The sequence below is a fragment of the Cibotium barometz genome, chromosome 21 (assembly GCF_041138505.1).
Source record: "Cibotium barometz isolate CiBa-2024 chromosome 21, ASM4113850v1, whole genome shotgun sequence".
NCBI lineage: Eukaryota > Viridiplantae > Streptophyta > Polypodiopsida > Cyatheales > Cibotiaceae > Cibotium > Cibotium barometz.
The window spans coordinates 37,817,315-37,961,493 of record NC_141066.1 but is presented as its reverse complement, the minus strand read 5'-3'; the positions used below and the strand labels follow the sequence as shown (position 1 = coordinate 37,961,493).

Below are 144,179 nucleotides of genomic sequence, written 5' to 3'. Positions count from 1 at the left end.
TGTACTCAGTCAACTCTTCATCTTATGTGAGTATTTACTCATTTTTTGTTATTTTCTTTCATTCTTTGGATTTATCTCATCCCAACACTTGGATTAATCCTATTGGTCCATAGAACCCTTAATTGGATCATAATCCAAAAATTTCTAAAAATCTAGACCCTTAGGCTAAGGTCCCTTATATCATTTTTAATTGATTCCTAATGCACATTGAAAAGTTCATTTTGAACTTCTGTTTCAGAGGAAACCATATTTTAGACACTAGGAGGATTTTTATATCCAAAGATATCTTAATTTTGGATTACCTCTCTCTAGACATTTTCTCTCTCTCTAGGCCAAAACAGGGTAAAACAAGTTCTTTCTTCTATTTCAGAGAGAGGAATAATTACAAGAACAGAAGGGGAGGTTCTTACACCTTTACACTTCAAAAGCTGGAGGGAGAAATCTTACAATGTGGTCCCACTAGTTGGGGTTTGGTGTTCTACTATATGGTCCCACTGGTGGCGTGGCCTAGATTGGCGTATGATAGACCTTCCTCTTAGGTACCCATATTTTTTGTTGTCCTTCATTAGTAACCTTGTGCTTATTCTTGGAGCATTGCTTTTGGTACCCATCACTTGTCGCCCTTCTCACATGGAAACATTAGTGTTACTTGGGACTGATGGGGGTGGTCCAGATTTTGCAAGGTTAGATTTGTTAGCTGTACTGATGTTAGTTGGGTTAGTTTTTAGAGAGGCCAATTGTGTTGACGATGAAGGTTGATCCTACTTAGGTGAGGCTTTTATTAGAGCTTGGTCACTTATCCCTATAACTAAGTATAGGATAGGACTCTTTTTAAGTGTCTTGTCTAGGTTGTGGGCTTTGTTTGGATGTGTGATGGGTTGGAGCACTTCTTTGATGGGAGAGTGGTTTTCTAGTATTGAAGTTTGATAAGAAAGGGGCTCTTCATCTGTCATTACAAAACAACTACCTGTTTGGTTGATAGTTGCATGGTAGGAGTTCTTGCTATCCTTGTCCAAAGAGAACTTGTTCATGCAAGTACCTACAACATAACATAGAACTTCCCTTCTAAGTGGTTATTCCCAATGTAAGACATAGTAGTACGATCCTATGCAAGAGGTTTTAAATATGTCTACTCTTTCAACTCGTGCATTTGTGGGTGTTAATGGTTATTACAATGTACAACAAGTTAGATGGGGGACATTAGGTAATGGCTAGCACCTCGATGTGTGAGCTTGTGTTCTAGGTGGTCATGAACAGGCTTCACTTCCCAATCCTATTCTTCTAAGTCAATGACTTGGGCCATGTTAATAGAAATGTGGTGTGATTGCGCAAATTTTCTTGTCTAGACTTAGCTTCTCGTTGCTCGGCCTCACATTATAGTGTATAGCTTCTTTTGTTTTCTCTTCTTTTTTCTGATGAATAGCCTTCAATGTTAAGATATCGAGCTTAACAAGTGATGTGAACATTGACAGCATGCCTAGGTAATAGCATCCGCACTTATGCCCCACTGGCATGGATGGCGAGATTATGGTTGATATGCCACTACTGGGAGGATAGGCTATGTGACAACCACTTTGTAGTACTAGAGTTATGGCATAGTTATAATGCCAGCTCATATAGTCAGGTTCACACTATGGACCGTGACCATTGTATGTTATAGTAGGAGAGTACTTTCCCTTATAGTATGTACTCTTATCTCTTTTAAGTAATGGTTGTAGAGAGAAGAGAAGAAGATAGAAGAAAATTCTACCATGCGTCTCTCTCTTGTGTCTTGCTTTCTCTTGTGTGTGTGTTTACTAGAACTCAAGCCGCCTCCATCTCCCCTGCATTCTCTTTATGGTTTCAGAGCTTCAGTTTGTGTGTGAGAGCTAAGGCGGCAAGCAAGAGGCAAGAACAAGGCAAGCAATGAAGGGATCGAGTAAGGGTATTTTCATCTCTTTCCCTCTTTGATTTTAGAGCAACACATTTGGTAGCTATAAGAGCTACAGGCAGATAAGAAAGTCATTGTCTTAGATTGAGGCATCCTCCTAGGTGAAGGAAGGAGACCATATTGTGTGCAATACCCATAGTTAACTAAGTTTTTTTGCATTTCGACGCAATTCAGACACATTTTGGGCCCTATTTTGACTCTGCAAGTTTTTTGCACATACACTCTATGAAGTGTCGATTTTGAGTATATATTCCCAATCTCTAGTTTGGTGCAAAGTTGTAGCAGAAATTTGATTGTAGAAAAGCCTATGTAATGAATCTAGTTTGGTGCAAAGTTATAGCAAAATTTTAGTTGTAGGAAAGTATGTGCACAGAATCTACGTGTTGTAGGTGTTAGTGGATGTATGTGTATGTGAGACTTGTTCACATATAGTGGCATTATAACATGCTTATATTATCGCTAGAGCAAAATATTTTTTGCAAGCACTGTTTGGTAAGTTGTTGCTGCTTATGTCTAACAGTCTATCATAGATTGTAAGAAGCTAGCGAAGAATAACTTCCACACATGGAAGTTTAGGATGACGAATTTCCTTATGGGAAAAGGATATTAGGAGTTTATCACATGTGATGAAAAGGAGATGGAGATTGTTGAAGAATCATCGACTCCTCAACAAGGTGCAGGCATAGAAAGCATGCACGAAAAATCCACAAAGGTGTTGTATTGGTTATCGGTTAGTGTGACATATTCTAGGATTATGTATATACAGGATGCACAAATGCCTAAGGAGGCTTAGGACACCTTGGTGAAGATGTACAACACAAATACCCAAGCTTAGAAGATCAACTAAAGGAGTGACTAGAGGAAAGCTTAGTATAAATGATTACTCAAGGTCAAAGAGCTTATAAATACCCTTTCTTCTATTAGATTACTATTATTATATGATGCTAATATGGTGTCTATAACCTTAAATGGTCTTGGTAAAGAATGTATCCAATTTCAGACCTCCATTGGAGTTTGTGAGAACTTTCCTAATTTTCAAGAATTGATTACCCTTCTTATTTGAGGAGATAAATATTGGGGGAGGTGCGTCCTCTAGAAATTCAAATGAGGAGGCCTTTTAATTAGATATAGGTATAGGAAGAGGCAGATCATCATCTAGAGGCTGAGGCGGATGTCATTCTAGAAACAAAAAACACGGACAACATAACAAGAATAAGATTCAAATGTATAAATAGGTGGAAGAGGCCACTCTAGAGGCATGGGGAGCCAGAGGGGCCGATGTGGTTGGCAAAGAGATCAAAATGAAAATAATATAGAGTATTATTACTATGGCAAACTAGGTTTACATGGAAAAGGACTACTATAAAAAGTAGAATGATATTAAAAGTGGAAAGTAGCAAGGCAGCTATGCATCAAGTAAATAGGGTGGTGATGACAGAAGTGAGCAGTTGTTTGTAATGTAGCATATGCTTAGTTCCATAATAGGAGATGTTTAGGATGATCTAAAGATGTCTCGTATGTGGATTTTGGTGCCTCTAACCACATGTGACCAATCATGGTGAGTGGTTTAAAGACATGCAAAAAATGAAAACCCCAGGTTATGTAGAAACACCAGTAAGTGATGATACTACACATCCCATCGTACATGTTGGTAAAGTGCCATTGTCTAAATAGGATCAAAAAATGAAGTACTTGAAAGATAATCTTCATGTTCCGAGAATACTACAAAGAACCTAGTTTCTATCGGACAAATGGTTGAGCAAGGCCTATAAGTGAGGTTTATTCCTCAAGGATGTTTTATGGAAGACTTTCAAAATTAATGTTGCTTAGTTTCAAGGGTAACAGAAACAGCAGGATGTTTATGTTGTATGTGAACATGCGTAAGGTGAAGGTAACCATGTTTGCACATGGGACAAGTGTCATTGCACATATTGACATATGGCACAAGCATATTGGTCATTAAAATCTACAATGGCGAGTGGCTGAAGTCTATGTAGGCTCAAAATATTATTGCAACTTTGCCAAAGTTTAAGGTTGATAGTATGCATAAAGTATGTGAAGCATGCTATCTTGGTAAGTAGGCTAAACATGTTGAAGTCTATGTAGGCCCAAAATATTGTTGGTTTGCCAAATTTTAAGGTTGATGGCATGCATAAAGTATGTGAAGCATGCTAGCTTGGTAAGAGAAGGCGGTGTGAGCATGTGTGACAGGATCTTTCAATGCAAGGACTTCCGTTGCATATCACAGACATTCATCCTCTAGGGCGTGGCTACTATCAGGTTGAGTTTGACTCCACCAGCGGCGTCAGATCGAGTCATGTAGTTGAGCCCCGTTGCACTGCGCACGGCCCAGCCCTTCTTTGCACGGTGGCAGCACGACTGGCGTGTCGGGCTTCCCAGACCTTACGAAGGAATACCTTCCTCTTCTCCCGATGATCGGTGGAGCCATTGGGGGAGTGATGGAATCCCCCCCCCCACAAGACTGTAAAAATTATAGGTTGCACGTATACATTTTGATGTATGGGACCATACATTAAGATATATGGGGACCGACTAAGACTGTAACAATTATAGGTTGCATGTATTTATGTTACATTCATTGATGATCACACTAGAAAAGTGTGGGTTTATTTCATGAAGGAGAAAATCAGAGGTGTTTGCTCACTTTCAGAAATTTAAAGCCTTGGTCGAGAAGGAAAAAGACATGCAAATAAAATTCCTGAGATCAAATGGTGGGGGAGAGTATTTCTTTTAATAAGTTCAATGATTTCTTGAGAAACTAGGGACAATTTACATGCAAGTACACTCCACAATAGAATGGTGTTGTAGTAGAAAGGAAAATAGGCACATTGTAGAAGTGACCCATGCCTTGATGTGTCTAAAAAGAATATGCCATATTGTTTTTTTTGGGAAAAAGCCATAGCAACTATGAACAAGACCCCCACTATAGTTGTTCATGATATGATGCCTAACATAAGTTTACAGGCATAAAACTAGATGTGAATCACTTAAAAGTGTTTGGGCATATTGCATATGTGCATGTTCCCGATGAAGTGAGAATAAAGTTGGATCCAAAGGGAGATAAATGCATCTTCATTGGTTATTCTTTAGATAAAAAAAGGTTATAGATATTATAACCCTGCCACTTGTGAGATGCAAGTAAGCAAAGATGTTGTCTTTGATGAGATTAGTAGCTAGTATACACGAGTGAGTGAAGCCAACAAAACATGCAAATGTAAGAAGTAATGATGTTGTCCCACATGTGTCCGATGAAGTGAGAACAAAGTTGGATCCAAAGGGAGAGAAATGCATCTTCATTAGTTATGCTTTGGATCAAAAAGGATATAAATGTTATAACCCTACCACTTATGAGATGCAAGGAAGCAAATATGTTGTCCTTTGATTAGATGAGTAACTAGTATGCACAAGTGAGTGAAGGCAATAAAAGATGCAAATGTAAGAAGTAATGATGCCAACCCACATATAGAGCAGCACCAATCACATGTGCTTAGTGGACCTAGCGTAGATGTAAAAAGTAATGATGCTTCCCCACATATAGAGCAATCATCTTGTAGGTGCTTAGTGGACCTAGAGAATAGAGGTTATAGATGTTATAACCCTACCACTTGTGAGATGCGACTAAGCAGAGATGTTATCTTTGATGAGATAAGTAGCTACTGGCACCAGTGAAGGTAACAAAAGATGCAGATGTAAGAAGTAATATGTTTCCCCACATGTAGAGTAGTAATCGTAGGTGCTTTGTGGACTTGGAGAGTCCTTCAACATTGGACCCATGGGCAGGTAGATTGAGGGTAGATGTAGGTACACATGTATAACACAAAGTAAAGTAAAAGATAGATCAACCTTTTGTGCATGATCTATCACTGGGTCACTCATATGTGGATGGTAATCTAGTGGTTTTGAATAGAGCCTTGATGTGGAGAGCTTGGAATTCTATTAGTGTGATTACTTCTAGTGTAAGGAGAACCAGGGATGTTTTGAGGACACCTAGGGATCCAAGTGTACACAAGTCTACGAGGATTAGATACCCTATTGATAGGTTGCGATAGGATGGATATACATCCCATCATTATGCTTACATGGTTAAAGTAATATAGGAGTTGGAGCCCACTTGTTTTGAGCAAAAACTTGGAAATAAAAAAGGAAAGATGCTAAGAAAGAGGAGATGACAGCATTAGTTACAAATGCAACATGGAAGTTAGTACTTTTTCCTGAGAAAAAGAAGGCAAAGGTACTAATTGCCTAAGGAAAATATGTGTGTATAAGGTCAAGCATAACAAAGATGGATCAATGAGCAAGTATATAAGGCAAGATTGGTTTACCCAGGGTTGTGTATAGACTTACGGTATTGACTATAAGGAGACATTCAGCCCAGTGGTGGATAAGGTTATTATCATTTATTATGACAACATGAGTAGCATATAGTTGGCCAATAACCCAATATATCATGCTACGATGAAGCATATTGAGGTGCATTTTCACTTTATGAGGGAAAATGTTCTAGTAGGTAATGGTGATTCGGTACAAGATCAGGTAGCTTACACCTTCATGAAGGAATTGAGCACAGAGAAACTCCACAAGTTTAGGGGATTACTTGGAGTGAAATATGTGGAGTTGAGCTCGAGGGAGAGTGTTGAGATATCGAGCTCAACTAGTGCTACAAACTTTGATGACCTGCCTAGATAATAACATCCACACCTATTCCACTAGCATGGTTGGTGAGATTATGGTTGATATACCACCAGTGGATGACAAGTTATGTGATAGCCACTTTGGAGTACTAGAGTTATGGCATAGTTATAGCACCAACTCATATAGTCAGGTTCACACTATGGACTGACCATTTTATGCTATAGAAGAGAGTACTTTCCCTTATAGTATGTACTTTAATCTCTTTTAAGTTAATGGCTGTAGAGAAGAGAAGAAGATAGAAGAAAATTCAACCATCTATCTCTCTCTTGTGTCTTGCTCTCTCTTGTGTGTATTTGTTTGCAAGGAGCTCAAGCTCTCCCTCTCCCCTATGCATTCTCTTTATTCAAGACATTCGTAATTAAAAATCTATAGTAGTGTCTAAGATTGCTACCCTAAAGAATCCTTACATTTCGATACTGCTAAATGTTTCAATGCATGCAGATCCTTGTAGAGTGAGTTTGCACACAAGGAATAGTCCCATCTCTTTATACTTTAGCTTGTGTTTTTGGTTTTTAGTATTAAACATGAGAACCATGTCTCCCTGACTTTGATATCTTTGTCTTTGAGCATTTCATTAAACCATTCCTTACACCTTAGCTTTTCAACTATCATTCCATATACATCACACAATCTAGCTTCTTCCAAGTAGTCAAGTTCAAAAAAAAATTGGTTGGTTAGTACATTCCCAGTTAACCTTTCCTTGACAACAATTATTAAGCTTGGTAGTACTAATTATTCCATGGGCATGACATTGTTTGGTTCGCAGGTTTGGTGGGTTAGTAATGACCCTGACTACGTTAGAGTACAAATATCCTGGAGGAATCGCCCATGTTTTTCGGTAGGGGGAAGTTTTTTCGGGTTCGGTTTTTGAAGAACGAAAGGATTAGTATCTTATCCAGATATCCGTGGTGGACGAGGCCCCGAGTGAGGGATCCTACTCCATGCAAGAAGTGCTACTTCCGCTGCCAGCACCCCCGAATCCATTGCGTGGAGGGGGCACGGATCTTTCATCCAACATTACATAAGTCATAAGCTCAAAAATTTCCCATAATCATTTTACATAAAGGTTATTATGGTACCAAAGTATACCTGCATGTATTAGAGTAATGTTAGCCAATGTGGTTAACCACCATAAAACCCTCCCTAATCATAGTTTCATCCTCAAAATTGGTAGTGAAGCTCCATGGGAGGCTAGTAGCAGAAGCCACTAAAGTTTTACTAAAAGTTAAAGTGAGACTTTGTGTACTGAGTGGTTCAATGATGGAACGATTTATAGGATGTCTGGAAGGCGATTTTGAACATATCTTTGAAAGTGAGCTTATGCTTGTGCCCGCTTATATTAGCCCAATATTTGGTGGTGTGGGACCCTTATTATTGTGTCCAAGGCCATGCCTAGGTAACCTTCATTAAATGCATGCCAATTAAGAAATTCCACTGTAAACTAGTGTGACTTCCTAGCAGATTGAACAGGATGTCAATTAACCTGACTTCTGATCTGACAAATGACTCTAACTTCCACATTCTCTCTAAGACAAACAAAGATGAACAACATTGTACAGAATACTACAAAGAGAGAAAACACCTTCCATTAATGAGACTGATAAACATTACTGTCAAAGCTTCAAAAACATAAACATAAACCAACAAATTGACAAACTTGCAAACTTCTTCATTGCCCAAAAATAGAGTTCTGCTTACATCCGTCTACATCCCCCTTGCGCACAAAACATAACTGCCCATTTCTATCCCAACGCCAAAAGATATTCCAACTTTCCCTAAGATCCCAAAAGTCACTTTTAATTTCCCTAAGGTTACATATCATATGACAAAATAATAATCCTCCTAAGTTCATCCCCTAAACACCTGGCATAGCCCAGTGGCTTGAGCGAGAGGCTAACTTTGGACTCACAATCCCTTGATCCGCCAAACCTTCTGCCTAATCCACTGGTTTGCCAACACTTTTGTCCACTACACCCAATCCGACTTTTGCTTTCTTGCCTTTTGCTGCATCCGGCTCCGCATCATCTTGAGCATTTAAAACAACAGAGTATCATCTTGTTTATCAGGTGTCTCATCCCGTAATATTACCATCTGGTCCATCGTCGCTACACTCCATTCTACCTCCAACTGCTTCTTCAACTCTGCAATAGTACTCCTCATCTCTTGATTCTCTTTCCTCAGCGCTTCCTACTGCTGCTTCGAACCAAGACTTGAACTTTTCTATTGGCACTGATAGATGCTCTTGAAAAATTGTAGTCGCCGGCCTCCATAACTCCTGAGTGTAATCAAACACCTCTTTCTTCAACAGATCCGCATCCGCTTCCACAACCAGGACTCCAATAACTGCCTGCCTGCCCATCTAAGGCTGTCTTTTCCATCTCCACCAAGGGCGTCAATCGATTCAGCAAAAAGTTATTGTCTCTGATCAACTAAGTGATCCTCTCCTCCATTTCCTAAAATTGAGACTCTGTGGCTACTTTTAGGCCATCCGCCCACACTCCAAAATCTTTTGCAACACTTACAAGCTCTGTATATTTGGTTTGCATCACAGCTCCTACATGCTCCACTTCCTCCTGCAAGCTTTTCTTCTCCTCCATCGCTTCTTCCAACTTCTCCTGCAACTTCTGCACTTCTCTCTCCAACACATCAACTTGCTTAGTATCCGATTTCTGAGCTTCCAGTGTTGAAAGCATAGCCTCCTGGTTCTTGATGAACCGATTCAAATCAAATAGGCTTTGAATTGCATCCTGCACTAAAAAATTCCCTGGCAAACTAAACTCGCACCTATGACAAATGGTGTTAACTTTTGCGATGTCGTCACTAGGGTCTGCTCCCCCGACACTTCCCCAAACCTCTTAGGGAATATTGTAATTGTCCTTGTCTTTGCATTCGGCTTTGAAACACGACAATTGGGGAAAGAAATTGAACTTACCCCCTTCTTTCTGCTTTTGTGGAGGACTTATCGAATTCCTGCAACAAAAGCATCCACCTGGCAAGTCTTCCTTCCAACTTTGGCTTCTTCACTAGAATATCAGCGCCTCATGGTCAACATGAAAGACTACTTTGTTCCCCAATAGATAATGCCTAAACTTTTCCAATGCAAAAATCATCCCTAAAGCTTCTCGTTCTGTAACGATGTAATCCTTCTATGCTGGCTTCAACATCATGCTAGCATAATAGACTGGTCGGAACCATCCCCAGATCTTCTCTTTGCATCAAAACTGCTCCAACAGCCATATCCGATGCATCTACAAATACATGAAAAGGTAACTCCCAATCTGGTGGTTGGAGAATAGGAGATACTATCAACATCTTCTTCATGATCTGGAATGCTTTTTCCTGAGCCTCACCCCATACAAACTCCACATCTTTCTTTGTCAAATGACTCAATGGAGCACTAACATCCGCCAAATACCTCAAATATCGATTATGCCATTTAATCTGACCCATAAACCTTGAAAGTGCCTTCAAGTTGTCAGGTGTTGCTATTTTTTGAATTGCACTAATCTTATCAACATCAATCGACATACCTTCTTCCGACATGATATGGCCCTTCCCTCTTTGAATTGTAATAGCACACTTGTGTGGATTTAGGGCCATTCTAAACATTTTGCATCTTTCAAAACACTTCCTGAGATACTCCAAATGCTTAACTTTCTTTCCAAACACTGAAAAGTCATCCATAAAGATCCGCATAAACTCTGTCACATATGGCTCAAAAGTTTTGAAAGCTGCTTTTGAAAATGAAGGTGGTCCATTCTTGAGACCAAAACTCATAACTGTATAAGCAAATGCTCCCCATTCAGTAATAAATGCAGTCTTTGCTATATCCTCTTCAACCATTTGGATCTGATTATACCCTGAAAACCCGTCAAGAAAGCTATACATCTCATGTCCTGCTACATCATCCAGAATTGAATCAATAAATGGCAATGGGAATGGATCTGCAATGGTTGCTGCATTCAATTTCCTATAATCCACACACACACGGATTTTTCCTGACTTCTTAGCACTACTGAAATTGGTGACAACCACTCCACCTGATCCACTGGCCTTATGAAACCAACTTGCAAAATCTTATCCATTGTTTGGCATAATTTGGATTCATTCGATACCTCTGCTGAATCACTGGAACTGCATCCTCTTTCAGATTGATCTGATGCTTATAAACTTCAGGATCCATACCCTTCAAATCAGAATAATCCCAAGCAAACACATCAATGAATTCCTGTAACAATTCCTTCAAATCCTCCTTGAATTTCTCATGCAAATGGACACTGACTTTGACTACTTTCGGATTTCCTTTGATCCCAGATTTAGATCCTGCATATCATCTTCTTTGACTCTTGAAACCTTGTCCATCAACTTGTCATACAAAAACTCTCCTCGACTGATTGCCTCCTTTGGTGCAACATCTCCATTTAAACAATCCGTACCCTCCTTCAGGTTATCTTGGACAGCCTTATCTGACTTCTACGTCTGATCTTGTGCTGAACCGTTCTCGACAGGTTGACTAAAAACCATCTTTGATTCCTCCTACAAGGCATATCGATCAATAATCCGTTCCACATCTACTTCAAATACAGGAACTACTGTTGGATTAGCCCCGCCAAGAAATAGGCCTGTTCACCATCCTCGATTTCTTCTGCCAAATTGATTGTCTGAGCCATCATCGGCTTCAGTGACATCGACAACTACTTCCTAGAGCCCATCAAAAATCTTACCAAATTCTTCCCCTTTTTCAATATCACTTCATTCTTTTCCCACTCCTGCTTAAGCTTTGCTGTTTTAAACCATGGCCTTCCCAACAACATTGTATAAGCATTCCCTACATCTTGCATCTTTAAGACAACAAAATTTTCTTGAAACTGTAATCCGTGCACTTTGAGAGATTGGCGTCTAAGCATTCCAATTGGTTGAACCCTTTGCTGATCCGCCATCCTCACTTGAAATGGTGTTGGTTCCAACTTTGCATTTTTCAACTTCAAAAATTCAGTTTCTAACAAAATATTCACTCCAGAACCGCCATCTAGCAAAACATCAAAAAACATTCGATCTCATCATCAAACTCTAGTTGAACAGTTGGAACATTAAAATCCACATCATCAGGACTGATCTGATAACTCCCCACACTTCGCTCCAATTCATTCAAAATTTCTGGAACTTTTGACTTCCCCGCGGCCAAATAAAATCGGTCTCTGAATATTGGAACCAACAAAAGCAATTGATCCAATGTGAAATGCATTGGGGCATTTAGCAATTCCTGAAACAATGCTTCTGACTTTTCCTCGTTACTTTCCACCTTCTTCACTAACTTCACCTTTCCCTTCTCAGAATCAGATCTTCTTTTTGTCTGCTGTACCCTTTTAGGGATTACTCCCCTAAAATTTGGAGTATACCAACAGTCTTTTGTCTTATGGGCCATCCTTATCATAGATGTCTTATGGCCATCCTTATCATAGATGTCATAGTAAGTTGTCTTACTTCTTGACTACTTTTTGACTCCCAGTTCCTTCAATTTCTTTTCTACCATCTTTTCAACCGAACTATCCTTCACCTTCTTCTTAGACTTCTTATTACTAGATTTCTTTTGTGTTTCTTCTTTCTGTTCCCATCTTCATCTGAACTTGAATCAGTCTGAATCATCCTCACTATCCAATTATGAATCCTCTTCTGAATCCGAATTGTCTGAATCATCCTCACTATCCAATTATGAATCCTCTTCTGAATCCGAATTGCCTAAATCTGTGTCTGACTCTTCCTCTAAATCCTCATTGCAATGCTATCATCTTTTGACTTCTTCTTCTTCTTCCCGTTCGACTTTTTATTCTTCTTATCCCTAGAGCTCTTTCGTGTGCTGAACTTGGATTTGATAATCCAAATCTCTTTTCTACCCTTGTGGTAGTGTCCACCAATGCATCCAAACCGGCTACAATATCCACATCTGCTACTGTATTCCGTAGCTCCTTGCGCAACCCATTCATGAAATATCCCACCAACATTTCATCCGTAGGTCTCTCCACATTCGTGAGCCTATTCAGATATTGATTAAATTTCTGTGCATAATCTTCCACAAACATCCTCTTTTGCTTAATGTCCCTAAGCTTAGAAAGCACTTCATTCAAAGTCTTCTCCTTCCATAGAGGTCTTCACGGATGACCTCTGTGTGAACTTAAAGTTGAGAAGAGAGCATATCCCACATCTCTGCTAGCAACTGTTTAGGAGATGCAGGTCCTATAGGATATGCCTCAACCCAAAAAAGTACAAATTCATGGTTAGGCATGGGAGAATCCTAGGACATGTGGTTTCCAAAAAGGGGGATCATAACCGAGGAAGAAAATATCCAAGTTATCATAAAACTTGAGAGACCAAAAAGCCCCAAATGTTTATGGGGCACACAGGGTATTATAGAAGGTTTATATTCATATATGCCAATTTTGCCAAGCCTTTATATTATCTTCTATGTCCACATTGATGCGATTGTCTTATGAAATCATCTTATGTCGTAGGATGCATATTAACTCAATCTAGGAGAAAAGAACATGGATTTCCCAATTTTCTATATGCTAGTAGAGAGTTGAATGAGCCAAAGAAGAGAGTTGAAGAACTATATGACCACCGAGAGAGAAGGAGTGTTGATTGTTATCGAAGGTTTATGCTGTGAAGAAGTTTCACCAGTATCTTTTTGCAAAAAAAAATGTATTTTATGTACCATTAGGCCATACTCTATCTAGTGCACCATGGGGCACATCACAGGGTGGTTGTTGCTTCTTCTTGAGTTTGATTTTACTGTCTTAGTAAGAAAAGGGTCAACACATGTAAAAGCTGACCGTATGTCAAGGATCTTGAGTGGAGATACACCAATGGGAGTTTAGGGCAATTTTCCACCATAGCTCCTCTATTCCAAATCAGCTTAGTGCCCAGATGGATCTATGAGATTGCTCAATTCTCGAGCCATGGAGGAATCAATGTCCTTAAAAAGGAAGAGACGATTAGTTAAGGACAACAACACCCTACATGCTTATCTCTCGAGGAGGTGAATTTATAAAAAAGGGAGATATGACATCCTAAGACTCTATGTGTGAGGATGAGTACATTGATATTCTTGCACTTTGAGAGAAAAATTAGTGCTTGTATGAGGTCCTCTATGCTATATTATGGTGGCTGACACTCTTTGGAGATGTTGGTAGTAGAATATGTTTAAAGGTGTGATAGGTTCCACTACTTCACAACACGAGATAGAATGACGAGATAGAATTCCCTTATAACTAATTACATCTATCACGCCAATGAAAACCACACAAGCATAATATATCATCATGGCTATGGACTATGTAACCAAATGGGCCGATGCTAAGGCCACAATCAAGTTCCTCTATGAGAATATCATCACGAGGTTTGGATGTCCCTTAGAACTCATAAGTGATCGAGGGATTCATTTTTTAAATGATGTGGTGGACTTTCTTTTGGAAGAATTTATGGTTGTCCACACCGTAAGCCTCCCCCTTATTATCTACAAACAAATGGACAAGTTAAGAGCACAAACAAGGTCTTATGTGTTTGGCAATCCGAGTGAATGTTGTAGCACAACCATGGCTAGAAGACTACAACCCAATGTTGTAGCACTGACCAAAAGAAGATAGATTGCTCAACATGTCTATAGCATTAACTAGAGGACAATGCTAAAGGACCACAACTATCAAATTTGAGCCAACGGTTGTAGCACTAATGAGAGGAAAAGGACCACAACCATCAAATTCAAGCAAAGAACCATGAGTGTTCTTCTTGCTGCAAAAGGAGAACTAGGACAAGTCTTCTTGGAGATCTAGAAATTTCTCATTTTGTTACAAGCCAGTGTGATCAAGCGAATAAGTTGAATTATCCATAAACTCCAAGCCTTATCAAAATAGGCACAACCACAAACCTTCCCAACTCTATCATAAATAAGGGCCTACAAGCCAAAAGATAAACCCAAGGTAGAGAAGCCCAAGCTAAAACCAAGGAGGAACCATAGAAGAAACAAAGAAATATCCAAAGAACTAACAATCCTTGTTGCCCCCAATTTACCAATACCCAAGGGTAAACTTCAATAGGTATGGATACCAAAATTCTTATACCCCATACTTCTCCAAAAGCTAAGGTCAAGCAACCAAAACAAATATAGATTCCAAAAGCCAGTATATTGAACCTGCAATGAACAGCATATGATGACAAGTTAGTATGGATCCCAAGGAGAGGGAGAAACACTAAATGAAGAAACGTTCCAGTCACCCAGGATAACCACAGAATTCTCCCTTGAGGCGGCCCAAGGATATTACTAAGGGACAAAGCTTGATTTGGATGCATGGTGGCTATTAATAACAAAGCACAAGAACCAAAGTACATTAAGAATCTGCATCGTACTCAAATTCAACATATAAATTAGCCAAGCCAGAGAAAAAATGAATACTTAAAAGGACTAACAAAGGCAAGGATTAAAAGGACTAACATAGAGGAACAATTGACAGAGGAAGAGAAGGAACAACTCTCAAGACCTCCCCTCAACCTCTAGAACAAAGAACATTCCTCTAAGCCTAACAAAAGTGGCGGGCTACTCTAACAAGTAAACATTGTTATAGAATGGCCCAAAGACCTTGAAGTCTTCAATCCTTACATGGGATGAGACCTTATTTGTAAAAAGGATGTTGTCACCCTCATGCTAAATCATAGAGAAAATGAAGTTGTTTCTTACCCAATAGCAACATGGGAAGAAACCTTATTTGTAACAAGGATGATGTCACCCTCATGTTGAATCACAAGGCAAATGAAGTTATTTCTTACCCAATAGAAGCACCAAGAAAATGAAGTTGATGCCAAATCACAAGGCAAATGAAGTTGTTGTGTACCCAATAACAGCACCAAGAAAAATAAAGCAAAAAGAAAAGAGCAAGGGCTACCCACACTGAATTGTTGAGTCATGGGGTGGAGGCCAAAATGTGCAAAGGGAATAAGAGTCAAGAGTTAGGTTGCAAAAGGCCAAAATGTGTCCAAGTGTAAATACTAAGATCATCACAAGGTTATTTAAAATCAAGTTGCTTGTGCACTAGAGATGTGATTTACAAGGTTAACTATCATCTCACCTATGCAGGATGTTATAGGCATAATGGTCAAGTCCAAGTCAAGCTCAAGGAAGTGAAGAAGTAAGTCCCACTCACACAAACCACAATGACTATCACACGGGGTGGAGCCGAGACCCATAGGCCCACAAAGGAAACACATTATTACACTTAGGAGGGAATCCCCCTATATATCCCTTATCAAATCACTGCAAGAAGGGTGGGTTATTTTAGAGCTGAAGAGTTGGAAAAAGTGAACAACTATATGCTCAAGTTTCACATCAAGGATGGTCACACAGAGAAAGCATATTATACCATGGTGCCATCTCCAGATTGCCATAGGCTTGTTCTTGAGGATACAAATGCTAGCAAGCTCCTACTACAAAAAGTATGCCTCCTCAACTTTTTCAAGCTACCACCCTAGGGAATGGATGCTTCCAAGAAATGGTATTGTATGACCACACAACTAATGCGTTCCATGTAGATCTAGTCAAAGGGGCCAAGGCTGACAAAGGGTCATTCTAAGGCTAACAATGGAGGTAGTTCAAAACTCACTAAGATTGCATAGAGTGGGCCATGCCTAGATTAAGCACAATGCCATACAGGTAGAGAGAGCATCCCTATTTGTTCCCATAAAATTGACAAAGCCTCACTAGACCGACAGTAGGCTACTATATCTAGTCACCTAGCCAAAGAAATATGTACATACTACTCTTTTTACAAGCCAAACCATTTTATAGAGATAGACATGAGGGTGCTTCTTAAACTCTACCGTGCTTACAAAGAGTAAGATGCACAGGCTACAATACAAAACTTTGCTAGTATGTAAAGAATTGAAAACAACTACCAAGTTAGGAGGGTAGTACCTAGGAGTAGGACTTCGTTTCGCCAAAATTATCTATTCAAGGTTACAGGCCCTACCCGAACCAATGGAAAGACCATTGTACAGAAAACCTCCACACACAACCCTCATAAGAGAGAAAGGAGATAGAGTCACTTCTCCCACTATCAAAGAAGCGTAGGATAGAGGAGGACCACAATTGATGAGGCTCCATAAACCAAAGGCCAAAGAAATATGATCAAGTCAAGGGGGATAGACTTAGTGATAACCACAGTGTTGGACACCGACATGGAGAGCCCCCTTTCCCCGAGGCCACAACCGCAAAGAAATATGATCAAGTCAAGGGGGATAGACTTAGTGATAACCTCAGTGTTGGACACCGACATGGAGAGCACCCTACAACCACAAAGAAATATGATCAAGTCAAGAGGGATAGACTTAGTGATAACCTCATTGTTGGACACCGACATGGAGAGCACCCTTTCCCCGAGGCCACAACCGCAAGGAAAAGAAACTAAAAGCCCCTAAGAGAGCACAATGCAAGGACCATGAGAGTATGAAAGGATGTATGCAGTGCCACAAAGCCTGGGACCATTGTCCCAAAATGCCAAGCAACTTACTAAATGGATAGCCAAAGATGTAAGAACACTGTGACATCCATGCTCTAACTGCAACTGGACAATCAAACATCCAAGCTGGATGTATCAATTCGATCTAACATTTTATGGCTTAGATCTCCTAGATTCACACTATATAGGCACAAAGGGGCCATATAGGAGCTACACAACATATTCCCATTTTACAAGAGCATATAAGATTGTGGGAGGCCCAAGTTCACAAAATGCTTAAATCCAAAGATGAAAGGCTTATGCAACCATCTGAGAGAGCTGGAATGCATTTAAGGGCACAATTGGATCATGTTGCAGAGCTTGATAGGGTCACGACCGAACTCTTGGCCAAACCAAACAATTTTGAACAAAAAAGACAAAGCCATCATGGGAAACTACAGAAGTAAAAAAGAGAATGCCTTGCAAGCTTTTCATGAGCAATATGCGGAGGTCAGTCGCCTCCTTGAGGCTAATAGAAGTACCAATGCCTTTCATGCAACTGAAATGACCAAAAAGGATGCTAACAAAAGAAGTCTCTAGCAAGAGTTAGCTAAAGAGAGTGCACATGTGCTTGTAAGCTTGGACTCAGCTAAGTCAGCTAGGGTGGATGTCAAAAAGGATCAGCTGATCTTGAAGGTGGCAATCCGTTTGCCAAATCTAGTGTTATAAACCATAGCCTTGCCCAGTACCTCCAGTTGGCTCTCAAGACAATGTCGCTCATGTTTATATAATATCAAGGATACCTTGGACCAACCATTCAACTTACACATGTTCACTAAGCTTTGAAGAAAGGTGCCAACAGAATGCATGCACCTAGTGAATATGATGATCTTCAAAGGGGACATATATCTGGAGTAGCCAATATATATATATTTTCATCCCATGGTCTCAAATTATCATGCTTTGTTTACTATTTTAAGGAATACATGTGCAGAGGCTGATGTAGAGCTAATCATTCTAAATGCATATTAGTTTGCAAAGCCTGTTGCCATGATGGATGCAATAATAGACCATGTCGAGACATGGATTCATGAAGAGAGCATGGCTCTGACATGAGGGCCACATATACAAGTTAGTCCATTGTGGCTACCGACCCAATCATTATGGTAGTTCTTCACTGCTATCTTGTGGCACAAATTGAAGAGAAAAAGGTAGCCAAGTGCTCTTTTTCATTGTACACCCCTAGTGGCCTACCCTACCTCTTTGTGACAAAGAGGGAGGGGAATGAGGCACTTGATTTTATCGATGAGCTAGAGCAAATGGGCAATCAAGAGGGTGAGACATTGGAGGACCTAGTGAAGTAGCCAATAAAGAGGCCAAGAATGCCAGAGAGCAAGGGTCCAAAAGAAGGTGATAAAGAGTTAGGCGCATTGGAGGACCTAGTGAAGTAGCCAATAAAGAGGCCGAGCATGCCAGGAGCAAGGGTCCAAAAGAAGGTGATAAAGAGTCACCCTCAAGCATAATTACTGATGAGAGCAACCTAAGGATGTCAAGGCCTTCTAAGGAACTGCCAAGTGAGTGAAGACTAGCCCAATGGATGAAATTCCCGGACCTCAACATCGATGCTTTTAAGGACATCAGGGCAACAAACCACAAGGAGGTGAGGTCCCATCCACAGAGAACCTAGCCAAAGTGGGCGTGCGACCCCCTACTTGATCATTTTAATCCCGCTATGTTTTTATTTGAAGAAAAAGAAAGATTGTAAGAGGAGATTCCCAAGGATCTCTCCCACCTACCATAAATCCATGATTATGATGAAGCCGAGCCATGTTCTATTTGAAGAAAAAGAAAGATTGTAAGAGGAGATTCCCAAGGATCTCTCCCACCTACCATAAATCCATGATTATGATGAAGCCAAGCCATGTTCTATTTGAAGAGTTTTTGGCCTTCTGTTTCCTCTGTGCTTCAATGGGCATGTTTTGTAGCCATTGTTTGAAGGGTTTCTTGAGGTAGATCCACATGAGTGGGACCTCAAGCCTATGTAACCATGCCCATTGAAGATCACAGAGGAAACAAAAGGCCATTAGATGGCATGGTATTTAAAAGCACAAAAATAAATAATTAGCCCAAATGGCGGCTCCATTACCTCCACAATCCTGAGTGTTGGGCCACATATTGCACTCCAAAGAGTAAACCCAATTTACATGTTGATGTGCAGGCACATAAGTAAACCCAATGTGCATGACACTATGCATGCCCATAAGGTGGAAGGAATATGAAGCCAAAAAGAAAATCAACCATCTCCTCCTCAAGTTCCCTAAATTTGAGTCTCTATGGTTTGGCATGATCCTAACAGAAGAGTGGATGTGTGGGTTCATAGTCCAATTTATTACCTTATATCAAGATGCACTAGATGTCACCAACCAAATTTCTATCAAGTTTCGTGAAACAATCTGCATTTGTTTATAAGTTTTTAAAGAAGAGAAGGGTCTTATGTATAAATATCACAAGTACTATATGCAAGCCTTGCCTTTAATATCAACCTTGGGCCCGCACTTTGCCAAATATATGGTCTATTTGTATCCATTTAATTTTTCGAAGCAATCAAGATGCAGACATGCTTTAAAGAGATGTTATCTTATGATTTCCTCCTCTCCGGCTATAGTGTTTTACTTGTAGTAATGGAAAGCCACTACTCCAATGTCTAAAGGTGGTATAACACTTTTGTATGATGAGGGCATCATGAAGATGAAGTGAAGATCCTCTCATCAACATGCCCATCATTCACACCTTCTACAGACAAGAGCAAGTCTAATCAGCAGCACAGCAGGGCCTATTAACTCTTTTTTGTACGTCCAAAATTCCTACCCTCTAGCCAAGGATTTACTCACATTATGTATGATTGTGGGTAATAATATATCACAATCCACCAATGAGCACCCACTTAAGTTAGATGGGTAGGCAAAGCCCATTTATATATATACAACTTTTGATAATGTGAATGGGGGAATTGAATCATTTCTCAAGGGAAAATCTTTATTCTTCTCTTAACTGCTTGCTTTCTTGATAATGTGAATGTGAGAATTCAATCATTTCTCAAGTGCAAATCTTTCTTCTTCTCTTACCTTCTTGCTTACTTGATTGTAGGAGGATACATGCTTAGTGTGAGGTGGAGTGTGTTGAGTGTGCATGCTTGCTTGCTTGAGTGAGAGTGTGATTGAGAATGAGAATGATTGGAGAAGAAGGTGGTTCAAGCTTTCTAGCTTAACCATTGCCTTTTGAAAGGATTACTTAGTTGATTAGAGACTAGAGGAAGGGCTCAAACAAGAGGGATTCACAAACCTCTTGGCCTCTTTATCCTCTCCAATAGGGACTTCCATGATCTAAGACAAGTGGTGGTTACCACTTGTCTTGGCCTCTTTAGCCTCTCTAATAGGGACTTCCATGATCCAAGACAAGTGGTGTAGCCACTTGATCCAAGTGGTGTAGCCACTATCACTATGGTTCCTTGCTAGAGAGCAAGAAGGTTCTTGACATGAAAGCCATGTGATAATAAATCATGGAGACTGCAAATGATTAAGGGCTCTTATGAATTTTTTTCACACAAGTCTCTATGGCTAAGGCTCTAAAACCTTATTACATATTAAAAAGAATTGATGGCTAAGGCTCTAAAACCTTATTACATATTAAAAAAATTTGATGGCCATTATGCTTCTACTGTGTAGGAGGAGTAGCATAGGCATGTAGGAGGGTTAGGCTGACATGCAAGAGCACGTCAGGATGAGCAAGCATGCACAATGGTGGCACAGCAGAGTAGTAGCATGAAGAAGCCAGGTAGTGAGGACACTCATGGTGGGGTAATACACATGGAGATGATGTGGACTAACACTCATTTCAACGTAAGTCGAAAGTAAGAAGGTGACCATGTGCTCTGGTACCAAATGTAGGCTTCAAAGCTATACATGTTGAAGACCTAGGCTACGGGGGATCAAAAAATCCATGGTGTGTGTGTTGAACACCTAGGCTATGAGGGATCAAAAAATCCATGATGTGCATGTTGCGAGATGTGGAAAGTGAGAGAGAGAGAGAGAGAGAGAGAGAGAGAGAGAGAGAGAGAGAGAGAGAGAGAGAGAGAGAGAGAGAATTCAAAATGTAGACACCATTCATACCACTTAGTAGATGATTTCCCTTAATAAGATACGGTCAATAAACTTACTGTATTGGTATGTGGACAATATAGAAGCTTTGATAATCCTATCGGTTTTAGTCAGGAAAGCCAAGCTCTAACTGAAATACAAAGTTTGATGGGTATTTTTTTTAGTAGGGTGTGCTACTGAAGGTACATAATGTAGTGCTCAAGATGATGCATGATGGAAACATCATTGCGACACGGATACATTCGTGAGGATTTTCCTCAAAATGTAAGTTGAAGGTAATGCTAACTTCTTGAGTTAGGAAGCACATAGTTTAGTAAGCATATATGTATATATGTAAGTACATAGTAAGCTTTTATATATATATATATATATATATATATATATATATATAAGTTTTTATATGTACATAGGTAAGTGTATATATAGTAAGTAAGTTTACTTTGTTAAAAGAAGTGGAGAGTAAACAATATTACTGTTTGCAAACTTGAATTGATGGCGTTCGCCCACTCGTGTGCTCTGGGTAAGGAGCTTTGATGGCAATCCAGTCAAACTCAGGACAAAGAAATGTCTTGCTTTTACAAGATTTATTAAACACAACTCCCATGACCATCTGAGACTATTTGGACCCTCAAATAGGCCCCACAACCCGAGAACAATGTGTCCTTGTTAGTTTGTTGTCTAGCACTCACAAATGGGGTCACATAGTCCACACAAGCATGCATCCTACTTGGTAGAATGCCAATTCTATGTAAGTCGTCTCATAACCATTTGGCCACACTTGACCACGATCCAATGTAGCTACCTAGTGCCCACGTTCTCACCATAACATCTTCTCCTCATAAAGGGGGGCTTACATAATAGGGCACATCCATCACCTACAGAAACAACACAAGGGTGGAGCATTGAGAAAATTCTTTTCCAACAAATGACAATGCCAAAAACTTCATGAAAATGATATTAAACTATCTTGGGGCGGAGCTTCAATGAGGAGCTAGAGAAGCAAGACGACCAAATGCCTCAATGTATCTCTCCCTCACTTAGTACTCAAACCATGTCGGCGCCTCAATGTTTTCAATGTTTGGTGTCGATCTTAAGGTGGGTTTGACCCAAGATGGCCATGGCTAAGTAACCCAACAACCATAATTTATGCCGGCAAATCAGGACATGTCTCTTTTGATATATCATTAGGAATGGTCATTCCACAAAATACTCAATGATAACAAACACAGGGTACAAATAAGAGTCCCATTGTCTACAAGAACCCATTATAAAAGGTTCTTCACCCACATAACCAAGTTCCAATTCCTCTTCATTTAGAAGAGGAATAGGGAACACAAGGAAGGATAAAGAGCCAATGACTGGAACTACCTCAGACCCAACGGATCTACATCAATCACATAACGTGTCCTCGCCAACAACAATAGCAAGCATGTAGTATAAAAGCTAGGCGAGCATAGGATAAGTGCCATTGGAAATTGCACAACCCAACCCCATGGGGCAAGAAAATCTAAACCTTGAGACATAGGGCTTTGCGTAACCATTCCCTTATGTTCTACCACCATGTGAATATCTAGAAGACATGCTTAGGATAGAGTTACAAATGGAAAGGGGGTTGCCACAAACATAGAACCTAGGGGCTCAAATTTTGGCAAAACAAAGCCAATCCACACGTCAAGGAGGATGATCAAATCGATGCAATGCATCTGAGGTGGGATATAAAGGGGTGTAAAAAGCTACCCAAATTGTACTTGTACATCCAATTTTAATGTATTGCATCAAGGTGGGGTGTAAAGGCATCCTGTTTTTCAAATTCGATACATTGTGACATTTCTAGGTGCCCTTACAAACTAATTTGATGCATTGCATCGAAATAGATTAATTGGATTTTCAAACCTCTTTCTTTGAGCATGCAACGCTGGACGCATAATATGTAAACCAATTTCTTTGAGCATGCAGTGCTACATGCATGATATATAAACCCCACTAAGAGTTTGAAGACTATCTTCCAATGTCTCTTTAAACAAGATGTCTTACTTACCTCTATGTACGTCTAGTCTCCTAACACATTCTATATGGTAAATCTTTGTTTTCTTATTATAAAAATATATATATGCTATGTTCTCGTTAATAGAATTTAACAAGAAGTTGCTAGTATCGAGTAGAAAAAGGTTTTTGAGTGTGGCTTCTCTTGATGTGTTGATTTTGACAAAATCTCCTCTATTTTTCTTATTCATATCATTTCACTATGGCTAAGGAGATATTTTTAACCTTTTGCATAAATTATGACCATATATTGAAATGATGGGAGTGTAGAACTTTTTTTGTGAGAATAAATGTATATAATTTGGGGGTGTTTTGTATTGTCAAATTTCAAAAAAAAACATTTGTATTGTCACATATCCCCCCCCCCCCCCCCACACACACACACACACACCCCCCATACATTTACCTATAGGCCTAAAATTGCGAGTTGGACTATTAAGGATAAGTTTTGGTTTCTTTTTAGTCATACCCCTATTTTGGGCATGACTTCTAAAGAATCAATATGGGAAAATATTGTAAATGTGGTATTTTTGCATCCCTTGGATAATGTATGACCATAGAATTCAAGATAGTGATGCTTTTCTCGCTTTTATTCACATCATTAAATAGCATACTTACCTCTCCAAGAGCTTGAGCAATCCAAGCATATCTTCATAGCTAGAGCTCTTGAGTTATTGCAAATCTTTCCCTTAGCCATAAGGAACCTACCAATCAAGGGGAAAGTCACATGCGTTGGCATGGAGAAATGGTGGCTAGATGCAAGTTTGAGGACACCTATGATGATAGGTACAAATCAAACCCTGCCCTTTGTCTTTAGCAGGCCATTTCTGTTTAGTGGGGGACCCATTCATCTTAAGCAGGCCATTTGTGTTTGGTAGGGGAACCCACACCAATGTCGAGAAAAAACCACACCAAACATGAGAAAGGACCACCCTTTAGTGTAATTTTCACAGTTCAAATTAAGAAAAATCGGTTGTAATTTTGCTTGGACTTGAACTTAAAGATTCAATTGTTTGAAATTTTAGTTATAAAACCAATAAACCTATGCATTTCTTTCATTGGTTACAGAAAAGGCTTACTTCTGTATGCATTTCTTTCATTGGTTACAAAAAAGGCTTACTTCTGACACTGCCCTACACTTGTCGACGAAATATTTTTAAGCCCAAGAAAATACATATTTCAATCTCAAATGGAACAATGCTTGTTAAGGGAGGTGGTTGGTCCAAGTAAGAGGTTGTGGGTTGAAATAATACCAATTAGACATGGCCCAATACACATTCTTGCATATACCCGAGTACATACCCCCCGCGCCCCACCCGCAAATTTTCAAGCACCAAGGGTGTAAGATGCATGTGTAAACGCGTAAGAGAGTATTGCCACCAAAAAAAAAAAAAAATCGAGATAGGCTGTTTTTTTTTTGGGTGTTGGGAGGGATATTTTTATTTTATTTTATTAAGTAAGAAAATGGACAGACCACATGCCATTTAGGCATGCGGGAGGAGGGGGCGGGTATTGAACCCAAACCATGGCGGTGTAGGGCAAGAGCCGTTACCGCTACGCTAAAAAATAAAGGAGAGGGGGGGAGAAGGGGGGGTGCGGGAGGGAGAGGGGTGAACGCTTCTGTCCCCGTAGGGGGAGCTGTGGACTTTGCATACAGAAGAGTGAGATTGTGGGGTGCAACACAGAGAGGAGGTTGTTGCCGTCAAGGTGATTGTGCCAGGGCAGAAGAGGATATCACCGTCAAGGCGTGTAAAGGCGGCCATGCTGCTTCACAATCTTCTAGGGAGGGTGGCGATCAAAAAGCAATCCTAAAAGCAGCCATGTGACATGATTCCTGTGGTCCTAAAACCTTTTGATTGCTTACACAGACAGCTTTAGCATTAGTTTTTGGCAACTGGGCAAGCGTTCAGAGATCCAATTTGGTAGTGGACAAAACTGAGTATAAGGGTGGTTTTGTCTTGTGAGATTAAGGTGGCATACATGGTTATGATGCTTGTGGGTAAAATGCTAACCACCTCCATATTTATGCACTATGATGACAAATCTAGCGTCTTGATTGACGAGTAAATTGGACTACACCATACATCTACTTACCACCAAGCACATAGCCCAGTTGTTAGGGTGTTTGAAGTCCATGCATGAGGTCCCAGGTTCATGCCTCGGTGGCTGCTTGCGGTGGTTCCTTGTAAAGATGGGGGTGATTGTTGTGAAGTAATTTCTAATTCACCAAACTTTCGAAAAAATAATAATAATAAATAAACATTAAATTTGTTTAGGCAATTAAAATCAATATTTCAAGCAAGCAATTAGGATTATATGGACTCATTTGTATCTTGGATTCAATCACTTTAACCAAGATACATGGGGTTTGGGCAATCTATGTTACAAAATCACCTCCAAGCATCAAGTTGATCTTCAGGCAATGTTTACCTTTTCTATTGTGTCTTTAATTGTCAAGGCAATTTTCAGGAGCTTCCTCGGCTTCAAAAAAGCAACTGATGCCCAAAAACATCTGCTAAACTGCCCATCTCTATCAATCCATCATTATAATTGGATATTGAGGGGTCACTGGACCCAGGTAAGTGTGCAGACTTGGGCTTTGCACTTACCTAAAATAACTGTATTGCTGAAAACTCAAACCTTGCAAACATGGCAGCTTTGTTACAAAGCCGCAAATCATACGCCTTCAACTCAAGCTTGTTGTCAGTACGCCGTTTGAGCCAACCATGTCTTTTTGAGGGTTCAACCCACTGCTGAGAATAGCACCTTCTTCCATCTTTTCCACATCCAGTGCCACCTTTATAACCCTTGCAGTGGTGGACTTTTTGGACTTTGAGTTGAAGAAAGATTTGAAGTAAAGCGAGCAGAAAACCACCAACTGTATGCAAAGGAAAAAAATGTCAAACTTCACAACAACAAATTACAAAACTGCAATTTTACATGAGCAAACAATTGGAAAGCTTTTTTTTCAATTGAAACCATGAGGTCCTACTTGCTGAGCTAGAGGACAGGCAGGCTTCCAGAGGACCTACTATAACTGGATACTAAAAGCCACCACTGAAGTGGCCACGTTGCGTAAGCAACACACATACTGCTGCTTTGTATTTTTGCAAAGCATTTGATACTGTAGGCCTGCCTCTTCAAACAACTTCAAGAGTTGACCCTGGCCTTGAAGATGATAAGGAGAGTCATGGCTCCATACAAGTTGGTTACAAGGAGAGTCCAGGCACGAGGTAGCATTCTGTTGAGATCATTAGCACGATTGGGGTGTAACAGGGAGGCCCTCTTTCACAGACATTATTTGGCTTATTATATATAGATGAGATCCACAGTTACAGACACACTGGTCCCCATCTTCCGGTATGCATATGATAAAGAGTGCTTATCTCGAATTCAGTATCATATCTGGCATCATTTTACATGGAGGAGATCGGGTGGAGATTGTCAAATTTCATGTTTATCCAGCAGTCAGTTTCACTCACCCGATCTTCACCATGCGCCCGACAGCCCAGGCCTAGCCAACAAGGGAATATGCCGCTTAAAGAGAGAATGCTTCCACACCCACTTGCAGGAGCCCAATGCTTAGGAGATGGCTCTTTAGTACATTTGTGACACCTGCTGCCATGTTTTAGGGACCAGGCCTTGGGGAGGATGATTGGAAAAGGATGGAGTTCAGGTGAAGAAATAATGACTTTTATATACTGCCTCTACACCTCAGATATATTGGCTCCTCAGGGTTGCACTGGAAGTTGTTTAGGCAATTAAGCAGCGCAGGGACATGAAAGGGGTGGTGTGCCAAGATTACACAGTGGTTCCTCTCACATTCCTCTCACATGTCTTCAAATGGACCATATATGCTACCATTCCACTACAATTTGGTGTACCACTCCTACATCGCACAAAGCAGAATATTATGGTTGGAATATCTTCATTTTTTATATTAAATTTTTTTTAATGTTGATGTCAACATCTAATATTATCAATGCTTAGAATATCTTTTCCTAAATATAGCATTTAACCATGCAATTACTTTTCCTAAATATAGCATTTATACATACAATTGGTTTTCTAACTTTAGGAATTATCCATGTAAATAAAATTTTGCTTTTAGCATATTCTATCTATATATATGACCCCCGGGCTCTTACTCTCATCCTCACTCCAATCTCTCATTGTCTCTCTCCCTATTTCTCCCTCTTTCCTTCTCTCTCTCACACCATCATTCTCTACCTCACCCACCGTCAAGTGAAATCCTATACCGAAAGCAAGTAAGGCTCTCAAATGTAGGTCAGTGGGACATCTTGTTATATATGTAAGGCTCTCAAATGTAGGTCAGTGGGACATCTTGTTATATATGATCAGCTCATGCATGGTCCCCATGTCTTTAAAAAATGTCTCCCGTACATAGTGACATGCCCTACATCCTGGGATGTCCGGTGCAATCCCATCTCTCCTAGGTCTATCTCCGGGAGCATAGTAGAGCCTCCATAAAAATCATACATCTGGACCTGCATCTCAGCTGTCTGTGCATCCAACAAGAGAAAATCCCCTTGTTGGCTCCATAGTGTCTGCAAAATAAGGGGAATACGGGGACTGTCCATCCTGCATCAAATCCCGTGCATAGGCTAATGTCTCAGGTTGGAAATAACATAATGCAATGTACTACATCCTGATGCCAGACCCGAGCAAACTCATCCACATGAAGTGGGCCTTCTCATCCCCTCTTAACAACTATGAGTAACTCTGCGTGTACTAGGCTGTAACAAGCATGCAACTCCTCCTGACCCCAGCAACCCCAGTGGTATGTGCCTGACTTCCATACATATCCCAATACCTCGGGTTATGGGTAGCCCCCTTTCCGAGCTCTGATGAGTCTGTGTAAAAAACAATATTCCTCCATGTGTACTCGGCGAACCTGCCTAGGTTGGACCAAGAGATCCTGTTCATCATGCCATTCAGACTGGATGCTTCAGAAAAGAAATAAGCTTACCCCTCCAAACATTTGTTGCCAACTCAACGGATGAGCAAACCATACACATGACAGAAGGATACTTGTAAGCTGTATTTGCAAATCAGGAGTTAGCTTACAAAGGAATCTATTGTCCTAGCTTTAATGCAAATGAACTCTAATCCATATCCGAAGGGGTTTATCATCATTTGTTTACTTTACCTGCCTCGTAGTCATGATTGTAGAGAATATTAAGGCACCAAAAGTACGTATTGTGTAGGAAATAAAAAACTGGCTGGCAGTGGCAACCTGCAATATACAAATCTTAGGATGTAAGAAACCACTCAATAATCGCTCTCTCTCACACACACACGCACATGCACACAAGCACAATTTCAACCTATTACGAGAATTCAATCACTTCTCATATGAACATGACAGGTTCAATCTGAAGATAGACATACACTCAGTATAATACAAGGCACATTGCATTAGACTCTTGAATTCGTGTTCAGGGGGCTGGCATGAGTACAACTGTAACAACACATGCATATGCATGCACATATGTGCACATTGGGGTATGTACTTTATTAATAATTGAACACAGTTTCATGCCATTGCATAAAAAAGCAGACTGAAACTACATGAGCCTCCTACGTGTGTATGCATGAGCACATTACATGTAGCATACAATGCACATGAATTATATGCAAGTGGACATGCATCCATGAGTATGTACATGCTTATTATGTGCATGTGTGCACGTCACATAAAAATCATTGACTAGATTGTTTTCCAAATTTTAAACAGGTATGCAGGTAGAGCTGGAATCCAAATAGCTACTTACCATAGACAAGAGCAGGATGTCAATAAGACAGTCGGGATGCCTGTGGATGAAGTCGATAGCAAGAAACCATTGTTTCTGAACCAACAGTCCTACAAAATCCTCAGCAAATTCTTAGTACTGAGGGGGAGGGAAACCTTGCCATTCAACATGTGATGGGGAGGGATAGGGAGGGATACATGTGTAAGCATCCGTAGTCTATTAAGTTGGTTAGAAATCTCACCACTCATGCTAAGGAAGGAGGAGCACAAAGTTACGTAAAATACTTGATTATAAATATCCATGCTATAGCCCTTGAAAAGCTTGTCCTGGAAAGTGCTTGTAAAACCATCAAACCTGGAAAACAGAAAGTTAGATATAAGCAGCTTGCAATTCTTTTTGATTGTGGTCTAGAATCCATCAATACATTTGACATCAGTGTACATCAAGGTATAGCCAGGTCAGACGTACACACTATTGTCATGCACAAATGAGCAACTCATGGTCATACACTATGGCTGCGCAGAGTTGGTAGGAACCAGGTGCATGAAGAGCATAAAGGACAGATTTTCCAGCAGCAAACAAGGCATTTATCAAAAAACAACAGGCAGCATGTGTACGCACGCGGCTATGGACAACCAAAGAAGCCAGCCAGTGTGGCCCAGTTGCTCAAGCAGGCAGATCTACACTAGCAGGTACCAGGAATAACCAAAGAGAGCTAAGGATCAAGGAGACAAGGTTGTCTGGCCAACCTGCAGAGGTTGGAGATGCTGTAAAGCAAAGAAAATTCCTAGCTAGTATTCAGTACTGTCAATGGTGCCCATCTTGTCATTAACACTCTACAAACAACAGCATGCCATAAAGATCAGTCATATGGGTTTCTTGCTGATAAACACATAGCCCAGTAGTGAGGGATTGTGACTCAAGGAGGGGAGGTCCTGACTTCGAATACCCACATGCGTTGTTGGTCTTGTGGCCACTTTGCGACCACAAGCTGTAATCCCTTCGATTGGGAAGACCCTGACGCCTCCGGGCTGGTACCAAACCTTGCGACTACAGAAGGATCTTCTCATGGGAAAAAAAAACATGGGTTTCTTCTTGTCATTTCACACATGAACAAAAACTACTGCCGCTTATATTGTAACTGTTATATTGGAACTAATGGCTACTGTGTCTATGACCCCATCGGGCCATCAGGGACACATTTGCAGCCAGTTTATTACGAGCTTGGGATCATCTTAGGCTGGCCCTTCAGCAGCCTGTTCCAGTAGCCTCCAAGGAGCGTCTCCGACAGCCCTTGATCTGGAACCCCTGATCTGTTTACCTAGTGGTCACATGTTAGGGACTCACCCTCACGTATCCTGGGGAGCTTTGACACGAGCCCTACTAGGTCCCTTGGAGATTGGCTTACATTAAGACAGCCGCTCCCAATGGGCCCAGGAGAGGGGCCCAGGGCAGGGAGACTCAGCCTCAACATCGACTTTGCGATTCCTCTGGAGTGGCTGACCCCGATCCCCGACCCTATTCCCCCACAATGGCTGCGAGTGTTCACCAGGCATGATATTCTCCTGGCAGCTCATGGAGCGGATGAGAGCTCCGCCTTGCTCACCTTTTCGATTGGACCTCGTGGCAGATTAGTGAGAGCAGAGCCCCCCTTGGAGGACTTCAGGTTGTGCACGCTGCAGAGGGTGAGGGTGATTGGATTCCATGCACATGAGTGGCACATTGACCCAACCACCGGCCAAGGTGGCCAGGGAGAGACACTGGCGTTTATGGATTTGGGAGAGCCGGCCCATCACGCACCTCCAGTTGGACCCGGGGGAGTGGACTTGGTGTCATCCTGCAGATAGGGAGGATATTCCGGATACCCCATTTTTTGCATACACTGAATGGCTAGGCGGTAGGATCCGGATGCCCGAGGTCAAGGGCACTCTGGCAACAACAGCACGATGACAGTCCCAAGGTCTCTTATCGCACTCTTAGATTTTTGGCAGAGGCTCTAGGACAGTTTCCAACCTTGGAAGATCACTCTCTTTTTGTGGCTGCTGGCACATAGGAGTTTGGTGGTAGGCACATGGTTGGCCATTGGAGGTAGACCAACATCATGTCCGAGATGTGGCCATCCCCAAGAGTCCCAGCAACATTGTCTTTGGGGTCGGCTGAAGGCTTATCAGGTTTGGCAACGGATTCTCCGCATCTTCACTATGGAAAGGGCCTCTTCCCGTACTATTACATGGGGCCGTTGCTAGGGCCACTGAGGCCGAGGTTGTCATGGATTACGAGGAGGAAGGTGGGAGACTAGCCCTTCAAGTCTCTCACCTTCACATCTCGATAGTGCCAATCCCAACCCCATTTACTGGTCTTTGGACTCCTAGTTCAAGCCAGAGATGGGAGATTTGTAGCAGCAATGTCGCATGGCACGTCTGGTGAGCTCGATGCAGAGAAGCCATCGAAGGCACCCCCACCCCACTTGCGGAGTCCATCAAGAAAATCTGGATCAACATCATTCATACCCTCCGCAGCCAAAGAGGGAAGCTTCAGGGTGGTTCTAACCGTATGCGGAAGCGTTGAGAAGCCTTCCGGAGGCTCTGGCGACCTGGTCCTTTCTCACAGATAGTGGTGGTGAGCCCACTTGGCACTATAGACCACCTATGTGGTTATCCCCCCCCCCCCCCCCCCACCCAAAATTGTATGAGATAGCCCTCTCCTCATAGAGGCTGCTGACTAGCCTTTGCCCACTCGACAGCTTCCCAGAAAAAAAAGATGTTATCAAATATACTCCTTCCTTGGAGAAATCCATTTTGGGTATCATGGATAGTCCTTTGGAGAATCGGCTGCAACCTTATACTCAAGGCTTTAGCTAAGATTTTGTATGCAGAACCAAGGAGGGTGATGGGCCTTCATTGCTTGATGTCAGTCTTGTCCCCACTCTTGGGGATAAGGTGAATCAGTCCCTCCGTGAGGTATGGAGGCATCATACCCGACACCCACATTTCCTGAAGGGCAACAATGATAGCATCTCCAATATGATCCCAAAAAAGAATAAAGAAGGCGGGAGAAAGACCATCATCCCCGGGGCATGAACCACTGGAAAGAGCATGCAGAGCGTGAAGGAATTCATCCTTCGAGAAAGAGGCATCCAGGGAAGAACACATAGCATCTGTAATGAGCCTGGGCATGCATTCCCAAACTTTCTGCCGTGCCACATCTCTTTGAGGAGAGGGCACCTCTGCAGTCAACAAAGACCAATAAAATTCTGAAGCAATATCCCTCACCTTATCAGGCTCAATCTAAACCTCACCCTGTGAATCTTGCAAGTACCTCACAGAGTCCCTGCTATGGGAAGGCCTGTGTGCTGAAAAAAACTCTTTGTTGCAACTTGCATCTGCCACCCATCTGAGTCCAAAAGGCCTCGTTCGCATGAAAGGCGAACTACCTCTGGGATTCAACAAAGATCGAGGATTGCCGAAGCACCATTGTGAAATTAGTTATCATCTGGGATATTTTTAGAGCTAAAGATTGTGGAATTTCTGAACATGTGGCAAATTAGAGGATAAAAGTGAGACAAGTGTCCTCAACACTTGTCAATTCAGCTCTACACATGGCATTGTAGCATTTTCTTGCTTATTTGACTGGGAGAGTTATCTCTTGGGCGAGTTTCAGCTTCAAGCAAGTTTTTGAAGGCTGAAAAGTCTGATTTTTCTTCATTTCTAAGCCCACCATAGCCATATCCAGCTTGGGGAAGATGATTTTCACTACTCTATACCATCTTGCACACCCCAGATAGCTGTTTTTCAGCAAAACAGTCCTAAAGCTTGCTGAAATTTCTGGTTTTATGCAATATACAAGCTGTTTTATAGGTTTGGTGGAGTTCTATTTGTCTCGTGGCTTCATGATGTTTTCGGCAAAGAAGAAGAGCTAAGTATTCTTGAGGTTACAAAGCTATTACTTTTTTATTCTTCGTGGTTTATGTGTTTTGAACACCTAAACCTTGTGTGTACACTGTAAATGCAAGGAGAAGTGTTGTATGTTTTTCTTGAATGTGTTTCAGGAAAAATGCTTTTCATGGCTAAGAAGCCTAGAATCTAGAGGTCATCTCTATTGTGAGCACGATGCTCGAGGACTGCAGTATATGACATGGTTATAGATATATATATATGGTTATCTTTTGCATTCTTCAGTTTGATGGCTTTATGGACTTATGGCTCCCTTTAATGGAATGAATTCTTTTCATGGCTCCCTTTAATGGAATGAATTCTTTTCATGGCTTCTTTTATTGGGATGGATTATATCTAAGGAGATTTGTTTTTCTTGGACAAGATTTATATAGATATTGGGCTTCGCAGGCACTTTCTATGGACGAATGTGGATGTCTCCAGAATTCATGTGTGTGGATGGGCTCGAAAGATCAAGAATGTACAAGCTTTGGGAAAGTATAGAGGACCAAGTGTTCATAGCATGGTCTAGGCACTCGAGACGGTTTCTTGGACACAGAAATGGGCTTTGGAGCTGAAGTGTCAAGTGAAAAGTATGTATGGCAAACTCTTGAGGATTTGGGAGAGATCGAGCAATAAAACAGGTTTCTACATAGTGCTTACATGTATTTCTCATGTGGTGGAACACAAAGAGATCATCTCCTAAATTTTAGGAGAGGTTGCTATTTTTGGCAATCTCCGATGGAATTTCTGTTCGCGTCATTACCTCCAGAATTCCGCACAGATCGAGGATTGCCGAAGTACCATTAGCTATCATTTGAGATATTTTTAGAGCTGAAGATGTGGAATTTCTGGCCTTCGGATTTGGGACATGTGGCAAATTAGAGGGTAAAAGTGAGACAAGTGTCCTCGCACTTGTCAATTCAGCTCTACACATGGCATTGTAGCATTTTCTTGCTTATTTGAATGAGAGAGTTATCTCTTAGGCAAGTTTGAGCTTCAAGCAAGTTTTTGAAGGCTGAAGAAAAGTCTCATTTTTCTTCATTTCTAAGCCCACCATAGACATATCCAGCTTGGGAAAGATGATTTTCACTACTCTATACCATCTTGCACACCCCGGATGGCTGTTTTCAGCAAAACAGACCTAAAGCTTGCTGAAATTTCTGGTTTTATGCAATATACAAGCTGTTTTGCAGGTTTTGGCACTTATGGATGCGACATACAAGCTGCTATACTGGTTTATGCGCTCATGGATGAGCCACATGCGCTGGTTTACAAGTTTATGAGCTCAAGGATGGGCCACATGGGCTGGTTTACAGGTTTACGTGCTCGTGGAAGAGTCATATGGATTGTCATAAAAGTTTATGAGCGTATGGAAGAGCCATGTGGACTGTTATACATGTTTGTGCGTCTATGGAAGGACCCATATTGGATGAAGGACAGGTTTATGGTTGTACATGGATAATCCGGCATCTCCCATGGGGAGAGTAAGGCCCTCAAAGCTTGTACATGTAATTCTCCTTGGATAATGAAATACTCCAAAGGGGGGGGGGGGGGTTTCGGCCATTCCGGCCTCTATGCAGTGTTATATGTACAACTTTTATTTTCAGCTTTGTGGATTGTTTAATGGCTATGATTAAATGCAGAAATGTTTAAATGTGCTCATGGTCAAGCGATGCACACCCACTCCCGTGCTTCCTGAGCGAGTTACATGCGATAATCAATGCAAAGTCGCATTGACTTATCTTTCTTTTTCACGATGAAACTGGTGCACGAAAAGGACTCTTACTAGGACAAATATGACCTTTGTCCAAAAGCTACGTTAACTGGCATTGAATTTCTTGGGATTCAATAAAAGAGACTTGATATGGAGCACGAGCCAGTGGCGAACTGCCAGGAGTAAATCGATCGGATGACCTATTGGGCATTGAGAAGACAAAACTGGAGGGAGTTCTGTAGGAAACAAATCCAAATGAGGGGTAAGGAAGGGTTGAGCCAAATATGCCACCTTGGGATTCTGGTCAAGCATTGTCCAGTGTCTCCTTTGTAGAAAAAACCATTAAGAGTGTCGAAGAACAACCGGCCTTGCGAACCCACCGCTTCGCATGTAATGCAGACAAGGTTGATGTGGAGGATTGATCGCGAACACCCTTTGACAAACTGTATGTAGAAACTGATGAGAGGGTTGTACTGATATAGCCATTGTTGACCCAACAGAATACCGTATCGTGATAAAGGCATAACCTCAAAATCCATCTTATCACGATATTGGTGAATGCGAAAGGAAAGTCAAGGAGCCATAGTGTTGCATTTAAATCCCGATCCGTCTGCCAACTCAATCTCATAAGTGTGAAGACTGCGAGTGGTGTGTATCTTCAATCGTTGCACCATTGCCATGGCTACAAAATTGTGAGAACATCCGTTGTCAATTAGAACAATAATGGAACAGCCAAAAATTGAGTCAATTAGTGTCAACACTTCAATGGATACGGAGGCTGCAATTGTAGAGGCAGACTGTGTTTTAGCCATTGAGGTAATGACGCAAGCTTGTGCATGCTAGGATATGACCATAACACGCTTGCCTTTAGAAGTATGTAGACTAAACTTGAGACCTGTCTTCCAAGGTGGAAGGTTCCGCGTTGGAGTTTTGCCGAGTACTGGGAGATTTAGAGCATTCGAGCCATCAGTGGTTTCCGGAACAAATGGTGGATAGGCCTATCTTCTATTGGCCTATAGCAGGGGACTGCTTCGGGTTATGGGACTGGTCACGTCCAGAGTCTCGTCCACGGTCTGATCCTCATGGTTGATAAGACTATTGGCACCATGGTCGGTCAGAAGACGACCCCTCTCGTTGGTGAGGCTTTTGGAATGACTGCTGTTGAGAATTGGGTCGAGGTTAAGAAGCGCCAAAAAATTTGGAACCAAATTTATTACCATTACCAAAAGTAGAAAAGCCTGGGTGACCTTGTGACGAAGATCCCCGTTGGGTGACTGGGATATCGGCTATGAGCTCAACATAGCGATTAGCAAGTGCGAGGTCGAATGGGTTATATTTGTGAAGATCCGTGCGCAATGTGGGGATAAGTCTCTCAAGAAAAGCATGTAGCTTGTCTTCCGAGAACAATGTTGAAATCTCCAGTACTAAGTTGGTAAACTACGAGATATAAGAGGCCAATGATCTCGTTTGGGTCAAATGGCGTAAGCAAGATCGTGCTTGAAAATCCGCATTGGCAGGTACGAACTGCTTACGGATGACACTCGAATTTGTACTGACGGTCTGCCCATCAGACAATCGTCGTTACTACCATAAGAATGCATTGTCTTTCAACAAAGATGCGACAAAGGTAATCTTTTTTGCATTGGTGAAATCCAGAGACTCAAAGTACAAGCGGAGCTTGTACAGCCATTGATCAAGTGTACGCGTGTTGCGTTGGCCGAAAAAGGACTCAAGAGGTTTAATGGCCAATTTCTTAGTTTCTGATGCTTGCAACAAGCGATAAATAACTTTTAAGTCATCGGCTTCTATCTCTAGGGTACCACATCGGTGTCTGGAACTGGTACATCGATTGAAGCCTTCAAACTTGCATGTTGAGAATACTGGGACTGCATCTGTTGGATCTGCGACGTGAGAGTCTCCAAAGTCTTTTGGAATTGACTTTGCATAGCTGTCATCTGGGTTTGCTACCATCCGGTGAGAACGGGTTCGCCCTCAATGATTGGTTCATCCACCATGGTAGGAGATTGAACCGGATTGCGCTGTTGCAGCTCCTGTTGGCACTGTTGTGCCCTAGAGAGAACCATCGCGCATGGAGGACGAGTCGATGCCATGGAGGAAGGTCAGAGCAATGTTGTCAAGGGGCGAGCAAAAATAGACCACCCGGTGTAGCGGGGAGAGGGGGTCATCAAGTACCGTAGTCGGGCTAGGACTCTCAGATACTGGTGTAGGTGTCCGAGGAGAATAATCCGGTGAGGCAACGCATATAGTAAATAATGAAGGTGGTCCCTCTGAATAGAGACCAAGCGCGTGGAAGAGGATTTGGCACACCAGAATGGAGAGGCTCATGTACGGGTACCATCACAAAAGAAAGGTATAATGGTGCAGGTACTCCTCCGGAGTTGTAACCACAAAGATCCACACGCCGTACTGGCGAGGCTCTAAGGTACGTGTAGCCACCTGTACTCAAAAGATGCGAGGTGGAGGGTCAGTACAGGAGAAGGCACTGGAGGTGTCGCCGGAGAAGATGCTCGAGGAGGAGAGTCCTGAATGTAACTGAACTCTTAACTCCCTTCGTCCATAAGCTACTGCAATAAAAGGAAATTCACTAGGAAAATGGTAAGATGCGTCGAGTAAATGTGAGTAGATGCCTTGAGCCCGTAGAACCGAAGAGTGTTGTGCCCAGAGAAGAATGAAACGCTAGGTTTCTTGAACACGAAAATACCACATTTTTTTGTATTGGAAAAAGTGTGATTAATTTATGAAACGATCACACCTGTGGTATAGATGTTGCAAATATTCCGGTTGGATTGGTATGCTGTCGGAAACGTGTCATAGTTGTAGCGAAGGAATCCGTCTCTGAAGACACACAAAGAGCACTAACCAGTTTGCCATTGGTGCGTTTTTTTTTTTGTTTTGTGGAGATCACTAGTCGGGCTAACCATTGTTGTTGTTGTTTTTTATGCTGGCGGCTAGCTTGGGTGCCTGTTTTTTTTGTGTTTTTGTCTTGTTTCGCACGCTAGTTGGGCCTTGGTACATGTTAGGCACGAGCTTCATAGGTCAGTCTCCACAACCATAGAGAGTCTGTATGTGTTAGTCATCTTACCCACTTGGAGAAATCATCAGATAAATACATGTAGAAGTCAAGCCATAGCAGTAGATTTACATTGAGAGCATGTAGTTAGCATGTAGGCTAAGAAAGGCATGCCTATGAGATGTGTCCTTTAATCAATAGATGTGTCCCTTTGAAGAGACGTGTCCTTTGGTGATGACCCATGTGACAAGGTGTGACCCTTCACTCGTGTTCTTTCAATGACTAAGAGTAATTAAGGGTAATTAAGAGACATTAAGTCACAATCATGACAGGGCACCTCGTAATTTAAATGGATTCACGCTCATTTTAATGTGCCTAGACATTTTATTGCTTGAGCACCCTGTGAGTAAAGAGTTCCACACATATTGGGCTGGTTTTTAACATTTGGGGCACCCAGAACGTGTAAAATCAAGGAGAAAAACGTAAGCTTCAGATTTGGACAGTACATATGTTGACTTTCATTCCAGCTTGCCCAACACTTGGCACCGACTATTGTGCATGGGACCTAAGCTTATGAAGACACTAAAAGGCTTCGTTTTTGTTCATCATGGGAGATTTTTCATATTCTCAACTCTCTTCTCTCTCCCTACAGAGCGCAACTGGCCGTACACCATTTTTATGCTGTGGTACCTCTTTTGGACCAGCTGTACTTACCTGAACCTACCATACAGCTTCTCTTGCACTTGTACGATCTGTGCTACTGCTGATGTGATACTTTGCACGGCATGTACTGCTGCAGCTGATGTTTTTTTATCTGTACCAGCTGATCCATATGTATGGTGTACCTGCTGCCCACCTTTGTGCCAGCTGTACCATACTAGCACCAAATGCTGAATTACCTGTACCTGCTGGTTGTACACATGAATTTGGCGAATGGGCTGATTATCAATGGTTTCAAGACCTGCAAATTCAGGTTTAATCTTTGGCAATTTTCCATCACAAGTTATATCTACAATATGATTGCACTAGCTAGAATCTGTGTTATTTTACATCGTTATACGGGAAGGGGTTTCTGGTGCTCTAGTTGCCTGGAAAGTTTATGGTGATTATGAAGACATTGGAAAGAAGGAGAAGATCAGTACACACCACGGAAAGTTCATTTCTCTTACGTTTATGGAATTTTGAGGCATGATTTGAAAGCTTGGTTGTAAATTTATTATGGTGATTGTATCTGGATAAATATGGCCATGGAAGAAGAAGAGGTGATTGTACTTGGATTAATATGGCCTTTCGTGTGGGAGAAGAAGAGGCCCCCAAAGCTTCTACAGTTGAAATACTCCTGGTGGCTAATAAAGATGTCGGGGCGGGGGGGGGGGTGGGGGGGTTGGCCCCAGTGCGGCATTATATGTGCAAAAAAACATTTCAGCATGCAGGATACACAGATATCATAGAGGGGCCTAAATATCGCGTCATGTGCAAATTTTATTTTCAACACTGGATATATTTACAATTTCAATTCTGTGGAACGTCATGGATTCAGTTTTGGTCATGGTCATGTTTACATCTTCAAGATAAGTTGATGGTTTATATAAAAAGTGCCCTTGTCTATCATGAGCGCCCATGCACTGAGGTGCCATGTGACACATTGGCTAATCATCAATGCCATACTTGTACAGAGTTAGTACCTTTTTCAAGTTTATTTGTCATACATTGTGACCCCATTGTCAGCCCTAGTGCAGCGACATGTCATGCACGAGCACGTAGGTCTTTCCAAGCCTTAGGTGTCAGAGTCTGTCACTTAACCCACGCAGAGAGCAGGCAGTTCATGTAGGTCATCTTACCCTAGGTATGTGTAGAAGCATGTAGAAGCATTGTTTAGCAAGGGCATCCAAGGCTCTTGGCCAGCCATGGTATCCTTGCATAAGGGCAGGCCATGGGCCATCAATTGGGCCACCAAATGGGATAGCAAAGGCTTAGATCCAGTCGGCAGCCCTACTCACCATATCTGCAGCCAGTCAGCCAACAGCATGAGCAGGCACACCACACGTGTGAAGCAATGACTTGAAAGGACAGCAACAGCCGTGAGCATTGTAAACAGGCTGACAGAAGTATAGATAACCAACCAGCAGAAAATGTTCATATAAAAGAAAGCCCCTCAGCCCCTTGCCTAAATCATCTCATTCTTTCAAAGATTCAGCAGTAAACAAGTGTAGAAGTATGTGTGCTTGAGTCTTAGGGCTTGTGCATATAACATCTCAGCCAAGCACTTCATTGTGCTTCAGTTCAAGGCAGTTCAAAGTTCTCTTCAACATTTAACCTTCATTCTTGCATCTCCCTCAACAGATCTCGGTATGCGTAAGGCTTCAGAAGTGGCTTCACAGTTGTCTCCAATCCATTTGATGGTTCAGCCGATGTTTGGTCTACATCATCCTTGCGTTTGGCAATCCGTATTCAGTAGTTTTCTGCATTGTAAAGAAGTGGGTAGATTGGGACCCAATCTGGTGTCGTCTCTACATATTCTCTCTCCTCAGCTCTATCTCTTGTGATAGAAAGATTACAGCGGACTGCTTCAAGCTCACTAACATAAAGGTATAAAGAAGGCCTTGTTGTGCGCGTTACACGATCAAACCCGTTGCATGTTACATTGGTATCAAAGCTTCTAGTTATTGTTGACCATCTGGTCCTCGTCCTCCGAGAAGTTCTGGTGTGAACAGATCTACTCACGGGCATTTTTTCCCTATGACTGGACATAGGTTTTTTCCTGTGTGAACACACTTATGTGTGTTGGGCACTTAGCCCTAGGTTATATTGTACTTTTACTTGCTCATCTTATTATTATCAAGTACACACTTGCTAGCACCTCACACTCTCTCTCTCCTGTGTTTCTATCTCGGTGTGTATGCATTAGGGTTGTGCTACAGGTATCCTCCCCAACCCAACATTGGTATTAGAGCAGTGTCACCCCCTCCATTGGGACCTGCATCTTTGCAATTAGGGTTTTCACCTCTATCCCTGCAATTGCACCTCTGAATCTGCTCATTTTAAGGTTTCAACAGTTTAGGGTTTTTCAACCCGTTTTAGGGGTTTTTTCTTTGAATCTAACCAAACCCTTCATACAGGGGACTCATCAGACCATTGCAAATCTGATTCTGGAGGCATTTTCAGAAAACCCTAATTTTCAGCTTTGCGACCAGTCCGTACGGTTGTACGATTAAACCCTAAAATCAGATTTGACATCAGCCGTGTGTTCGCCTCGCTTTGCCGCATCTGTCCGTACAGCTCTCAGCTGGTTTCGCCTGTCCGTACAGGAGCCCGTACTGCCACCCGTTGTACAACTGTCCACCTACTGTACCTGTTGTACCCAAGCGCCCACCTACTTCACCATGCCTCTTCACTCTGAGCACATTTTCCCCTTCTCTGAAATTGGGCATTTTACAAATTTCCCTCTTCCCGAAATCTCCAATCTACTCCGATTTCACCTGTAAAATTTGAGGCTTTTCACATTTTTGTGACATTGAGCACCATTTGCAAGCATTGGCGACATTGACAGGGATTTCATTGGAAATTGTCCAAAAATTTGAGGATTTTGCCCGATTTGGGGCTTTTCGAAAAATCGATCTCGTGCAACACCAAATCGAACAATTAAATTAGGGCTTTTTGCATTGGAGGCCTGCTATTCGACATTGGGCTCGGAATTGGACCATTGGTGGCTTCTACCTTCCGGATTTGACATTTGGGAGTTTTTTTGCATCAGTACACTCACCTGTAAATCATCTATCCCTATGTCATTTTTATACATTTGCAGGTCATACAAATCAGCGAGCTATTTGTGCCTATCGGGTAAAATCAATAGCTAGACACTTGCAGTGTAGTGGATATTTGCATTTGGTGTGAAACACGGTATCTTTTGCAGGGCTGAAATGGCAAGCAATGATGTATTTGGCATGCTTACAACTGAGGATAAGTTGGATGGCACCAACTATCCTATGTGGGCATACATGATGAAACATGTATTGGTTGCCAAGAATTTGTGGATGTATATATCTGGAACAAAACCCAGACCCATTGCTCCTGCTACAGAGCAGCACACGTTGTGGATGCAGGTGATGCTACACCTTCAGGTGGTGCAATCAATGCATGAGCCTGAGCATCCTTTGCATCCCACCTGAGTTGTTCCTGTGTAGGTGGCAAGGGTGCTGAAGTGACACCCCTCTCTTGCAAGAGGCAAGTTATACCACATATCCGTTCATGCACTTCTGCAAAAGGTGCATGGGATGTACTTGCTTCGTTGTATCAGGTTCGCAATGAGGCTCGTGTAGCCTATCTTCGAAAGAAGATTGATACTGAGCATACGGATGAGGGTGATTCTATGGACAAATATCTCACCCACATCAAGGGTCTCAGGGAGCAGCTCATCAACATTGATAAGATCATTCCAGATAGTTCACTTGTATCTACTGTACTTCAAGGGTTGCCAGAGTCCTACCACGCATTTGCCACCACTCTTCGCCTACTCACGAAGGGTAATCCGAATTTGTACACCTTCGATGAGTTAGTGGCTCTCTTATTGCAGGAAGAGCAGTCTCGATCAAACAGATCTACTATGCTTTCTGCGGATCAAGCATTCGGTGCCTTTGATCGCCATAAAGGTAAATCTGGGGCTTCATCCAGTGGTAAGCCTAAGGGCAAACCACTAGTCCATTCAGATTCGACCTCCTCCAAGGAGAGTGACACCAAGAAGAAGAAGAGATGCAACTATCGCAGGAAGCCTGGTCATCTTATTGATGAGTGCAGAAAGAGGATTGAAAGTGAGAAGAAGCAGCAGCAGCAGGGCTTGGCTGCTACAATGGACACTAAGGAAGAGGCCAACTTTGCCCATGAGGGATATGCATTGGTCGTCACATGCAGTTTGCCTCCTTCTTCTATGTCTATTTCAGCTAGTGATTGGTACTTTAACAATGGTGCTTCTAAGCACATCACTTCATGCAGGTCACTATTTGCTACATTGCAAGATTCTCCTCCAGTTGGCATAGTCATGTGTGCTAATGATGCCTCTTATGTCATTAAAGGCATCCGCAGTGTGGAGCTAACAGCTTGTAATGGAGACAGTTTTACTCTCTGTGACACTTCGTATGTGCCAGGCATTAAGAAGAATCTTATCTGTTTCAGCTCTTGCATTATCTGGGTTTAAAGTTCAATTCTCGGACCATTGTTGCTCAGTGTATGACAGAAGAGACACAGATTCTCTTGCACTTTCTGGGACATTGGGCAATGGCTTGTATAAGCTTGATATGTATGACAGGAGTACACACTCTCATGATGCTATGGTTGCTTCTACTTCACGTGTGTTGAGTGACACTGAGTTATGGCATGCTCGGTTTGGTCACTTGAATTTCCCATCTCTTGTACACTTGCAGAAGTAAAATATGGTGCATGAGCTTCCTCCTATGCAGATTCCAGTCAAGCATGTATGTGAGGGATGCATTTTTGGAAAGATGCACAGGAATTCCTTTCCTACAGATGGTACTATGAGGGCTGTCCGCCCATTACAGCTCATTCATAGTGATCTTTGTGGCCCTATGAGGGCTCCATCTTTTGGAGGACATCTGTATTTCATTACTTTCATTGACGATTACACTCATTTCTGTTGGTGTATGGTTTGAAGGTGAAGTCAAGTGCATTTGCAGCTCTCAAAGATTTCCGTCCCATGGCTGAAAATGCTTGTGGTCACAAGCTTGTCACATTACGTCTAGATCGAGGGGGGGAATATTTGTCAAATGAGTTCACATTTTCCATGCAGTTACATGGTATTTCCCATCAATGTACTACCCCCTATACTCCTCAGCAGAATGGAGTTGCATAGAGATGTAATCATACATGGAGATGGTACATTGCATGCTCAAGAGCAAGGATCTGCCTAGTAAGTTTTTGCTTGAAGCGGTTGCGTGTGCAAATTATGTGCTTAACCGTTGCCCCATCAAAGTCTTGAAATCTATGACTGCCTATGAGGCATGGAATGGGAAGATTCTAGTGGTGACTCATATGAGACATAAACTTGATACAAAGGCAATCAAATGCATTTTTGCTAGCTATAGCAGTGAGAGCAAGGGATACCGACTCTATGTGCCTCCTACGGGTAAGATCATTGTATACAGGGATGTTATCTTTGATGAGTATGCATCTCAGCCCCTTCTTTCATGGACAAAACAGCCATCAATAGCCACCTATGCCTACTGAAAATCAGCAGCCAAATTTGCCCCAAATCGATCCTGAAATGCCTCAAATTGATCAGGATATGTTGGGAGATGTATTGGCAAAGGAAGATACAGATACTAGGAAGTCAAAGACTGTTCCTAGATGGCTGGTTGAGACTTTGCGTGATAGCAAACAGTCTTCTTTTATGCCAAGTCGTACACGTGCTGCCTCTCGCCATGCACATTTAGTACATACAGCTCTTGTTGCCACCGCATGTAATGAGGAGCCTCTTTCTCATGTTGATGCATTGGAGGATGACAATTGGGTTGCAGCTATGCAATCGGAGTTAGACTCCATTGACAGGAATGGTACATGGGAATTATGTGACTTGCCTCCTGGTAAGCGTGCCATTAGCACAAAATGGGTCTTCAAGCTAAAGCGTAAGCCTGATGGTTCTATCAATTGCCATAAGGATAGATTGGTTGCCAAAGGGTATGCCCAGCGTGAGGGCATATTGACTACGAGGAGACTTTTGCTCCCACTTCACATATGATCACTGTACGTGCAGTTATAGCATTGGCTGCACAAAGAGGATGGCATGTACATCAGTTGGATATCAAAACCACCTTCTTGAATGGTGATTTATAGGAGGAAGTGTATGTATCTCAGCCTCCTGGCTTTGTTCAAAAGGGTGCAAAACACAAGGTATGCCACTTACATAAAGCAGTATATGGCCTGAATCAGGCTCCTCATGCTTGGTACCAAAAGATTCATGCATACTTGACTGCCAAAGGGTTTTAGAACAGTTCAATTGGAGTACACTTTATGTCCGCCACATTGGGGACACTGTACTCATCCTCATTCTTTATGTTGATGACATGTTCATTACTGGTCCTGAAGAGGGTGATATTTCAGCAAAGCTGATTTATAGCATGCATTTGATGTCACAGATATGGGGCATTTGCATTACTAATTGGACATGCAGTTTGTCTCAGTTGAGGGGGAGTATTATGCTATCTCAAAAGAGATATGATGAGCAACTCCTTGAGCGGTTTCAAATGTCAGATTGTAAGTCTGTTTCCACTCCTATGGAACCAGGTTTAAAGCTGTCACTTGAGCATTGTGGAGAGCCATTTGATGTTGCCACCTATCAACAGGCTATGGGATGCCTCATTTACTTACTCTACTCGTTTGGATATTCAGTATGTTGTTTCCCAGTTGAGCAAGTTCATGCATTGTCCAAGCACTATGCATTGGCAAGCATCTAAACGTGTTTTCAGATATCTTAAAGACACATCAAACTTTGCCTTATTCTATGGCACGTCTTCTACATTATGCTTGTAGGCATACACAGACAGTGATTGGGAAGGATGCTATGACACAAGGGTGTCAACCAGTGGTAACTATTTTCTTCTTGGTGACTCATGCGTTTCATGGCTCAGTAAGAAGCAGCCTACAATGGCCACTTCTAGCTACGAAGCTAAATACAAGGCAACATTTATAGCTATTGTGGAATGTGTTTGGCTACGACGCCTATTAGTCGATCTTGGTGTTGCCCCTACCACCATTTATACTAACAGTCATAGTGCTTTGACAGTCGCACGAAACCCAGTTTTTCATGCCCGCACAAAGCATATTAAGGTTCACTCACTATCATTATGTCAGGGAAAGGCTCCATGCAGGAGAGATTGACTTGGCTTATGTGCCTACACATACCAATGTAGCAGATGGGTTTACGAAGCCTCTTTCGCGAGAAAAGTTTGAACCTTTCCGCAAAGCTTTGAGCTTACAGCCACTACCGGGATAGTCTGCTACACCCTGTTTCCGTTCACACTGTTCACTTCAAGGGGGTTTGTTGACCATCTGGTTCTCCAGGAAGTTCTAGTGTGAACAGGCCTACTCACAAGCATTTTTTCCCTATGACTGGACATAGGTTTTTTCCCCGTGTGAACACACTTATGTGTGTTGGGCACTTAGCCCTAGGTTATATTGTACTTGTACTTGCACATCTTATTATTATCAAGTACACACTTTCCAGCACCTCACACACACACTCTCTCTCTCTCTCTTGTGTTTTTATCTCGGTGTGTATGCATTAGTGTTGTGCTACAGGTATCCTCCCCGAACCAACAGCTATGACCCAATTTGGCTACCTTCAATGAGAGTATCCCATGAATGATAAAACTGAGGTTAGGAAAAACCACCAAACCATTCACCATGTCACGAGAAGAAGACAGAAGCTTCAAAGAAGGCATCACTGCAAAAAAAAGTGTCCATGAACACACAACAAAAGAAAAGCATCAACATTTTCCTTGAAGAGCCCTACAACCCAAGGTTAATTCTCCCTCGTATGTTGATCATTTAGAACCATTAAAGCCCATTTACCTCATCAAAGGATGGATAATACACACACAAAAGGAATTTGAAAAGCCATCTATAGTAGAGGCATACACATCAATCAAAGAAGATGATTTTTTTGTTCTATTGATGTGAGAAAAGAGAGTTAAAGGAAAATTAGCATGAACATGATAGGGTTTCAATAGATAGAATCTCTTGATCAAAATAAGAAATATGAATCAAATTTGATCAAATAAGCAAAAAGAACAGGAAAAATAAATTCAATAGAATGCTACCATGTTACTTGAGCTGTTTGCTTCACGTCGGGTTCACCAATTGAGAGAGTGGATCCAAAATCGACCTTGAGATGAGATTAGAACTCTCAACACCTCTCAATTATCCAAGCTCACTAAGAAAGCTCTCTCTAGTCATAAATAAGAACCATTATTCTCTTACAACTAGAGAAGAGAGCTAAATTAAGCATAGTAAAAGATAAACATTACTAGCATAAAAGCTTCATTAAGAGAGGAGATGCAAATACACAGGAATAATCCTCCTTATATAGCAAATGGAGGCATCATGAGCATAGTCACATGAACGGGGATTGTCCATACCAATGCTGCATTGCATAGCATCTTTATGTACTTGCTTGTAATTGAAATTGCATGCTGTTTTTATACTTGCTTGACCAATGTGTAGTTCCGAGTAAGGGGACGCCTGCCCGTGAACCGTGTGAGTAAAATTGTTTACTGACATGGTTATGTGCCATGTGACAGGTGGTAAGTATTGGTCATAAACCTAGCCTTAGGAATTAGCACTGATTTATAAGTGTTTACACACTTCATTAAGTTTTAGAGGACCAAAACTCACTTATAATTTATGACCAGCCCGGTGTTCACACACACTGATGTCTCGAGGTGGACAAAACCCAATGTCCACCGCCCAGACCTTATCCCCTTTGTACAAAGGGAGTAACCAGCCATGTGTCCGTTCTAGCTTGCACCACATAGCATCTACATGACACCTAGAGTGGACAACTCACCACCTCACTCTTCCCTCTCTCTTTCTTTCTTTCTTTCTTTCTTTCTCTAGAAGTAGGCGCCTTCTACCATATCCAAGCTTGCTAGGGTGTTTTCCAAGCTTCCAAGAGTGTTTCCGGGTGCTATTCACTCTCCTACACACTCCCAATAACTGAAATTCAACAAAACAGCTCTCTTTCTTACTGTAATTTTTGGCCTTTTTGTTGAAAACCCTAATTTCAGCCTTCCTTTCTCGAGTTGAACCATAGGGGAAGCTTTCCCATGGTTCCCTTCATCCTCTTGAAGACTTTTGTCGCGAAGAATTGTGACAAATCGAAGATTTCAACACTCCAAGCACTTCTATCGCGAAGACTTCCGCTGTCATCGACTCTACTTGCAAGTTGCAATTGGTAAGCTTTTATGCTTAAATATGAAAGCAAGTAGGAAGAGGGAGGAACCGGATTCCAAGATCACATACCCTGTGTAGTGTTCTAGTCTAGCCCAACATGAAGCCCATGTCTGAATATGTTTGGCTGTATTTCTGCCCCACAACTATGTTACATAGGTATGCCCAAAACTGCAGGTCCCTCTGTTCCTTTCTGGCAGCAACAAAGCAATCTGCTCCATGGGTCTGCACCCATGAGAGCTTGCATCGCTCCCATGCCAAGAAACATAACTAGGTGACCTTGTACTTGCAGCCAATAACCCATGTACACAGTGTACTTGCAACCAAGCAAAACAGCCCATAAACAGTCTCGAGATAGCCCTCAACGGGTCTCAAAACAACCCCGGAATTGCTCATGTTCGTAGCCACATGTACTGCCACGAAAAAAATCCATAAACCCTTCCAAAACAATCCCGAACCAAAGCAAAGAGAAGCTGAAAGTTCCATCAGTTAAACGCCATCGACATGATGTCTATGTTCATGAAAAAAAACCAGCCCCTGTCTGCCTTTATGTCCAGAGAAACCAGCCCCCTAGCCACCTGTATGTCCAGAGAAACCAGCCCCCTGTCTTCTGCAAAAACATGCCCCCTCCAAAAAGCACCAATGCTGCTGGGCGTTTCATAGCAAGCAGGGAGGGAAAGAGAAAGCCAAGGCACATGTGCAGTCCCACTAATTTTCCACCAGTAGATAGGCGCACCCAGCCATCTACTTTCTGCAATCCAGCCAGCCCGCCTGTAAGTGTTGTCCAGCGCTATAAGTGCAGTCCAGCCATAAAGAGGTGCTCTGCTTTTCACCCTAAAAGAGGCGCCTACAGCCATGCCATCTGCTCGCCCCCTTTCCAAGGTGTGAGAGCAAAAAAGCCCCAGCGCATGTGTACCAATAGAGAGGCGCCTAAAGCAGCCCGCCAGTCCCTTCTTAGAAAAAGCACACATGTGGCCCCAATAATAGCATATGGGCCACGTTTACTTTCATAAAGGGTATTATCAAGTTTTTAAAGGTTTTTAAAATCTTTTGTCCCCTCCCCCCACATGGGGTTGTGAAAAAGGGACCATTATAAAACCTTGAGTCCTTTTTGACTTCCAAACAGATGCCATTCACACTGTCCACCATGTCTCCGTGCACACCTACCTATTGTCCAGAGAAAAACACAGAGAAGCTATGGCTGAAAATGCACCAATGCATGTTGAGGAGCCAGCCTTGCGTCATGCTTACAGGGCACATGTATCTATGCCTTATGCATCACCTTTTGCTTCTAAAATGATACCAGTCACAAGGGCTGTCCCAATGGACAAACATGCAGCAAAACATGTTGAGATGCAAGCACATGCATCAAAGTCTCGTGACTTCAAAGCCCGAGACAAATCTGTGAAGTTTGGCGTATATCATGGAGAATATGATGCATCAAAGGCACTTGCTTTTATTGCCCAATTTGATATTGCTTTCAGTAATGAGGATTTCTCTCAGAAATCCATGATCTGACATGTAAGCATGTTCATGAAAGCCACTGCTGCCCATCGGTGGCTCACGGAGAAGCTCTCACTGAATCCCAGTCATCATGACATGATTTGGACAATAGTGGACAGGTTTAGTAAGCAAGCCTATTTCATTCCATGTAAAAAGACACTGACTTCTCAGCAAGCTGCGACCCTATTTGTCAAGCAAATCTTTGTTCATCATGGTCTACCCAAAGTGATAGTTTCTGATAGAGATTCCAAATTTTGTAGTCACTTTTGGCTTACTCTTTTCTCAAATTAGGCACTAAGTTAAATTTTTCTACGGCTTTTCATCCTAAATCAAATGGACAGACCGAAGTCACGAATAGCACTATCTTGGATATGCTTAGAGCCTATGTTTCCCAATAACCTAGTTCATGGGATAAGTACATACATCTACTCCAATTTGCTTATAATAATACTCCTCATTCTGCTACTGGTCGAGCACCATTTGAGATTATCTATGGTAGAGCTTTGCCTATTCCGGCTACTAGACTCTCCCATAAGATTGAAGCTGCTGACCAATATACTCAAGACTTTGATCGCATTTTATCTGAAGTGCGTGATTGTATTGCAAGAGCTCAAGAGAAGTATACATTTCAAGCAAATAGGAAGCGTAAAGATTTTTCATTCCAAAAAGGTGATTATGTACTTTTGAGAATTGAGAAGAGACGATTGAAGAGTGTGGAAAAATTCCCTGCAGTTAAACTTGCACCTAGATACTATGACCATTTAAAATTATTGAAAAGATTAACGATGTGGCCTATAGACTAGAGTTGCCATCTAATTGGAATATCCACAACTCTTTCCATATTCATCTCTTGAAACCCTTTCGAGGAACACTTCCTTCTCACCCAATTTATGAGGAACCACCTCTTGTTGAAGGAGAGGAAGAAGTCTTAGTTCCTGATGCTATTATTGATCAAGAGACAACAATAACAAGAACTGGGAACCAATACATCAAATATCTTTTGACATTCAAAAACCATCCTCAAGAAGATGCAAAATGGATGCCCGAGAAATTTTTCCGAGCTTATCCTGAGATCCTTCGTTCTTTTCAAACCCAGCAAACCTGCAATTGAGGGCAATTGCAAACTCAAGCAAGAGGGATGTCATGAGAATATATTTTAAGTCCTCTTTAAGAATATTATTTTTCCCTCTTGAGTAATTTGGGGACGCCTAGGTTACTCTTGCGTCATGCCGGCTAGGTTAATATCATGGGTGACACCACTATAAATATTAATACGTGCAGTATATGACTATGCTTGGGGCCGTCTATGATTATTTCAGTTAGGTTTGTATGGCAGGGTGATTCCTGGGGTACTTACGCCTGGTAGTCATGAGTTGGTGATGGTTTGTGCCTGTTTAATATTTGTGGGATTAATTTAATTATTAATTGGGCTTATATTTTCAGGTGCGAGGATTGATGAATAATGTCGAGGAGAATGTTTCTTATGCGCATCATATTTATTTTTACAAGCGTAGCTTGTAACCTTAGTAGTTGATTTTTCCATTTTGATACATTGAAAAAAATACATTTATAATGTTGAATTTATTAAAGCCTAAAGGCTTTACCCTAGCCCCAATTTTTGGACACACTATTTTTGTTGTGGAAGAGTGTCGTGCTCTCTAAAAGCACACTTGGTATATTTTTGGGGGCTATGGCCTATTTTTGGTGAAAAGCTAATAAAAATACTCTTGTGTGGGGAAGGCCACACACAAGGGGGGGGGGGGAAGATTGCACCCAGCATGTTTGTCTTGGAGCTAAGTATTATGTTTACTATGTTTGCTATGCTTTTGTTCAATTTATTTGATTTTGTTGAAACCTGCAAAGCATGTGTTTTCATGATTGAATTTATGTGTTGAATTTCTCAAGTGTTCCACAAGCTATCCTAGAGAACGATTCCGTTTTCAGAGAGTGAGAGAGAAAGATGGAGAGGAAACATAGGTGGAAACTTGCTCTCAATATCATCAACCAAGAATACAAGTCCCGAGCAAGAGGGGAGAAGACCTCGTATTTGAGGGACTGCAACAAATAATGCTAAGCAATGAAAAAGAGTGAGGGTATGCCCGGCTATATATATGCCCATAAGTAGGCAGCCGACCAGTTCACGACTAGGCAAAAAGTGCCCAAGACTCCATAAAGTGGGGATAAAATATGGGAAAAATATGTGAGGGGTGACCAGCCCCTCTAGATAACATGGTCAACCCTAGAGGCTAAAATAGGACACCAAACAGGAAGCCAGAAGGAGATAATGTCTAACAACTTATGCACATCATACCATGTATGTGTCAAACCATAGTCCACATGAGTTCCAGAGTGCCTGGCAACAAATTATACCTTGGAAAAATTCCATGTTCACATCCTTTGTACAAAAAAGTTCCGGTTCACTGGACACTATCCAAATCATAAGGGTGGACCAAATGGTGACAGCATTTCCCCTTCTTTTTGGACTTAGAAGCATCATCTTTGCTTGACAAATCAGCCCTAGAGGACTGCTGTCCAAAATTAACCTAGTGGACGGTTTCCCACCATGCCCATAAGCGTTGGTTTTGCCCTTATCCTTGGCTGAAAATGCCTTATCTCCACCATGGGTACTTGAAAGATTAGCTCTTGCCTGCCCTTTCTGCAAAAGCAATCCCACTAACTCATCAAACCTTATAGGATTGGCACCTCCTCTCATCAAGAGATTGAGAAAGGTATGGAAATTGAGATAGGAAGGAAGCAAAGAGTTCAAAGTGGTTGAGACCAACTGCCTGTCTGGTATAACCTCATCAGTATTCGGCAATTGTTCACTCAAATCCTTGACTTGGTGAGATGCTCAATCATGGAATCACCCTCGTCCATGTACAAAATATCCAGTTGTCTCTTCAAGTACATGGCTCAAGCCTCATTGCATGTTTGATACATCCCTTCCAAAGTATCCCATGCACTCATGGTTGTCATGCATGACCGAATATATAGAATGATGGACCTTTTTCATTGACAAGGCTATCAATCGCATGTGCATCCCGAAAACCCCACCTCCTTTGATCTGCATTAGGAGAGATACTACAACTTTGGCATCTGTCCAAGTTTCTCTTTGAGCAGCTATCATGGCAAGAGGTATAGCTCGCTGAATGGTGGATGGGCGTGTGTCTTCACCAAACACAATACCCCACAGCTCTTTCGCTACAAGCAAATTGCATATCATAAAATGTCACGTGCATCCCGCACTTGGATGCCACGTGGACATTTTATGATATGCAATTTGCTTGTAGCGAAAGAGCTGTGGGGTATTCTGTAGATGGGGCGGCGCACACGGTAAGGGTTAATCCACGAAAACTGGAAGAATAGCCGCGGTAAATTAACTACCAGAAGCAAAAAAATGATGAAAGGTTTTTGTTTAGTCAATTCAATAACCAATTATTGGGTTAACTTATTGATTTGTTAAGCAGATATTCAAAGAATATCGTTATGTACTTAGAGTGGTAAACTGGCCCCTTGTGAGCCCTAGTCCGGGACGAGTCAGCCAAGATTCCACTCTAAGCATCCAAGGTCAGGTGTACAAGTCCCATCCATGGTCATGGTCCAGTGTGCCAATCAACACATGGAGTAGCGCTAGTCCATACTATGAGTCACCCTCTGAAATGATGACATAGTGTTTTGGGCATTGATAGGCTTGCAGCCAGATGCAAGGGCACCTAGGGAGCATATAGATGCATGTAGAAAAGCATGAAGTGAAGGGGCATGGGTTTACCCATGCTGCCCTACACTTGGGCCACTTTGGGGCAACCCATGGGCCATGGCTTTGGCCCACACAAGCCCCACAGCCGGCCAGCCCTTATAGGGCATAGGCCCAGTCGGGCAGCCCTTGGAGGGCATGAGCCACAGTCAGCCAGCCTGGGGGCATTCAGTAGCAGCCAGGTTTTGGACAGCCGGACACCAGTCGGCCAGCGGGCAACAGCCCTGATGGCCCATGTGTGAAAGGCGCCTGTCTCTATGATGATTAAATCAAGTTGTGAATTATCAGAACAGGCCGACAGGCTGCTGTAGCAAACCAACCAGCACCTTTTGACTTATATAAGCATGGGCTTGTCCAAGATCTAAATCATCTCATTGTTCACAAAGTGCTGAAGAACACCAAGGGCCAGGACAGCCAAAGGGAGCTGAACTTGAAGGTCAGAATTAGGTCATCTTTAGACTGCAGATTTACAGCCAAGGAAGATCTCCAAGAAGTCACTCTTTTTCATCATTCAATAAAGAAAATACACCAGTCCTTGGCGGGGGCCCTTCAGAGGGTCTTTGGGACCCAATCGGGTGTACTTGTCTTTCCATTCCATGATGAGATATGCCATGGACATTATTGTATCACTTTGATCTCATAGGCCCATTGGGTCTTTAGTAGACACTTAATACCTCTCTCTCTCTCTCTTATCTCTCTTTCTTTCTTTCTTTCTCTCTCTCTCTCTCTCTCTCTCTCTCTCTCTCTCTCTCTCTCTCTCTCTCTCTCCGCTACATTGTGCGATCGTCAAGAACGAAGGTGCTGAATATTCCTTATCAAAGTATAATCATGTCATTAAGCTTCCGCATGTTACAATAGTATCAGAGCTTTGCCTTTTGGTGAAGAGATTCAGCCAAGAAAAAGAAGGAGAAAAAAGAAATTCATTGTGTGGTTGGTTTTTAGACACCAGTAGCACTCCCATTCCGGTGTGACTCCTATCCCACAAAGGACGGGTTGTTTCCGGAAGCGACCGGAAACGTCTCCCACACACATAGTGGATGGTTTTATTGTGGTCAGGGAAAAACTTGACCACTCCCTATGACAGACTCAGACGATGAGAGAAAACACCAGACCCCTGAAGAAACTGTTTGTTCAACAGTGACTACATCAAGAAGCCAAGTTACCAATGGTGATAGAAACGCCATGTTCCAGGAATTTATGCACATCATAGCGCAACAAGGGGAACAAATGCGGTGTGCACGGCTTCTATACAGGCCTTCAAGAAATGGATACCTGTTCAGGAAACCTTGACACCCACCCCCCCGCCCCCGCCCCGCCCCTTCCTCAGCCAGGCATCACTGAGAGTTGGTGCCATCACCACGCGAGAATCTATAAGCACTACAGTGCTTCAACCTAGGGTAGATGCCAACATAGTTATAAGTTAGCCCGTCTGGGAAGGTGCTTGGTTTGCTTATGTATGCCTTTGCATGCACGACACATTATATCGTCTCTTTAAGGCTAAGGGGTAGGGATAAACAAGTATAGGTGGAGGGAGATCTGTTAGGAGCCTTGTTGATGAATGAAACTTTACGAAAACGTTTACAAACTTAAAAGAAGAAGCATTTCGTGTATAGAGTGGACACATTTCTAAAGTACAGGACTAAAGGCTACCATGTTCAAACCTAATAGCTCTTAGGACATCAGTGAAACATCAAGGCTCTATTTTTTTTCTTCTTAATTCAATTCTTGTATGCGCTTGACGTGTGTAGAACATTACCCAAGATATCCCATCATCAGTAGGTAGCCCCATACAGTGCTCTCCGTTCCTGCTGCATAAGGAGATACCTCACTACTGGCCTGTTACCAAATACAAAAATAGGAGTATTTAGCTTTAATGTTGGTAGAATATTACATCCAAACAGGTAGCTAATCCTCATAACTAGGCATACAAAAATATAATCTTACATTTTGTGAATGGGCATACTCAATGCACATGCCTACATGGTCGAATAAGCATGTAGACAGACATACGGGCATGCACGCACATATAGACACTACCATTTCATGCTTCTATGTGGTGTATTGCGTGCATATGAAACCTGGTTTTTATGCAACAGTTTCTCCCAAGAGGTTCTAGTTTGCAGCCTCAAGAAACATCTCCTGCAAAGCGATTATCTTCTATGCAATTTGCCATGTGAAGAAGAGATTGTCACCACTGGGGAGAGTATACAGGACATTGCATGTTATTCATGTACACCATGCTCCAAATAGTGTTCAGGTAAAACAAGTTTGGGGCATCTGGACAAGGGCAGGAAGTCTCCATCAGGGATGGGCTGGCCAAGGACCAAGGGGTTTCACACACGCAAGGCAGGCCGGACAGCACCTGTGCAACCAGCACGTCAGATAGTGTCCAGGAATCAGGCAGGTCAGACTGTCCAAGCAGGGAGCCCACAATAGGTGGGCCAGACAGCAAGTGTGAACAAGACAGGTAAAGCATTGAGGTTCAAACTTTATCACTTGTATATATATAACCCAAAAGCATGCTGTGAGCAGTTTGGCCAGCTTCTAAACAGCCAACTTGCAAATGCAGGCCTGTAACAAGCCTTCCCCAACCCTGTTTTATCTCATTCCTCGGCATTGTGCTACAGCTCATAGACCACAAGGAAGAGACTTGCCACAATAGTAGCCTTTTATACGACCTATGTGAGCTGTAATACCAACTTTCGCATCAAATATGAAGGCATTCCTAGTTAACCAGATACGCCACTCCACCTGACAAAATGAAAGAAAATTGAATATTCTGGATTATCCGGCCCATTCGGAATCTTGCCCAAAATCCATTCTTTAACCTTTACGGGCCCATCTGTCAGAGTCCGTACGGAGAAAGAAAATCCCACACCTTCTTTGCCACCGGACATGAAATGAAAAGATACAGGCATGTTTCCAAGCATGTAGTACAAAACACACAATTACCAAAAGCAATCCGCCGCTTTCGCAATTGGTCCCCCAATGGTAGGCCTCCAACTAGCATGCGCCATAAGAACACCTTCCCTTGATATGGAATCTTAGACCACCAGCCCTATAAGATTACTTCCTTCCACCAGACCCTACTCTTCCTGATGTTCCATACTCTATTAGCCTTCTCAGTGATCCAACACTTATCTTCCATCATCATATGGTACACTTGATTTGTTGTACGTTGGACAATGTCCTGAGGCTTTCTAAATGCCCAATCTAGCCAAGGTTGATGATCCTCCAACTAAGAAATATCACTAAACGGTGTAAGTGTTGCCCTCACCGTCTCCCATAACTGTACATATCCATGTGGAACCTGAAAATATTGATGGATTTTCCGAAAGACAATAAGCGACCTCTACGGGGCAACAAAGCATCTAGAATTCTCACTAGCCTCAATCGAGCCATTCTATTGAAATTTGGCCGCTCAACAAGTTTGTTAGGCCACTCCAAAAGTTGTGAAGTAGCTAACACCTCACCTGCCATAGAATTCAACTCCAACCGCTGATCTGAAAACTTCCATTTAGTGTGTGCCAACACCTCCTTCCATGAGATCATCAAATGAGAAAGGAGAGGTGAAGCCACCACTCAAACCTGTTGGGAATCATTCACTACATTCCACCATGTCCCATCAATCCTGGTATTACCATGCACAAGTGCAACCTCCTCTATGAGGGCCTTAGCCATTACCACCCATGGCTCTTGAGATACACATATATCTTGCAATAAAGGCCATCTCCTAGCGACCATACATCCCACCATGTACCATCAATTCTGGTATTACCATGCACAAGTGCGACCTCCTCTATGAGGGCCTTAGCCATTACCACCCATGGCTCTTGAGATACACATATATCTTGCAATAAAGGCCATCTCCTAGCGACCATATGTAATCAGACATCTAATAGAGCTGCCCCTCCGCTCCACTTCGGAGTAGTAGCATGTTCCCAAGAAATCCATGTCTGCCCTAGCTTATTTCCTGCTCCTTTCCATAGCATGAATCTAATTGGTTGTTGTATCTCTCTCTCTCTGCAGCGGCCACACGCTTCACCATGGGTTCAGCAGCCAACCTACAGTTATGGGCATCTCTATGTTTCCAGATGTTTCATGAGGGAACAGGTAACTTGATGTATGCCGATGTTGGCACTGTTGTTGAATGGTGCCATGAATGGTTCTGTATGGAAACAGGACAGAAGTTTCAAAGGAAAACAGGCCTAAGGGTTTCATGTGGAAACAGGTCGTAGGTTTCTCAAGGAAACATGTTTTTGGGTTTTCTCCAGTTGATAGGTCACATGCAGGCAGAAGGTACAAGAGTGGACACATGTATGGTACAGCCTTGCTACTGATTGGGTAGGGGATAGGGAATCCATGACAGAGATGGATAGTACCCTTGGAAGGTAGAGAGGGTTGGTACAGGTGTGTCGACTGTATGGTATGTTGTGCTGTGATACGAGTTCTCTTTTGAGAGACAGTTTGGGAGTCTGTATTGTGATGCAGAAGCACTGGATGTGTCACGGTGTGATGCTGTTCATAGTGTGAGAGGCTATGGATGGTTGTGGCAGCCCTGATCATGGGAGAAAGCTTCTGTATGCAGACTCAATGTTTGAGAGTCTTTTGAGGTGAACAATGGCTAGACTTGTTTGTGGATGCCGAGTGGATATGAAGCCATGATGCAGGGTATTTGCAGGCTTCAGGAGTTCTACTATGACGGCTGAGTTCCCAGCCTTATTGTAATCAAAGCTCTTATAATCAATTAAAGAAATACCGCAAGGGGCGCCACTGCGTTTTGGGGCCAATCGGTGTCTGTGTACTGTTTGCAGGAGCACTCTAGCTCCCCCTGTTTGTTTTCCTTTTCTAGGTCCTCAATGGCGTTGAAGTGTTTTATGTGCGAGTGTTTGATTCACCGCCCGTCAGGCCGGTTTCAAGGTTCCGTTTGCATGGACATCATCGACTTTCTCAAGGAGGCGAGCCCGTCGTGGTCACATCAAAAGCTTCAACATGTGGAAAGTGAAAAGGAAGTACAGGAAACAGTGCAGGATTGTGTGTCTTTGCCTATATGAGGTAAAGAGGAAGAGCTGAAGATGAAGCTCAGGAGAAAAGACACCAAGGACAAGAAGTAGTCGGCCAGGAACAAGAAGCAGTTGAAGTGTTATGGTGCAGGAGATGCGTTGAAGGCTATGGCTTTCGACAGTTTGTCACCGGTGGTATCTTCACGAAGGCTTCATGGGTTCGGAAGACAGTTTCTTTCTACGTTTAGCAGTGGTGATCTACTATGCTTCATTGAGGACTTGTGCTTACCACTTGGGTGGAGTGCAAGCAGGGTGCCTGAGGATGTATCAGATGAGGCTCAGACGGAAGTGGAGGAACTTGACGAGGGTCTTATTCCCGAGCAGATACTGGCACATAAGGAAAGAAAGGTACAGGGTAAAGTTTCCCGTCGCTATCCTGTGAAGTTCAAGAGCTGTTCACTGATGGATGCGAAGTGGATGGAGGAGGTTCACTGATGGATGCGAAGTGGATGGAGGAGGGTGACTTAGTAGATTCACCTCAGGATTTGCAGCTTTATCTTGATGCCTTTGAGTTGGAGTCGCCTCTTGTTACGGCTCATTCACTTCAGCAGAGCATAGGTCTGGAGCATTGCCTGATGCTCAAGAGGGGGGTAGCACCTCCGCTCCCTTGTTACAGACAGGCTCATTTGTTATCTAGGAGTCGCTTGGTGACATCTTTGTATTCACTCGAAGGTACTGAGGCTGACAGTACATCTGCTTATGGGACTTCTATGATTTTGTGTTCTAGACACATGAGATGATGGAAAAGTTGGGTATGGTTCACAGTCGCCCGCACCTTGAACTATAACTGCAACTATGGATAACTCTATGGAGGGCATAAGTCTTGCGACGAGCAATCCTAGAGTTGGTTTGGTTCATATATGAATTGAATCCTATTTGTGCATGTATGCATACATTTTTTGAGGTAGAGGTATTTTTGTATTCTGGTGCCATTGGATCCTGGTACCATTGAGAATACATTGGGAAATACTCTGCATTGTGTCGTGTGCTGCATGTATGTTGGTATGATACATCAAGTGCTTTATTATGTTCATGGATGCATCACTGGGTGTGACTCTTGCGGGATGGCCATGAGACATATGTGGGAAAGTACTTAGTGGATGTAGTGTTTGGATGCATTGAGTGCTTGCATATGCTCATGTTGTACCATCAGTCGTGGGTCCTGCGGGATGCCCATGGGCGTAAGGCTTGCGAGCAGGCCTTAGACTGTTACTTTGGAGTAGGTAGAGCATCTTGAGGAGCATATTGTTTGCGAATGCATGTGTGTCATGCATATGTTTGTCATATGTAGAATGATGCATGGTTTTGTTTTTGGCTAACACAGTTAACGTGTTTCCATTTGGTTTTAGACTTTTGCTGTCGGTTCTGAAGGAACAAGCAAGAGTTGTTCGTCACTTTGGCGTGACAGTATGGCCTATTGTGCAGGATGATTGTTTTATCACCCAGATGCATTGGAGGGCCATTGCTTTTGTCGTTTGGGGAGTCTTTGCTCATAAGATGCCTTACTGTGCCATTGAGTGCAATCGAGGACGCTTGCTATTTTTCAAGAGGGGGGTATGTCACGACCCTGTGTTTTTCTCTGGACAGTATGCAGGTGTGCACGGGGACATGGTGGACAGTGTGAATGGCATCAGATTTGAGTTAAAAAGGGAGCCCATGTGTGGACAACCCCAAGTGTGAAGGGGGCAAAGAGACTGTAATTTAAAAAAGGTTTTATAACCTTTGGTGGGCAAAAATTAAAGTTATAAAAGGTTTTAAAACCTTAGGAGGCCACTAAGCAATTTATAGAGGCTACTCCACTTTTGGAGGCCCACGACTCTATTCTCCCTCTCTCTAGCTTTTTGGGAAGGGTGCTAGTTCTCATGCGTGGAAGAGAGGAGAAGTCGGCTGCTTATGATGGCTGCTGATTTTTGGCTGCGCACAGAAGAGCCAGTGCAGATCTGTACGACTGCTGCAGGTACAGTGTACGGCTGCTGCAGGTACAGGCGGCGCAGGTCAGGCGACTGCAGGTACAGCTATACGACTGCAGGACAGGAGGTGGGCTGGATTGGTAGCACATGTGCCCTATTTATCTGGCGACTGTTGGGTTGCAAAACAAAAGGTGGGCTGGACTGCAGGCGCAAAGGGCTGAAACTCATGCTCTTTTGCACAAGAGTCAGGCTGCAGTTTACAGGTTGGTTTCTCTAGACACACAGGCAGCCAGGTGTGTGCTTTTTGGAGGACGCCATGTTTTTGCAGAAAGAAGGGGTTGGTTTTTCATGAACATAGACATCATGTCGATGGCGTTCAACTGATGGAACTTTCAGCTTCTCTTTGCTTTGGGTTCGGAACTGTTTTGAGATCAGTTTGAGGACTGTTTATGGGCTGTTTTTGTTTGGCTGCAAATTCAGCTATGTACTTGGGTTTCTGGCTGCAAGTACAGGTCATTTGGTTATGTTTCTTGGCATGGGAGTGATGCAAGCTCGCATGGCTGCGTGCTCATGGAGCAGATTGTTTTCTTCCTGCTAGAAAGAAACAGAGGGACCTACAGTTATGGGCATCTCTATGTTTCCAGATGTTTCATGAGGGAACAGGTAACTTGATGTATGCCGATGTTGGCACTGTTGTTGAATGGTGCCATGAATGGTTCTGTATGGAAACAGGACAGAAGTTTCAAAGGGAAACAGGCCTAAGGGTTTCATGTGGAAACAGGTCGTAGGTTTCTCAAGGAAACATGTTTTTGGGTTTTCTCCAGGAGATAGGTCACATGCAGGCAAAAGGTACAGGAATGGACACATGTATGGTACAGCCTTGCTACTGATTGGGCAGGGGACAGGGAATCCATGACAGAGATGGATAGTACCCTTGGAAGGTAGAGAGGGTTGGTACAGGTGTGTCGACTGTATAGTATGTTGTGCTGTGATACGAGTTCTCTTTTGAGAGACAGTTTGGGAGTCTGTGTTGTGATGCAGAAGCACTGGATGTGTCAGGGTGTGATGCTGTTCATAGTGTGAGAGGCTATGGATGGTTGTGGCAGCCCTGATCATGGGAGAAAGCTTCTGTATGCAGACTCAATGTTTGAGAGTCTTTTGAGGTGAACAATGGCTGGACTTGTTTGTGGATGCCGAGTGGATATGAAGCCATGATGCAGGGTATTTGCAGGCTTCAGGAGTTCTACTATGACGGCTGAGTTCCCAGCCTTATTGTAATCAAAGCTCTTATAATCAATTAAAGAAATACCGCAAGGGGCGCCACTGCGTTTTGGGGCCAATCGGTGTCTGTGTACTGTTTGCAGGAGCACTCTAGCTCCCCCTGTTTGTTTTCCTTTTCTAGGTCCTCAATGGCGTTGAAGTGTTTTATGTGCGAGTGTTTGATTCACCGCCCGTCAGGCCAGTTTCATCTCCTCTGGATCCACAGGGTGGAGGATCTCCATGTCATCATAGTCATACACCTCACACTGTCTGCTCTGTGTGTGGGCATTGAAGGCGCCCGTAAGAAATACTTCCCCTAGTGTAGAATAATGCATAATCTCCTCTGTGAGACAGACAAGTGTATGGCGAGGCTCCTGTCTCCTCCTCTTGTGGCATGTCCTCTGTAATGACATAGGAGAATCTTGATGGAGGAAAGTAACATAGGGCTATGTATATAACCCTGTCCTGTGAGAGCTGTAAGCTGATCCACACTGTATCTGGCCTCTGAATCCTATGCTACCACACTCAGTCTCCCCTGTAGCTCCCATCTGAATAGAACTGCTACTCCCCCTGACCCTCTCGAGGTACCCTGGCGTTGTCCCGTAGAGAGATCACCTCCGCTTTGAGGATGTCGATTTCCTCCTTCATAGTGTCCCGTTCCTTCTTCCATCCCTCTTTCTCCTCTTTCCATGCTTCTTTCTCCTTCTTCCCTCCTTCCTTCTCTTTCTCCCTCTCCTTCTCCCAAGTCTCCTTCTCTCCCTTTTCCAAGCTTCCTTCTCTTTTTGTAAAGCTTCGATCTCCTTCTCGACTTTGGAAAGTCGGTTGATGATGTTGTTGATGGCGGAGTCCGCCGTCTTCTTGTTTTCTCTGATGGAGATGTTCAGCTTATCCTCCATTTTGACTATCTCCTCTTTGCTTGCACCCTTGGCCATGTCGATGTACCTCGGAGAGCTGAGCAAGGGTGGGTGAGGAAAGGGTAGCGAACATAACCTGGATTGGGCTGGGGCTTCACATGGCGGCAACAGCAGCACAGGCGGTGACCAAAACGAAGTGACGGGGAGGGGATGCGCAGGCGACGGGGAGAGAAAGAGAGAGAGAGTTATGTTGCTGCCTTAGGGGCCTGAGGAAGGGTGGGTGGGGAAAGGGAGGCAGAGGGGCTGGCGGACAGGAAGATGATGGGCGCACAGCGGGCGGCGAACAGAGAGAGATGGCGGAGGGCGACGAGGAAACACGGCGACAGGCGGCGGCCAGAGCAAAGGAAGGGCGATGGGGAAAAGCAGTGCGGAAACAGGGCGATGGGCGGCGAACAAAGAGAGGGATAGAGAGAGATGGCGGAGGGCGACGGGGAAACAAGGCGATGGGCGGCGGCCAGAGCAAAGGGAGGGCGACGGGGAAAAACAGCGCGGAGATGGTAAAGGCGAGGCATAGAGAGAGAGAGAGAGAGAGAGAGATGACAGAGATCAGAGCTCACTTTCACAGAGAGGGTGCGGAGCGACTGGCTCACTTCAGAGCAGACCCAGGCATGTTCTTCATGGAGCTGTGGACACTCCCTTCATTGATGTATACCATTTTATACCCCTAGTATGGTACAGGATGGAGCTAGCTAGGTTGTATATCATGATTGTATACTCCATGCATATAGCTTTGCATTGTCCTAGTAGTAGAGCTCCATCCCCTCCCCCACTCATTGTACTTATTGCACACCCAGATTCAGCTTTTTAGTTCATTACTTTTTCATTTTGTTGGGATGACAGAGGATACCCCACACAGGTACACGGATTTGTCTCATAGGCTGAGTTCGGTCTTTTGGAAGACGTTAATAAAATCTCTCTCTCTCTCTCTCTCTCTCTCTCTCTCTCTCTCTCATCCAGGCAAGAGGCTGAGATTTCAGCCTTAAAGGAGGAACTAGTGGAGGCCAAATTGCATGCTAAAAGTCAAGCGGCTGAAATCTCAGCCCTCAAAAAGGAGTTGGAAGCCACTTCACAAGGCAAGCTTGAGGATGGAAAATTTCAGCCCTCCTTTATTGAAGAGCTGAATACCATCAAGGAACAAATGAGGATCATTCGAGAGGAGAAGGAGCAACATAAAGAGAAGACATCTTCATGGGTGGAGGTGATCACAGAGACACAAAAGAAGATGGACAGGCGGAGAAATGGATCGAGGTTGCCAAGAAAGGTAAAGGTTAAGAATCGCCACCCATCCCCACTCCCACCATCATCAACATGACCCTTGAAGAGGAGCAAAGGAGGAAGACCCGGGCCTTACATGTACGAGTGTCCGGTCTAAAGACCGTGATGATGCGGAAGGGGAAACCAAGGAGCTCTTCTCTATGATGGGCATTGAAGCCACGCACACAAAGGCATGGAGAGTGGGAAAGAAGAGAGAAGATAGTGGCGAATCTTCTAAGGAGAGAGCACTTATCATTCGTTTCCCCTCCATGGAAGCGAAGAAGGACTTCTTGAAGAGACGTCCTACACTCAAGAAGACGAGAATATTTCTTGGAGATGACCTCACACTCTCGCAACTTGCCCACATGAAAGAAGTTATGCCCAAGACAAGGGCAGCCCGAGAGAAAGGGAAAGTGGCCTTCTATAGAGATGGTAGAGTGGTGATTATGGAGAGGCGCTCTTCATGACGGCGCGAGACCTATGGGACTACACTCAAAGTTGCTACTTGGAATTGTAATGGATCTCTACGCCTTGATGTAGGGGCTTTTGAGGATAGTTTCACTGGGAGGGACATCATCTTCTACTGTGGAGACGCATCAAGCTCCTGGACAGTCCATGCCACATGTTAGTGGATACCGATGGGAGACAGCTTGTAGACAGGAGACTCGTTCAGAGCATAGAGGACGGGGCTCAGGAGGAGTGGCAGTTTTGTTTAGAGAGGAGCTGCAGCCACTGATACATATAGTCCGCAGAGATGAGCAGGCTAGGTACATGTGGTTAGACTGAGGGCAGAGACGGGCAGATATCTCTACATTGCTATATGCTATTTTGCTCCTAGTACATCAGTGTATGCATCACCTAGCGGGCAGTCTCCCTTTTCTATTTTGGATGATGACATTTGGGAGTTCTCCAGGGATGGTGACATCATTCTCCTGGGGGACTTCAATGCCAGGACTGCCCATAACCAGACAGTATTTTATGATACCTCAGAGGAGATGTTGAGGGAGCTTGATGTTAGGGATATGGGCCTATCTAGACTCTCACAAGATGAGGAACATACTGTGTATGGGCGGTATTTGATAGACATGGGGACTACACATGGATTGGCCATCTTGAATGGCCTGCAAAGATTCCCAACAGTGGGCGGTTTCACTAGCTTTCCACACCGGCATGGTGCTAGTACAGTGGACTATGTTATGGCTCAGCCCAGTCTCATTCCCTCTTTTCAGGATTTTATGGTAGGCACTAGGCCGGTTGGAGTAGCAGTGGATCATGCTATCTTGTCCTTCACTCTCACATTTCAGTTCAGCACCGCTCCATTGGGACAGGTCTCCACACACACTCGTTATACCTTTACGAGGGAGACTGACACCGTGTACACGGATGAGATATACAGACGCTTATGTGCCAAGGAGCCGGGACGGCCATTAGATGAGCTCACTCAGATATTGATAGAGACGCTTCATACTGCAGCATTAGAGGCATATCCCCATAGTCAGCCTACACGGAGACGATCTGGGAACATTCCCCAGAACAGCTGGTATGATGAGGAGTGCAGAGAGATGAGGATCAGATTACAGAGAGAGGTGCTCATGGGTGTTACCACTCACAGACAGTCACGGATTACCTTCCGGCGCCTAGTGCGACGGAAGAAGAGGGCTTATCTTGCTCAATTAGAGAGGGATTCGTATCAGTTATTTATCAGTCAGGACTCAGGCGAGGCATGGAGACTATTCCATGAGCATTCACCATCACAGGCCATTACCTCCACGGAGATTTGGGGTGAGTATGCAGCATCCCTGTACACAGCACCAGGACAGCCGCCCCTCCCAGACCCATCGGAGCCATGCCCAGAGACATGTGCTTTCTTTACTACTGAGATGGTAAGGACAGCTATTGACAGGATGAGGACTGGGAGAGCATATGATAATGATGGTTTCGTAGCAGAGCACTTTATTTATGCCAGAGATATGCTTGCAGAGCTTATTGCTATGATGTTTAACCGAGCCATGTGTGAGCACCTTTCTCCCACCTTATTTGGGATGTATGTGGATGAGGTTTCGGACTATGTAGAGCGGGAGGGTGACAAAGGAGCACAGCTAGCAGGGACATGGATTCCGTTGTTATTGTATGCTGATGATATTGTGTTGATCTCAGATTCTCCAGAGGGGATGCAGCGTCATTTGGATGCATTGCACACGTTTGCACAGGACAGTGGATTGTCTGTTAACCTTGGTAAAACCAAGGTGATGGTGTTTAACACCACAGCACAGTGGGTTAGGAGGTCAGTACCCACCTTTACATATGGTCAAGAGACAGTGGAGTATAGAGATGCATATACTTACCTTGGTGTGGTTTTTAGTGGCCCACTATTTTCCTTGAGGAGAGCAGCGGAGACCAGATTGACCAGAGCTTATGCAGCATTGGGGAGACTAGAGAGGATGTGTTCGCAGGTTCACTTTCTGGAACCTCGAACAAAGCTCTAGCTCTTTGACACTTTGGTCACTTCAGCCATGCTGTATGGAGTGGAGATATGGGGACCCTCAGTGGATCAGCACAGCCGAGCTGGTAGCACTGATGGATGGAGATGTATGGAGAGGCTGTAGAAAATATGGAAGCAATAAACTAGAAGTGAAATGATAACAAGACTGAAAGACCAAGGGTTACCTTGAGATGAGTGTAGACAAGACACAAGCTTGATTGATTATTGATGTGACACCTACAATTTATAGGTGAGAAGTACAAGATTGAGTAGACTCACTTATGGGATAAATGTAGAGGTGCCACATGGCACTAGACTCAAGACATAAAGACTCAACTGAAACTAGACTAGAGAAATAGTACACCTAGTGTGCACTTATTTCCAACACCCTCCTTAAGTGGACACTAGGAGGAAGACAAAAAGACAAGACTATGACATGACAAAAGATAAGACCAAGACAGAGAGACTAGACAAGGATTGAGAGACAAGCTAGAAGACAAGATGGACAAGACTAGAAGACAGACATAAAGACTGATAGACTGAGAGACAAGACATGAGAGACAAAAGATCCTGAGACACCCCTCCTCAAGTGATATCCTCATATGGGTCCTCAAGGGTAGGGACAAGATGGATCTAAAACAAGACACAGTCAGATTGATAGACAGATAGACAGACAACAGATAGACAGACAGACAAGACTAGATAGACAGAAGACTGACTGTAGACAAACAGATGGACCTTGAAGACATCCCCTCCTCAAGGGCAATCTCTGCCTCTTGGGTAGGGACAAGAGAGAGGTCAAAAAGCATAATGAGTAAGACACTAGAACCCCTTGACCTACATCATCAGTGGTCAAAGTGGTAGACAAGAAAGGTGAAGCAATCAGAAAGCCCACTCCTCATCATGTGAGGAATGAACAGCAAGATCTGCTGATGTAGATGCTGCAGCAACATGGGCTGAGGTAGATGCAGGGGCTGATGTAGAGGTTTTAGAGTAGCAGTCCTTCTCCCGGTGATTATCACGGCCACAAATGGTGCATGGATGAGCCTTGAAGCAGTCCTTCTCCATATGATTAGTTTTTCCACAATGGGTGCAAGGCTTTCTTACCTTAGAACCTCCTTTCTTTGCTAAAAATGCAGTGTCAGTTACCTTTTGTTGTTTTGTTCTTTCCTCTTCTTGGAGAGCATTGATGATACCTTCAAGAGTAGGATTATTGTGATACTTGAAGGTAGTGACAAGAGTAGCATAGGTGTCAGGTAAGCTTTTGAGAAGCACAGCAATAGCAATATCTTCGGAGATGGGGGACTTCACTGATGCAAGCTGAACCATAAGACTGCGAAAATAATTGACATGAGAGGCTATAGTAGCTCCCTCCTGCATATATAGATCAAAGAATGAGATCATAAGTGCAATCTTAGAGTTTTTAGAGCGGGGTCCAAAAAGGGTATCCAAAGTGATCCATGCTCGAGAAGCAGACTGTATGTCGGAGATGTGATGAATGTAATCATCTCCAAGACCGAGCAAGATGATAGCATAGGCTTTGTCATTCTTGGCAGTGGGAGCATAAGTGATAACTTGCTCAATGTCAGAATCTTCGGGAGTAGCATGATGAACAACATCCCACAGGCCTTCTTTCATAAGATGGCACTTGATTTTGATTTGCCAAGTATGAAAGTTGGACCCATTGAATTTGTCGACAGACATGAGAGAATGGGTAGAAGATGCCATGTGGGAAGGTCTTACCTCTTGCTAATGATGCAAGGGCAGTGTCTATTCCCTTACAAGATAGAGTTCAGTTTTGAATTAATTTTGAAAAAAATAGAACTGAAAATATTGAAGCATACAAAGGATAATCCACTTTGGTTTTTACCTCAGGTCTTCCACCCTTTCAGGGGTAACCCGAGAGAGAGAGAGAGAGAGAGAGAGAGAGAGAGCTGCGAACAGAGATTTTTGCAAATAGAGAGAGATGTAGTACAGGGCCACGATACCCAGAGAGACCGGAGAGCGAGCAGAGGTGGAGAATTTGTTGCAGAACCTCGGGCAGCTCCTGGAGAAGTGCAGCCTGTTGAAGAAGGTGGCGCAGAATTTCAGAAGCAGCACGCGGGCAGAGGGAGCAGATAATGGCGTAGAATTTCAGGAGCAGCACGGGGGCCAGGAACAGGAGCAGATGTCGGGGCAGATACAGCGCAGAAAATGGCGGACAGAAATCTGCGCAAATAGGCAGCAGAAATGCGTCTTCCAGAGCAGCTGCGCAGGTCCAATCTTGATGAAGAGGTATAGAAAGGGGGGGCGGCAGATGTAGAGGCTTGCGCAGCAAATGGCAGGGCAGAAATGGGAGCAGCTCCGGGAGAATGGCGGGCAGCAGCAGGGTAGTGGCAAGACTAGAGGAGCAAACCTTGCTCTGATACCATGTAGAAAATATGGAAGCAATAAACTAGAAGTGAAATGATAACAAGACTGAAAGACCAAGGGTTACCTTGAGATGAGTGTAGACAAGACACAAGCTTGATTGATTATTGATGTGACACCTACAATTTATAGGTGAGAAGTACAAGATTGAGTAGACTCACTTATGGGATAAATGTAGAGGTGCCACATGGCACTAGACTCAAGACACAAAGACTCAACTGAAACTAGACTAAAGAAATAGTACACCTAGTGTGCACTTATTTCCAACAGAGGCCCTTGGTTTCTATGATTTCCCGGATGATTATGGCCAAGGCCTCCGTACCACATGATATTATCCGTGCAGAGATGGCTGCCCCCCCCATTGGTAGTAGAGGCACTCACTCGATCAGTCTCCTTTATACACAGCACTTGGGCTCTCCCTAGAGACAGATATGCTCGCTTAGCCCTGGAGTCTTCACGACAATTGGCATCACAGGGAGACGGATCATGTTGGTATGCACAGATGACAGCTTGGTTCCAACTGCATGGCTTTAGTATGGACAGGCTACCTCCATTTCAGTACTCCCTGGATGCACCCTCCCTCTCTCTCACACGCGCAGAGATTACCAGACTTATCAGGTAGGACTTGACTCAGTTGGACACTAGGAGGACATGGATACAGCCGACACACGAGCTTGGTACGAAGATGGCTTTCTATAGAGATCATCTTCTCCAGCTCACGGAGGATGGGTTTGTGATTAGACCCAGCTACATAGATACTCATCTTTCTCATGGGGTACGGTGTGCTATTGATCGGATGCGCACATCCTCACGCCAGTTAGAGATTGAGACTGGCAGATTCAGAGGAGTACCAGCTAAGGCCAGGATTTGTCAGTTGTGCCAGATGGAGCCAGAAATAGAGTTACATTACATATTATGAGATACGAGGCCGTTTTCACTGCCTGTTCAGAGAGGGTTTTGGACCACTTTCCAAAGTCATGAGATACCAGGATCAGAGATGCCTCGGATTATACTTGCTGGAGCTGTGTAGACATAGAGAGGGTCTCTTGAGAGGGAGGGGATCGGAGAGGGAGAGGCACCTACAAAGGTAGATTACATACTTCTTTCGATCAGAGATTGAGCAATCAAGCCAGCAAGCATTGCAGCTAGCCCCAGAGTATAGCCGCACCAGAGGTACACTGATTGATCGGGCTATAGAGCTGGGGCGGTCCAGGCGCCCCAAGTCGGCAGCCACATGAGCCCCAGGCAAGCAGTCGGCCAGTTACCAGTCAGCCCACCAACAAATTGGACAAGCATTGCAGTAAGCGCAACATTTAAATGATATTTTATGGGCTAATCTTTGTCCACAGCAGGCCGACAACAGATGATTTGGCCAACCTTTATGTTGGTGTAAAGGCATTATGCCCACCCTTATAGTGTGTACAAGCCCATAAGTTTTATAGTACATAGTACACTTAGTACTTTTAATGTACTAAGTGCACTATGTGTACTAGAGCAAATATACATGTGTGATAGGGGAGTCACACACTCATACCTTGTGAGTTGACTTATCCCCACACGTCTCTCTCTCTCTCTCAGTCTCCCTTCTTCTCTGTGTGTGTCTCCCACATGAAACCCTAATTGTTTCAGCTGAGCTTCTTTAGCTCCCTTCAACTGGTATCAGAGCTTTGGTCCCAATGCTAGGGTACTCTTCTTCTACATATGTTTCACCTGGGCACTCTTCGGTGAGAGCAGGTGCCTCCCTATTTTCGTCAATACAGCGGAAGCCGAGGTGGGTTGCGCAGCTGGTGTCCTTCAAGGCGAGGAGGCAGCTGGATGTGCCCGTCCAGATCGGAGCCCTGCCCCTGAGGAGTATGTGAAGGAGGTGGAGCGCGTTGTGAAGATCACTTTTCCAGACTCCACCTGCATCTGCTACATGGGCGACTCCACTTGGCGAGCCACCCTCAAGCCCGTCGCCTTCTTCCCGACTCGCTGGGGCAGCGCTCGCAGCAGCAGGTGAGGCGCCTAGAGCGAAGCTCTGCCAGCCTCCGTCGCCGTCCGGCGCCTTTGCACTTGTCACAACGATTGTGGCTGTTGCTCTTTGCCACCTATTCGTCGGGCACCTTCGACGCCTGTCATGCCATTCTGCTCGTCCGCCAGTTCGTGTGCGTGCATTGTCGTCTGCCCTCTCAATAACTGCACAGCAGCAGCAGCATCAATACACGAGTCAGCAAATACAACGCCCCCCCTTTCTTCTGCAACAAAAATCAAAAATTTCAAGAGGTATTTGCTTCAATTTTAGGATTTGCATGTCCAATATCATCAATTGAGCAGGTACAGGTCCTAATGGCTAAGATTTGAGCACAATTGGCAACATTGGGTGACATTGGTCACATTCCGGGTCAATTGGCAGGAAATTGGGTGTTAACATTTGGGGCTTTTAATGTAATTGTGCCATTGAGCATTCATACATGCTGTATGATGTGAGCAATCTCACATTCGGGGTTAAATTGCAGGAAATTGGAGTGCAAATCAAAGGGCTTTTGTGCCAATTGGGTTGTTTTGCATGCAGGCACTGGCATTTGATGCTTTAGGCAATGTGTTGATGCCTGTCAAGCACTCAATGTGCCAGTAAATCAAGGGGCTTTTATGTATTGGATGTATATGTGGCCAGGGGGAAGCATTGTGAAGACTCTGGATGCCTTCATGTGCATTAATGTACCATTCATGATCAGAAATTGATCTTGAATCAAGGGGCTTTTCAAGATTTTGTGCTTGTTGAGCTTGGCAAAGCAGCAGGGAAGACTTTTATGCCTTGAATCCTCAGTAATCCACTTGCAGTCAAGGGGCTTTTGCTCAATTTCTGTCCGGGACTATTGTATGCAGTGGTGGGGACTGTCAAGGTCTGATTTTCACTCATTTGGACAGCCAAGAGAGCATTTATTGCTACTGTACTTGCTGGTACAGATTTGGTACAACTTTGTACAAGTTTTGGCATGGATATACATTGATTTGAGTGAGGAAAAGGCTCATTTTCAGCTGCTGTACTTACCGGTACAGATTTGGTACATCATTGGTGAGCACTTAGTACTGTTGTACAGTATTTTGGAAGGGGAACAGAGCACATTTAAGGTGCTGTCATAAATCTGCAGCAACCAGATTTTGGTGATTTTATCACATTCAGTGGGAGGAGAGTTGCATTCGTGCTTCCGCAGTGGGAGATAAACTTTGGGAGAACAACTGTGAGCACTTTGTGTGCTTTAGTGCAGTGTTTGCACATCTTGCAGGGAGTCAGGCATTGACTGTGTCAAAGGTTGCATATTGCTATGGCAACCACAGGTGAGAGCTCTTCATTGCTTCACATCAAAAAGCTTGAAGGCTCACATAATTATGACACTTGGCAAACCCAGTGCTATAATGTGTTGCTCCAGAAGAAGCAGCACAAGCCCATCAAAGAAAGGGGTGTAATGCCCGCTTCTCTTACTGCTGAAGAATGGGAAGATATGGATGAGCTGGCAAGATCCACCATCATGTTGTCTGTGTCAGACTCTTTACTTTTCAGCATACGAGAAGAGAAGACAGCTTGGGAAATGTGGCAAAGATTGCAGGACTTGTATGCCCAGCAAAGTGCCTCAAGCAAAGTGTATTGGTTGAAGAAACTCATAGGTCTTCAAATGAAGGAAGGGGCGTCTATGACAGCCCATCTAAATGAGTTTAATGGTGTTGTCAGCCGGATCATCAATCAAAAGTTGGCAATGGACGATGAGTTCAAAGCCACCTTTCTCTTATGCACTTTGCCAGAGAGTTGGGACACATTCAGGACAGCCACTAGCAATTCAAATGCTATGCTGTCATATGCAGATGTGGAGGGTGCTCTCCTTCAAGAGGAGATGAACAGGAAGAACAACTCTGTTGGAAAGTCCAATGCAATGAATGCACGTGAGAGATCCCAGCAAAGGGGTAAAAGCCAAGAACGGGGAAGGAGCAAGTCCCGCTCCAAAAAGGACTTGGAATGCCATTATTGTGGCAAGAAGGGACATTTCAAAAAGCAATGCTACAAATGGAAGAATGATCAAAAGGAAAAGGGCAAAGGAAAAGACAAAGACAAAGATGAAGCCAAAGATGCAAAGCCAAAGGGCAAAAGTGGAGTCAAGATTGAAGGAGTCAATGTGTCACATGCAGGTGACAGTGAGGATGAAGTCCTATTCACGTCTTCACTTGATGCCCATTCACTCCTTGCAGGAGATGGTCATGGTATGCACTCATGGATCATTGATTCAGGTGCCTCCTTTCATGTCACAGGTTGCAGAGACTTGTTTGTCAAGTATACTGCTGGCAATGAAGGAGTAGTTTATTTGGGTGACAACCATGCATGCCAGATTCTTGGCAAAGGTGATGTGAGACTTGTGTTTTCAGATGGCTCCAAGGTTGATGTGTACGTACTGTACGTAATGTACGGTACGTATTTGTACGTTGTTCCGTACAGATAAAATTTTTGTGTACGTAAAAATACGTACCATTGTAAAAAATATCAATCTATATGGCATTTCATATCAAAATAAACATAAAAAGATCCAAATACATTTTAAATTGTGAGAGAGACCTACAAGACAATCTAATAAGGTCTTTGCTAATACGCATTTGATTAGTAATCACAAAACCCTTGCCGCATAAGGTAAAACTTGTTACTTCAGAAATCAAACATCAGATACCAAAACCATTTTTCAATCAGATGACAGAGATCAATCTTCAATCACCAATCACCACTCTTAGAAGTTAGCTCTATATAAACTGATGAATCAGTGTTCAGAGTGCACACAACAAAAGTCTCGACTCTCATCCATGTCAAAAGGCTGCAAATGCATCAAGATTCAAAACAAACTGAATACAATGCACATACTACATAGCAAGCTGCAACACTACATCATAGAAATGTCCTCAAAAGGCCCATAAGGGCTAGTCCAGAGTCTAGACTCCACAATGAAACATGATCTAAGAGTCAAAACTCCTCATCAGATGATGATGATGACGATGCACCAGAAGAGAGCAAGTCCCCATCTGTCAAGACATTGCCCTCGTCGTCATACTCAGGCTCTGCCATCACGGGCACATGTGATGATGTGAAAGATGTATCATGAGATCCATGTGCTACATCATCATCTCCTGGCTCACTCTGAGTATGAATGAGAGTGACAGCCTCATTCGCCCGAGTCCGCTGCGTACGAACAGGCAGCTTCCCCCGACGAATGCTCCTCCGTCTAGCGCTCTCTGAATCTGCAGCCTCCTCACGCAAAGGTATCGCCAAAGCCCGTGCGCGTGACCTTGTGACACGACGATCGATGCTCTCCAACTCTCTATGAAGGAGTCGTATAATATCTGCCTGCTCGTCTCTGACACGCTGCTCCACGTCGCCCTCAGTAGAGGTTGGCACCATCTTCACATGGGTCGGATCTGCCTGTGGAAAAGCAAAATCCGACAAGTCAGAACCACAAGAAATGACTTATATTGAAATGTGTCAAAAGACGTACGACAGTTAAAACTTAAATATACCTGCTTGGGTGCCCCCAAAGCATGATAATCTCGCACGAGCTTCATGTTAGCTCGGCAATACACTAATCGCTCCAGCTGAGCGGTACTAAGTCGATTGCGGATCTTCGTGTGAACCAAGGAGTAGGCACTCCAATTGCGCTCACAAGCACCAGCAGAACAATCCTACGATCACGAATCACGATACGATTTCGGAGTCAAGACTCAAAACCCTTAATGAATCAAACTTTAAAGATGGATGCAATTGTGAAAGAGTCAAGAGTACCTGCGAGAGGATTCGGAGAGCAAGATGAGTCAGCTTTGGAAGACCTTGTCTTCCATAGCTCTGCCACCACGTGAGAGGAAATTTTGTCGCCTCCTCTCTCAAAACCACCGCTCTAGCAAAGGATGGTCCTAGATTGTTCATAAAACTCACCATCTCTGCATCAACCTCAAGTTGCTCATCCTCGTCGTACATTATGTTGATGTACTGGTCTTTCTGCGTGAGCAGAGTGCTCTCACTAAACAGATCTGGCTTCTTGTAGAAGGGATGAAGCAATGCAGCCATCCCATGAATGGGACGGCTCATAAATGTCCATCGCCGCTCTACAATAGCCAGGATGTCACCACGGCTACAAATTGACAAGCCAACATTCCAACAATCATTATATAATATAACTTTAAACATATTGTTCATTGTTGCAATGTGCATATTATTTAATATTAATATAATCAACCAAGAACAATATCCAAGTGTACACTCACTGAGACTCCGTCAGTGTCGTACAGGTGGCAATATGGCGCTTCATCTCCATGAAGAGATGATAGACCAGTCCAAGAGTAGAGCCCTCCATATCTGTGATTCGGAGGAGGACATGGATAGCCTGCAATGCCACCGTCAAGCTCTGTACCTCTGTCCAAAAGGCCTCGTCAAGCACTTTCCGCTGAATGTATCTAGTGGCCTCTGTCTGTGCATGGTGCATAAACCTCCATTTCGGGTCCACCACAGTCTCTAGTAGTGGGTCCCGCAATCTAAAAAGCCTCTGCAAGACCAAGAACATATAAGAAAACCTGGTCTTCGAGGGTCGCACCATATCAAGTGCACTATGGCTCCTGAAGATGGCCAAAGCCTGATGTTTTTTTCGGAAAAATGTAGTAATCTTCATGGCATTTGCAACATTAGGTTGCACCCATGGCAACTTTCCAATATCCTCCATCAGCAGGTCCAAGCAATGTGCAGCACAAGGAGTCCAAGCAATGCGAGGAAACTCTGCCTCGACCAATTCACCCATACGCTTGCAATTTGAAGCATTGTCTGTCACCACTTGGACCACATTCTCTGGCCCAACATCCAAAATTGCCTGTCTGATGTGGTGATAAATAAACTCAGCACTGATGGATTCTCCTGCCTTTCCTGCATCCACAGCCCGCAAGAAGTATGTGCCAAGACATAAGGATACCAAAATATTGATAATGTGTCGTCTACGCATATCACTCCAGCCATCAGATATGATGGTGCACCCAAAAGACTGCCATCCTGCCTTGACTGGTACCAATGCCTTGTCTATCAAGGCTTTCTGCTCTTCAAGCATCGTGGTACGCATTTTGTTATACTCCACCCCGGACCACGAGTCTGTGTAGCCAACCTCTGCTATGGCCCTCACCATTCTCTTCCATTGATCAGTCCTCAGTACATTGAAGGAGATGTTGCACTCCACAAGAGTGCTTGCAATCTCCATCTCAGCCACTTTTTGTCTCTCTTTCACCCACGAAAGAGATGACACACGTGAAGGCAAAGTACTCTGTCTCAGCACATGTGCATCATCATCCTCATCACCCTCCTGCATGACACGGGCCCTCTTTCTGCCCCCTGTAGACTGGCTATCCTGTGTGGAAGAATCACCCATCTCCCCCACAAGCGCATCATGAAGTGCATCTTGAGTGTGCTGGCTGCCCCTTACCTTCTTTGAACCCTTTGCTGTTGATGAATTCTCAGCAATGAGCTTGTCTCTGATATCCTACGGCACCTGCTTGCACCCACCACAATTGCCGGTGGTGCCAATACCTGTCAAGTGTATCACGACACGAGAAATTGTGCTCGTGAGCTCGAAGTTGCAATACTTGCACTGCCATCTACGCGTGCCAAAACCAGCTTGGGTCGGCGTATTAATAACACGGATGACATTCGTGTGCTCCTGCCAGTAGGGGTTGCATGGCTTCGGCATATTGGATCCTGGAAGCTCTGTGACACAAACAAAGAGAGAGAGAGAGCTTAGAGCAGAGTACATACTCCAAAGGAAGAAAGAGAGAGAGAGAGAGAGAGGGAGAGCGTAGAGCATACTCCAAAGGAGGAAAGAGAGAGAGAGAGAGAGAGAGAGAGAGAGGGAGAGGGACCCCGGACTCGGGAGGGAGTGAGAGAGAGACGAGATTAATCATGTAGACAGTAGTACATTGGCAGAGAGAGAGAGAGAGAGAGAGAGAGAGAGAGAGAGAGAGAGAGAGAGTACAGTACGAGATGCATCATGAGGGACCAAGGCCATGACTCATGAGCGAGAGAGCGTGTGACTTACCTATGCACAGTGTGCAGAGACGGAGCGAAACAGAGCGCTGGCGGCTGGGCGAAACAGGCGAAAATCCAAAACAAGGCCAAAATCGCACGGCGAAGGTCAAAAAGGGGGGTTTTTTTAAAAAAATAAACGTACGGATGGATCCGTACGCGTACGGATCCGTACAGTACGTTCCGTACGGTACGGATCGATCCGTACGTACGTACGGATGCAACCTTGGATGGCTCACAGCTTATGCTCCATGATGTCAGGCATGTGCCTGAGATCAAGAAGAACCTGTTTTCTACTGGACAGCTTGATGATGCTGGTTATGTTACCACATTTGGTAGTGGAAAGTGGAAGATTAGTAAGGGCTCACTGGTTGTTGCCAGAGGCTCTAAGGTGGACACTCTTTACTTCATGCATGCTGGTGTTTGTCACCATGCTAATGTAAATGCAACCGAGCTGCCGGAAATCTCTATGTGGCATAACCGGTTGGGACACATGAGTGTCAAACGAATGGAGCAATTGTCTCATTTTGGTTACTTGCCTTCTCTAAAGTTCTCAAGTTTTCAGTTTTGTGAGCATTGTATATATGGCAGGCAACTCCAGTGCCCCCACAAGAAAGCTCTTGGACAGAAAGATGCTCAGTTAGAGCTTGTGCATACAGATGTATGTGAGATGCCTCAGCTTTCTTTGGAAGGGGCAAAATATTTTGTGTCTTTTATTGATGATGCCACACGCAAGGTGTGGGTTTATCCTCTTCGTTTGAAGAGTGATACATTCTCAGTGTTTGAGAAGTTTGTTGCTCATGTTGAAAATCAAACTGGCAAAACACTGAAGGCTTTGCGTTCCGACAATGGTGGAGAGTATACGTCCAAACAGTTTCAGGACTTTTGTGATGCTAAAGGCATCAAGAGGGAGCTTTATGCTCCTTATGATCCTCCACAAAACGGGACAACAGAGAGGATGAACAGGACCATTCAGGAGAAGGTCCGTTCTATGTTGTCACATGCTGCGTTACCTCATGGTTTTTGGGCTGAAGCTGTTATGACAGCCGTTCATCTTATAAACAGGTCACCTAACACGAGGCTTGGTGGAAAAGTGCCAGAGGAAGTATGGACAGGGAAGCCTCCGTCCTACAAGCACTTGAGAGTGTTTGGTTGTGTTGCATACGTGCACATACGCAGGGAAATACGCACCAAACTTGATCCTAAGTCTCACAAATGCATATTCCTAGGATATGGTGACAGAGGTGAAATGGGGTATAGACTTTGGGATCCAGTGAATAGAAAGATTATACGCAGCAATGATATCATTTTTTATGAAACATGCATGTATAAGGAGCCTGCAAGGCAACAGGAGCCTGGCAGAGTCATCTTTGATGATGATGGACATCATGGACAACAACCAAGGGCTGTAAATCAGCCATTACAGCAACAAAACCAGCCCTTAAATGGTGCTGAAAATGGTCCAAATGGACAGCCAGAGATGGCAGAAGATATCCCTATGGATATCCCACAGTTAGAGGAGATACCTGGCATGATCTTTCAACCTTATGGCATGGAACAGGAGCCACCAATAGGTGATATGCAGGCTGGACAGCAACCTGCAAATGATGATCATTGGGTACGAAGGTCCACAAGACCCTCCAGACCCCCTGACAGGTTTATTCCAAGGGTTGACTACTTGATGCTTACTGACTGTGGGGAGCCCTCTTGTTATAAGGAGGCTTTACAGAGGGCAGACGAGGCTCTTTGGGAGCGTGCTATGAAGTCAGAGATGGAATCTCTGCACAAAAATGGAACATGGAAGTTGGTGCATTTGCCTACAGGCAAGAAGGTTTTGCCATGCAAGTGGGTTTACAGGCTCAAAGTTGCACCTGATGCAAAGCCAAGATACAAAGCCAGGTTAGTGGCTAAGGGCTTCAAGCAGGAATATGGTGTGGACTTTGATGAGATCTTCTCTCCAGTGGTCAAAATGACCACACTTAGAGCTGTATTAGCTTTGGTTGCTCGTGATGATCTGGATTTGATTCAGATGGATGTGAAGACTGCTTTTCTTCACGGTGATCTCCATGAGGAGATATATATGCAACAGCCAGAGGGTTATGCAGTGAATGGAAAGGAGAAGCTTGTATGCATGCTGAAAAAGAGTCTTTATGGGCTCAAACAGGCACCAAGGGAATGGTATCATAAATTTGATACGTTCATGAAATCCCAAGATTTCAAGAGGAGTGACATAGATCACTGCTTATACACCAAGAAAGCTTTGGATGGCAGTCTATTGATCCTCATCTTGTATGTTGATGATATGTTGATTGCCGGGAAATCTCGTAAAGAGATGGATGCCTTGAAGAAGAGGCTACATCAGACCTTTGATATGAAGGATTTGGGTGATGCAAATCACATTTTGGGTATGCGGATACTTCGGGATAGAAATCAGCATGTGTTGTATTTGTCTCAGAAGGAATACATTGGCAAAGTTTTGCAGAGGTTCAATATGGAAGGGGGGAAAAAGACTAGTACTCCTTTGCCTCCATATGTGAAACTCAGTGCTATGGACAGCCCACAGTCGGATAGTGGCAGGGCTGATATGGCCAAGATTTCGTATGCTTCAGCTTGTGGCAGTCTCATGTATGCCATGGTTGCTACCAGGCCGGACATTGCATTTGCAGTGGGAGTGGTTACTAGATACATGGTCAACCCTGGCAAGAAGCATTGGGAAGCAGTGAAAGGTGTCATGAGATACCTGAAGGGCACACAGGATATGTGCATCTGCTTTGGCAAACAGGATGCATTAGTCATGGTTACACGGATTCGGATTATGCCGGTCATCCAGATAACCGGAAGTCTACTACCGGTTATGTGTTTCCATTCACAGGAATTGCTATGTCATGGATATCCAGGATGCAGAAGTGCACTGCCTTATCTACTACAGAGGCCGAGTATATTGCAGCCACAGAGGCTTGCAAGGAGGCGTTATGGCTATCTCGGTGATTTGGGTTATACAGGGGATATTCCATTGTTGCATTGTGACAGTCAGAGTGCCATCCAGTTGGCAAAGAACCCTGTCTTTCATGCAAAGACGAAGCATGTGGATGTGAAGTATCACTTCATCAGAGAGGTGATAGAGAACAAGCTGATTCAGCTTGTCAAGATTCATATGGATGACAACCCGGCTGATCTGTTGACAAAGAGTTTGCCTCCAGAGCGGTTTGCTCATTGCAGACACTTGATGGGCATTGGATGAGGCCAATTTCAGCCTTGATATGGCCTTGTATATTATCATGTACGTGCTGATTTTTTCTTTTCCTTCACTTAAGGGCACGCTGCCTTTAAGTGGGAGGTTGTTGGGGTAAAGGCATTATGCCCACCCTTATAGTGTGTACAAGCCCATAAGTTTTATAGTACATAGTACACTTAGTACTTTTAATGTACTAAGTGCACTATGTGTACTAGAGCAAATATACATGTGTGATAGGGGAGTCACACACTCATACCTTGTGAGTTGACTTATCCCCACACGTCTCTCTCTCTCTCTCAGTCTCCCTTCTTCTTTGTGTGTGTCTCCCACATGAAACCCTAATTGTTTCAGCTGAGCTTCTTTAGCTCCCTTCACTTTACCTTCAGCCCATATATAAGTAGAAGTCATCATTTACATTCTGATAAAGTTGCACAATACGGAAGTTAAAGAAAGAAAAAAAGAAAGAAAGAAAGATATATTAAGCGTCAAAACATAAACATAGCTATGAGGCAAAGAGAGAGACATCAGACAATGAACACCTTTATTATGTAGCAAGAGGCTTTACAATGGCAATACTAGCCCAACAGATGGGTGTGGAGCACACGCCTATGAATTGAAATTGATACAAGTGATGAGAGGAAGAGGCCTTTATATAGGGAGGCCTGTGGTTGGCCGACTTCCCCCATGTAGCTGGCCGACAGCACTAATAGCCTATAAATCCCCATGACTAGATCAAATATGAGAAAATAAGAATATGCCAATAAAAGGACCAGATCCGACAACCCATGAGATGCACATTCTAACACCCCCTCTACACCTCATAGTGTGCAAAAGTCTAAAGAAGATTAGCTAATGAAGATGCAACCATGGACACTCCATTACTACAGATACCGGATTGTCACATGCACTCTGCACTAAGTGCATGGTGACAAGATGGCTCATCATCAGAAGTGCAGCATTTGTACAGTTTTAGAACCCAGTAGGATGATATTTGTCGTACGCCGTGACCCCATTGTACATCCTCAGTCCAGGATAAGTCAGGCACGAGCTACGTAGGTCATTCCTCAGCCATAGCGGGTCAGTCAGTCAGTCAAGTCCCTTAACCCACTTGGAGAGAATCATTCATGCATGTAGAGTTAGTAGAAGCCTTAGGGTTTGCATCAGAAAGCACTCTGCATCTTGCATAATATGCATACATATGCCTGTGCATCATTTAGAACATCCCCAAAGCCTTAGGGAATTTACTGGGATTTATCTGGTATTTTTCCCATATTTATTAGTATTTATTTATCATTATTTGCATTATTGGGCATTTATAAATATTAAGTTTATTAAATGACCAACCTCCAGTTAGTATAAATAGGCTTGCCTAGAGCCTCTTTTGCTCATTCAGTCTTCATTGTGCTAAGAGCTCTCCTCTCTCTCTTGCTCTCAGCATAAGACTAATCCATGCCCTAGTGCCCATAAGCTTTCTTCTCCAGCCCTTGAGAAACCCTAGCTTCATTCAGCCCTAGGTGCTTGCATTCAGCCCTGAATTCAGCACTCAGTTCAGGCCCTGATTCAGTCCACAGTTCATCTTCAGTTCAACGCCAGTTTGCAGCCTGTATTCACCTGCGTTTTTGCACAGCCGTACAGCAGCAGTGCTGCGTTTTCTGTCCAGCAGCCTCAGTACCCTGCAGCTTCTGTCCAGCAGCCCCAAGACACCTGTGTTTCAGTCCATCAGCACTCCAGACACCTGCGTTTCTGTCCACAGCAGAAGCCAGCCCTGAAGCAACAGTTTACAACAGTTTCCAGCATTGAAACAGTTGTTTGCATCAGTATCCAGCATTCTCTGCATCCATCAACACATTCAGCAGTCATCTGGTGAAGGTAACTCAGCATTCATATGTGTTTTCAGCATTCTAACAGTGTGTAGAACAGTCCACCTTCTTCTTCTTTGAGCCTCAGGTGTGCAGCCCTTCCTCATGCCCTTGGGAGGAGTGCATAGGCTCGAGATCAAGTCATTGAGGTGTTTCTACAGCAGTGTACAGATCAGCCATACTCCGATCCTCCGAGATCTTGCGTTTGGCTTATCTACAGTCCAAAGTCATTCTATCTAAAGTAATAAAGCAAATACTATCTCGTTATCGGGATAGGGGGCCCTTCAGTGGGTAATTCGGGACCCAATCTGGTGTACAGTGTTCATATCTCTCTCTCATCTCTTTAAAGTTTGAAGTAAATGAAATGGATTGCTAAACTCACGAAACTCAGGATACAGAAGACGGTGTGAGCATATTGTGTGACAGGATCAACCAATACAAAGACTTCCGCTGCATAGCACATTGGTATCAGATTCAGATAGTCCACACACACCGTATCCTAGCGTGGGGGCATCCTCGGATGGTTAGATTGCGTTCCGGCACGACCACCGACTTCAGCATCATGTCTACAGGAGAGAGTACTCATCAGCCGGAAGACGTCTCCCCCGAAGGAGACCTTGCTCTTCCGCCTACAGCAGACACCATAGCTCTTCTAAGAGCTCAGAACCAGCTACTCATGGAGCGTCTCCAACTCTTGGAGGCAGTAGCAGCACGTCCTTCTACACCTCCAGCAGCACCCGACTACATCTCCCTCTTCTTTCAGATGGAACAACAAAGGAGAGAGGACGAGGCCCGAAGGAGAAGAGAAAAAGAAGAAAGACGGGACTATGAGGAAGCCCAACGCAGGATCGACGAAGACCGGCGTCAGGCTGAACTCGCCGCTCGGGAACACCAACGTGAGCTTGATCGAGAACGTATGTTACTCGAACACCAACGGGAAAAGGAGGCCATACACTTGAGGTATCAGCAGCTCTCCTCAGTCTCCCCAGTCATAGGTGTCACCAGCCAGCATCCCGCAGCAGCTTCAACCACCATCATTCGCAGTCAACCGAATTTCAGCAAGTATGATGGTAAGTGTGATCATTCTTCAGTTAATCAATTTGTTCATCAGTTTAATGCACATTTTCCATTAGCTAGGATCACAGATCCACAAGACAAAGTCCACTTAGCGGCTCCCCATCTCACTGGTGAGGCAGTCACTTGGTGGCAGCATTGGTCTAGTATTCATACTGACCAGGCCACAGGTGTCACAGCCTTTGACTGGGACATCTTTGTCCATGACCTGAAGACCAGATTTCTCCCGCCCCAGTACATGACCGGTCTGAAAGACGAGTTCTATGGACTCCGACAGAACGGTTCCCCAGTGCTTCAGTTTTCCGGTAAGGTTATTACTTTAGCACAGCAGTTAGGGTTATCTGAGCAGGCCAAGATGGAGCAATTCATTCGTGGATTGGACTCCAACATTCGGTTCACAGTTCGTAACTTTGAACCAAGTACATATGACCGGGCTCTGACTCTCGCTCAGAACGAAGAAATGAAGCTCAACGGGGGCAAGCCCAAGCAGACATCTCAGTCCAGTACCAAACCCCAACAGCAGCAATCAGCTGCACAGTCAGGGAAAGGTAACGCATCTTCTAAAGATGCTAAGAAGGACAGCAGTAATAGCTCCAGTTCAGGGGGTAAGAAGGATAAAGAACCTAAGAAAACCCCTGATGAAAAGGCTAAAGCAGGCATTACTGGAGGTTATCTTCCTCCAGAGGAGCAAAAGAAGTACCAGTCAGAAAATAGATGTTTTTTCTGTCATATTATAGGGCATGGTAAGAAGGATTGCCACAAATGGCAAGCGGCACAAGCTGCCAAAGCTCCTTCTGCCACAGTTGCCACAGCTTCCCCAGCTCCTCCAGCCCCGCCTACTACCTCAAATGCAGTTCAACTTTTACCTTCCATGCATCCTATACCATCCGTGGTATTTGATGCTAAGCAGGCGGGTGAGAGCAATGCTGCTCAGAAGAGCCTTATCCGAGCTTATGGCTCTGCCCAGGGCCGACAGTTTGTAGTCCTTTTCGATATGGGTAGTTTTGAAGACGCCATCTCTCCCCAGTTGGCTAATAAATTGAACTGCACTTTAGTCCCATATCATCTGGATGTGGACGGGTTTACACCTGGTCTTCGCACCCACATTTCCCAGAAGGCACAGCAGTTTGCCTTTGAAGTTCAGAAGGCCTCATTTCAACGAGATTTCATCGTCTCCCCTTTGTTAGGGTGTGACATGATCTTAGGAATTCAGTGGTTCCGTCAGTATGAGCCTATTCCCGATTGGGGGCAGGACACTTTTACTATTTGTAAAGGTTTTCCTGAGCCTGTCATGATTCGTGGGGATAGAAGCATTCTTGGCATCCCATTGATTTCTCATCTCCAGGCCAGACGAGCTATCCGCAAGGGAGCAGAAGGAGCACTTCTTTATGTTCGTGCTCAAACAGCCCCTCCCTCATTAGTAGCATCCATTACATCTTCAGTCCCTCAGTTAGCAGACCTCCTATCCAGACACCAGGACATTATGCTTAGGGACGATCTCCCACCCAGTCTCCCACCCTCTCGCCTTGAGGACCATCACATTGATTTGGTCCCTGGATCAGACCCTCCTAGCAGGTTTCCCTATCGTCTTTCCAAGACTTTAGAGGGCGAGTTGGAAAAGCAGTTATCTGAGCTTCTCTGAGCCGGATTCATTCGGCCTTCTTCCTCCCCATTTGCTGCACCTATCCTATTTGTCCAAAAGAAGGACAAGTCTGCACGCCTTTGTGTAGACTACAGGGCATTAAACAAACTCACTATCAAGAATAAGTTTCCTATGCCCAGGATAGAGTACATTTTGGAGCGTTTAGACGGTGCTAAGTTTTTCACTAAGATCGACCTCAAGAGTGGTTACCATCAGGTCCGCATTTTTGAAGCTGACATTCCAAAAACAGCTTTCAGGACAGAGCGTGGTCATTACGAGTTCGTAGTCATGCCCTTTGGGCTTACAAATGCACCCGCAACGTTCAATAAGATGATGTCTAGGATTTTCGCAGTCCACATTGGGAAGTGTGTTTTCATATTCCTTGATGACATACTAGTCTTCTCAGCCACTGCGGAGCAGCATGAGAAAGATGTGGAGAAAGTCTTGCAACTTTTGCGAGATAATCAGCTCTACATAAACGCCAAAAAGTCTATCTTTGGTGTTAAGGAAGTTCAGTATTTGGGCTACATCATTGGTTCCGATGGGATTAGACTGGACCCCTCAAAGGTTCAAGAGATCTTAGATTGGGATATTCCTAAGACCGCCCAAGAAATCCGTTCATTCGTAGGTCTTTGTCAGGCCTATAGCACACATGTCCATCAGTTTTCCAACCTTGCAGCACCTCTGACCGACTTGCTCAAGGGGGTGAAGACTCGTAAGCAGAAAGTCTCAGTTACAGGTAAGGCACTTGATGCATTCCGTGCACTCCAGAAAGCTGCCTCAGAAGCACCTGTATTAAAGTTAGCATCATGGGACGAACCTTTCGAGGTCATCACCGATGCCAGCAATGTAGCCATAGGTGCAGTCCTCCAGCAGGACAATAGACCCGTGGCTTATTACAGCAGAAAGTTGGATGTCGCCGAAAAGAATTATTCGGTATATGACAAAGAGCTTTTGGGTGTGATCACAGCGCTTAAACATTGGAAGCCTTTTCTTTATGGACAGGCTTTCACAGTGAAAACAGACCACCAAGCACTTAAGTGGCTTCAGACTATGCCAAGTGCCCAGTGGAGTGATCGACAGGCCAGGTGGAGTCAAATCTTCCAACAGTTTGGAGGTATGATTGAATACATCCCTGGTAAGCATAACCCAGTAGCAGATGCTCTCAGTCGAAAGTCCAGCATCCAGGCAGTTCAAGAAGCTACCATTCTCGAAATCACGGGGAAGGACTTGGATAGTATGAAAGACCAATATGTCGACTCCCCTGAGTTTGGTACTCAGTATAGTTTGGCCCTCACTTCTGAGCCTGGCCACTATTCAGTACAGAACGGTTGGTTGTTCTACAAGAACCGTCTCTGTGTTACTCGAGAAAAGCGTTCCGCTCTTCTCCACGATGCCCATGACTCCTTAGTTGGAGGACATAGGGGTATCAACAGTACCCTCGAGAAATTAGAACGGTCCTTTTATTGGCCAAAGATGAGGCGTGATGTCTATGCACATGTACAAGCCTGTAAGATTTGTCAAAAAGTCAAGGTTCCCCATACAAAGAAGGCAGGTTTACTTCAACCTTTGCCTATCCCCGACGGACCTTTCATCGACATATCTATGGACTTTGTAGGGCCTCTACCAGCATCCACTGGATCCCGTAACACTCAGTGTTTTACCATTGTGGATCGCTTTAGTAAGTTCTGCATGCTCATCCCATGCAAGCATACGGCCACAGCCGAGGACGTAGCCCGTCTGTTTCTCAAGCATTGGTATCCAATTTGTGGTTTGCCTAGCACCATAACATCAGACAGAGATTCCAAGTTTACCTCGCATTTCTGGAGGGCATTATTTGAAAACTTTGGAACTAAGTTGCAGTTGTCTGGGGATGGAAGTCTAGTGCATTCCATCCCCAGACAGATGGCCAGACAGAAATTTATAATCAGTTGGCCTTCGATGTCCTCAAGTCATACTGTCATGACCAGCAGTCCAAATGGGAGCACTATCTTCCATTGGTCCAAGCTATCTTGAACGACACGCATTCATCCAGTGTCGGACGGACTCCATATGAAGCAGCCTTTGGTCGCCGTTTTTCTTCTCTTTCGACGAGAATGGTGTCTCCATCTTTAGAGGCTAATAAAACCACGAAAGCATTTTTCGAGATCATTGAGTCAGTCAAAGACCGCTTGACCAAAGCTCAGGAAGCATATAGCAGACAGGCAAATAAATCTAGACGAGATGTCCACTTCAAGGGAAGGGATTGGGTCTATTTGCGTATCATGAAGCAGAGATTGAAACAAGTGGGCAAACGTTGTCCCAAGCTTTCATTCCGTAGTTTTGGCCCTTTTCCAATAGTTAAGAAGATAAGTGATGTCTCAATGAAGTTAAAGTTGCCTGCCAGTTGGACAATGCATGATGTTTTCCATGTTTCTTGGCTAAAACCATATGTTGGTCCAGAAGTGTTTGATGTTTCAGATGAACAGCAGCCAGACGTGGTAGACGAGGCAGAAGTTATTGAGCCTGAACAGATCCTTCTTCATCGATGGAAGCATGGTTCCGGTCGACGTATTCGTCAGTTCTATACGAAGTTCCGAGATCGAGGCACCCACGAAGCCGTATGGCTCGACAAGGAGTTCTTCCAGGAGTACCCCCAGTTATTGGCGGAGTCAGTAGAAGCCTTAGGGTTTGCATCAGAAAGCACTCTGCATCTTGCATAATATGCATACATATGCCTGTGCATCATTTAGAACATCCCCAAAGCCTTAGGGAATTTACTGGGATTTATCTGGTATTTTTCCCATATTTATTAGTATTTATTTATCATTATTTGCATTATTGGGCATTTATAAATATTAAGTTTATTAAATGACCAACCTCCAGTTAGTATAAATAGGCTTGCCTAGAGCCTCTTTTGCTCATTCAGTCTTCATTGTGCTAAGAGCTCTCCTCTCTCTCTTGCTCTCAGCATAAGACTAATCCATGCCCTAGTGCCCATAAGCTTTCTTCTCCAGCCCTTGAGAAACCCTAGCTTCATTCAGCCCTAGGTGCTTGCATTCAGCCCTGAATTCAGCACTCAGTTCAGGCCCTGATTCAGTCCACAGTTCATCTTCAGTTCAACGCCAGTTTGCAGCCTGTATTCACCTGCGTTTTTGCACAGCCGTACAGCAGCAGTGCTGCGTTTTCTGTCCAGCAGCCTCAGTACCCTGCAGCTTCTGTCCAGCAGCCCCAAGACACCTGTGTTTCAGTCCATCAGCACTCCAGACACCTGCGTTTCTGTCCACAGCAGAAGCCAGCCCTGAAGCAACAGTTTACAACAGTTTCCAGCATTGAAACAGTTGTTTGCATCAGTATCCAGCATTCTCTGCATCATCAACACATTCAGCAGTCATCTGGTGAAGGTAACTCAGCATTCATATGTGTTTTCAGCATTCTAACAGTGTGTAGAACAGTCCACCTTCTTCTTCTTTGAGCCTCAGGTGTGCAGCCCTTCCTCATGCCCTTGGGAGGAGTGCATAGGCTCGAGATCAAGTCATTGAGGTGTTTCTACAGCAGTGTACAGATCAGCCATACTCCGATCCTCCGAGATCTTGCGTTTGGCTTATCTACAGTCCAAAGTCATTCTCTCTAAAGTAATAAAGCAAATACTATCTCGTTATCGGGATAGGGGGCCCTTCAGTGGGTAATTCGGGACCCAATCTGGTGTACAGTGTTCATATCTCTCTCTCATCTCTTTAAAGTTTGAAGTAAATGAAATGGATTGCTAAACTCACGAAACTCAGGATACAGAAGACGGTGTGAGCATATTGTGTGACAGGATCAACCAATACAAAGACTTCCGCTGCATAGCACACGGATATACCTTGGAAAGAGCACTTGCCAACCTGGCAACTCGAAACAAAATGCCACCTTGAACAGCAAAGAAATCTGCTTGGCTCCTGGTATAGAATTATGAGTCTGCGGAAAACATCGCTCCCATCATCCCCCAGCAATAAACAGTGAACACATCACGTCTCAAAAGACCTCGAACAATGAACTTGAAACTCATCCAATCCATAATGTCTGCTACACCAAACATTAGACATGGAACACATCCAATCCATAGCTCCAAAATGAACTTGTCTCGCCACATATTTTACCTACTTGGAACTCTGACACATTGATCCCATGCACCCAAAGTCGGGGCTAGACAGCCCCCTCTTCCGCCCACTAGCCTCCTCTAACTAGAAGCACACGGGGGGGAACTATCTGTATAACTATAGAGGCTGACCATCCAAGTCCTCCCTGGCTGTTGCAACATTGGGGGCACTAGAAGCATCAAAGTCATCATCCTGTATATGATCAATGCCCTTCTTTGAAAACTTGGCCCTGGCATGGGCTTTTCCGTTGTTCTTGCAATCCTTGGCCAAATGACCTTGCTTTCCACAAGAGTAGTAGTGACAACATCAGCCAAATGACCTTGCTTTCCACAAGAGTAGCAGTGACACCGTCCTTTCTTTAAGTGCCTGATCCTGTCCGCTCGGAGGGAGCCTTACATTCTCCTCAGAAACAAGGACAAATTCCTCCTCCAAGAGGGAACCCATATCCACGGCAATAGCATATCAGTGTTTGGGGACTATGCCTTTTTATTGGGTTTTTCATCTTTTTCCCTTGATTTATGGGTCGTGGAGCAACCGGCCAGCTCCTAGCATCCCCATCATCACTTGCAGTATCCAATTCTTGCATTCTTGCACATTGCAATGCTCTTTGCTGGCTATTGCCATTGTAAAAACCTCATGCTATGATAAAGGTAATCTTGTAAACAAGTGCTCACTCTCCTTTTCTCTCCCTCTCTCCTTTGTTTTGCTTCCGCATTGTGTAACTTTATCATGGTATCAGTCGCTTAGGTGCCGACATCCACATCTCGTTCCCTCATCTGCTGAAGTTGGCGTTTTTTGCTGAAAGAGGAAGCCAGTTTTCTCTCCTTCGCTATCTTCTTCATCAACATTTTTTATGTTTCTGCTGGTGTGGGGGCTGCGTTTTTCCAGCCCTGGACAGCACTTAGTGGTCTTCTTCAAGTGTGGAGCACTCCCGACTAGTGGCATTAACAGCCTACCTCTTCTTTGGCGGTTCTACCTATTTCGTGGGTCGCTGTCGGCAAAACCCAAGGGAATGGCAGCCCTAAGGGTCGGATGCCATTTGGGGCATACCAAGTAAGGCCCTCGGGAAAACAGTTCCAAGGGGGGTGGAGCAAGGATGCCATGATCAACCTACCATTGTAGTGTTTAGGGACAGGGCATGAAGGCAAGGGGACAAAGTGGAACAAATGCATAGATCTCAACACCACATTTGGAGTGGAATCAGGGACATGGCAAGGTTTTCAATGAAAAGGTTGCCTAGAAGGAAGGATGATAGGTTTGGGAGTCCATGAAGAGACAAAGAGATGATGACAGTCTAAGGTCAAAGGTTGGAATCCCATCATCAAGTTTAGCGGGAGAGGATGTCATGTGCACAAATGGAATGGCATCAGATAAAGAGTAGGATTAAAGTACTTAGGGCAGCCTTATGACAAAACCAGGACCCTGTCGGCCAGCAACAGAAGCTCACACATGTGAAGGGCGCCTCATTAAATGCAAATGTCATCAGTCATGAGCAGGCTAATAGCATGAAGGAAAAACCGACTAGGATGTGAAGGGCTTATAAAAAGGCTAGGCCAGAATCAGTCCTATTATCTTAGCCCCTTTTGGAGCAGGTCAAGAGTCAATCTATAGATGATTTCAGATTACCTTTTTGGAAGGCCAAAGGTCACAGATTCGTAAAGTCTTTTGTACTTTATAGTATACAAAAAATACAGCTACCTCTCTCTCTTCTCTCTTTGTCTTTGTTGGTGTCTTGCATCAAGGTTCCGATTCAATTACTTAAGGCTGAAAGAAGACACATAGTGCTTCCGCGCATGTGACAGAATGGAGGTGCCCCCATGGAGACTTATTGTAACATGCAGAAGCTTCAGAGAAGATCGGTAACTTAAATTCTCAGAAATCAGCACACTTTTCACGACAGAATTAACGCACAAAACTGAACGAAGATGTGCAGAAAATAGAGAGAGAGAGAGAGAGAGAGAGAGAGAGAGAGAGAGGAGAGGACACAGTATTGGGTCCCAAATACCCTCGGTAGGGCCCCCACCACGGATGGTGTATTTGCTTTATTAGAATGATGTGAATTTGAAAAGAAAATACAGAAAACCTTGACCTTTCTTGGTTGAGAAATCTCTGCCCTTGACCTGCAGTCCTTCACCCCTTTGCTTTAGCAACTCCTTGGCTTGTCTGGCCCTTGTTTGCCTTGGCTCTTGGTGAAATATGAAATAACACAAATGATTCATGGCTCACCTATTTATACTACTTCTAATAAGCAGTCGGCCAGCTATAAATCCGTATCGGCTGTCTTTAATTCTGCCACGACTGATATATAGCATTAAATGCTGAATAAAATCAGAAAAAATGCTGCGCATCTCTGATTTGGCTGGCTAGCACTAGGCGCCTAAGTACAAAGGGTCTAGGCACTGTCTTTAGGCTGTATGGGGACTGGGCAGCCTGTACGGGCTGCCCCAAACTTGCTCTTACAGCCATGATTAGGCTGTACAGCCTGTAGGCTTCCCCTAGCCTGCCCTTAGGGCTGTCCTACAGCCCCTCCTTGGCTGGTGGGTTCAGCCAGGGCCTTCCTGGCCCTCGTGGGGGTGGTTTACCCTATCCCCATGCCCACACAAGGACTTGGGGTAGCCCTATGGGCTGGCCCCTTTTCCTAAATGCAAACCCTAATTGTCTACTCAATGATCTGGCATCCAGTACCATACCAGATACACAGAATCACTGACATCATTCCAGAGGGAGACTCACAGCACGGACTGGCACTATTTCATGTGCAAGACAGTGCACACCTGACCTTGGACTCCTGTGCAGGACAATGCACACCTGACCTCGGACGACTGAGATGGATCCCTAGCTGACTCGTCCGGGACTGGGCTCACATGGACCAGTTTACCATCCCAGGTCCTGCACCTTCTGTATAGATATGTCTACGTGGCATCCAAGTGCCGGATGTACGTGATGCTTATTAGACTGAACAAAACCTTTATTTAGATAATCTTGCAGTTGCCAAGCAATCTCATCCTCCTCCTCCTTGCTAAACTGATAAGGTTGCCAAGAGACGGGATTACTACCAAACAAAAGCTCAATCGCATGATCAACGCCTATTACGTACCTAGTGCTAATCCTCAAGATAAATGGCCTAGTCATAGATTTGTACAATCTTTTGTACTATATAGTATACTAAAAATGCAGCTACCTCTCTCTCTTCTCTCTTTGTCTTTGTTGGTGTCTTGCATCAAGGTTCCTATTCAATTACTTAGGGCTTAAAGAAGACACATCGTGCTTCCGCGCATGTTACAGAACGGAGGCGCCCCCATGGAAACTTATTAGACTGAACAAAACCTTTATTAAGATAATCTTGTAGTTGCCTAGCAATCTCATCCTCCTCCTTCTTGATAAACCGATAAGCTTGGCAAGAGACGGGATTACTACCAAACAAAAGCTCAATCGCAGATCAACGCGTATTACATATTGTAACACGCGGAAGCTCTGGGAGTCTTCTTTCAACCCTAAACACCACTGAGAACATGCTGATGCAAAAACGCAAACAGAAGGGAGAGTAGAGAGAGAGAGAGAGAGAGAGAGAGAGAGAGAGAGAGATATGCTAGAAATTTAGTATATTTCATATAGTACAAAAAGGTACTCTAGTCTACAGCCCTAGGTTGCCTTGCTAAAAAGGTGAACATCACCCAAAACAATTCCTAACTTGGACCCATTCCTTAAAGGAATGAATGATTACAATGAATAGCACACTTGCCCTTTTATAGGCCATTGGACAAATGAAACGTTGGCCGACTGCTCTGCTGGTCGGCCAACCGACTGCTGGTCGGCCAGCCGACTGGGCTTGGTTTTCTCCATTAATGCAGCACTTGCAGCCGCCTTTGCTCTTGTACAGCCGACTCCACTGTCTTGCAGCCGACTGAGCCCTCCAAGTCCTCCAAGCCTTGCTCCAAGTCCAACTTACTAAACAGCACTCTGTGCTCCATCTTCTAGTTCTAATTCTCTTTTTCTTGGCTGCCCCCTCTAGATTAGCTCTGAGAATGTCCATGGCATTTCATGCACATGACATCCCCCTCTGCTAAACTTGATGACGGGATTCCAACCTGTTCTTGGATGACTGTCATCATCCCATTCTATTCCCGAAGTCCCTCTGTCATCCATCCGTCTCTGGCGACCTTTTTCTCTGAACCCCGACCCGGTCTCCAAAACCACTCTCGACTCTGAATAAGATCTATGCATCTGTTCCATCCAGTCCCCAATCCGTTTCTACCCTGACTCTGAACACTGTCTTCATTCCTAAGAAATGAGTCTGGCACTCCTCACATCACCCCTTGGAGGATAATCCTCCCTTGGGACCGTTGCCCGAGAACCTATCTGGCTCATGGAACACCACCAACAAACCTCCTGGGAGCTCTTCCCGATCTTGTGTTCCTTGCCTTGGGCTTCTTATCCGTGTACTTTCCTGTACCTTGGACCTATACACCATCATATGGGACTGAATCAGTGTTTACCTTTGCTGAGCCTGATGCTCTGATACCAATGTAACACGCAGAAGCTCTGGGAGTCTTCTTTCAACCCTAAACACCACTGAGAACATGCTAATGCAAAAACACAGACAGAAGGGAGAGTAGAGAGAGAGAGAGATATGCTAGAAATTTAGTATATTTCATATAGTACAAAAAGGTACTCTAGTCTACATCCCTAGGCTGCCTTGCTAAAAAGGTGAACATCACCCAAAATAGTCCCTAACTTGGACCCATTCCTTAAAGGAATGAATGATTACAATGAATAGCACACTTGCCCTTTTATAGGCCATTGGACAAATGAAACGCTGGCCGACTGCTAGTCGGCCAGCCGACTAGGCTTGGTTTTCTCCATTAATGCAGTGCTTGCAGCCGCCTTTGCTCTTGTACACATACCTAGTGCTAATCCTCAGGATAAATGGCCTAGTCTGGCAGGGTTAAGGGAGCCCTAGGATTAGGAGGAAGCAGGCTAATATAGGGGACTAAGGTTATTATTAATAAATCCATGTGTACTGGCAATTTATAACAGGATGGTTATTTATAGCAACAATGGGTACTATATAAGTGAAACATGGGTTATTATTGTCATAACCTTACTACTCGTCAGAGTTCAGCCAAGACTCCGGCCATGCATGTGGCAAAGCATAGATCGACATGCCGAAGGCTTCTATGGGGCAAACTGGCATGGATCTATGGGAGTCGGACCTTAGCCCCTGGCTCGGGGGTGGTTCGAAGCATTGAACCTACGGTTGGGAGGTCAACTAGCCTGTGCCCCTCTTAGGAGGTTTGTACTAATCACTTGTGTTTTGTGTTTAGGAGATCCGTGGGGGGGTTGTTGGAATCAAGGTATTGCCTATGCACATGTATGTGTGTGTGTGTGTGTGTGTGTGTGTGTGTGTGTGTGTGTGTGAATGCATTTATAAAAAGGGTGTGAACACTTTATGTGTGTAGTTGTGTGTGAGCCCACTCTTAGATGGAGTGGATACGTGTGCATTCAATGTTGGTCTATGAGGTAGATGGACCTCTAGTCCTATATATTGTACCCATCACTCAACTAATATACACACTTGAGTATTGTGTCCATGTTATCCCCTTTAGTATTGTGAGCACGCTCCCTCTCTAACTCTCTCTCTCTCTAGCTTTATTCATATCCACATCATGAATATCTTCTACCCTCCGTAGCCTATCTCCTCACTATGCTCTTTGATTCACGAAGTTGTAACACTTGCTATCACAGCAACCTAAATGCGGAAGGTATCATGATGCACGGAAGAAGGTCTCAGTAAGCATTTCCATTTTTCTTTCCATGGATTAGCAAGAACCAAGCATTCTCTACGCTTTTGTGCTAAGGTTGATTTGATGCATACTCGTTGAAGGTATCTCTCTACGCCATGCCCAAGTGGCAAATGCCAAGGCATGTTGCTTTATTCGAGGATAAAGCATCACAAATGTAACAATGCCTGCACTCTAAACTTTGAATGTGGGATCAAAAAGCTCAACCCTAAAAAAAAAGGTGATTTGCGGGGGTTGGTGTGTGTGTGTGGGGGGGGGGGGGGAGAGAGAGAGAGAAAGAGAGAAATAGCTCTTAGAGATGGTTTTTTTTTTTAATGTTGCAAACATTAGAAATGTTTCATACACGTTTTGTACTGTTTCGTATTTCATGAAACACGTTTCAATGCAACTATATGGTCTAGATGAAACAGATGTGAGCTACAGAAATTTAGCATGGCTGTTATTGATGAGCATGATTACCTACCTAGAGGGCTGCACTTTGGTGTTAAAACTTATCGGGAAAAGTTTTGAAGTCGTAAGCATCAGGAGATGGATGCTTTTCTAATGAAGTGAGCACAAAGGATATTTGCATATCTAAAAGTTACTGGTCCCGCACAATGTTAGTTATGTAAAAAAGTAATATTTTAAAGCCCAAACATGTTGTGAGCAATCCGACCAGATTCTAAGCAGCAGCTAAAGCTATCTTCTTTTGTCCCCCTTTTCCTCATTCTTCTACATTGTGCTACAGCTCACACATCTCACCTTTGTGAGCAGTCTGGAAGTCCAGCAAGAAGCAGCAAATCTGCATACGTCTTCCCTTCAGTTCAGCCAGTGATACATACAGAAGTTTTAGGATTGTCTTGAGAATTCTGTAGTTTTCTTTAGCCACTTTGGCAGGAAGGCTTGTACATCACGCAATCTTTTTTGCAGTCAAGAGTGACTAGGTCTTCCGTATCGATCTTGTCATCGAGCTGTTTTTCTTGTTTGATTTTATCTTGGCAAAAATCTGGTACTTTGGTGACAGAACACAAAGTGCCCACATAGCTTTGTAATCTTTCTGGCCCATCTTCAGGCCCCAGTGTCGTGTCTTGCCCATGACCTCAAAGAAACATACATATTATTATTCTTGCATCCATTCTATCTTGCATTGTGCAGTTGAAGAAGTGATTTATTGAGATCTCTCGGGCCACATTACTAGCATCCCCCCAACCCCCCCCCCCTTCTCCATCTTTTGCACATTAACTTCCTGGAGGACTGTAATCTGCTATCATTAAATTCTTTTCCACCAATAGAAGGATCTCTTCTTTGGGTGGGGGGGCAACTATAATCCACTTTCTAAAAGATAACATTTTGTCTCAAAAGAGAAGTATGTACCGGATATAAGATGAACACTGCACATCCCACCATGACCAAAACAGCCAAAAGGTAATCCCGCCCGGTGTACCGTTTATGCATGATCAACGTTCCCCACACCTACAAGACAGAAAGCTGTATTAATACGGTAATCAGCCACGCAACCTTGTGCACAGTCTTAAACTAAAATAAACAGCAATTACAATCTTACCATCACAGGTATCATCTTTGCACACTTTGCGAGTGTCTGCACTGGAAAGCTCACATACTTCAGTGCCTGCAAAAGAGAGAGAAATGAATGTGATGTGTTCTTGCAAACATAATTTGTAGCACCATATCTAATGGTATACCATGGGAGGAGACACAAGTGTGACTTAAATCAAGTCATGAGTAATGATATGTCATCTTACTTCATATTGGCATGTTGTTGTGAGAATGTTTGAAATGGAAACAGCACCATACTTGTACATAGGTGCCACGGGCGCAATGGCTTTTCTTTGATTCTGCAAAAGGACATAAGTTTTATGCGGGATATACACATACATACATAGGTACCGACCAATGCATGTGTATGTACGCACAGATGCATACATGAGCTGCGTAATGGCAACCCCCGGCATCCACTAGTGAGCCGGCAGGTCCCATTTGCAGGATCAAACAGAATTTAGATGTGCAGTAAAAAAACAATACCTTACCAAGAGAAGGATAACAGAAACTGCAACCGTCAATAGTCGGTTACAAAGAACAATAAATAAAGAGTATCGGAAATACTCTTTCTCGTCTCCATAAGGAACCCTCATGATTTTCTCCTGCAATCAAAAAATCAAAATGCACACGTCTGTATATAATCTTCATTTATTATTCTCCAAAATAAACAATTAAGTGGAGAATTGAGCTGCTATCCAGCACAAGAAGATGCAACAGCATATTTCATTTTTTATACAAATACATTATAAATTGCATGAAGCTCAAAAAATATGCCAGAATTCAAATCACTGTTGTATTTTTTGAAAACATAAAAAACATCTTTTTTTAAAAATATGTTTTGTTTCAACTTGAAGCACACGGATTTAGCAAAAAGTCCATGATTGTTTTGGAACAAAAAAAATACTAATAGAGATAAATACCTGCATCACGCCATAGATGATGAGCGTTGACATGACGCTCAAAACACAAAAGCACATTTTTGAAACTCTGCTTTCCCATAAGAATCTTCCATAGTCCAAAAATGGGCTCATCTTTCTGTTATGTTTCAAAACAAAAAGTTACAGAGATGGGCAGCAATAAAGGTGCAAGAAAAAGCAGCGCAATACCCAGACAGCAAGAAAAAGCTATCGTATGCCTGCAATCAAAGGAAGAAGAAAAAAGCAACCCAGTACCTCGAAATGGAAATCGCAAGAAAAAGCAACCCAATACCTTACCTGGATATCAGGTAGAAGGGAAGAGAGTTGGTCGGAGAATCAAGAAAAAATCGCCCAAGTGCAGATCAAATGTGGGAGTTTTGATGAAGAGAAGAGGCGATCTTGTTGGTTTTCTTTGCCAAGTCGGCATTGAAGATAGAGCCAATTCGCCCAAAAACAAAACGCACATTCTCGTTCTGCACAAAGACATCATTAAGTTATCTTTTTGTTTGAATGTTTATGTTTCTATTTACTGTTGACTTGCAATACCTACCGACTCGTGATGAGGAAATAATTTTTAATGAGAGTAGAACTAAGAAGAAGTTAAAGAACTTTTCTTTAATAGTGAAATTATACCATTTTCCCTTGTATAGCTATAAGCTTCACAAGTGGGATCCACTCTCCCTAGGGTTGATTTTTGACACCCGTCATGCACATTTTTTACCATTTTGAACATAATTAACTTACAAATTTTTTGGAGAGATGTCAAAAATTACATTAAGAAGCTCAAAAACGGATGATTATGGGAAAAGACCGTCAGTTTTGATGGGCAGGGTTGCACGTCAAAAAGCAACCCTACTCCCTACTCTTCTATCTTTGAGTGGACCTCTATTGTGATCTCTTGTGTGGGTGCCGCTGTGTAAAAGTAATGAGTTGTCCATGTGGACAGACTCGGTGGTGTCATGCACGTGAGGACTAGATCGTGTGGCAAGTCTTGTAAGCAGCTAGAGCTTAGAGCAAAGAAAAGAGCATGGTGGAGTGTGAGTGTAAATGTAAGATGAGGTTTCCAAAAGCCAAGTTATCATGACACATGAGGACTCCACTACATTGGAAATCGATGCTCCACCTTCTATATGTAATCACACGAGCTACTATGTTGGAAATCAATGCTCCACCTTTCCACGAGCAGCATCAGTTGGCTCTATATCTTTACACAGACGCAGAAGCGATGGTTGGGCAATGTAGACAATTATGGATAGCGGCCACAGAAGGCCATATAGTCAGAGACAACTAGATATGTCTGCTACATTATCGAATGGGCTACATGCAAGTGTGGACCAATATTCCCATATCGGGCCACACTAGGAATTGAAGGATATCTTCTTATCGGACCCCAAATGGTTATTATCCAAGGCCACACCTTGGTCTACTTTAGATTCCGAATGGTTATTATCCAAAGGCCACACCCTAGTCTACTTCGATCTTCCTCGTTTTTACCACATGTTTCCTAGTTTACCTTGATCTCCCTAGTTTACCCCGATCAATGGTATGGTTAGCCAAGGCCAACCTAATAGAGATGCCTCTGTATAGACACTCTCTCATAGGTGCCTAAGTATAGACACTAGGCACAATCTATTGAGATATCGATCTCAACTAGTGCTGATATTGGTGACATGCCAGGATGATAGCTCCCTACTTTATGTCACTGGCATGGTTGGTGAGATTATGGTACACCAGTGGATGACATGCTATGTGACAGTTACATTTGGATTACTAGAGTATGGCATAGTTATAGCACCAGCTCATATAGTCGAGTTTACACTATGGACCAACCTTTGTATCTTATAGTAGAGAGTACTTTCCCTTATAGTAGAGAGTACTTTGTATCTTATAGTAGAGAGTACTTTCCCTTATAGTAGAGAGTACTTTGTATCTTATAGTAGAGAGTACTTTCCCTTATAGTATATACTCTTATCTCTTTATGTTAATGGTTGTAGAGAAGAGAAGAGAAGAGAAGAAAATTCAACCATCCATCTCTCTTATGTGCTTATCTACTCCTCTCTGTGTGTGTGTGTGTGTGTTTGCTTGTAAGGAGCTCAAGCTCATACTCTCCCCTACATTCAGAGCGTGGGTTCATGTGAAGAGCTCAAGAGGCAAGCAAAGGAAATAATATACGAGTATGTATAATTCAAACTCTTTTCCTTACAACAAGTGCTGAAAATTCACCAAATTCACATGTATCACGTAAGTGAAAAGAGAAGGTGGATCAGCCTTTCATAGTGCATGATGTTTCAGTAGTTCATTCATTTGTTGATAGGGATCGTGGCTCAGAAATAAGCCTTGATGAGGAGTTTGGGATCTTGGCTATTATTACACTAGTGTACAAAGAGCCAAAGCAGTGTTGAGAACACCTGGTAGTGATCCAAGTGTGTGCATGTCTATGAGTGTTAGATATCCAGTGGACAAGTTAAGATATGATGGGTATATAGCCCATCATTATGCTTATATGTTCAAAGCAATACAACATATAGAACCCACATGCTTTGAGGAGGCACTTGGACATAAGCCTTGAGGGAAGATAATATGGATGAAGAGATGGTTCCATTGGATGCAAATGAGACATGGGAGTTAGTGCCTTTGTCTAAAGAAAAGAAGGAAGAAGGCAATTAGATGATGCAAGCGCAAATGGGTCTGTGTGACTAGGTGTTAAAACCCTAAGATCTCTCTACATAATTGTTATGCATAAACATACATAAATCAGGGATAAACTCATCCACCCAACCACCCCCGAGCCCAAGGGATGCACACATGAATTATAAATGAAATACATCATACCTCTACCTTGATATCCCATACCATCAAGAGGTATAACTCCAATCCAATAGCATGTAGCTATAGTGTAAAATGGTAGGTGAGTAGATATAGACCTCTACACAAGAGACCATAGCCTAAGCCTCCAAGCCTCCCTTGAGTGTGCCCCATCATGCCCCTATTATATAGGAGGGCTCTTAAGTGACTCTTGACTCTCCATTTCCCATGTGTGACCCTTGGATGTCTGACCCTAACCTTAACAGGTTAGTCCTAACCAATGCTCCACTAGAGCTTGTTCCCATGCTCACAAGCCTAATGTGGGTTAGCCTCCTAGTATACGCACACATAATGTGCATTTAACATACTTCCCCTCTCTCAAAACATTGCACTCTTGCAATGAAAAAGAAGAAGAACTGCACTGAACAATATCAACTGACTCCCAAGTCGAATCCTCTATTTCCCTATCTTTCCACCTAATTTTAACCTCAGGGATTAGTCAACTAGAAAGTTTTCTTTCCCTGAATTCAAGTACCTTATCAGGTTCATGTGGAACATAGGATAAATCTTCGACTTCAACGAGTTCTTAAGGAGTAACTGTGTAATCCTCACCTCCCAGTTTCCCTTTCAATCTATTGATATAAAAGACTAGATGAACTCTAACATTTGGAGGTAGTTTTAGTTCATACGCAACCGTGCCAATCCGATGTATAAATCGAAATAGACCACAATATCTAGGAGATAAATTCGAGCATTTTCCTATTGACAAAGTTTGAGAATCTTTAGGAACATTAAAATAAACCAACGCTCCTGGTTCAAAAGACCGAGATGAGCGTCCCCTATCAGTATAAAATCATACTCTATCCTGAGCACTCTTGATCCCGAGTTTCAGTCAGCATTTCCTGCATATCTCACAAGAAATCCCTCAATGCATCAAGCTCGATGTCCTTAAGACCGGCATCAATAAGTGCCCTGGGTTGATACCCATACATAAGTATGCATGGACTAAAACCAATAGCCGTATATTTAAAACTGTTATAGGCAAATTCCATCATTGGAAGATATTTTTCCCAATATGATGATTTTTTAGAGATATATGCATGAAGCATATACTCTACAATCTGATTCATACGCTCTGTTTTGCCCATCAGACTACGGATGATCAGAGCAATTCACATTCAAAGTAACTTCCTCCTTGTAAGATAAAGTAGGAAAACATGGCATTATAACAGCAGAAACCAGGGATTCATCGGCGCCCCGATATACCCACATCTGCATATGGAATAATCGACGTCCCGAGTTACCATATCAACATAGAGAGTCATCAGCTTCTCGATGAGTCACATATGTCCATCCGTAAACCATCAGATTGACTGTATAAATCACCTAAATTACGGAACTAGAGAAAGAAATGCCCACAAAGGAAGAATCCAAATTTCCTTATCCGAACACAACAAGATAAACTTGTTTGAATTCTATAGAAAGAGATTTCAACAAGTGAAAATGCCGATGAGATTACTCTCATCAAAACATGCAAGTTATATATAAAAGAAGTTTATCTAGAGAATGCCCACACTATAACTTCTAGTGAATTTAGAAAATGAGATTGTCTTTGAATGTTGAGGTCAACATACTAAGTGATGTAAGCAAAGCAACAATCTTGAGCCCAAATTATCCCATAAGATAATATATGTGAGGGATCACTAGCATCCCATACCACCATGATACCACCCATACATACCTTAATAATTTGAAAACTCCCTAGTATGCCGTCTAAGAAAATATGAATAAAATCCTGTATAAAAGGAATAAAATGGCCTTATCCCAGACTTTCACATACTAAAACCTGTCTCTATATTTCTGATACTATATCAAGGAATAACTCTTTCCGAGTGTATCATTAGAAAATAAATTGAATTATTGGTGTCTTTCTAATGATAACTACCCAATAAACTCAATAAAGTTAGGGTATAAAAATAACTCACCTAGATACATAAACAACTACGTATCCGCGTTGGAATATGTACAAGAGTACAAGGAACATAGTCCAAAATTACGTGCAAAAAACGAAGGCAAATGCTACCTTCAAAGCACATGAAATTATCCAAAAGATCAAAAGATCCTTATAAAACCATGGATAAAAGCATAGAAGCTTCTCAAATCCATGAAAAACCATAGTTGATCATAAAAATCAATGCATACCATCTAATGGACATTAATCGTGCTAAAAGAAGCATTAAAATTGGTGGCCAACTCACCAATCCGGAGTATATGAACGTGGTGTCATTCAAGCAAAACTCCAAATTAAGCAAGTGAAACACATGTGTGTAGCACTCAATAAAAAACCCCTAGACACAAGTGATCTAGGTAGAACCCAATGAGTCCACTATAAAACTTGGAAAACATCCAATAAATCCACCAAAACAAACTGATCAACTGACCCATGATAGAATTTGTTTTAGGCTTAGAAAATTAAGCATAGAGACCACACTTAAATAAGTGCAAAATAAATTGTAATGGAAAAGTGTCAAAGGTGAAACACACTTTGAACGGAGATTCTAGCCATCATTGAAGAAATTAAGGAACATGTCCAAAAAGAATGGCTAAACAATGGTAAAAAATCATGAAAACATCATTTAAAATAAATCCAAACAGAAATATCTACTAATACGAGGTATAATCGTATTAATAATATGCGAATAACCCTCATCTATCTAATGTCAGTACGTGAAAACGTACTTCAACATTAAATAACCCTTGAAAATATTAAATTCTCGAGAAAAAAATTATCATGATTTTTTTTAAATTTATCCTAATTTTACAGGGCCTCGAAATTCGATAATTTTGAATTCCACCAAACCTATCTTATGGCATTCCAAACCTATATTTTTCTAGAAAAAATTTAGCAATTAATTTTACTAAAATACCATTGATATTTTAAAAATACCAATTTTTAAGATTTTTAAAAATTAATTTCTAAAATATTCCTTATTTTTCCAGAGAATCCCATCGTTCACGAAATTTCCAATTCCGCCCATCAATTCTCAAATCCAATGAAAATTTATAATTTTAATGGATTTTCTAATTTTTTGGATCAAAAAATATATTTTAAAGGAGTTTGAATGGTCACGGGCACCCGAATGGACACACCACATGCCAAACACCAACCCCACATTTTCCTGAAATTTAAAACAACCTTTGTCTAATTTTTTTACTAATTTTTAGGAATTTTTTAAAAATTTTAAATTACCCCGAACGCATTTAGAATACGAACGGTCAAAAAACTTCGGAATCCCAACGGTTGTTCCGGAATACAGAAAGCCAAAAGTTTCAGGAAAAATGAAAAGACCAAAAAAAAAATCGAAAAATGTGAAAGGTCAAAAGTTTCCGGAATACGGAAGGTCAAAAGATTTCCCGGAATTCGGAAAGCCAAAAGGTTTCGAGAAAACGGAAAGCCAAGAGGTTTCCTGGAAGATGAAAAGCCAAAAAAATTTTAAAAATTTTCTGAGATTTTTTTTCCCAAATGTCAAATTTTTCTAGGCTTTTTTTAAGCTTTTTTTTTGGGAAACATTCTCAAGAGCTTCTTTTTTTTAATTAAAAAATATTTTTTAAAAAATAAAAATAAAAAAATTGTTAATAAGTTTATTAAACTTTTTGGGTTTTGATTTTTTTAGGGGAGGGGTTCTGCGCGGCGGCGGCTGCTGCGCAGCCCCTCCCGCCTGTGCGTAGAAGAAATGGAGAAGAGTTAAAACCCTCCTCTCCATCTCCACTCCTTCTCTCCTCTCCATCTTCTCCTGCTCAATTCCCACTCCTCCTTCTCTCTCTGTTAATAATAGAGAGATTAACTTTAATCTTTTGATTAAAGTTTTTAATTAAACTTTACTTAATCATAATTAACATTAATTATGATTAATGTTCAATTTTAAAAAATCCTTTTTAAGAGAAATTCTCACGGAAAAAAGAAGGAAAAATCAGAATTGAGAGGCGAAGAGGGTCCCACGCACACAGGAGAGCATTTCATGCATCAACATGCTGTCCCCTACTGCGTTTCAGCAGAAAATCGACAGAAATTTGATCGCATACCCGCGGAAAAACCCGCAAAAATGTATAAAAAATACATTTTTAACCATAAAAACGCTCAAAAAATTTCTAAAAAATTAGGAAAAAATTCCTTAAAATAACTCCAATCCAATAGCATGTAGCTATAGTGTGAAATGGTAGGTGAGTAGATATGGACCTCTACACAAGAGACCATAGCCTAAGCCTCCAAGCCTCCCTTGAGTGTGCCCCATGCCCCTATTATATAGGAAGGCCCTCAAGTGACTCTTGACTCTCCATTTCCCATGTGTGACCCTTGGATGCCTGACCCTAACCTTAAGATTAGTCCTAACCCATGCTCCACTAGAGCTTGTTCCCATGCTTCCATACTCACAAGCCTAATGTGGGTTAGCCTCCTAGTATATGCACACATAATGTGCATATAACACTAGGTACAAGGTAGGATTGGTAGCCAAGGGATATGTACAAATCTATGGCATTGATTATGAGGAGACCTTTAGTTTGATTGCTAGGATGGCAACCATGAGAGTAGTCATTACCATGGCTGCAACTAAGAAATGGTCTTTAAATCATATGGATGCAAAGAATGCATTTCTACATGGCGACTTATAGGAGGAGGTCTACATGGTGTAACCACCAAGATATGAGGACCATGCACACCTAAAGTTTGTTTGCAAGTTGTGTAAAGCCTTTCATGGCTTGAAATGGGTATCTAGAGCATAGTCAGACAAGATAGGAGAGTATCTTATCACAATTAGATTTCATATGCCTATAGTAGATTTTTCAATTTATGTGAAAAATATGGATAGGGGCATTGTTTTAGTAGTCATATATGTTGATGACTTGATTTATCACACAGGACAGTGATGGTGACATTCATGAGGTGAAGATGCTCCTTAAGAGGAAGTTCAAAATAAAGGATTTGGGTGAGTTGCGGTACTTCCTATGTATATAGGTGATTAGATCACCTCAAGGGATTTGGCCTTTGCAGAGGCAGTATGCTTTGGACATGCTGTCTAAGTATGGGGATGACAAGTTATATAAGCTAATCTCAGTGGAGAAGAACACAAAATTGGCTACAAATACATGTGATCTTTTGGAGGACCCTACTATGTACATGTGCATTGTAGGGAGTTTGATTTATGTGACTTTCACCAGGCCAGATTTGAGCTATGTTGATCAGTCAGTTTATGTAGGCCCCAAGGAAGCCATACTTGGATGTAGCTAGGAGGATACTCAAATATAGAAAGTCCACAACATCTAGAGTCACCAAACCATATGTTTTGGGACATGTAAAAGTATACTTTTTTCATGTGTATGGGAGGTTATATTGTAAACGATACTAAGATGTGGGTACTATTGTATCGTAAACTATACTAAGATGTGGGTACTATTGTATTGTAAACTATACTAATTTGTGGGTGCTATTACATTGTAATATATATATTTAAGAGTTATCTCCCACCCCAACCTAGGTTAAAGAGAATGCATTGGTGGAACTTACTTTTTACTGGCACCATCGAGTTGTGCTTCGAAGTGCAACTCCATTTGGTCGCTCTACTCCTTGCATCCCTCCAACAATGTGTCATTCACTAGTTTCTCTGTCATACGAGATGGCTCACTCAAGATATCTAACACACAAGTAAGAAAACAAGAGGCATATTGCACAATCTATTCCACTCACTCTCTCACTCAAGGTATCTAACACACAAACAAGAAAACAAGAGGCATAGTTCACAATCTATTCCACTATCTCAAGCTCACTCTCTCACACACACCAATTAGATTACCTCTCTCTCTCTCTCTCTCTCTCTCTCTCTCTCTCTCTCTCTCTCTCTCTCTCTCTCTTCCAAGAGAATTTTGACAATGTTCGCTTATATAGCTGTCAATGTGTTCACAGATGGCCACTCATCACTTAAAAAGACTAAAGAGGCTTCATACCATCAGCCTTCACATGGACTTGAGAGATATTACTCTTGTCTTTATAACATCAGCCTTTAAATGGAGTTGAGAGATGATATAATTGGCTACAATCGACAAAAGCTTTATATCTTTATACATATTTCATCAAATTTTGTTACAACAAAATGTGTTAACCTCTAATGGGTGTTAACATGCCCCTCTTTCTTCTGAGGTAGATTCCATCCTCGGAAGCTTATGTTATGGGATTTAGTGCTTTAGTGCAGTTGCTAGTCTTTCATTTGGAGATATGCTCAGATGGCTATTGAGAAGGCTTCTATGCAATAGTATGCTACAACATTATGATGACAAACTCACCTTCTTCTATCTCATGATCTCTATAAGTATTAGGGATGCTTTCCAAGGTATAAGGGTTAGGGGATAATTTAGATTCATGAAGAAAGATAAGAAGGGTGATGTGATGTGATTATGATTATGTTTGTACAAGGGATTTTTGTGTGTTAGTAGGTGTGGGGGTTTCCTTGGTTTTTGGCCTCTTTTGGCCATCGTTCATGAGATGGTGGCTCTATACTCTCAAAGAAACGTTTGTCTTCTTCCAACAGAGTTTCTTCCTCATCCTCACTGAGGCATGCCACATGAAATGTGTCAAAAAAATATGGCTTCGTTATCAGTATGGCGAGTATATGCTACTAGATTTTAAGATTATACCCCTTGTTAGGTTAACAAGCAATTGCTAATAGATTTTAAGATTATACCCCTTGGATGGTAAACTTGGACAAAATTGTAACACATATCAATCGTCAAGGACATTGAATGTGCCCTACCTAAGCACATATTTTCATGTGTGGATGCATGGACCTTGCACAAGCAACATGTAAGAGGAGCTAGTCAACTCACGGAATGGAAAAATCAAATTTAAGACCCCAAATTTTTAAGTCTAGTCTTGTACACGTGTAAAATCATCTTGTAATGCTATACAAATAGAATGATAATGCAAACCAAATCAACTTGGTCGACGTATGTTTCTATTGGGATGTGTTTGAGCTTCAAATGGTTAGCCAAACAAGTCCAATTGTATATCATATGGTCCAATTGGACAACTCCAATTGTTCGATGTACATATCAAAAAGTTTGACCTACAATGTCACTGGTATATATACAAATCCTTGGCCAATTATTTAATTGGTGTCTTCTTCTTGCACCAGTCATACAACTTTGGTAAGTTGATGCTAGCTCTCTTTGTCTAGATGAAGGCAAAAAAAGAATAGCCTTCACAATAGTGATTCTCTCTCACAAGAGGTGGGTTGAGAGCTCATGAGAGGGAAAAGCCTACACTCAATCCTATCTTAAGAGAAGCAAGCAAACCATCAAGCTAAGAAAAGATCCAAGAGAATACAAGCAAGCAAGCAAGAGAGTATAGCACAGGGAGCTCACAAATATTCTATTGCAAAAGAGAATGAATGTGTATGGCTTAATGTCAAATTAACTTATATACAAATGATTAGCTTTCACACTAGATTAGATAAAACTTCAAAAAAATTTAAAATTATTCGCATTATTTAGAGTTTATAGATTTATTTGATGGATTTTATTTTATGTGCAAGCGAGACTGATCACCTCTAACTTGTCACATATTTTGAGCTTATATTGTGAATGTCAGTGCAAATCAATGGCAGTATTAGTGTGCAGGATCTGCATAGATCCATTGGGCTTGCTTTGATGAAAATCTATTGACACATGGCGCGTGGTGATTATTTATTCAATAGTAGCAGTGACATTAGTGTGCAACATTTTGATATACATTAGTTCTATTTCATGAGTGAAGCTTAGAGTGTTCACATTTTTGTATTTAGGCTTATGCAAGCCCAATGTGGAGATCCATATTTTTGGCTACATGTATTTTTGACTCTTTCTTTTTGTACAAGGAAATATATTTAAATACACCATAAAGAGGACCCATAAAGAGGACGTGAGCCACTCTCATGGTGGGGGAGATTTAACCCATTCTTATGTCGTGTACATAGCTTTCTTTTATTTTGAGCTTGAGTATTTCTTTCCAATTGATTTTTAATAAAGGGCCACAACCGTGAGCTTCCAATAAAAAAGTCTCGAGCCACTGGTTCTAGGCTTTAGACAAGTATGTACTCTTAAGCAAGTATGCACACAAATTTGGTAACTTCCCTATTTGCCATTAAGCTCAAGGTAAGGTTGCAAGTTTTTTGGCCTTGAAGGGATATCCTATGAGATTGCAAGTTTTTTGGCCTTGAAGGGATATCCCGTGAGATGGAACTCCGTGAAGTTTCATTCCATGAGATAGAATTCCATGAGATGTAATTCCGTGAAGTTTAATTCCGTGAGATGGAATTCTATGAGATGTAATTCCGTGAAGTTTAATTCCATGAGATGGAATTCTATGAGATAGAATTCCATGAGATGTAATTCCGTGAAGTTTAATTCCGTGAGATGATTCTATGAGATAGAATTCCGTGAAATGTAATTCCATGAGATAGAATTTCGTGAGATAACAGGTTTTCTATTTTTTTTATTTTTTTAAAGTGGCCGTGAAAAGGTTATTCTGTGAAATGGCTTTAACCCCTAAAAGTGCAGGTTCTGGCCCCGATGAATTTTGATTGAAATAATTCTATGGGTCAACTAGAGCATGACATGTGAGCAATAGGTTCTTTTGCACTTATGCTTCACATCCAGAGGGGTGACAAGAGCCTTGTGAGTTTATCATAAGTCTCTATTGCAGACGTGGGAATTGATTCTTGAATTTTTGGCTCACATGTTATTGAGGACGTAGGTAAGACTTTCTCGTTTGTTACCATTGGGGTTGCTTGAACATAAAAGCTCTTGTGTTGGTGTTGAATGCACGAGAGTGGTTGAGTGATTTGCTTGTTGTTGCTTGGGCCTCCATTCTTATCGAACTTTAGGTAAAGCTGTTGGGGTTGAAGTCAGTGGTGAGGCTTTCTTCACATTGTTCTATTTTGGCAACCATATGATGGAATTATCATCATAGTATCCTTGTTGTTGAAGCACATGCACAGGCACCCATCTTTGATGAACATTATAAACTGGTGGCCGATGTGCTTGGTGCTGAGGCTTCCTTCTTTGTGCAAGCTTAGGGGACTTTGTGTGATGTGCTTGGGGACCTAAGCTTTGGTATTACTTTGGTAGTACCCTTGTGCTTGCAGTAATGTTTTTGGTACCCACACTTGTTGAGTTGGTGGAGTTCTTTAAGAAATTCGCATTGGCTTTTATGGACAGTGTTGTGGAGTACTTTTCTTTTTCTTTGGACTTTAAGTACTACGTTGAGGAAGAGGCTTTGACTGTCGAGGCACCCAAATTTGATTGGCACCTTCATAGTAGCTCTGAGCTACAAGTAGCTGCTTCTCCACCCACATTTGATACTATTAAGATACCTTGATTGTGGTCGCGTGGTGGAGTTTTCTTTTGGGTTGATGTGGAAGGTTTGGGGCCCTCCTTGACTTGGTTGGCACTGAGGCTGTAGGTTTGAGACTCATGGGCATTGTTGACGAAGATGAGATTAAAGTCTCTTGTGGAGTGGCTGTCGATGAACGAGGCCTTTGAGCATGTGGTTGTCTCCTTTGGTGAGGTTTGTCGATGAAGATGCATAGGCTCCGGGGCCTTCCCTTTGAGTTCCTTGTTAGAGATAGATGGTTGGGCTATGGAAACTTCTTCAGAAATAGATGTTGATTGCAAGGTTTTGGCATCGAACTTCATAGGTGAGGATGGGGTTGAATAAGTAGATGCTTTATCGAAGTTGGTCGTTGACGCACATGGTAGGTCATTGTGTAGAGGGGATTCTGTGGAAGAGGCTTGTATCCTCTTGTGTTCAACATCATAGAAATCCAGTAGTTGGATCCTCTTCAAAGTAGTATGGTATTGTTAACTTTTTGTCGTTGACCATCATGATAACTCTATCGTAGCAAAGCATAGTGGTGCTTGGGCACAACAATAGTTCATTTATGCCCCAAGATCAGATCTGCTTCTAACACATACTCAACCACAAAAAACTTGCAAGTAAGGGGGTTAGTTTCAATATGCATTGTATGTTCAAGGTACCCCAAACATGGCATGTTCAAGTTTTGTGTGAAGGGAATTCTTTTTAGGATGTGCCGTGAGGAGTGTTGGTTGACCTAACAAATCCCATAGCTCGAGGGTCATGAGATTGTGTTCTCATGCTGGATAAAGCTGTGGTGATTTTATTTGCAATTTCCAATCCAACCAGAATCCTAGGGATCTTTTCAGTAAGATATATTAGAAGTTCCAGCTCCTCCAAGGTCTCTTCCTCCTATAATAGCAATTGTACATTGCCTATAGGAGTGTTCAAGGTGATTGTGTGCATGGATTCACCTATTGAATACAACGATTCTTATATCCAAGTTCCACCAAGGACGACATCATACTCAAGGGAATCTAGGGTAACATGGAATGTAAATTCCATATCTCCATCGATAGTTTGAGTAGTGTAGCTAAAGTAATCTGGAACTTCAATGTTTTGTCCATTGGCTCCTTTTGCAAGACTATTGCTTGCAGGGATGAGTTTAGGCTATCCCATTGATACCCAAGTGTCTATTGTCATGATGTTATGACTAGCTCGAGGGCTAATCAATGCGCGTTTGCGCTTAACATCATTGCTTATAGTATGGAAATCCAACCATACCATGATAGAATCTTCCAAAGGAACCATGGATGTTTTAGTTTTTGTTTCAGCTTGAGATCCTGTTTCTATTTCATATTCCCATTCACTTTCATCCTCTGTTTGACTCTCAGCTTTTTCAAGAGTACCCAATGCGTACACTGGCACACTTGGCCCTCTAACAATTCTTGAGATGAGGTATGTTTGGAAACTTGTGAATCCTCACAGTCCTGTTCTATAGAGTTCTTTATGTCTTGGTATAACTTAGGTTGAGCCCTTAATGTTGTAAGTGCGGATGTTATGCTGGCTTCACCACCATAAGAGAAGAGCATTCCTCCAAATGAGGTTTTAAGAGGATATTTTAATCTTGTAAAGGAATTATCAAATTCCTCATGTGCTTTCTCAAGCGTATAGTTCGTATAATATGTTTCAAATGACTCTACTGTAGAGAGTATGTCTCCCTCTTGAAAGGAGAAGCGGTATTCCTCTAGGCTTTGTATTTTGGTTACTTTTTTAGGATTGGCATTATGAGGCTCAATCACAACTAGTGACCCTGTAAGACATTCAACCAAGCTAAGCATGCTCTCCTGAGCTTGCTTTTTGCATTCTGCATATGTCATGTGATCATTAGTATCCATTTGGGGTGGTTGGGTGGGTTCTAGTTTCTTGATTGGTCTATGTGGTGCACTGAGTGAAGAGTAAGAACTTGTTTCATCCTCACTTAGTAACGTACTAGAACTTATTTCATTTTCTGACTTTCTTTGGTTTGTTAGTTTTTCGTTATGTTTACTCATGTGAGGAGATCGAATTTTCTTTTGAGATTTTGTATCATGTGTCACACATATGGGTTTTGTGGTTTGTGTGGTGGTCTTTGAGGTGGATGCTTTTGCATCATGTATAGCTTTTGGCTCTTTTATGTTTATGTCCCCTTTTGGGTTTATGTCCTCTACATGCTCCTTTTCCTTGTCTTTTAATTCGACCTGGGTTTCGATCGTTTGTAGTCCCTTGTTTTTCTTTGGGCTCTTTTATGTTTTGCTTTTGACTCTTTTATGTTTATGTCCCCTTTTGGGTTTATGTCCCCTTTTGACTCTTTTATGTTTATGTCCCCTTTTGACTCTTTTATGTTTATGTCCCCTTTTGGGTTTATGTCCTCTACATGCTCCTTTTCCTGGTCTTTTAATTCGACCTGGGTTTCGATCGTTTATAGTCCCTTGTTTTTCTTGGGTTTAGAAGGTTTTGCTTTTTCTTTTGGGTTTTGCTTTAAAGCATGTTCTTCTACCCATGTTGAGGTATTGTCTTTTGCATTCTTTTTGACTGTTTCTTGTGCCTTGGCTTGTAAACGTGTAAGCACATTCAAGGGCACCATGGACAATTGCCCGTTTTGTACACTTAAGATGGTAAGAGTTGTATTTTGTGAGATGAGTTGCATTGACACAACTCGTCTTGGGAAATCTTGGAACATGTGTTTAATGCCACATTGTTCACACATGGATTGCAAGGTGTCAGTGACTATGGGCATGGAAGTATTCCAAACTGTGCAGTCTGCCATCTTGTGAGGTCCATGATAATAGAAACACTGAAGTATTCGATTAATTGCCTTTTGAGCAGTTTCTACCCTTTGGACTGTTTCTGTTTGGTGCACGAGAGATGGAGGTTTTGAGTCAATTGTGGATGAAGTGGGACACTTTTTAGTATCGTAGTCAAAGGTCTTACAATATATGCAGTATAGAAGAACAGGTGCCTTGTATGCACAATGGGGATTAGGATGGTCATAGCAATTGCACTCAACACAAGGCATTTTGTTCCTCACTTGTAGAGGCATTAAGGATGTCCAGTTTTAAAGGTTTTTATCCTCTCTTAGAGATGTCGATTGGAAGGTTTTAAGCAAGGTTGCATAGAGTTCGGGGAATGTCAATTCTGAGATCGATCTTTCTTTTGCCATTACTTCATTTGGTTTAGATGAGGAACACCTCGTAGCATGATCATCTTCCAGCATGTGGTCATCTAAACGTATTTCTTCTTTACAACATTGATCAAATGTTTTCGGATTGGATACAATGATCAAGTTATGTAAGCTGTTATTCTTCAAGCCCATCATGAAACATCTCTTCAATCGAACATCGTTTAATTTTTCCTATGACTCACAACGTGAGTCCAAGAGTTTTATCAGAAGGATAAAATCTCTAATGAATTCATTGATGTTCAATTGAATAGAGTTCTGTTGCTGCACTCCACCAATCACCTTGTCTGGAAAAGCCATGTATAAAGGTTGATTTCAAGGTTTTGAAGTTGGTCTTGATCACATGCACTAATGTGATGAACCATCGAGACGACTAGCTTTTCCCTCTAAGCATAGGTTAAACGCATGTACCTTGGTGGGATAATTGGGATTTCCAAAGGCTTCACATCTCTGTTCAATCATTTGAATGAATTGAATAGGGTATGTTGTTCCATCGTATTTGCCCATAATTTTAGAAATTTGTACGGCCGTATTTCTGTATGAGTCACTAAAGGCCGTATGTGAGTGCTCTTGCTGGGAGAGACTCACTGAGTCCTTGGGCTACCCCTCTTCCTAGACTAGTCAAAATGTCCAGGGTGTGGGCATCCAGGAAAGGGTTGGTACTTATAGGATTTGCGGGAATGTTAGGTAAGGGACTAAAGTCCAGTGGGATCGAAGTGATAGGGGGTGTAAAACCCTATGGAACTCTTGTTATAGGTATAGCCAATGGTATCGGGAGGTGCATTTGCAGCATAGATCTCAATGTCTTGAAGATGTCAGCTATTGGGTTCAGTCCTTGTGTGATCCCTGGCAATCCCTCTATCGGGAGATGCATTTGCAGCATAGATCTCAATGTCTTGAAGATGTCAGCTATTGGGTTCAGTCCTTGTGTGATCCCTGGCAATCCCTCTATCGTGGCCATGTCGGAGTGCCTAAATGCTCCTTAATGAGCAAACACAGGTTTTTTTTTTCATATTCTCCCACAGCCTGTTACAGTCTTAAGAGGCTTGGCGTACTCTTCGTTAGGTCAAACGGGTGTCCGTTCGCCCTAAATAGCTTAGGTGCTATATGCGTGTGAACGACTAGAGATAATTTTTCAAAAAAAGCATATGCTAGTAACTTCCCAGATAGCAGAGGAGGTCCTAAAATCTATTTTCCATCACAATCTCAAGATGAAAAAAAAATTCGAGAATTTTTTCCCTGTTTTGCAGCATGTTTTTGAGGGTGTTCCAAAAGGAATTTTGAAAAACTCTATATGAGGGAGTTGTAGTATTTTTGGAGTACTATAACTTTGTTTTCCTAAGTGGTCTGTGATTTTGTTGTTTGGACCCTCAAAAAGTAATTCGAATATGGCTTGTCGTTTTTTTAATGATTTTTCATGGTTTTTGGACTATTTTTTCTTGATTTCTCGGTCGATATTTGAGACTGCTGGTCAGAGGCCAAAATGGTCGATTTTGACTTCACACGGCGGTCCAAAGTCGAAGAGCTCGATGTCAGCTTTTCGATGAGCCCTAGAGTGCCTTCTTTGGATATACGGTTTAGGAGATACGAGCCTTCAAACAGGAGTGTTTTCCAAAGTTTAAAAAAAGAAACCGACGGACCCCTGTTCACGTCGTGAAGCGAACTTCACGGGTTTTGTAAATTTTGATTGATTTTTTTTATGTGTTCGCGTGAACGAAGGGTCTCATGCCGTGAACCCTTATCGGTTCACGTCGTGAACTCTGCGGACTTCACGAAAATGTTAAATTCGTTTTTTTTTGGGCGCGGTTCCTGAGGGTGTGAACCCTTTGGCCGTGAAGTTACAGAAAATGGTTCACACCATGAACCAGACTTCATGAAAATATTAAATTTGATTTTTTTTTGGCACGGTTCTTGAGGACGTGAACCTTGAACTTTACGAAAATATTAAATTTGAATTTTTTTTGGGCGTAATTCCCGAGGATGTGTACCCTTTGGTCGTGAAGTTGCAAAACATGGTTCACGTCATGAACCGGACTTCATGAAAATATTAAATTTGATTTTTTTTTGGGTGCGGTTCTTAAGGGCGTGAACCCTTTAGTCGTGAAGTTGCAGAAAATGGTTCACACCGTGAATCGGGCTTCATGGAAAGGTTAATTTTTTTTTGGGCGCGGTTCCCGAGGGCGTGAACCCTTTAGCCGTGAAGTTGCAGAAAATGGTTCATGCTGTGAACCGGACTTCCACGGAAATATTAAATTTATTTTTTTGGACACGGTTCTCGAGGGCGCGAATCCTTTGGCCATGAAGTTGCAAAAAATCGTTCACGCCGTGAATTAGACTTTACGAAAATATTAAATTTTCTTTTTTTTTTGGAGTCTAGTGGGAAATATGAATTTTTCTTTTTTGGGAGGAATATTTTTTGAATTTAAAATGAAAGAGATATGGGTATTTTCCACTAAAAGGTAACTGGGAATAAAAAAGTCAACCTTTTAATAATGACACCCCTTACACCCTTCATAAATGAAAGAGATATGGGTATTTTGGAGTCTAGTGGGAAATATGAATTTTTCTTTTTTGGGAGGAATATTTTTTGAATTTAAAATGAAAGAGATATGGGTATTTTCCCAAAAAGGTAACTGGGAATAAAAAAGTCAACCTTTTAATGACACCCCTTACACCCTGCATAAATGACCCCCAAAATGGACAATTTGATAACTCTCATTGAATGCTCACTAGCCTTAATGAGTTATGTAAAAAAAAGTGATTAATAATTAATCCAAGATTAATCTTTTCACTAATCTTTTCCTCTTTTATACTAATTAAGGACTCTAATTAACCGCTAATCCCTAATGAATTCACACAATTGAGCACATCATTGAATAGAGCAAGAGAATGCTAATCTTTATGCATCAACAATTGTGTAAATTAATTTCAAATAGGAGATTAATTAGATTCTTAATTATGGTCTCCTCTTTTAAGGTAAAATTAAGCAAAGAGAGTCAAATTTTTTCAATTGATAAAATATTTGATATAAGTAGGTGTTTTGATGCATCTAGATGTTCTCAAAACACTTAAAAATACCAATTTAGACTACTTATATGATCAATTTAGACCCCAATTCGACACATTTTCTAAAATTTTTACCTCTTGAACAAGATTAATCACCCTTAATGACAAAAACCAATCCATTAAGAGAAATTAGTCAAATTCAAGGATTTTTTTATGGTTTTAGAATTTTTTTTGAAAGATTAAGCTACTCCTAATGCTTACTGACACTCTAATCTAAACAATTTAACAAGAAACACACAATTAAACTAAAATTAATGATCTTAGTTCTATATTCAACACTAAAGAGAGCTAACATTCACTAAAAATTGCATTCTATTGTATTGTTTGATGCAATGGATTCAAACTAAGCCTAATACAAACTATGTGCAAGGCCTAAGAACATGAAAAACCACAATAAAAACAATAAATTAAGCTAAAAAAATAAGCAAAAGGCATTCTTTTCAAGAACAAAAAAGAGAGCTATTCTTTTTTGTTCTTTTCAAGAACAAAAAAGAGAGCTATTCTACACCAAATCTCACACAAATCACCATCAAATCCATATCTTTTTCATGGGAAACCATCAATCAAGATAATGGGAAATGGGTAATGCATAGATTAGAGGAAAAAAGGATGGAAAAAGCCAAGGGATGGTTCCCCGGTAGCGACACCAAAAATGTTAAAGCTCACCCTAACTCTCCTTGAAACACATCCAAAAAGAGATTACCTAGTGAACCGCAATTGTCATGAGGATCTTTTCAATGGCCAAGCTCGTAACCCTTGAGGTCTCGAAGCTTTGCAACTCCTTGAGAAGCAATTCCACCGTGCCTTCCACGAGCGTTGTCACACCGCCGCGTTGCACTACAAGTACTTGTCCCTCCTCTCACCTCACTTCACTTACACACACTCACTAGCATGCATTAGGGAAAGAGATTATCAAGAAGATTAGAAAGAGCAAGACTCAATTACACAATGGGAGAGTATGTTGTGTTATGAGAGAAATTCACTTATATACATGGCCATAAGTATTCACACTCACTTAAAACACTCACTTAAAATGTGGCCAACCGAGCACTTTAGGTGCATAAGAGGCCTAATACTATTACAATGACTAGTCTCATAATATATCCATGAAGTACATCACTTAGAACTTCATCCTATCTTGCTACTACATGCTCTTGAAGCGAGAATTACCATAAATACTCTGTCACACCATTACAGGTGCCCATCCAAGTTGTAACTTTGGACACTATTGCTTCATATCTTGAATGTATGACCCTTTGGTGTATCTATCATGACTCCTTGATGTAAGATAATGGTGGTAGCTCTTGTTAACCCTAGAATTGGGTTAACAGATAGTCTTGAGACAACTATTCAAGCAGATATGAATAGGTTTAAGCCAACCTCTCTTGATGACGTAATCTCTCTTGCTCATGATTTCGAGCGCAAGAAAGATTTGCCTTGTCAATTACCTTGCAATGTGGTCAGTATACTTCTCCACCCAATCGACAATCTTCTTTCATGGGAATCAAGGTTTCAGATCTTCTTTTCGATGCCCTCAATTTTATCAATCTCCTTCATCACAACAATGGCGTCTATGGAATGGTAATAATGGTAATTTTGGTAATGGTAGTAGTAATGCACGTACTTTTTTCAATTCAAATGTAAAGAATAATTTTAATACTACCAACCCAAGAAATGTACACCCCCCAAACCCAATTCTAGTCACAATAGTAATGCACCCACTCCTCGCCCTACCCAACCTCGTCAGGGCAATAATGTGCCTTCAAGTATCATCGAGTGGGACTCTTTCGTGTCTTGAAGACTATACTATAGAGATTATTTTGGGTATCCAAACACCTTATAGAGCTCCTTATCGTACAAATCCTCTTCAAAAAAAGAAATAGAATGCCAAATTAGAGAATTATTAGACAAGAAACTTATTCGACCTAGTAGTTCTCCTTTTGGTGCACCTGTTCTTCTTGTTGAAAAGAAAAATAAGACTTACTGCATGTGTATTAATTATAGAACTCTCAATAAGGTCACAGTTAAGAATAGATATCCCATCCCTCATGTTGATGATTTGCTAGACAAGCTTAAAGGTGCATCTGTCTTTAGTAAAATTGATTTGAAACCTTGATATTATCAAGTTCAAATGACTAGTTCTGACATTTATAAAACTGCTTTTCATACTCAAACTGGTCATTATGAATTTTTGGTTATGCCTTTCGGTCTAACCAATGCATATGTTGCACGCATGATGAATCGTATATTTCTTGACCATCTCTTGCATTAGTGTTTAATCTTCTTAAAGAAAATCAACTTTATGCTAATCCGGATAAAAGTCTTTTTTTCCAAGATGAAATTGAGTACTTAGGCCACATTGTTTCAAGTGAAGGTATCAAAGTTCATCCAAAAAATTTCAAAGTCATTGAGACTTGGCCTACTCCAACATGTGTTAAAGAAGTTAGATCTTCTTGGTTTGGTTGGTTTTTATAGGAAGTTTGATCATAATTTCTCATTGTTTGATAGCACTTCCTTTGGCAATGTTTTTTAAGAAAGGTCTACTTTTTCAATGGGGTGAAAGCCAACAAAAATCATTTGATAGACTAAAATATTTGTTGACTCATGCCCCTATCCTCTAACTTCCAGACTTTACTCGATCATTCTTCCTTGTAGAGTAACTGATGCTAGTGGCTCAGGAATCGGTGTGCAGTCCCCTCATGTAGGATGGACATTCTTTGGCTTATGAGAGTAGGAAATTGACACCTTTTGAACTTTCGTATAGTACATACAACACAGAGTTATTAGCAGTTGTCCATGCCTTACGCATGTGGAAACATTATCTTATGGGTTCTGAGTTTATGATTAAGATCGACCAACAAAGTATTAGATATCTTCTTAATCAACCTCTTATCTTAGACCGCTATATTGAGTTTTTATCTTCTTATCCAATATTAACCTGGTAAAGAGAATGTAGTGGTTGATGCACTTAGTCGCCAACCTTCTATTTTTAACATTTCAGTGCTTGACATTCATTCTTTTACATGATATGTGTGATTCATATGTTACAAATCCTAATTTTTTTGATGTTTGGCACAAGCTAGAAACTAATAATTGGTTTCCTCTTCATGATTATGCATATAATGATGGTTTCATTTTCTTTCAAAAGCGTTCATGCATTACACTTCCTTATAGATCTTTTATTCGTGAAGAGATGCATCGTCCCCCATATGCTGGTCATCGTGGCATTCTCACTACTCTTCACACCATAGAAGAACATTTTTATTGGCCACAATTGAAACATGATGTTGCTTCTTTTGTATCGGAATGTGTGATATGTCAAACAACGAGTTAAAAGACGCCAAGGGAAACAGTATGGGCTACTCATGCCTTTACCTATTCCCGCGGCACCATGGGAAGAAATTTCTATAGACTTTATAACTGGTTTACTTACCACATCTTCTCGAAATGATGTGATATGGATAATTGTTGATAGGTTTAATAAGCAAGCTTATTTCATTGCATGTCGTAAAACATTGAATGCTTCACATGCTGCATAATTGTTTATTAAAACTATCTTCACCAATCATGGATTACCTAAAGTCATTATTTCAAATCGTGACTCTCGATTTTGTAATCATTTTTGGATGGCATTGTTTTCAAACTTAGGCACAAAGATTGATTTTAGTTCTGCATATCATCTAGAAAGTAATGGACACACTGAGGCCACAAACAACACTATTTTAGATCTTTGAGGTCTTACACTATCTCATCTCCTGCAAATTGGGATCAATATTTGTATCTTTTATAATTTGCATATAATAACACACCTCATAAAACCACTCGCAAAGCTCCTTTTTTAAGATTGTCTATGGTAAGAAACTTCCAACTCCAATTACTAGACTTTCACATGAAGTTTCAGTGTGGCCGATGGCTTTGCCGTGACTTATAACCGAATTTTGGCTGAAGCTCGTGAGTCTATTCTTAAGACTCGACAAGCTTACACTAAACAGGCTAACAAGCATAGAAGACCAAAGACTTTTAAAGAAAATGATTTAGTTTGGCTTCGCATAGAAGCGTGCAGACTAAAGTGTGTTGAGAAACATCCAGCCATTAAATTATCTCCACGATTTTATGGGCCTTTTAGAATAACTGCTAAGATCAATGACAATGCTTATCGTTTGTCCCTTCTTGACCATTGGAATATTCATAATTCCTTTCACATTAGTCTACTTAGACCCTTTAAAGATACACCACCTTCTACCCCCATTTATGATGACCCACCTCTCTTAGAGGCTTATACATAAATTTTAGTTCCTGAAGCAATTCTTGATCTCGTGAGCAAACTAAAACTCACAATGGCAATGTTTATGTAAAATATTTGGTTAAGTACAAGAATCATCCTGTAGAAGAATCTCAGTGGATTCTAGACCATGCCTTTGCTACACACTCTGCCGCCCTGATCGATTCCTTTCATAGACAGTTGCAGTGAATCTTACACTTGGTATTGAGACCGGCATGATTGTGTGAAGGTCACCGATTTGAGATATCACACGATTGGCAGTTTATTTTAGTATTTGATATTGATATGTGTGAAGGTCACTGATTTGAGGTATCACATGATTGTCAGTTTCTTTTGGTATTTGGTATATATATGTGTGAAGGTCACCGATTTGAGGTATCACACATGGTTATTTTTTTTGCAAAGGTCATCGAATTGAGGTATTGCACGATTATGTGCAAGCGAGACTGATAACCTCTAACTTGTCATATATTTTGAGCTTATATTGTGAATTTCAGTGTAGATCAGTGGGAGGGTTAGTGTGCGGGATGTGCATGGATCCATTGGGCTTGCTTCGATGGAAATCTACTGACGCATGACGTGTGGCGATTATTTATTCAATCGTGGCAGTGATATTTTATGTGCACATTAGTGTGCAACATTTTGATATACATTAGTTCTATTTCATGAGTGAAGCTTAGAGTGTTCACATTTTTGTATTTAGGCTTATGCAAGCCCAAAATGTGGAGATCCATATTTTTGGCTACATGTATTTTTGGCTCTTTCTTTTTGTACAAGGAAATATATTTAAATACACCATGAAGAGGACATGAGCCACTCTCATGGTGGGGGAGATTTAACCCATTTTTGTGTCGCGTGCATAGCGTTCTTCTATTTTGAGCTTTAGTATTTCTTTCAAGTTGATTTTTAATAAAGGGCCAACCGTGAGCTTCCAATAAAAAAGTCTTGAGCCACTGGTTCTAGGCTTTAGACAAGTATGTACTCTTAAGCAAGTATGCACACAAATTTGTATATATATATATATATATATATATATATATATATATATATATATATAGACCTTATCCCATTACCATCTACCCCCCCTCTCTCTCTCTCTCTCTCTCTCTCTCTCTCTCTCTCTCTTTTTGTGCATTTTTGTGACCAAAAATTCAAAGAGAGAAAACCCATAGCTTCTTTAAAGCAAGTTTTCTACTAAAGGGCCTTAAAAATTTTATAAAGCCTATCCTCATCCCTTCAAAAGAAAAACTTTTTGAGAAAACTCATCACTCCCCCCACAAAAGGCAACAATTCAGAAAGAAAGGTTGCAATGGCTGCTTTACCCATTCCGCCCATAGTTCAAGAACAAATCTTAGCGCTTCAAGAATAAATTGATAATGAACAAGAACTCTGATGCAAATTAGAGCATCAAGTCAAGCGTACCAAATGCAAACGTGATGCTTCTGATTCTTCCGACTCAGATGATGAGGAAAGTGATCAAGTTAGACGCACTGTTAAAGCTACATTGCATGCTCAAAATTCTAAGAAAGACTCCGAAAGGCATTCACTTTCCAAAATTATGATGGCAAGAAGGATGCACGAGTTCTCATTACTTGGATTAGCCAACTAGATGACTATTTCTCTGGTGAGAAGTTCTTCAAAAAAGATAAAATTAAATGTGCTTGTAATCATTTAATTGAAAGTGCGACTTTATGGTGGAACATGATTAATCAAGGTAAACATCAACCTTTAACATGGAAAGAGTTTCAAAAACTCTTAAAGAAACATTTTCTACCATCGCAGTACAAAGCTAAAGCACATCAACGATGGGACACTCTGAGCCAGATTGATAAAGAGAATGTCCAAGCTTATATCGATAAGTTTTGGGATATTCTTTTACAGATTCAGGTTTTGGGATATTCTTATATCGATAAGTTTTGGGATATTCTTATATCGATAAGTTTTGGGATATTCTTTTACAGATTCAAGTCATTAAAAAAGTCAAGGAAAAAGAGCAATGTATAAAATTCATTGTAGGACTTAAGTCTACCATTAAGGCTGATGTTAACATGTTTCATCCACATGACCTTAGCACTGCTAAGATCATGTTAACATGTTTCATCCACATGACCTTAGCACTGCTATAGACCTTGCCCTAAATTCATAACGTAAAACATCTACGTTTAGAGATTTCAAGATTCAAGATAAATCTTTTACAAAATCTACTAAATCTTCTTTCCCTACTAGTACTTTTGATAAATCCAGGATACAAAAGGGTAAAGATGTGGCTAAAGGAGGTATTCGGAAGGACAACAACAACAAACCTTTAAATGGACAACCAAAGAATCGAATCTTCAGATGCTACAATTGTTATTAGGAAGGACACCTTACGCAAGATTACCCTGACAAAAAGAAGAATTCCACAACATCGACGGCTCGACTCAACGTTATTGAAGAAAATGATGAAGATTCTTTCAAGTAAGAGGGTAACTCTGATCTCGATTGTTCAGATCAAGGTAAGTTTTCAATTCATGCTTTATTGAAAATTCAAGGGAAAAAATAAAAGAAAAATCAATTTCTATATTGCATGATGATGGTAGTTCACATGATTTCATTTTTGAGAAAGCATTGAAAGCACTTAACCTAGATGCATCGTATTCTAGTTACAAAGTAAGTACAACTGCACCACGGAGGTTAGAGATTTAGAATTACAAATGGGTTCATTAAAAGAAAAGAGAACATTCCTAGTGGCACCTTTACCAGGTGAGTGTGGATGTCATCTTAGGTATGCCATGGAGACATGAGCATAACCCCCATATTGACTATGGCACCCATACCATGTGGTTAATAAAAGATAACCAAGAAATTTGTCTTCAATGCCAAAACAAAGGTGAATTAGGCACTCATACTCAAGCAAAAAGAGCTGTACAGAAAAAGGAGAAGATATTTTTTATTTTTGTCAACCAGCTTACTACTACTGCCGAGGATGACTTCAAATCAAATTTGTCTCATGACCCTTTTATCTCTAAATTCTCTAATTGCTTCCTAGACGACATACCACCTGGCTACCAAGACCTCGCCCAGAGAAGACTATAAGATTGAAATAATTCCTGGTAGCACACCGCCATGTAAAGCTCCTTATAGGGTTAACATGCTTGAACAAAAGGAAATTCAAAGACAAGTCGAAGAACTATTGTTTGGGTCATCATAGCATAGCGAAGGCTACACTCCAACCCACACACTTGTCAATCCGTGAATGCAACCCGGTTAGCGCATAGAGGCTATCCCGAATGGGAGAAGAAGAGTTAACCACACACTAATGACCTCTAGTCCTACTCAATCCTTCTCAACACTCAAGCAATCAATCTAACACAATCAACACATCAATCTAACATTATCAAAGCATCAAGTTTAGGCTATGTTACCATATTATAGTAGTGATGTGTGTGAACACACTTAGGACCGCCGGGGCACTTTTTCCCTCACTAGGAGGTTTTTTCCCCCGTGCATTGTATATACGCCCATTATCTTCTAGGGCTTGTTATCTTTCATTTTTGGCACTCATAATACACTACTGTGTTGTGCTCAAGCTTCCTCATCTTCTTGAAGTTGTGTGTGCATTCCTGCAACCCTAATTCCAACAATTGGTATCAGAGCAGGCTTCCTTCTCCCGGGCAGCATCACCGGCACCTGCCGCTTCATCTCCTCCGATTGCAACGAGGTTTCACGAGCGTCTGCAGGTTAGTATATGCCGTGGGAGAGCCCGTAGGGCTTGGTCGTTTCAGAATTTTGATCTGAAGTCATTTCGCCCTCCGTTTTTGCATTCCAAGTACTGCGCAGGCAAAATCGTCCTACTGTGCAGATTTTCTGTCAAGATTAAAATCTGCAGGACAGGTGCCCATTCGTCTGTTTTGGGCTGTGCTATATAGCACAGGTCGATTTTATACAGGTTTACCTCTTGCAGACAGCATTTACATCTAGTAGTACAGTCATTGGCCATGGCTGACAACAATGATGTATTCCGCATGTTGGCTGCTGAGGATAAGTTGGATGGCACCAACTATCCATTGTGGGCATATATGATGCGACATGTATTGGTAGCAAAGGGGTTATGGAATATTGTGCAGGGTATTGATGCACGTCCTATTGTGGCTGGAAATGCTGCAAACACATCAGAAACAGGTACTGTTGATGATGGTGCAGGCACAAGTGCTGTAGCAGCTGTTCGAGAACCACCACTTTCAGCAGAGCAGATTCGTTGGGATGGTAGAGATGCGCAGGCTCATGCCTTGATTGCGCTGTCTGTCAAACGTACCATTATCCCACATATTCGCTCCTGCAGGACTTCTAAGGATGCTTGGGATGTACTTGCCACATTGTATCAGGCAAGAAATGAGGCTCGTGTTGCTTACCTCCGAAAACAGTTGGAGAATGAACATATGAACGAAGGTGATTCTATGGATAGCTTTTTGACAAAGATCAAGGATTTCAAAGAGCAGCTCATTTCTGCAGATGAAATCCTGTCAGACAGTTCACTTGTGCAGACTGTTTTGAATGGTCTACCAGATTCTTATCAGGGTTTTGCTTCCACTCTTCGCTTGATGATGAAAGGCAATCCCAATGCCTTATCATTTGAGGAGTTAGTTTCTGTTTTGCTGCAAGAAGACCAGTCAAGGCAAAACAGGAATAATATGCGTGTCGCAGATCAAGCTTTCGGTGCTAGTCAGAGAAGCGGGAAAGGTAAAGCTGGCTTTTCTTCTAGTAAGCAGAAATCTGCAAATGCTGCGCAACCAAAGAAGGAAGACAAAGATGAGAAGAAGGGTGACAAACAGAAGACATTTTGCAAGTACTGTAAGGGAAATGATCATGTCATCAAAGCGTGTCCTAAGCTGGCTGCGAAAGAGACTAAGAAGAAAGAGGCTGGTATGGCTGTTGCAGATGCCTCTCCTTCTAACAATGAATCTGCTAATGTTGTGCTAGATACAGAATGGGCATTCAATGCGCAGTGCAGTTATGACCCATCTTTGCATGACACATGTATGTCTGCAGTAGATTCAGATGTATGGTACTTTGACAGTGGTGCCACTAAGCATATCACCTCGCAGCGCAGTTTATTCACTTTCCTTGAGTCTGCTCCCACAGGGAATACTGTCACTTGTGCCAATAACTCCTCTTATCCCGTTAAAGGAGTTGGACAGATTGTGCTGAATGTTGCAAATGGCAACACCTTTACACTTTTTGATGCATTGTATGTGCCAGGGATCAAAAAGAATCTGCTGTCAGTCTCCGCATTTGCCAAAACAGGTTTGGTTGTAAAATTTGTGGATGACAGATGTACTGTTCATGATCTCTCTTGTGGTGACATCATTGTAGCATCTGGTTCACTATGTCGAGGGCTGTATAAGCTCAATATGGATGGCAAATGTGTAGAGGATTCAGCATGTGCTATTATGGATACGCAGGCTATTTCAAATGCAAAACTGTGGCATGCACGTTTTGGTCATCTGAATTTTGCAAGTTTGCTGCGCCTGCAGAAATCTGAAATGGTGTCTTCTTTGCCTAAGCTTGAGGCACCTGTCAAGCATGTTTGTGAGGGCTGCATATTGGGTAAAATGCAGCGTGCTTCCTTTCCCAAAGATGGATCAGTGAGAGCTGAACGCAGATTGCAGCTTGTTCACAGTGATGTTTGTGGTCCCATGCAAACTCCATCATTTGGAAACTACCTTTACTTCGTGACTTTCATTGATGATTTTACCAGGCATGCATGGGTATATCCTTTGAAGGCAAAGTCCGAAGTGTTTTTGTGCTTCAAACAGTTTTTGGTTATGGCTGAAAATGTGTCAGAAAGTAAGATGGGCACCCTCCGTTCAGATCGAGGGGGGGAGTATATGTCTTCAGAATTTAATGCATTTCTGGCTGAGCGTGGGATAAAACACCAATGTACAGTGCCGTATACACCACAGCAAAATGGTGTGACTGAGAGAAAAAACAGGTCTCTCATGGAAATGGCAAGATGTATGGTTAAGAGTCAAAGTCTACCACATGGTTTTTGGCTTGAGGCTGTCATGTGTGCCACTTATGTACTAAACAGGTGTCCCACCAAAGCATTACAGGTTGTCACTCCATATGAGGCTTGGCATGGCCGCAAGCCATCTGTTGGCCATTTACGTGTTTTTGGTTGCCTGGCATATGCATTAGTGCCTGTGCAACATCGCAGAAAATTGGATGACAAAGCTGTCAAATGTATTTTTGTTGGATATAGTGCTGAGAGCAAAGGCTATCGTTTGTATCATCCACAGACAAAGCGCATTTTGGTTAGCCGTGATGTTGTATTTGTGGAAGATGCAGTTCAGCCCTTGGTTTCATGTACTAAGGAGACAGATATCAGCTCACGTGATGTCTATGACACATTGTTGCCTCTTTTCAGTGGTGCACAGTCAAGTGCAATACCTCATGAGGCAGTTTTTCAGCCTATGCAGGTTTTAAATGATAGCACAGATCAGCCTATATCTGATGCAGATGTGCATGATGCACTTGAGGATGAGAGACAAGAGATTGAGGGCTCTAGGAATATGCCTAGATGGCTGGTGCAGACTTTGCGTGACAGCAAGTTGGATGTCCCTTTGTCTAGTCGCACTCGTTCTGGCTCTCATGGTGCCTCTTATGCGTCAGATTGTTATGCATTGGCTGTTTCTAGTATGTGCGATGAAAGTGAGCCTGTTTCATTTGATGAGGCACAAAGTTCAGAAAATTGGATGGCTGCTATGCAAGCAGAATACGATGCTATTATGAAGAATGGTACATGGTCTTTATGTGACTTGCCCCCTGGCAAGAAGGCCATTGGCACTAAGTGGGTATACAAATTGAAGCGTAAGCCTGATGGCACAGTGGATCGCCATAAGGCTAGGCTTGTTGCAAAAGGTTATGCTCAAGAGAAGGGCATTGATTTTGATGAGACTTTTGCTCCCACATGTCGTATGACCACTGTTCGTAGCATCTGTGCATTAGCAGCTCATAATGGTTGGAATGTACATCAGCTGGACATAAAGACTGCGTTCTTAAATGGAGATTTGCATGAGGAGGTGTATGTATCGCAGCCTCGTGGTTTTGTTCAAAGAGGGCAGGAAAACAAAGTGTGCAGGTTAAAAAAGGCTTTATATGGTTTAAAGCAAGCTCCACGAGCTTGGTATGAAAAAATACATGCATATTTGACTGCACATGGGTTTCAGAATAGTCCAACAGAAAGCACTTTGTATGTTAAACGTGTGGATGGTGTACATCTAATCATTGCTCTCTATGTCGATGACATGCTGCTCACAGGACCAAATAAGAGTCATATTGCTGATTTTAAGGCTGATTTGAATGCCTCTTTTGAGATGTCAGATTTGGGGCATTTGCATCATTATTTGGGGATACAATTTAAGCAGTGTGATGGAGGTATTGCTTTGTGTCAGACAAAGTATATTGAAACATTGTTGCGGAGATTTGGCCTTGAAGACTGCAAGCCTATTGCTACTCCAATGGAGACAGGTTTGAAGTTGAGTCTTCATGATGCTGGAGATCACTTTGATGTCACACTCTATCAGACAGCTGTTGGTTGCCTCATTTATGTATGCATTACGAGGCCAGACATTCAGTTTGCAGTCTCACAGGTGAGCAGATTTATGCATAGCCCAGGCATTAAGCATTGGCAGGCAGTGAAGCGTATCTTTCGCTATTTGAGTGGTACTCGGCATCTTGGGTTGTTTTATCCCAAGGGGGGATCATTGCCGCCAGATTTACATGCTTTTTCAGATTCTGACTGGGCTGGTTGTTATGACACACGCGTGTCCACGAGTGGTTTTTGCTTCATGCTTGGAAGCTCATGCATATCATGGTTGAGCAAGAAGCAGCCTACTGTGGCCACTTCTAGTTGTGAAGCTGAGTACAGGGCAGCTTTCACAGCTACGGTTGAGTGTGTGTGGCTCAGACGCCTTATGGCTGATTTGGGTGTTGGGCAGCCATCTGCCACCACCATCTTCACTGACAGTCAGAGCGCATTGGCAGTTGCGCGGAACCCAGTGTTCCATGCTCGTACGAAGCACATTGAGGTGCACTACCATTATGTCAGGGAGAGACTCTCTGCAGGAGAGATCAGTTTGGCTTATGTGCCAACACAGGATAACCTTGCAGACCTTTTCACAAAGGCTCTGCCTCGTGAGAAGTTCGAAGCTTTTCGCAAAGCTTTGGGCTTACTCCCTTTTGTGGATTCGTCCACATAGCTAGACACTTCCCTATACATGAGTGCTAGCTCTTGTTCACCGCATCACTCCAGGGGGGATTTGTTACCATATTATAGTAGTGATGTGTGTGAACACACTTAGGACCGCCGGGGCACTTTTTCCCTCACTAGGAGGTTTTTTCCCCCGTGCATTGTATATACGCCCATTATCTTCTAGGGCTTGTTATCTTTCATTTTTGGCACTCATAATACACTACTGTGTTGTGCTCAAGCTTCCTCATCTTCTTGAAGTTGTGTGTGCATTCCTGCAACCCTAATTCCAACAGGCTACACTTAAGCACAAAGATACAACTTATGCAAAGAACCTAACATGCAAAGAGCTATCACACAAGCCTCAACTACACATCAATTCATGCACAAGCTTCATCACATGCACAACTCACAAATCAAAACATCATTAAGAAATCTAGATTAGCAAGTGTGTAGACAAAAATCTCATATCATTGAAAATGTAGAGAATAGAAAGTACATGATTGAAACAAGAATGGAGATGGAGAGCCTTGGGAGGGCACTTGAGAAGGAGCTATGGAGCAAGCTCTCTCTATGAGCCTCTCAACCAAATGACCAAAGAGTGTGCTCCCTCTCTCAAATGGGCCACCTTTTATACAAAAATTCTAGAACTCCCAAAAGTTTCCATGTGGGATTATTGTCAAGCCCCCTCCCACATTCATCTACAACTTTGAACTCTTTTCAAGAGCCCTAAGTGTCTTTTTTGTTGCATCCTTGTATTGATCTTCATTTGCATGCAACACTCCCCCCTTCCTATTTTGCGCACGTCCTCGAGCGCGGTAGTAGCAAGAGCTGCAACAAAAAAACAATTGATACGAGTAAAGTCCCTTATTGAAAAGAAAAGAAAAGAAAAGAAAAGAAAAATCAGCAATGATGACTTCACACGTGAGCATACAAGTGCAGGGCTGATTAAAGTTTTAATGAGTACTAAAATAGGTGAGTAAAGACTAGTCAAAGTGAGACTTAAGTGGTAGATAATGCTATGCAAAGACAAGTGTGCTTTGTACACCGCCGGTTATGACCGCTGTCTCAATGTCCTACAAGTATGTAAGTTATTCCTAAGTGGCAACCCTACTCCTAAATATGAGCAAAGGTGATTGGAACTCATTTTTTTTTTCTTTTTCTTTTTCTTTTCTTTTTTGATATGTGTGTAGAAGGTGATAAAGATTAAGGTTCTATCCCAAAGAGACCCAAGCAATGGCCAAGAGATCTCCGCCAAGAGAATCTAAAGACCGCTAAGTATCTCAAGGGCGACAGACCCTTTTTCTTTCTTTTATGACCTAAGGAGTACCCCATGAAGATGAGGGCATCGGTCTCAAGGGCCCATAGTGTACCCCAGAGTCCTACCAACATCTACCAAGGCGATAGATTCCTCAAAGTTCTTCTTCTGAAGTTCTTAGACATCAGTGTTCACCCCATGGAAACCAAGGCATCGGCCCCAAGGTGCTAAGACAACCTTAGGTCCTACCAAGCAATCCACATGGCGGTAGACACTTCATGTCTCAATTCACTTTGTATATATATATATATTTTTAGGGTATATTTTCATAAATTTTTATGACTCCTAGCACCTAGCTCATATCTAAGAGGTAACTACCACTAGGGATAACTAATATACCTTGAAAACATAAGTACTTGGCATACTCCATTGGTATAGATCCTACACTGTCTTTAGATAGAAATATCTTTTCCTAAGTCTTCTAAGACTCTAGAATTCACTCACCATATTTTAACAACTAATCAAAAACTCAAACCAGCCAATATTGTGTGAACATGCAAACCATATATTCGAAAGATAAGAGCACATAAAGAAATAAAGATTAAGATTTGAATACACCTGTTGTAGTGCCCTGTTGATGTTGTGCGTTTGCATTGATGAATTGCTGATTTTGGTGCAGATTGCTCCTCCTTGATCTTTGTAGGCGTAGCATGTCTCCCCCCTTCCTAATTTGTTTGCACGATAGGTGGACTATTGGGGCGTGTTTGATGCTTTTGTTTTTTACGGAGATCTCTGCAAAATTTTTATTAACAAACACAAAAAGAAAAGAAAAAAATAAAATTTGCCATTGGTGCCAAACACCGAATATAGCCGAGGGGAAAAACCCAGTGGGAGAAAAGTGCCCTGGCTTGTCGATCTTATTGTGGAGTCGTTTTTACTTACCCTTGCGCTGGTGGTGGATATTATCTCAAAAAGAACATAATTCTCAAAAGGCATATTGAACCACACTATTCAAACATTGATCTACCAAAGAGCTTCATTTGTAGTGTTAATGCCTTATCTTTGGTTTTAGGTATATCCTTCTTGGGTGGGAATTTTATCAATTGTCGAGGAATTTGAGCAAGATAAGAGGATTTAGGCATTGAAGTACCAGAATCTATGCTCAAATGAGACTCCTTTGGACTTGCCTTAGGTACACCAGTTGATGGTTGAATTGTGAAACAAGGAGAAATAGGGACAACAGGTGTTTCAATACTTGTTTTAGGAAGATCAACACAAGTAGATTTGTAGGTGCTATCACAGCCACCTTTCCTTTCTTGAAGAGTTTGTGTTGATTTCTTTTGCACCCACTGATATGGAAAATCAAGGGTGGTATTTGGAATTTTTCTGAAACACTCTTTTACCTTTAGCAATCCATGGCATTTTGGAAGCCAAATTGATGTTGCACCCTCATAATAACCTTGTGCTTTAAGAACCCGTTTTGGGACCCATCGAGTAACAATCCGAGGTTTGGGCTTGGAAATGATGTGCTTCTTAAGAGGCTTAGCAACAGGACTAGATGGTACAAGTTGGTACGCATCTTTGGGTAGCCACATTGATAATTCCTTCTTACCTGGCCTTCTTTGTGCAGCAACTAGATTAGTTGGAACATGCCAGCCATGGCCCTCACTTGAGTACTCATCAATTATCCACATCATTTGTGTTGGAGCTTGTGTCTCTTTCTTATCAGCATCATTAACAGATTTGAGTGTTAAATTCTCAACTGAGATTTCCTCGACATGCATAGCTGTTGTTTTGGATGTATCCCTATAGTACAAATGATCTAGAAGAGCACGTGGTTGTACCATTCGTATAGGTATAATGTCATATCCATCTGAGTCACAGAATTGAATTGGCTTCGGTAAAGCACATGTCGATAATGTTGCAAGGACATGACTCCATTCTAATGGATCAATTAAATGCTCAGGGAAGGGTTGTGGAATGTATGCCTCGTCTGATACACTTCGATTACCCTTAAGTCTCTCAGTGTTGAAATCCCTACATGAGGCTCCGCACATCCATAGATCTTCTCGCCCGTCTGACAATGTAACTCTTGAGCCCTCAGTTGAAGCAGAATCAAACTCATCTATTGGAGACCTTGTTACATCACGATATGAGTGATTCCTTAGGTTGACCCTTGTGATGACAGAATCATGTCGGAGGTACAAGTAATTGTATCCCCAATCTTGAATCATTTGAAATTGTCGCATGAATGGTCTACCCAATATAACTTCATAGTTTGGATGCTTTCCGAAATCCACTACTGCAAAGGTATGCTCATATTCAATCCCACATGTGGTGACCAATATGTTCTCGAGCAGCCCAAGGGGATGTTCTAAGCTTCCATCTGCTAGCTGCAAGCGCATCCTGGTACTCCTAATAGCTGGTTTGCCCCATTTTTCCCAAATGGACCTTGTCACAATGCCCACTCCTGCGCCACTATCAAGTATTGCAGTTGAAGATACTTTTCGCACTTCTAATGGAAGGGTAGCATTTCCCTGATCGTCTTCACAAAATTTTCCTACTTTGTTGATAGGAACTGGCATTACATGCTTTGTCTCAGGGTGTATAGTACACTCATGGTTACCCTTTTGTAGCAATACCTGCTCTGACAAACATGTGGCAATATCATTCCACAACTCAGGTCGACTTTTCATCAAATCAAGCAAAGGTAAGGTACAAGCCACTGGTGCTGACAAAATAGCCTGCACCATACTCATATCTTTCTCCTTTGTCAACCTTTTATGCATGGAGGGTATCCTCAAGGTTTGAGAACAGTTCTCATATTCTCCCAGATATGATGGTAAGGTTTTCATTGTATGCTTACTTCTAGGAGAAACAATTGTTTGAACTTCCTCCTGAATGCTTGGGTGTCTAAATTTGTTTTCCGTGCCTCTGGTAAAATCCACCTCAGAGAATGGAGGCGAACTAACAGAAGACATGTTCTCATTAATTTTCTCAGTTACTGCGGCCCACATTTCATTTGCCATGTCCTCATTAGCATCAATAACTTCATCATTGTATGGGAAGACAAGGCTAGGTGATGGCAAAATGTCATCTTTCAATGGAGTGTCAATTGGTGCAGACCTTTCGCTCTGAGCTTGTGAAATGAGCTCACTTTTCATTTCTCTACTTGATGACACTTCTGGTATAGTTTCTAATGTTGGCTTAAGAGAGGTTGGGCCCCGAGGAATAGGTGGTGGTGGTCCCTCAAGTATTGACTGAGCTTCCCTAATGAGTTGCTGGTGTACAGCCAAATTGATCTTCTCCTCACGAGGGTTTGGGTATTCTTGAAGCTTTTTGGGTAGCTCAGATAAAGCTGCAATGCGACTTCTATGAGCATCAATGATGGCCTCTAGAGTCTCATTCACTTTATCCACAAAAACAGAACCCCCAGAACTAACCTCAGTCGTACTAGCCTCATCTTGTTTAACACTAGGCTCAGGTTGAGGTTGATGTTCCTCACGCACTTCCTGGGATGTAAAAGTTTTATCCTTTATGTTTTGTTTAGAGGTCTCCTGAGAACTAGTGGATGTACTTTTAGTTTGTTTGTTTCGGTTCTTCTTCCTCCTAGTGGTCTTTTTTCTATTGGACTGTAGGGTCTTATCCACTAGATTTGTCTTTGCATCCCTAGTTCGAGGTGTCTCATCAGTTTGCATTTCTGCATTTCGTGTTTGTGATCTAGTCATGACTCTAAGTGGCACGACATCATCATTCTCAGATGAAGGTGGCGATGGAACTGTGCCTACAAGGTTGAGTGAAACCTTTGGTTGAGAGGTGCCTTCCTCATGTGGTTTCAGCAGACAGTCTTTTGGGAAGTGTTCTACACAACACCCTAGACAATATCTTTCGATTGGTGGAAACTGTTGTACTGTTGTATTTGACCGAGATGCTTGCCTTGAGCGATGTGGACAATCACGAGCCCAATGGGGTTCTCCGCACTCATAACAGGGGCCCATTGGTTTGGCCTCTACTTTCCTTGGCTGCCATTGACCTGAGGGGCCTGGAGTCCTAGGTTGGTAGCCGCCTAGCAACATTAAAGAGTTTTGTTCCCCTGGTTGAGTCTCCAGTGCTGGGCTTGGGTATACGGGACTTTCAAAAATATTTTCTTTGGATGAATATGATACATATTCTTCCTCCACATAGCCTGGGTTTACCAATTCTCTACACATATTCGAATTGTCGTAGTCGACAACCCTCACAGGAGCAGTCCCTGGAGCAGGAGGTTGAGCACCAAGAACAGGTCGTGCTTGTTCTTGTGTCATCGGTGGCTTACGTTCAAAACTAGTATACTGTTGATACATTTGTGGAGCCCCTCCACCCCTCGGCTGCTCACGTTCCTGTCTCATTCTCGCAATGCGAGTACAATCCTGTGTGGTGTGAGTAAAGTTCCAAGCACAGGCTTGGCACCATTTTTTTGTGGGTTGGTTTGTGACTAGAGGAGAAAAGGTATTACAGTCCTCTGTTTTATGGTCACCGCCACATGCTCCACAAAGATGAGGACCTGTAGGAAGTATACTCCTCATTCTCTGCTGCTGTTGTTGTGGCTGCATGGGTGGACGATAGGTCTGTCCCAATCTCCTTAGTACTAGGTTAGCTATCTGGTCTGGATTTACTAGCGCGCTAGACCCTGAACTTTGGTCATCACCCCACTGATTTCTAGGTTTCACCTCAGGGCCAGAACCATCTTGGAACTTGAAGTTATCGGTGAAATCCATAGCATCATGGCAACACTCATTGAAACTTGTATGCTTCTTTGCATAGAGATGTGTATGCAGTGTTGAATTTTTGAGGCCTTTTAAGAAGAGAGAAATTAATCGACTTTGGGCGGGCTTTTCATCTTCTGGGCAACGATTAATGTACTGCTTCATTCTATTTACACAGTCTCTAACACTCTCATTCTCGCCTTGCTTGAAAGAGTAGATGTGTGCTACCATGTCATGTTGAATTCCCATCAAAGAAAAAGCAGCAATGAATCTCTCTTCCAAAACTCGTAAAGAAGTTTTGTCTGAAGCTTCTAATGCCTGAAACCAAGCAAGGGCTTTTCCTTCAAGAGTGAGTCCAAACCCTTCTATTTGAGTATGCTTATCAGCAACTTGCTCAGCTCGAACTGCTTGCCTAAAAGCTGCTACATGATCGTATGGATCTCCCGACCCTTCATACTTCTTAACCAATTTCTGAAGAGTTGATGGCCTTACTTGTCGTGAATACTCATCATAGGGCCTACGGCCTCTCACTCTCAGTGGAAATTGTTCCTCTCTTTGGAAAGATGGTCCACATGTTTCCAAAATTGGTGTGGGTACCCTATTACCAGCCTCACCAAACCCTTCCAAAGATCTTGTCACCCTCATTTCAGGAGGTGCATTTATAGGAGGCCGAGTTGGCTCCCCTATCCTCCGATTGTTATAGTGAGAAAGATGTTGGTGTGGTGTGACCTGAGGTCGCACATTTGGTGTAGGACGATATCTTGGTGCAAGAGTTGGGCTACTAGCAGTGGTCCACTTAGATGTTGAAGGTCCCTCTCTAGTGAACTCTCGTAGGGGAGGAGCAACAGTTTCTCCAAGAAAGGCTGTCTCTCCTGGTTTGGCTGTATTTGTTGATAACACTTCCATAAATAATGGTTGTCCTTTCCACGTGAGTTCCCGAATCTCCTTCCAATCTAAGGTTCGGTATTCATTGGCCCATTTATCAATTATTTTGTTCATGTGTCCTGCAAGCTTCTCAACTACCACCACATGAGCTAGAGGAAGATCTAGCTGTGGCAATTTAGTCGTGGCATAATATCCCTCTGACGAGTCCTTATAGACCTCTTGAAGTGGGTCATCCTGTAAGACCTTAGTCACAGGAATTTGTCGTACAAACTCCCATTGGCATTCAGCCCACTGATCCAGTTTGCTCTTGCCTTTCCTATCCCTTTCCAAATTTAGATCTACAAGAAGTAAATCATCTATGGATGGCTTTGAGGACTGGGCATTGGATGGTCCAGGCATGTCAGGCTCGATGAGCCAGTCATCTCTAGACACCCTTGCTCTGGAAAGTTCAGATAAGTCTAAGAACTCGGTTTTAGAGAGCTCCCCTAATTTGTCTACCTTTTCTGGATGGTAGGTGACTTCGTAGCGAACACCATCTCCACCCATGTACATGTTACCCTGGTCATTGACTAGAGGTGCTCTATCAAGTTCTGAGAATATGTCGGCGATCTTAACAAGATACCGTTGTTGTGGGTCCCTAAAGATCTCAGCTCCCTGAGCATTTGTGTAGACATATTGGAGTCTCACATTGAGTGTTAACCCCATGGTGTCGGCTTCAAATGGATTAAAGGATCTTGAGGGTGTTCTATTTGGGGCTACGGGATGACTATTTGTCGGCCCTAGATTGTCCATGGACAATGAACTAGTTGTTCTAGAGGAAAGGGTATCGGATTGGGATTCCGAAAGGGTTTCAGCAATATCTGCCAAATTGCCTACCGATTGGGCCCCACTTTCTTGCGTAGGTACTCTAGAAGGTGCCCTAGGCCCTATGGCAGAATCTACAAGACGTCTCGACCGCAAGTGCATAAGGTCAAATTTTGTTTGGTTTTTTTTTTATGTGTTTTTGTTTTGTTTTGGTTTTGGTTTTTGTGTTTTGTTTTTTTTTAAAATAAAAATATATATATATATATATGAATATATATATATATATTTTTCACCCTACCTAACCACTAAAGGCAACTAAAAAGAATATGTGTAGTGTAATATCTACCCTATTTTTTATTATTTGTTTTTTAAATGTTTTTTTTAATGATTTTATGATTTATTATTTTTTTTATTTTTTTAAATAATATACACAAAATTATGAATCACACTAAAAAATATTAATTATGCACAAAGTTACAAAAATTAAAAAAATGCAGGTTAAACTAATTATGCAAAAAATTAAAGAATGAAGAATTACAAATTATGCAAAAAAGTAGACTCCTAAAAAATCAAAAAATTTTCTTTTGTCTTCTTTTGTTTTTTTCCTTTTGTTTTGTTTTGTTTTGTTTTTTTGTTTTTTTTTAAACTAATAAATTTCGTACCAAAATATGAATCTACTAATTATGCACCCAAAAAAAAAAGCAAGCTACTTTAATTTTGTAAAATTTTACAAAAATTTAAAAAATGAACAATGGATTCAAAATACAAAAAAAAATAATTGTTTTCTTGTTTTTTTTTAAATTTTTTTATTCTTTTTTTTCTCTCCTTTTTTGCTTTTTCTCTCTCTTTTTTTTTCTCTCCCTTTTTTTTAAAATTTATTGTTTTATGGTTTTTTTTATTTCTTTTTTTATTTTTTTCTTCAATTAACAAAGAAATAATCAAAAAAATTAACAATTTAAAAAATTAAAAAATTAAAAAAAATTAAAAAAATAAAAATTCCACTAACCTTATCAGCTCGCTCCGGATTTCTCGCTGCAGCCATGCGGGTCGACTTCAATGCCTCCACGACTGCCGCCTTCTCTCCTCGCCGCCCCTCCTCCACATAGCCTTCTCTCCTTCGCTTTCTCTTCAACGGCCAGGCGCCTCCACAGTTTGGAGCCGGCCTGCCTTCCACTGCTGCAGCCTTAGTCGCCTCCAGCTGCCAGCCACCAGTTGCGCCTTCTGTCTGCTACAGCAACTGCCTTCGCTTCTTCCGCTCTCCCTCAGCTGCCCGCCGCCTTCTACAGCTGCAGCTACCCTTTCACACCGGCTGTAGCAAAGCCTTTGCCTTCGTCGGCGGCCAGCACTTCCTTCCACGCCACCTCTTTGGACGGACCCCTTCTTTTCCACGCGGCCGCCCTGCAGCCTTCGTTTGTTTTGTTTTGTTTTTTTTTGTTTTAATTTTTGTTTTAATTTTTTCCTTCTGCGCTTGCTTTATGGCAGCAGTAGCCGCCGCTTGCCACCTCCTCGCCTCCTTGCTTTCAGTTGGCAACCTCGACTCCCTTAGCTCTGCAGGCGCCTCTGCAGGCCGCGCCCTTCGCTTAGCCAGGCGACCAGCTGGCCTTCGTTTCCTTTCACGTAAGTGTATAATATATATATATATATATATATATATATATATATAAGCTGCCTTCTGCTGTCAACGTTTCTACGCTTCCCACTTCTACTCCAACGCCTTCGTCTGCAGGCTGCGCTCAATGCAGCGCTCAATACAAGCTGCACTCAATGCAGCTGCCACGTCAGAAGTATAAATATAGTGTGTATATAAATGTTCTCTTCCTCGCTATAAGCCGGCCGCCCACTCCAACTGGCCGCCCACAGCCAATGTATATGTGAATATATAGATATATATATATATATATATATATATATATATATATATATATATATATATATCTATTTATTTTTCTTTGCTGCGATTATGGAAATGCCTTCCCACACGATAACAACACAACAAAACATCAAAAAGAAAGGTCGCCTCCTATGCTTTCAACCTACCTCTTGCCAACTTGCAAAAATACAAAAATAGAAAGTACTTAAATTCTGATCAATGGCGGGATTACTCAACCGCAATGGGGTTTAAATTTTTTTCTTGCTTCTCATCAAAAAAAATGAAAACATACAAGGCGCCCTTGAGATCACACACTCAATGCCCTTGCAAACTCTACTCTAATCTACCCTAATCCACGATTTTGCAATCAATGGAGCACTTAGTAAGAAGTAATGGTTAACACCCTTCACTAACTTAGGTGTGCGTTCCCCGGCAGCGGCGCCATTGTTTGGGTCATCATAGCATAGCGGAGGCTACACTCCAACCCACACACTTGTCAATCCGTGAATGCAACCCGGTTAGCGCATAGAGGCTATCCCGAATGGGAGAAGAAGAGTTAACCACACACTAATGACCTCTAGTCCTACTCAATCCTTCTCAACACTCAAGCAATCAATCTAACACAATCAACACATCAATCTAACATTATCAAAGCATCAAGTTTAGGCTACACTTAAGCACAAAGATACAACTTATGCAAAGAACCTAACATGCAAAGAGCTATCACACAAGCCTCAACTACACATCAATTCATGCACAAGCTTCATCACATGCACAACTCACAAATCAAAACATCATTAAGAAATCTAGATTAGCAAGTGTGTAGACAAAAACCTCATATCATTGAAAATGTAGAGAATAGAAAGTACATGATTGAAACAAGAATGGAGATGGAGAGCCTTGGGAGGGCACTTGAGAAGGAGCTATGGAGCAAGCTCTCTCTATGAGCCTCTCAACCAAATGACCAAAGAGTGTGCTCCCTCTCTCAAATGGGCCACCTTTTATACAAAAATTCTAGAACTCCCAAAAGTTCCCATGTGGGATTATTGTCAAGCCCCCTCCCACATTCATCTACAACTTTGAACTCTTTTCAAGAGCCCTAAGTGTCTTTTTTGTTGCATCCTTGTATTGATCTTCATTTGCATGCAACAACTATTAGATAAGGAATTGATTCGACCCAGCAGTTCTCCATTTGGTGCTTCAATTCTTCTTGTTAAAAAGAGGAATGGTAAGACGTAGAAAACCTAAGAACACTATATGATCATATCGTAAGGAAATAACAGATTCGTGAGAGTTAGCTTGTGTGCTTGGAGAATCTATGCTAGGAGAGAACACTGAGGGAAATGAGTTGAATGGGTGTTGGAGTCACGACAGTCAAAGTGTGAACACATATGGCCATGTATATAAGTGAATATCTCTCATAAATTTACAAAAAACTTTTCCATTGTGCAATAGAGTCTTGCTCTTGCTAATCTCTCTCTCTCTAATGCATGCTAGTGAGTGTGTGTGAGTGAAGTGAGGTGAGAGGAGGGATGAGTACATGTAGTGAAACGTGACAGTGTGACAACGCTCTCGCTAGAGGCGTGGTGGAATTGCTTCTCAAGGAGTTGTAGAGCTTGGAGACCTTAAGGGTTATGAGCTCGGCCATTGGAAAGATCATCAACGATAGTTGCGTTTCACCAAGTAATCTTTTGTTGGATGTGTTTCAAAGGGGGTTTGGGTGAGCCATAACATGTAGCTTTTAGGTCATGAGATGCTTGACCACCTTACCTATAGTGTTTATGCCATTTATAGCCAAAATGCATTGAGACCATGATTGCCTACTCATCCAACATTAGGTTATATCTTAGAAGGCCCAAGTGATCCACCTAGTGATGTCAAACTAGAGCTGGCTTTTGAACTATGATTATTTGACGATGACCTTGCTAGTGTTAACCCATTTCTAAAGAGAATGTAGGGGAGAGGGAGAGCTTCAAACCCTAGCAAGCAAACACACACACAAGAGAGAGCAAGACATAAGAGAGAGATGGATAGCTGAATTTTCTTCTATCTTCTTCTTCTCTACTTAACCAACATAACATAAAGATAAGAGTATACACTATATGGGTTAGTACTCAACTACTACAACATACAAGGGTCCATAATGTGAACCCAACTAAAATGAGCTGGCATTATAACTATGCGAGTCTCTAGTAATCCAAAATGGCTGTCACACAGTCTGTCATCCCGCTAGCCACATAATATCACCCATAATCTCACCAACCGTGCCAATGGAGGCGAGCCATCAATGTCCGCATGTAGCACTAGTTGAGCTCGATATCTTAACACTCCCCCCTGATCTCCACACACTGCAATCCAAGTAAGCTCCTAAACCTGTGGAGCTTCTATGTGCCCAGTGCCTTCGTGAAGATGTCAACCACCTGATCCTTTGTGCTAACATATACCAGATCTACATCTCATGCTAGAACCTTCTCCCTCAAAAAGTGATAATGCACCTCAATGTGCTTCATTCTAGCATGATATACTGGGTTATTGGCCAACTGTATGATGCTCATGTTGTCAAAATATATGACAACTGCCCTATCCACGGGCTCTCCCATGTCACCAAGTAGCTTCTGAAACCAAGCTACCTCACAAGATGCCATAGTAGCACCCCTGTACTCTGCCTCTGTACTCGACAAGGCAACTGTTGGCTGCTTCTTATTGCTCCAACTCACAGCAGCACTCCCAAATGAGAACATAAAACGACTGGTAGATCTCATGTCTGTAATACTACCAGCCCAATCCGCATCTATGTACCCATGCAATTGTATCTCTATACCAGCCTCATAGAAAAGTCCATAATCAATTGTGGACTTTATGTACTTGAGGATCCGTCTAGCCGCACCCAAGTGTGGCTTCCTAGGGGCCTGCATAAACTAACTCACAAGTCCAACAGCATAGCTCAAGTCTGGCCTTGTAATGGTCATGTAGATCAAACTACCCACTATGCACATGTATGTAAGTGGGGTCCTCCAAAAGCTCACATGTATTTGCGGAAAGCTTTGTGTTCTGCTCCAATGGCACTGAAATAGGCTTACAACCTGTCATACTATACTTGGACAACATGTTCAGGCCATACTACCTCTGCAACAATAGCAAAATGCCATGAGGTGATCTCACCACCTCTATGCCCAAGAAATACCACAACTCACCCAAATCCTTCATCTCAAACTTCGGCTTCAAAAGCATCTTGACATTATGTCTACATCACTATCACCAGTGATAATCAAGTCATCCACATAGATGACTAATAGCGTGATCCCTCTATCTGTCTTTTGCACATATAGTGAAAAATCTGCATTGGATATCTGAAATCCAATGGTAATAAGATACTCCCCGATCTTGTTTGACCATACTCTGGGTGCCTACTTCAATCCATACAAGGCTTTACGTAACCTACACACAAAATCTAGATGTGCATCACTCTCATAACCTGGTGGTTGCATCAAGTACACTTCTTCTTGCAAATCATCATGTACACTTCTTCTTGCAAATCACCATGCAAGAAAGCATTCTTTACATCCATTTGATGTAAATACCAACCCTTCACAGCCATAGCAAGCTCTCACGGTTGCCATTCTTGCAATCGGGCTGCTGAATGTCTCCTCATAGTCTATGCCATAAGTCTGTGTGCATAGCCCTTGGCAACCAATCTTGCCTTATACCTGCTCACACTGAACCATGACCATCATTGTGCTTTACTTTATACACCCACTTACATCCAATTGCCTTCTTTTCCTTAGGCAAAGGCACTAACTCCCATGTTGCATTTGCATCCAATGCTACCATCTCAATATCCATGGCATCTTCCCATTTCTTATTTCCAATCACTTGCTCAAAGCAAGTGGGCTCAACCTCCTATATTGCTTTTACCATGTAAGCATAATGATGGGCTGTATATCCAGCATATCTCAACCTGTCTCCTAGACCTGCGTAGACCTAGATCATTGCCAGGTGTCCTCAAAATAGCCTTGGTTCTCCTTACACCATGAGTAACCGCAGATGAAATGCCAAGCTCCTCATCAATGCTCTGCTCAGAGCCACTAGAGTCACCATCCACATATGAGTGACCTGCTCTGCTGACAGATCATGCACAAAAGGTTGATCTACCTTTTCCTTCCCTTTCCATGATATATGTGTACCTGCATCATTCCTCAACTTGCCTGACTATGGGCTAACATTGGATCCACTACTCGAGGACTCCCCAGGTGCACTCACCACTTGTGATTTCTACTCTACATGTGGTGCAACATCAACACTTCTTACATCTACATGTGGTGCAACATTAACACTTCTTACATCTATATCTTCTATTGCCTTCACTACTGGTGCATACCAGCTACTCATCTCATCGAAGACAACATCTTTGCTTACTCGCATCTTATGAGTGGTAGGGTTATAGCATCTATAACCTTTTTGCTCCATAACAAAGATGCATTTCTCTGCCTTTGAATCCAACTTTGTTCTCACTTCACCACCAGGAACATGTACATATGAAACACACCCAAACACTTTCAAGTGAGACACATCCGGTCTTATGCCTGTAAACTTCTATTTAGGAGTCATACCATGAATATCTGTAGTGAGTTTCCAGTTCATAATGTACACAGCAGTTGCTACTGCTTCTGTCCAAAAGTAATGTGGCATATTCTTTTCAGCCACATCAAGGCACGTGCCACTTCTACAATGTGCTTGTTTTTCCTTTCTACAACACCATTCTATTGTGGAGTGTACCTGCACGTAAACTGCCTCTTGATTCCCTGCTTTCTTAGGAAATCGTTGAACTCATTGGAGAAATATTCTCTCCCACCATTTGATCTTAGGCATTTTATTTGCATGCCTTTTTCCTTCTCGACCAAGGCTTTAAATCTCTGAAAGTGAGCAAATACCTCACTTTTCTCCTTCATGAAATAAACCCACACTTTCCTAGTGTGATCATCAATGAATGTAGCATAGTACCTACAACCTGCAATTGTTGCAATCTTGGTCGGTCCCCATAAATCTGAATATATGACATCTAATGGCCTTGCACTGACATTCTTTTCATCATGTGGGAAAGCAAGTTTGGCCTGCTTACCAAGTTGGCATGCTTCATATACCTTATGCATACCGTCAACCTTAAACTTTGGCAAACCTGCAAACAATATTTTGGGCCTGCATAGACTTCACTGTACATTCACATGACCATTGCGCTTGTGCCATATGTCAATATCTACAAAGACACATGTTCCATGCGCAAACATGGCTGCCATTATCTCAGGCACGTTCATATCCAAAGTAAACATCCTGCCATTTCTGTTTTCCTCTGCAACCAAGCGACACTTATTTTTGAACTCTTCCACAAAACATTCTTGAGGATTAAACCTCACTAGTTGCAGACCCTGCTCAACCATCTGTCCAACAGAAAACTGGTTCTTTGTAATATTTGAAACATGAAGTACATCAGCCAAGTACTTCATTTTTTTATCCTACATAGACAATGGCACTTTACCAACATGCGCAATGGGATGCACAGTATTATCACCTATTTCTACATAACCTGGTTTTTCCATTTTCTGCATATCTCTAAACCACTTAGCATGATTGTTCATGTGGTTAGAGGTGCCTGAATCCATATACCATATATCTTGGGATCCTGACACATCCCCTGTTATGAAACTAAGCATGTGTTGCATCACAAATAGCTGCTTACTTCTATCACAAATCATCACCTCCATGTTTGCTAGATGATGCATAGTTGCCTTGCTGTAACTTCCCACTTTTAATGTCATTCTGCTTTTTGTAGCAGTCCTTTGCCATGTGTCCTAGTTTGCCACAGTAATAGCACTCTATGCTATTTGGATTTTGATTTCTTTGCTCCTCTTTGGCTCCCCCTGCCTCTAGACTGGCCTCTTCCACCTGTGTATGATTGCCACTGTGAATCATTGGACTATTGTTGTCCAGAATTCTGATTTCCTTGTCGGCCACCACCTTGGCCTTGACCACGGCCTCTACCTCTGTCTCTACCTGAATTAGAGTAGAAGGCTTGTTCGGATGATGTGTTCCTGGTTTCTGAGTGAAGAAGAATCCTCACCTAAAGTCTTTTCTTCTATGATCAACATAGATATCAAGTCCCAAAAGTTGGGAATATTCTCCCTAACTGCAATGGAGGTCTTGAATGGCTTGTACTCTTTGCCAAGCCCATTCAGATAAACACTCACCCAATCATCATCCTCCACTGATACATTGATAGACCTAATGTATTCAACAATGCCCTTGATCTTTAAGGCATATTCATTGATGGACATGCTTTTCTTTTCCTCCACGGTATGCAGCTCTTGCTTTTACTGCAACTTCCTTGCCTTTGTGTTAGTCTAGAACATCTTAACCAGATTCTTCCATGCAACTGGTGGAGTGTTTGCATCGTGTATGTGTCCTATCATACTGTCTGTGACACTAATTGAAAGCCAGTACTACATGACTTTTCTTGCACCCTGATTCCAATCCTTGAATGCCTTTATATCTACAAGAGTGGCATTCTCCTCAGATAACTTTTGAGGCTCCTCATTATCTCCTTCTACATAATCCCAAAATCCTTTACCCATTAGGAAATTGGTCATTTTGAACTTCCAGGCGTGGAAGTTATTCTTATCCAGCTTCTCACTAACAATCTGATTAATTCCGTTAGACATGTTTTTCTGCAGCAATCAAATAACCTATAAATAGACAACTTCTGTATGCAACCTGTAATACAACAGTATCTCCTGCTCCAACAGCGGTACTTCAACACAGCCTGTGTGTCACCAAATGTGACTAGAGTACATGTATCAACAATACATATGTAAACCTTGTCTGCACTTCCAAAATGCACTGCTACACTGCAATAACCAGATTTCGAGCAAAAACAGTTCTCTACCAGAACTTCCAGAAAACGGCTGAAAATACCCTGCAATGACTTGGACGGGTGCTCGTAATGGTTTGATGGAATACTTATAGTGATTTCTGCTTCAAGAGCTTGTGGTAGCAAGTTAGGATGAAGTCCCAAGTGATGTACTTCATGGATATATTATGAGA

The 144,179-nt window shown here is 42.4% G+C and overlaps 3 protein-coding genes across 3 annotated transcripts; 1 reads left to right on the top strand and 2 right to left on the bottom strand.

Annotated features, from left to right (window-relative positions):
- Positions 1–25,594: 25,594 nt before the first annotated feature.
- LOC147627154 (UDP-galactose/UDP-glucose transporter 5-like) lies at positions 25,595–97,012 on the bottom strand. Its single transcript, XM_086815777.1, has 12 exons — positions 96,835–97,012; positions 96,541–96,655; positions 96,109–96,222; positions 95,824–95,916; positions 95,625–95,690; positions 95,435–95,533; positions 54,752–54,831; positions 29,343–29,455; positions 29,123–29,211; positions 28,498–28,584; positions 28,318–28,386; positions 25,595–26,205 (listed from the first exon to the last, which is right to left on the bottom strand). The coding sequence occupies exons 2-12, from the start codon at positions 96,649–96,651 to the stop codon at positions 26,014–26,016; spliced, it is 1,113 nt and encodes a 370-aa protein (XP_086671903.1). The 5' UTR covers positions 96,652–96,655; positions 96,835–97,012; the 3' UTR covers positions 25,595–26,013.
- LOC147627156 (uncharacterized) lies at positions 57,345–58,806 on the top strand. The gene is made up of 2 exons (XM_086816165.1): positions 57,345–58,484; positions 58,517–58,806. Exons 1-2 carry the CDS (start codon positions 58,167–58,169, stop codon positions 58,796–58,798), a joined length of 600 nt encoding a protein of 199 aa, XP_086672291.1. The 5' UTR covers positions 57,345–58,166; the 3' UTR covers positions 58,799–58,806.
- LOC147627155 (uncharacterized) lies at positions 73,109–75,249 on the bottom strand. The gene is made up of 4 exons (XM_086815776.1): positions 74,558–75,249; positions 74,079–74,424; positions 73,817–73,978; positions 73,109–73,721 (listed from the first exon to the last, which is right to left on the bottom strand). The coding sequence occupies exons 1-4, from the start codon at positions 75,082–75,084 to the stop codon at positions 73,266–73,268; spliced, it is 1,491 nt and encodes a 496-aa protein (XP_086671902.1). The 5' UTR covers positions 75,085–75,249; the 3' UTR covers positions 73,109–73,265.
- Positions 97,013–144,179: the final 47,167 nt, after the last annotated feature.

Excerpts from the sequence above, each read along its gene's own strand:
- LOC147627156 (XM_086816165.1), top strand. The coding sequence starts at position 58,167 with ATGGCTTTCGACAGTTTGTCACCGGTGGTATCTTCACGAAGGCTTCAT. Across the intron at positions 58,485-58,516 it reads ATGCGAAGTGGATGGAGGAG|GGTGACTTAGTAGATTCACC; the intron begins GTTCACTGATGG and ends TGGATGGAGGAG.
- LOC147627154 (XM_086815777.1), bottom strand. The coding sequence starts at position 96,651 with ATGAGCCCATTTTTGGACTATGGAAGATTCTTATGGGAAAGCAGAGTT. Across the intron at positions 29,456-54,751 it reads CTGATGATGGGATATCTTGG|GTTTGATGGTTTTACAAGCA; the intron begins GTAATGTTCTAC and ends TCTGTTTTCCAG. Across the intron at positions 26,206-28,317 it reads GGCAACAAATGTTTGGAGGG|TTGGTGGTTTTCTGCTCGCT; the intron begins GTAAGCTTATTT and ends CTTTGCATACAG.
- LOC147627155 (XM_086815776.1), bottom strand. The coding sequence starts at position 75,084 with ATGGGTGAATTGGTCGAGGCAGAGTTTCCTCGCATTGCTTGGACTCCT. Across the intron at positions 74,425-74,557 it reads ACGACACTGACGGAGTCTCA|CCGTGGTGACATCCTGGCTA; the intron begins GTGAGTGTACAC and ends GTCAATTTGTAG. Across the intron at positions 73,979-74,078 it reads CTCTCCGAATCCTCTCGCAG|GATTGTTCTGCTGGTGCTTG; the intron begins GTACTCTTGACT and ends TCGTGATCGTAG.